At 41.2% G+C, this 129,070-nt stretch overlaps 8 protein-coding genes across 19 annotated transcripts; 2 read left to right on the top strand and 6 right to left on the bottom strand.

Annotated features, from left to right (window-relative positions):
- Positions 1-1,034: 1,034 nt before the first annotated feature.
- eif2ak2 (eukaryotic translation initiation factor 2-alpha kinase 2) lies at positions 1,035-10,005 on the bottom strand. Of its 2 annotated transcripts, none has more exons than XM_062400631.1 (19): positions 9,739-10,005; positions 8,925-9,051; positions 7,938-8,092; positions 7,733-7,856; positions 6,851-6,918; positions 6,633-6,767; positions 6,405-6,537; positions 5,409-5,464; positions 5,241-5,325; positions 5,006-5,037; positions 4,576-4,618; positions 4,408-4,484; positions 4,167-4,286; positions 3,906-4,034; positions 3,029-3,245; positions 2,798-2,941; positions 2,582-2,677; positions 1,756-1,900; positions 1,035-1,597 (listed from the first exon to the last, which is right to left on the bottom strand). In XM_062400631.1, exons 1-19 carry the CDS (start codon positions 9,843-9,845, stop codon positions 1,548-1,550), a joined length of 2,043 nt encoding a protein of 680 aa, XP_062256615.1. In that variant the 5' UTR covers positions 9,846-10,005; the 3' UTR covers positions 1,035-1,547. The 2 variants fall into 2 exon arrangements, with proteins under 2 accessions (XP_062256615.1, XP_062256614.1); XM_062400630.1 differs by having other exon boundaries at positions 1,838-1,900; positions 9,739-10,003.
- Positions 10,006-11,728: 1,723 nt separating this feature from the next.
- Positions 11,729-14,359, bottom strand: gpatch11 (G patch domain containing 11). The gene is made up of 8 exons (XM_062400637.1): positions 14,197-14,359; positions 13,370-13,596; positions 13,240-13,281; positions 13,022-13,142; positions 12,847-12,937; positions 12,542-12,694; positions 12,200-12,281; positions 11,729-12,115 (listed from the first exon to the last, which is right to left on the bottom strand). Exons 1-8 carry the CDS (start codon positions 14,244-14,246, stop codon positions 12,060-12,062), a joined length of 822 nt encoding a protein of 273 aa, XP_062256621.1. The 5' UTR covers positions 14,247-14,359; the 3' UTR covers positions 11,729-12,059.
- A 193-nt stretch (positions 14,360-14,552) lies between these two features.
- heatr5b (HEAT repeat containing 5B) lies at positions 14,553-33,502 on the top strand. Of its 2 annotated transcripts, none has more exons than XM_062400629.1 (36): positions 14,553-14,589; positions 15,604-15,766; positions 15,850-16,061; positions 16,574-16,682; positions 16,835-16,984; positions 17,461-17,632; positions 17,720-17,877; positions 17,959-18,208; positions 20,100-20,255; positions 21,019-21,269; positions 21,424-21,535; positions 21,636-21,788; positions 21,879-21,978; positions 22,111-22,220; positions 22,322-22,485; positions 22,652-22,827; positions 23,018-23,123; positions 23,228-23,418; positions 23,646-23,805; positions 23,922-24,111; positions 24,340-24,509; positions 24,599-24,743; positions 24,844-25,023; positions 25,179-25,433; positions 26,108-26,289; positions 26,398-26,466; positions 27,440-27,619; positions 27,703-27,943; positions 28,207-28,443; positions 28,638-28,765; positions 29,402-29,546; positions 29,758-30,030; positions 30,370-30,594; positions 31,296-31,447; positions 31,591-31,804; positions 32,304-33,502. In XM_062400629.1, the coding sequence occupies exons 2-36, from the start codon at positions 15,641-15,643 to the stop codon at positions 32,609-32,611; spliced, it is 6,150 nt and encodes a 2,049-aa protein (XP_062256613.1). In that variant the 5' UTR covers positions 14,553-14,589; positions 15,604-15,640; the 3' UTR covers positions 32,612-33,502. The 2 variants fall into 2 exon arrangements, with proteins under 2 accessions (XP_062256613.1, XP_062256612.1); XM_062400628.1 differs by having other exon boundaries at positions 17,959-18,253.
- Positions 33,503-33,705: 203 nt separating this feature from the next.
- On the top strand, positions 33,706-61,363 carry LOC133966123 (striatin-like). 3 transcript variants are annotated; one of them, XM_062400883.1, is made up of 17 exons: positions 33,706-34,051; positions 46,468-46,571; positions 49,355-49,428; positions 51,751-51,829; positions 52,918-53,082; positions 53,235-53,370; positions 53,470-53,623; positions 54,507-54,617; positions 55,886-56,029; positions 56,137-56,273; positions 57,184-57,359; positions 58,000-58,047; positions 58,128-58,249; positions 58,342-58,509; positions 58,599-58,739; positions 59,258-59,446; positions 59,756-61,363. In XM_062400883.1, the coding sequence occupies exons 1-17, from the start codon at positions 33,842-33,844 to the stop codon at positions 59,923-59,925; spliced, it is 2,328 nt and encodes a 775-aa protein (XP_062256867.1). In that variant the 5' UTR covers positions 33,706-33,841; the 3' UTR covers positions 59,926-61,363. The 3 variants fall into 3 exon arrangements, with proteins under 3 accessions (XP_062256867.1, XP_062256866.1, XP_062256868.1); XM_062400882.1 differs by having other exon boundaries at positions 53,470-53,635; XM_062400884.1 differs by lacking the exon at positions 54,507-54,617 and having other exon boundaries at positions 53,470-53,635.
- A 744-nt stretch (positions 61,364-62,107) lies between these two features.
- On the bottom strand, positions 62,108-82,165 carry vit (vitrin). 5 transcript variants are annotated; one of them, XM_062401645.1, is made up of 23 exons: positions 81,881-82,165; positions 76,261-76,350; positions 76,027-76,095; positions 74,860-75,016; positions 74,631-74,764; positions 74,476-74,553; positions 73,883-74,071; positions 73,251-73,295; positions 72,799-72,837; positions 72,648-72,698; positions 71,689-71,751; positions 71,056-71,118; positions 68,905-68,979; positions 68,626-68,691; positions 68,143-68,205; positions 67,675-67,737; positions 67,385-67,432; positions 66,718-66,783; positions 65,898-66,045; positions 65,708-65,811; positions 64,657-64,883; positions 63,648-64,161; positions 62,108-63,332 (listed from the first exon to the last, which is right to left on the bottom strand). In XM_062401645.1, exons 2-23 carry the CDS (start codon positions 76,292-76,294, stop codon positions 63,154-63,156), a joined length of 2,475 nt encoding a protein of 824 aa, XP_062257629.1. In that variant the 5' UTR covers positions 76,295-76,350; positions 81,881-82,165; the 3' UTR covers positions 62,108-63,153. The 5 variants fall into 5 exon arrangements, with proteins under 5 accessions (XP_062257629.1, XP_062257630.1, XP_062257631.1 ...); XM_062401646.1 differs by having other exon boundaries at positions 81,963-82,165; XM_062401647.1 differs by having other exon boundaries at positions 76,027-76,092; positions 81,963-82,165.
- Positions 82,166-83,884: 1,719 nt separating this feature from the next.
- Positions 83,885-89,723, bottom strand: LOC133966454 (opsin-5-like). The gene is made up of 6 exons (XM_062401393.1): positions 89,531-89,723; positions 87,975-88,180; positions 86,019-86,118; positions 84,934-85,038; positions 84,624-84,847; positions 83,885-84,475 (listed from the first exon to the last, which is right to left on the bottom strand). The coding sequence occupies exons 1-6, from the start codon at positions 89,682-89,684 to the stop codon at positions 84,011-84,013; spliced, it is 1,254 nt and encodes a 417-aa protein (XP_062257377.1). The 5' UTR covers positions 89,685-89,723; the 3' UTR covers positions 83,885-84,010.
- A 14,218-nt stretch (positions 89,724-103,941) lies between these two features.
- Positions 103,942-109,379, bottom strand: spast (spastin). Of its 4 annotated transcripts, none has more exons than XM_062401446.1 (17): positions 109,015-109,379; positions 108,849-108,932; positions 108,270-108,353; positions 108,001-108,158; positions 107,424-107,474; positions 106,954-107,087; positions 106,769-106,862; positions 106,606-106,680; positions 106,430-106,501; positions 106,246-106,321; positions 106,044-106,135; positions 105,866-105,945; positions 105,721-105,763; positions 105,531-105,610; positions 105,374-105,444; positions 105,231-105,271; positions 103,942-105,118 (listed from the first exon to the last, which is right to left on the bottom strand). In XM_062401446.1, exons 1-17 carry the CDS (start codon positions 109,130-109,132, stop codon positions 104,993-104,995), a joined length of 1,479 nt encoding a protein of 492 aa, XP_062257430.1. In that variant the 5' UTR covers positions 109,133-109,379; the 3' UTR covers positions 103,942-104,992. The 4 variants fall into 4 exon arrangements, with proteins under 4 accessions (XP_062257430.1, XP_062257429.1, XP_062257431.1 ...); XM_062401445.1 differs by having other exon boundaries at positions 108,270-108,356; positions 109,015-109,378; XM_062401447.1 differs by lacking the exon at positions 107,424-107,474 and having other exon boundaries at positions 108,270-108,356; positions 109,015-109,378.
- Positions 109,380-112,028: 2,649 nt separating this feature from the next.
- On the bottom strand, positions 112,029-119,122 carry LOC133966578 (eukaryotic translation initiation factor 4 gamma 3-like). The gene is made up of 13 exons (XM_062401554.1): positions 119,078-119,122; positions 117,997-118,152; positions 117,513-117,710; positions 116,687-116,833; positions 116,372-116,605; positions 115,740-115,844; positions 115,046-115,192; positions 114,178-114,333; positions 113,692-113,889; positions 112,895-113,041; positions 112,580-112,813; positions 112,221-112,325; positions 112,029-112,037 (listed from the first exon to the last, which is right to left on the bottom strand). Exons 1-13 carry the CDS (start codon positions 119,120-119,122, stop codon positions 112,029-112,031), a joined length of 1,881 nt encoding a protein of 626 aa, XP_062257538.1.
- Between the last annotated feature and the right edge of the window lie 9,948 nt (positions 119,123-129,070).

The following is a 129,070-nucleotide window of genomic DNA, read 5'->3' as shown; positions in this document are numbered from 1 at the left end:
GAAGACATATTTTTGTTCCAGATTGAAAGGTATGATTTTAAACTCGATGATGGTTGTAGAAAAAAAAACACAAAATATTTTACATATCTTAGATCAATCCATTTTAGGTGTGATACCTCCTCACTGTGCTTAGACAATATGTAAACATTCTATTAATGTACCACACTGCAGTCAGTGCCAGTAGCTGCAGGTCCAGTGTTATTGGTTCTAATGACCCATCTTTATATGGTTGATGATGACTTTCTCTTATCTGAACCAATCAACACCCTCAGATGTTTTTAAAATAAAAAATAAGGCAAGAAAAAACATAAAAGATAAAATAAAACATTATTGATGCCATTGACTCATTTGTTTAAGCAAGAGATAGACAAGAAAAGTTAGAAATGAGAGTAAGTGATAGGTATGGAAATAAAAACAGGCAGTAAAGTCATAAAATAGAAAATACCGATTTTTACAAATCTGCCAAATTTACAAGGCGGATACTTAGAAGTAGGTACAATTTCTCCTTACCACAAAAGGACAGACACATGTGAGCTAGTTTGGTCAACTCGAGCTGCACTGCTCTAAGGTGTGAGGTGTGTCCCTGTGACGTGCCTCACTCTCCACAATCCTCTGTAATACACACCCTCCCAATCTGGCAATCTCCCATATTTCCCTTTGCTTTTCGGTGCCTCTGCTGCCCTGCGTCCGTATCGCTGTCTGTCGATTCAGCCCCTCACCAGCATCCATCTGTAGGCTCCAACGGGGACGGGGGGGACCTTCCTAGTCGACATATTTTGTGTTGCATTATAAAACTGTGCTACGTTTATTTCTCTTGAGCAGATACTTGTAGTTAAGACTAAAATATACTGTATGTTACACTGGTTTTCATATTCACTGTTTAGGACTATAAATAAATAATGTTACCAGACCACTTTATTTTTTTTCTTTTCTATTTCTACTATACAACCTAGACAAACTTTTTTGATTGTTCGACCTTGGCGGAGGTGTGAGTTCCATTGAGTGCCATTTAAGAACATGAGAACAGAGTCGGATCATAGTTGGGATATTTCTAAATTTATTGTCTTAAGCCCATTGTTGTGCCAACAACACAGGCAACATGCCCACACCCAGAGTACACACCAAAATTATCAAATTCTGTCAGGAACTGTAAATGCAGCCATGTGACCTCCCTTTGACACATTTAACTAACAAAGAGTAATTTATTTCAACAGCAGTTGTCAAATGACTCTACAGCCATGCCATGATTATTTGTTAAACATGAATAATGATGGGTTTTAATCTAAAATTCTATTGACAGTTAATAAAATACATAATGGGCCCCTTCTAGTCAGTGATGTACCGCTCACACTACGTAATCACTGTAAAATACGTCACATCAGTTCATTCATTTGAAAAGACACTCCTGATTGTGATGACTCATGTTTTTGTCTTCTGTTAGAGTATTTGTTTCCTTTATTTAGACAGTATTTCTTTCATTAGGCATAGTTTTGGGTGTGGTGAATGTATGGGTGCATTCTTCTATGTCCTTCTTCAGTTTACCAGCCTCAGGTCGGTCCTCTGGCTTCAAACTCAGCATTGACATTATAATTTGACTCTGCAACGACAAAAATAAATAAATAAAGCTTTTGTCTTCTCCATAATATCAGTACTTGTCCCCCAAGTTGAATTTACTAAGGCAACCAATCAAAGTACACTTGTGTTTTTTGGCTCGTCATCCATCCAAACACCTTTACCTCAGCCTCAACTACTGACCTGTGTCTTTCATTACGAGCTGCTGTCTCCTGTGGAAAAATCTGTTGCATGCGTCAAGTGAAATGAAAGAAAGCTTCTGTACCTCTTGGGGAAAATTTTGAGAAAATCCTTGAGGAAGCTTCTGGTTTCGGGCATCGTCCCAAATCTGAAATTCAGCAAAATAATAAAAGCAAGGAAGAACATGTTTTTTTTATGATAAAAAATTAAGACACACATAAATAATAATGTGACTGATGACTTGATTTAGCTGCTTGGGTTTTGGGTCCTTATATGTGCATTTTGTCAATGTCCCAATATAATAGCTGAAGACATGAAGACACATTTTAACCCTCAAATCCTATTTGATTTGAAGTGTGGCAAATTTCTGCTAGATTGGTCATTGGTGAATTTCGCCGCAGAGCTGATGATATCTATCTCAATCTTGCTCTATATTGTTCCGTTTAAAAAAAACAACCTCTGTCAATAATATACTTTCGTGAAATGCTGATCTGTTCTTTATCTGAATACCAACTTTGTTTTTAACTTTACAGGGTAAGAAACATTACCACTTGTAAAAGTTCCAAATATTTGTCAATATCCTTTACGGTTTTGACCTGTTTTCCGTCAATGGCAAATAAATACCAAATTGAATTTAAAAAATGTTTTATTGTAATTTCACAAAACAAAACAAAAACTGTAAACAAATTTCATTTGTAATCGAATTGCAGTTAAACATGTTTAAAATTAACTTTGTGTAGTGTGAATTGCACAATGATCTTAGAACTTTTAAAGTGTGAAACTGACATACTGTACAGTATATAGCATAATGTGTCTAAGAACAACTCACCAGTTTCCTCTCTCCTGACAGGTTCCAAAGAAGTTCAAAATAAATTAACCCCAAAGCAAATATATCCACTTTTCTGTCATAAGTGCTTCTGCTCTTCTGTCATGGAAACACAGCATAAGAAAAAAGAGCAGCACTGCTTGTTAAATGTTCCCTTTGACCACCATAGTGCAGCAATACTGGGGAAACCTAACTAAATATCCATGTGGACCATCTCACCTGCTCAGGAGCCATGTAGGATGGGGTTCCTTTGTACTCCGTTCTCTCGATCAGGTTGTCAGCATCATCGTCATTCTCAGCAGTGACCAGACCAAAGTCTCCGATCTTAACTTGTCTGTCCTGCCCAAACAGGATGTTGGCAGGCTACGCAGAGGAAAGACATAAACACACACAGATGTAGCTTCTGGAGTGACTTGATGGATCAAGTGATGATAACCCACGTCGTCTCACCTTCAGGTCTCTGTGGATGAGCATCTTGGAGTGAATGTAATCAACTCCACTGACTATTTGCTTAGCGATGGTTTTACTCTCTTCCCTTCTCTTAGAGTCTCGCAAAGATTTCTTCACATTTTGAGTGTCTTTCTCATCGATCCACAGTCTGAGTGTTTTGGTGTCACACAACTCCATCTGAATGTAGAGGTACTTGACTGATGAATTACAACTTGACCTGTAAAGTTAAGAAGTACTCTTATGTTACTTTTTTCTATATCTAGGCATGTTTGTAGATTATGACAGAGTATTAAGGCCACTGAAAGGGTGGGGGGTTCGGGGGAACTGAGATTTTGAGAATAAAGTCGTAATATTAATAGTAAAAAGTAATAATAAACAAGATATATTTGTAATATTTCAAGAAAAAAGCAATAATATTATGACATTAAAGTCACAACATTAGGAGAAGGAAATATTTTTAGGCTGTTTTTCAGGTTTTAGGCTTCATGTCATTGAAAACAAGTATCAATAAAGAACCTCACAGACTTGGAGGTAATTGCCTCTTTTGGTCGAAGAAACTTTTAGTGGCCAACTGCAGAACTGTCGTGGGTTCCATCTGTGTTTTTATCCAAAAGGTTTTGTAGTTTCTCATGAAAAAATTAGCTTGGTTCGCGCTCCAGAAGGAGTGGACACAATTTTCTTGATGCTTACTTCATAAAAAGTTTATTTTCTTAATTCTCCAATATTATGACGTTATTCTTCAAATTACAGTTTTTTTCTTCATATTAAGACGTACTTCTCAATTATGACTTTATTCTCGTAATGTTTCGACAATATTCTCGAAATCTCATATTTTTGGAAAAATATATAAGGATTTTATCAAGTGTAAAAGACTTACTGAGAAGCACTGCTACTGTCAGACGTACTGTCCATTTGGTAACTGGAATCCTCCGTCCAACATGTGTAGTATCGCACAATATTGCAGTGATGGAGGTCAGATAATGCTCCCACCTCTCTCAGAGATTTTCTGATCCAATGCAGAACAAGAACACGGCTCAGTTGATAAAACTGGAAACTTATTTTGTACTTTGCATCTGTCAATTATTTTTACCAAATATAAAAATCCAATACAAAGCTCATTAAAAAAATTAGAACTCACCCTTTGCAACGGACAATCTTTACAGCACGGTTCTTGTCCAGCAGTATTTCTCTTGCCTTGAAAACCTGACCAAAGGCTCCTTTGCCGATACTCACTATGCAGTCATACTCCTTTGTAAATCTAAGATAAACATAAATAATGTTGACGCAGAAAAGTAAAAACTGTAACAAATGGGAAACACACAAAACAAATACTGAATACACATTATTATTGCAATCTATGATTTTCATTTTTTCCATACCTTGACATTTCTGACTGGGCTGGTGTTTCCTTACACGGACTGTTCCCTGGAGTCTTTCCATTGAAACTAGTTACAGCCTTGACGCATAAAATGGTCACATTATAGAGATTAAGATGTTGAACAAATAACATCTAAATAAACTGACCTTACAAGCATCTTCTTACTTACCTCTTTACTTTGCCTGTGCGCATTTTGGAAATTTGCTGCAAGTCTACGACATCAAAATATAATGACAGGGCAGTGAAGTGAAGTCAGTGGGTGATCTAGGTTTTTTCTAACTCAGGGGCAATAGAGGGGCCACAATTTACACAGAGGAGCCAATTATATGTCCAACATCCATGCACAAAACCTGATTCAGTAAGATGCACATTGTTTACTATTAGCTCTATTGCTTTGAGCAAACTTACATTTTTTTTTAAATGGTTGCTTGTTTATCATGTACTTTAGAAAAGCTTAGAAAATAAATGCCCAATAAATTGTCATATTTATTGTTAGACAGGGCCACTTCAGGGGCCAGTAGCTCCCTGACCCTTCCAGGATCCACCCTGAATAACTTTCAATTAAAAGTTTTTTTGCAGCTTTGCAGGGAACGGCTTACCTTATTTTGGGCTTCACTTTGGGACTGTGATCCTTTGAATTGGAAGTGATACACTATTATCAGTTATGCATATACCTGTTTAAATCACATTCTGACACTGTAATAGTCAAGGCCAGTTAAGTAAAACTGATTCGACTTGAACAGTGAATTAAACCATCTCAGGAAACTGTAATTTCTTCAAAAGCCTGTGTGTCACAAACTTCAGGATTAGAGGATTACACAGGAAATAACAGACCTGATCTTTGGGAGGTTTCGGTGAATTGCTGAAAACCCCTGAGTCACTTTTAGCTGCCTGGATTCGTTTTGACTGTGCATCAATTCTTGGGGAGAACATAAAGACACATCATTACAATAATCTTAACATTAAAGTTGCCATCTGTTGTACTCTAGTTCAGAGCCTTACAGTGAGTTTGACGGTGTGGGAAGACTGGCTGGCGCACCCTCGTCAGACTCAGTTAGCTGAGAGGACAAAGGAGGAGGTGTTTGGCTGTTACACAGTACACATTAGTGTGAAATGAATGGCTTTGCTGCTTTCAGACATGCATTGAATTCCGCACATTTTCCTGACATTTTCCAGAGTGGCTGTGGGGAGTACGCAACTTCGGAGTCAGACGTTCCAGACATATATTTTGCAAAACTGAAAGAATACAAATATCTCAGGAGGAAAAAGAGGTAACATTGACATGTCAACTTTGAAAGGTTTTTGCATAAGAGCCAATGTTGAAGTCAACTGTGATTTATACATAATGTCCTTCCACCTGAAGGCTGTACTCAGACACCACTCCTCGGCTGAATATTCTTGTGGTTGAATGCGTCTGAAACATGAAAATCTATCATATTAAGATGTGGTTCCAAAACTATGTAAAACCACAGCCCAATTCATGATGATTATTAGGTTCTGTGTCTGTTGAGGTTGATTATTTAGTCTGTGAATTCAGATTCATTGTCTTTTGAGTCTGTATTTTTGTCTGATATTTTAAAAACGTAAATTAAAAGCTGTTCTGAATGGAAATATTGAAAAAAAAATGTCTGTGGTGAAAGATCATGAAGGAGAATCATTGCCTCACGGATGAATGCATCGGCCAACCAGTCTAATCAAGTTGCAGTTAATGTCCATGTCAGTCGAGACTCATAGTGTGCATAGTGAAGACTCTGTATGAATTGAATTAAAGGTATTGAGTGAATTCTGTTTTTTTTACCAATATCTAATCCTTAACCGGCCTCCCCAGGACATAACTTTACTATTATCAACCTTATTCTCAATTACGTCTTTATTCTTATTATTGAATTCTCAAAATGTCTATATCTTTTTTCTTCATATGGCCATAATACTCCCTCATTGTTTTAACTTCACCAGATCATATTCTTATTCTTCATAAACTAATGAATGAATGAAAACCTTGCTTTTGAAGTCGATCTGCTCTTGAAGAGCAGCCCAGGCCAGCTGAGCTGCATTTTGTTTAGCTTCTTTCACATTCTTCCCCTCACCCACAGGGTACTCCTTGTTGTCGATCTCTAACTTGTAGAAGAATCTGTGCAGGAAGGATGGAAATGATTAGATTGTTGTGTTAAGATTTCAAAGTGTGTGTTGTGTGTATTCCTGTTACTGAGGTTCAGGCGTACTCACTGGGGGCTATGTGCTTCACCGCATCTTTTCACAAAGACCCAAGCGTGGGAGCGCTGTGTTTCCTGACAGTACTGGTTGACCATGCCAATGAAGTTTCCACCTTCTGCCTTTAAACTGAGTCTGTTGGTCTTATCACTGTAATACCAAGACAATCGGACACTAGTTAGAAACGTTTCATAACAGAACAGAAGCAGAATGGAACAACAATTTGCTCTCACCAGATTTCAACTTGTTTGGCTTCCTCATTTTGCTGGCTTGATGTGCTACCGTATTTCCAATCTCCAGTCTTGGAAATAAAAAGAGTGATTTCAGTTATGATTCAATGAATGGAGTCTGGCCAACATTTAAAAAACCTTGAACAGATTTATAACAGTATTAAGAGCTTTGTAAGTCCAGTCTGTGTATTTCCTATGCGTTTAAAAAACAAATCTGTGATCCAATAAAATGTTTCACTCTCTGTTTCATTTAATTTGAAAGTCTGAAGTAGGTGATAAAATGGATCTCGAGCACCAATGATGATGATCCCCTCACTACTTGAAAAAAGAAAACGAAAAACATTGGGTCCTTTCAATACTGAGAGAAGCCGTGAGGAACAAAGAGGATTTCATCTTCTGATCAAGAAGCTGCCGAATTATCCCCACACTTCCAAATCTATTTCCGGATGTCAGTGGTCCAGTTTGATGCACAACTATAGAAACATGGACCGTATATTAAAAAGGTAAAAAAACAAATTCCCATGTCCCAAATGAACCCAGCCAGTAGCAAGTACACACACTTACACACAAAGACATAGGCAAACAGACTTTTTGCTTTATATTATCCTCCTTTATCTTAGGAACAGAGTACAAACTGGAGACAGGGAAATCTCAGTGAAATAATTTCTCAGACAGTTGCCAGACTTTAATGCAGGAGGAATCTGTGTAAATATCACTGACAAAACAGGAGGTTGTATGTATTTTGTAATTAGTGCAATTTTGGATGAAAATACAGACTTGGTGTGCAAAGATAATTACATTTAAGAACAGGCATTTCAATCCTGTCCTTCCCTCTGCACTTTCCAAACACTGTAACTGGGCCTTCTAAAGTGAGTCAGTTCTTACCTCTGTAGCTTTACTGTCACATATCTCGCGATGTGCAAGCTTCGCTGCTTCCTCCTTGGCTTCCCTCTTTGTTTTACCATAGCCAACTGGAAACTCCTTCTCACCAACCCAAAAGCTGCAGCAACTAGCATATCACAAACATTTGATTTAAAACATTCTTAAATGGTGATCAAAGAATGAATAGGGATGTATCGTGGAACCTTACTAAGAAGCATTGTTTGGTCCCAGTTGGGTTGACTCTACAGGCCGTATCAACACCTTGTTCCTGTTACCGTATTCATTGAGCCAACAGACAAAACGGTTGTTAATGATGCTCGTCTGTTGAACCGGTGAAGTGGAAGCATCTGCTACATTTTCTGTCTATTGAGAAAACAGCAAAGAATATACATGAAGGACATGTGCAGTGCATAGACTGTATATAAACAGGAACAATTTGTCTCCACTTACTCCCACTATCTAGAAATGAAGCCAAAATGTACATGAACGCTGCCATCTTCTATCAATGACATTATTTGAAGGCAGAGTCTGTGCAGTAGTGATCAGGATTGGACAGCAGAATTGAGATCCTGCTGAAACAGCTTCTCGACTGGTCACACTTTTATAGCATTGAATAACTAATAAAGCCAAACTTACCAGGAAAATGAACACTAGAGCCTTCATCAGTGGAATTAGAAGCGTATCCACTTCCTCCTCTAACCTCCTCACTACTCCTCCTGTCTGCTAATCTTCTATGGGGTCTTGAGTCTACACCTCTGCAGCTGTGTTGAACTCTCTCCCACAAGCCATCTGTAACATTGGCGTTCTCCTCACCTTCATATCCTGCCTTGAAACCCACCTTTTTAGACTTGTTGATTCTGTTTTTACTATTTTTGTTTTTTGATGTCCTGATATGTTTGCTGTTTCTTGATTGTTGTTAATCTGTCAGGTTTCCTTGAGTGTCTTGAAAGTTGGCCATGGATAAAATGCATTATAATTATTATCATAATTTTTTTATATTAAGGTGTGTTTATTTTGGTCCATGACCATGACCTGTACTGCAGTCAGCTACCCTGTGGTGATCGAGATGCTTTGGATTCCTTTTTGAGAAGCATGTCATGCCATCCATCTTAACATAAGGTTCATGGGTTTGAGTTATATACACTGGAATACAAATCCTCACACATAGATACATAAAGCAGTCTTTGTTTCTTACACAATCTGCTGATTCCTCCAACAGGCATCTCAGGGCCTTTTGAGCTGCGTTCTGTTTGGCCTCCTTCTTATTGTGCCCCACGCCATCGGGAAACGCCTTGTTGTTCAAGATCGCTCTTAAAGTAAATCTGAGGAGAAATCATAATACAATGATGTTGGTGTGATGGAGACTGCATTACAAAGACATGAATCTGCAAACTTTATCAATATCTGCCAAGATGCGCCGGTATGAAAGGCGGAGTTATTAACTTGACACAGTGTTGGACCCCCTTAGGCCCTCATCAGTAAACAAGAGAGGTTGAAATGCTGGTATAAAATGTACAGTCATTAATTTATTGAGTGTGAACAATATGTTTATTACTCTTTAAAACATTTTCCCTCCAGCACTAGGGCTGGTCATCGTTTTTATTATAACCTTGATGCTAAAGTCACTGTGTAGTCAATACGGATGCTCATGAAACAGTTGAAATAGGGTGTGGATTCCAGGAAAATACACATTTAGTAATTACTGCAGGATAAATACACCTGACCTGAAACCAACTAAAACAATACACTTTATTTCTAATCCAAACTACAAACAACAAACCTAATTGACAGATCACATGTGCATGGAACTTGTTAACAGATTTTAGGCTGCAACCTTTACACCTGGGGATTATTTACTTTTAGCTATTACTCTTAGGCAACTCGTACAGTATTGCTATTAATATGCACTGTCATTGAGGTGGAGGTAATATATATGCGTCTGTTTTTAATCCCTGACCTATGGAAATTACCCCTGTGTGCAAGAACATGCAGGTTGTTTAAAAACTCACGTTTTAATGTGATCAGGACCAACAGAGCCAACTTCCTCATATCGCAGCACAGAGCGATGTCTCTGAGCATATTCGTTTAGTTTAGCCACGTAGTTTTCAGCTGCCATTTTAGCCTACCGATATCCGCTCATGTTACATTCACAATAATTATAAAAAATAAACTAAGGCAAAGAGTAAAATCTCGGGATAGCACTTGTTAGGCCGGGTACCATCGTGTCTTCGTCTGCACTGAAACCAGCGTCACTCGTTCACTTTCGTTTTCCAGTTTCAACGTCGCATAACATGGTGCCTTCAAGGAATACGGGAAAAATAACAACTCATTAAACAAACAAGGAGATGACCGTAATTTTTTATTTTTTTTTATTTTATTGATTACCTATACAGTATATAAAATTACAAGTTGTGCAAATCCCTAGTTCTCGTTGCTGATAGAGCTCGGTAACGTTGCTTCCCGACTTCCCTGCTCCCAGAAAGTCTTCTGACGCTTCCTGATGTTGTTCTCCTTTTGCTGCGTCTCCCTCTTTATGGCTTCTTTTACCCGCTTCACCATGCTGACTCCTGGTTTCACATCTTGTCTGACAGACACAGGGACACAGGGAGAGATGAGAAAACAGTCATCGTTGTTTCCAAAGCAATGACTGATTTATTATTCAGCTGATGGAATCGACCAATGTAAGTCTTTTTACAAAATCAATTGGTGTCATGCCAATATTCGCCGGTATGAATGCTTTTATTTTGCAGAATAGAACTTACTATCTCATTATTTTGAGATAGTATCTCATACTTATGAATTAGTTCTGTACTGAGTCATAATGAGATACTGAGACATAATTCTGAGATAATAAGTCATAATTCTGAGACCACTGACTAAGTAATAATTCTGAGATACAGGTTTTTTATTTTCTTCATCACAGTGGCGGAAATGGGCTTCCGACAACTGATGTCAGCTTTTTTCAACAGCACCCCTCCTTCCCACGGAACTGTATTTAAAAAAAAACACTACACTTTTTGTTGAGAAGAAAAGATATTGAAATCCAAGAGTGACTGCGGACGATGTAGAAATAATTTTTAAGACTCGTTATAAGACACATCACAACTATCTCAGAGTTATGAGGAACAATAATTTAAACCCAAAATAGCTAGTTGAGTTACAAGTTGCTAAACTGAAACAGTAGATAAAATGACAAGGTAATTAATTACAGAATAAAGTAAATACAAGATATGCATTTAAAATCAATGGTTTGGACGTGTGTATGTCTTCCACAATGTAGAGTTGCTGCAGCAACAGTCTGTCAGAGGATCTCCAGCTTTGCCAGATGGATTATAATTATCGTGTTTGACCTATAAATATTAGAAGTTATCGCCATAAGTATAAAAAATATGAATCCAGTAGATAAAATGACAAGGTAATTAATTACAGAATAAAGTAAATACAAGATATGCGTTTAAAATCAATGGTTTGGACGTGTGTATGTCTTCCACAATGTAGAGTTGCTGCAGCAACAGTCTGTCAGAGGATCTCCAGCTTTGCCAGATGGATTATAATTATCGTGTTTGACCTATAAATATTAGAAGTTATCGCCATAAGTATAAAAAATATGAATCCTTTTTTTAGTGTTTTAACACAGGCTTGTGTGATCATGAACATGAACATGCATGTCTTCTCCAGCCAATCAGGAGGATGTAGAAGACAAAGGCAGCGAGTCAGAGGTCCTCATCAATTTAAACCCAAGTTTATTTACATGTTTTTGCGTGTGCCTAGATTTGTCAAATAGTAGTTAATCTTAATGTTGGCTGTATTGGAAATGATTCATTGAATTTTTTATTTTATTTTCCTCATAATACAATAGCTTTAGATAGATAGATAGATAGATACTTTATTAATCCCGGACGATGTTTGATGACTCGATATAAGACACCTCACAAATATCTCAAAATAGTAATTTGAGGTACAAGTTGCTAAATTGAAATAGTAAGTAAAATGACAGAGTAGAAGTCTGAACACATTTATTGAAAACACAGTACATATTATCAAAAAATAAATATTGGGAAAAAACTGTCATGAATTTCTGTCATGTTAGACAAAAAAACAAACAAATGAGAATGTCCACTCACAAACAGCATAAACAGTGATGTTATTCCATAGGTGGACAACAAATTAAAATGCGATTATGAATATACCTTCAAATAATTCTGATCACTTGACTGACTCTGCAGCTAATTTTAAACTAATGAGCCCATTTCAAGCTAAGCTGTTGACTGCAATGCCTTACACACAAGTTTGTATCTGCATTTTCAACAAGACATATTTTTCATCAAGATTAATCGTGGTCTGCTGCCATATCCCCAGGACAATTAGAGCATAGGTCATCTTCATCTGTTGAAAAGGAAAAAAATGATTATATTAAGAGGTATATCTGAAAAAGCAATACAACTACAGCCATGTTGTCAGAATTCTTACCATTATAGGTGGTCCCACACCATATGCAGTAAAAATGGACTCCTCTCAAATAGGAGGTCAATATTTGAAGTTTGTCAAAAGACTGTAACAGAGACGCACACATTAAACATATTTTAATATCACACAGTCAATTATCGCTGATTTTTACTAGACATATATACAAAGACTGCCACACTGTCCCCAAGATAATTACAAATTAATGTCTAACACAATGTAAATGAAATTAAATGTGTATATGTCATACCTGCAAGGATGTGCTATTGTTTTAGTAAGAATATTAATATATTATGGTATGGGAGAAATATAGTATGAACTTAAAAACAAACAAAATAGAATACTAACTGTTAATTCCACAATGTCCTCTTCATCCTTCTTCTCCTCCTCCTCATCTTCCTCCTCCTCTTCCTCCTCTTCCTCCTCCTCGTCATCAGCATCTTCCTTGTCATCAGCATCTGCTATTGGCCAGTACCAGTCTTCTCTTGGGACACTGATGGCCTGTAAGGAAAAGGAAAAATGTTAAGTTCTAGCTCTCTCTTTTGTGATATCAATATTGTTCAAATCCAGAGTCATTTTTCCTGAAAGGATTTTTGTTAATTTTGATTGCAGATACTGGGATGAGCTTCTGGTGTTGACATGACTATTCGAACCTTCTGACTGTCGAGCTGCTCACAGGCTCTCTGACTCTTTCTGAGATCCCCCTCAATCTTACGCTCTTCTCTCTCCGTCCTTACTCTCGACCTGGAACGAAAAAAGCTAATGATTACATACAGAGACTATGATACATTTGGCACAGTGAATCTCTCACACAGCTGCGGACTTCACCTAAAATCTTCCAGAGATTTGGTCTCATTCTGTTGCTTGACTCGTACTTTCTGTCGATAATGTTCAAGTTCCTCCTCTGCTTTTCTTTTCTTCACCTCCTCCATTCCGATTCCACCTCTGTCTGATTCAGATACAAGGGAAAGGACATGGTGAGTCAGTTATTGGATTGGATGTTGTTGCCAAATGCACTACAAATTAAATAAATAGATATTGCCTACCAGTTTTCATGTTAATAGAAATAGGATCAACCCTCCCTGCTCCTGAAGAGGTAACACAGATTGTAAACATTAATACTCACAATAAATGCAAATATGATCAATAAGGCAGATCAGAAAGGCATCAACTTGCCTTGCTTCCCGAGACCTTGACCAGCTTTGTAACCCATTTTCTGCAGAAGTGCAAATCCCCTGTTGTTGTTGCTGATGGAGCTCTCCAACGCTGCTTCCCGACTTTCCGTTTCCTGCTCCTTATAAGTCTTCTGACGGTTCTTGATGTTGTTCTCCTTTTGCTGCGTCTCCCTCTTCATGGCTTCTTTTACCCGTTTCACCATGCTGACTCCTGGTTTCACATCTTGTCTGACAGACACAGGAACATAGGGAGAGTTGATGGAATGTGAAAATAGTCATATTTCTTTTACAAACCAATTGGTACCAGTATCTATGCCAAAATGCGCCGGTGTGAATACTTTTATTTTTCAGAATAGAATGTGCTTGATATTTACATTTCACATAAAAATATTTTTGTTTTATTATTAATCGGGTTCAACATATCTGGTTGTATATGCTTTATATTTATTTATCGTAATTTATAATAGAGTTTATGCTCAATCTGTAAAATTTCAAGTCTTAATTACATTTCAGTTTACATTTAAGGGTTTTATAACGACATCTTAGCAGGGGCTCTACTGCAAACTTCTATAGTTTCCCATTACAAATATCGACATAATTTTTTTCAATTCAACAATTTGCACACCACCAGGTTTATATACTTGAGTCTTTATTAATGTCTATACCGTCATATAGAAAAAAAATCAATACGACTACTGTATTGGGTGCTACACCTCTTTCAGTCCATCCATTCTCTCGGTTTTTCAACTCATTTCGTTAGCCTTTTCTCTGTCGCTATGGTTTTGGATTAGACTGTGGGTTTTTAATAAGAACAGAAAACAGACTTACATTTTAGTGAGAAAGGCATCCGACATATAATCTTCTTCCTCGTCTGACATTATCACCACAACGAAGGAGAAGAAATGCAGAAAACTACAGCAACAAATTTAAATCTCCAGTCGCGCACTTGTTTCGTCCACTGATGTTTGGTTCGGTCACAGATACGTTCCGACTAGCTACAAGGTAAACCACGAGTCTCGAGTTCCGGAAAGTATTTCACAAGATTAAATACATTTTAAATTCACACAGACAACTGCAAAATGAATGGGTGTAATTTAACATAATTTAGGTTGTTTCTAATCTGCATTCTGTGCGTGTGAGTTAACTAGTTTCTGACCGGACTCACTTAAATGCGACACCACCGACACTCGTCGTCATTCATCCTGGGTTGCCGAAGCACAGGTAGGGTGAACAGTTTGGTTTTGTGTGTCCCGTCTTTTAGGAAGATGTCGTTTGTGTGTTGGTTCCCAACATTTGGAGGTGTTGAGGTGTAACGGTAGCCAGCGGGACCTGTGTTTGTGTGAGAATGTGTCTCCGGAGTTAAGCTTCCTCTTCATCGTAACAGGAAGCTAGCTTAGCATGCTAACTAGCTCGCCTGTCAACAGCTGGGGGGAGGCAGATGTCAACACAGTTTCTTGGCTTTATTACTGTCAAAGCTACATTTTGTATTAGGAATAACCTCACGTTTAATATCATCTACGCCACGGACAGCTGCTGTCACTACATAGTTACTATTGAGTCTGCTTCAAACCTGATGAAGTCATTGCAAGGACGTCAAACGCCCACAGATCTTTAGTAAAGCAAGTGCCTCTGTGATCATTTATAGGTTGTAGCTAATGTGATTGAGGGAAGGGCTGGGCAATAAAACAATAACGATTATTATTGCAACATGGTTGTATCAATAGTATGATAACACAGGTTGTGCATGCATTTAATGGAGGATATTAGGGACATAGCCTGTCTCTAATACTGGATAATATTAGAGGCATGTACAGTCTGTAATAATGGACAATAATAATATATTAGAGATATATACTGTCTCTCATAATGGAGAATGAGAGGCATATACTGTTTGTAATAATGGATATGTAGGAGACATGTACTGTCTTTAATAATAAAGAAGATTAGAAACATAAGGGAGAATAATAGAGACATATAGTGTCTCTAATAATGGACAATAATAATCCGCTACTGTCTATAATAATGAGAATATTATATATATATATATATATAATATATATACCGTCTCTAATAATGGGGAATAAGATGGATATATACTGTCTGTAATAAAGGAAATATAAGAGACATGTACTGTCTCTAATAATGGAGAATAAGATAGTTAAATACTGTCTGTAATAATGAAGATATAAAAGACATGTACTGACAAGGCACATCCTCTAATATAACATTGCACAGGCGGGAGTATACAGCGCTGTGTCGTCAGGTCCTCACCATGGAGCTAGCTCACAGTCTGCTGCTCAATGAAGATGCCCTGGCCCAGATCACTGAAGCAAAGAGACCTGTTTTCATCTTCGAATGGCTTCGCTTCTTGGATAAAGTGCTTGTGGCTGCAAATAAGGTGACCACTCAGATATATATATTTGTTTGCTTATGTTTGATCAGAAGCAGTGTGTGACTTCATTGTGGGTGTTTCGCTGGTAGGTGGATGTCAAGGAGAAGCAGAAGAAGCTGGTGGAACAGCTGACAGGGCTGATAAGCAGCGCTCCAGGACCGCCGACAAGAAAACTACTTTCTAAAAATCTCGCCACCCTCTACAGCATCGGCGACACGTTCACTGTTTTCCAGACTCTGGATAAATGCAATGAAATCATTAAAAGCAAAGATGACACACCTGCATACTTGCCAACAAAACTGTAAGATCCCATTTAATTTCAGCCGTGTATTTTTTCCATTGGCCATTTTTTTTTTTTGTACAGCCGTGTGTTTATTTGAGATGTTTGCATTTAGATATAAGCTATTCAGAGCTGCTTTTAGAGTTTCAGGCATAGGATACTATCAGATTATTTCCAAGGGTATTAGGGTTAAGCCAAATGTTAATCTGCAGAATGGCATGTTTAAAGAGGGGGTTCAATATACATTAGCAGATAGTATGCTGTGTTTCAGTGGTAATGAGGCATCAGCGGCGTCCAACAGTGTTTTATTCATCATTCATCTGTACCTGTTGGTTTCTATACAGCTGTAGATGTAGGGTCCTGGCCTCCTTACTAACCCCTGAGCTACTGTGGTACCTCTGCAGTGTTTTAGTATAGGTGGATATGATTCTATACTAAAATAATCTTATCTGATTTTTATTTCATTCCATTGTTTACCAAATAGTTAAAGTGATCTGTGATGATTTGAATGCATACTGATTATTTTCTTACAGTGCTGCAGTGGCATGTGTTGGAGCTTTTTATGAGAAGATGGGGAGGATGCTGGGAAGCTCCTTTCCAGACACAATTAATAATCTTTTGAAGGCATTAAAGAGTGCAGAGGTGAGATCATTTAAGCAGTGCAAAATGGGAAAATTGAAGTTATCTTTTATTGCATAAATGATAAATTGATCAAATGGGATATTGGACCATAGGACAAGTGATGTGACTTATCTTTAAATATTCTCCTTTACTTTACCTTTTTTTTGTTCTAGTCCCAAGGCAGAGCAGAGATCCTTTTGAGCCTGCAGAAGGTGCTCAATGGGCTGGGTGGGGCTGCAACTTCATGTCACAGAGACATCTACAAGAATGCCCGCTCTCTACTGACAGACAGGTCCATGGCAGTACGCTGTATGATAGCAAAGGTTGGTTTCAATGGATTTCTAAATGATTTAAGAAATGCACTATAGATTTAGCTTTGGTTTTTATTGTGTCCCATCCTGCTGAATGATTGTAAGGTTCCCTTGCAATGGGGGAGGATTTTTACAAAGCCTTAATATAACATTATATACAGCAGTGTAATGTTCAGATCTTATCTCCACTTAGAAACAACGTGGTTTAAAAGACTGTACTCGGTGGTGCAGCACAAACACGTAGAGACCAGTGGATTTCCGGTGTTGAATGTTTGGGCACCCATTAGGGTTTATCCCTGTAGAAGATTTGTAAAGAATATGCCATTTGGAGCACAAATGTACTATTCACTAAGGTTTTTGGTTTGTCATTTACGTTGACCAAACCAAGATGTGTTGCGCCAACACAATTTCCTCTTTCCTTATTTGCAAAAAGTTTGCAATAAAGGTCACTAAAATGTCTCCCATCTTTATTCTGCTCGTCTGATCAGTGCCTTTTGGAGCTGCAGCATGAGGCAGTCTTCATGTGGACCACAGAACTGGAGAACGTGGCCACATTGTGTTTCAAGGCCCTGGAAGGATCGAACTATGGTGTCCGGGTCGCAGTGGCTAAACTGCTGGGGACAGTCATGGCTACTGCATTGTTGCCCAAACATGCAGCTTGTAGGTTAAAAGAATTTCTGAGAGGTTCAAGTTAGGTAGTCTTGCTCACCACTTTATTCTTCATGCTCTTAATCCTCTTTTCCTCAGTGATGCGACAGAATGTGAAGCGAGCCACTCTTGAGGAGGTGCTGGAACTCATGGCCACTGGATTTCTGCGTGGTGGATCTGGCTTCCTGAAGAGCGGCGGCGAGATGTTGAAGGGGGGAGGCTCTGTCAGCAGGGAGGTGCGGGTGGGCATCACACAGGTGAGCTGAATCCTCAAGAATAATTAGAGGCTGCATTGTCTGATTCAAACAACACATGTAATCTTTCTTTATTCTCCTCAGGCCTACGTTGTGTTTGTGACCACACTTGGTGGCCAGTGGCTGGAGCGCAACTTTGCCACATTCCTGTCCCATGTTTTGGACCTAGTGTCCCACCCGCGGGCCACACAGACACACGTCGAGGCGGTGTACTCCCGCCGCTGTGTCTCCTTCATGCTTCATGCCACCCTGGGAGGTTTACTCGGAGAGAAGGCACAAATTGCAGCTGGCAAAGAAATCTGCCAAGCCATCAGCAAGCAAATGAGGGCTGTGGGTAAGGAGGATGGGGGGGAAATATCTCGGTTCAGAGCATTGCAGAGTAAGTACTCATCCATTATTATCATTTTTAATCCACCCTCCACTCAGTTTCATAAATTGTTGCATGGTTTTTACTTGTGCTGTATACAGAGATGGGTTTTCTTTTCTGTCATGTGCTGTGTGCGGAGATGGCTTTCCCTATTGGCTTCCTCTATTTCTGCTTTGTTTCTTACTCTCTGCTCTCGCTTCCTTTGGATCATTCTCTTCTTTCTCTTCATCTATTTTTTTAACCACAGACATCATCATAGTGTCAACAATATAATCCACAGCCAGCTCAGCTTTAGAGTTACGCATGCTTGCATTATTGCATAGCTTTCAGGGCTGTTTGCCTGTGAATTTTTATTCTGTTACTGCATTCCAATCGCTAAGGAGCTGATAACAAAACTCTCTGACTGTTGCTGCGTAACCAGCTGATACCAGCAGAAAAAATGCATGTGTCCTTACATTCACAGACACATAATAGGAATGAGCCATTTCCCCCCACCCCAGCAACCAGAATTCATATTTTCTTCATATGTTTGTCAATCATATAGTTTTGTCTATTTTTGTTACAGTTTTTGCTCTACAACAACACCTCCGTTTTTTAATCACCTTTATATCACATAAAAGGGATGACTCTTACTCTGATTTGCTTTGCAACCTTTAAACTTTTGTAAAGTATGCTGATCCATAATATTTTACTTATTGGTTGATTATTTATTCATTGATGTTGAGACAGAATTTGAAACAGATGTTGAATGTTGGTGTTTCTCAAGCAAGGTCCAGGGTACTTCCTTGTTCACTCTAGACTTGCCGCTTGTAGCTTTTCCAACTAGCCGGATCTGTGACCCCGTTCAGGTCTGATGTTAACGTCCATCCTGAGTGACCCAATCACAAATGGTACACGTGTGAACGCACCCAAATCCATTCAGAATGTTTTCTGAGATTTTATCACTCAAACCACATTTGGAAGTAGTCTGGGACGCATGTGGCCACATTATGCTATGTGATATCTAAAGGACAGCTACAGTGTCAACATATTTTTATGCTTGTCAGTCTCCCATACCTCGGTTTGTTTGTAAATTAAAAGTAAATGTTAAAAACACTCTCCACTTCAGATCGCTCAGGACAGATGTTAATACCAGTTATGAACAGGGCCTGTTAGACTAGAGAAGAAATGTTTTTGCCTAAAGTGGCTTCAGAAAATTTTACAAGCCAAATGTGGAAGTGGGACGTCTTAGTCTATGTACCCTTCTGTACCCTGCACTCACTTCCCAGTATCCCAAGTTGTGTGGGTAAAAAAACCCAGTTTCGTTCAGTTTCTGCAGTTCAAGAAGCCACTTTAAATCTCTCCACCTTAAGTCATTTAATCTACTTTTTCCTTACATGTGATGTGTCTTGACTTCTGCCAGCTCTGAGGATTTCAGTTTTTGATAAGATGTCATCAAACGGCCTTTTCAGCTATTAAATTAACATTATGTATTTAAAGAAAATCCTCAGAGTTCTAAGTTTTGTTCACATGTAATAGTGTCCTCTTCTGTAATTTAAATGAGTAGTTTTGTATTTGCTGAGTGATTATGTATGACAACAATGCATGGCCTAATGTGGTCAGTCAGTCCTTATTTAAAAGCCTAAGTATAGTTAGTGGTAGAGGATGATAATTATCTTCTGAAACAAAGTCCTATATTTCTGGGGAAAAGTCTATCCCAGTTGCTTTTGATTGATGACCACCTTACCCATCAATGATGCACACAGTCTGAATTATGAATCAATAAGTTACAAAAATTAAACACATACATAAAGTACGTACATTGTTGCCAGTCATTTTTAAACGTTTTTATTTTCTCTCATTCATCTATTTCTTCCAGAAGCCGTCGTGAATGACATCAGTGGAGAGAACAAGTCTGGGGCAGCCGACGTCTCTGCCAGCCAGCATGTTATGGTGTGTGCCCTGAAAGAACTTGGAAGTCTAGTCCAGAGCTTGAGTGCCACAGCTTCACCGCTCATCCAGGAGCCTTCTATAGGTGAGAGACATCAAATATTCAGTTGGACGTGCGTTTTAGGGCTTCTAAAGATCTATTTCTATTTATACATTTTGTATCAACACAAGCTGGATTTTCACAATCCTCCTAACTTTAATTAAAATCACTTACTTAGACATTATGATATTAGCCAACATCTTCTGTAAATTTGTATGTGTTTTTAACATCCACCTTTTCTACTTAAATATTTTGAAGTGGAAATAAACAACTTTCCGACTTAAACTATCTGTTATGATTTAAAAACTGAGAAGTGTAGTTGCGATAGAAAAGCAACATTATCTGCGCTTGTATTGATCTCCTGTAAGCCTTACTTTCACCATGTTATTCTCTTGGCCGACAGGATGCGGGTTTTCGCATACAATTTACAGCTTTATTTCTGTCACAAAGGAATTACTGTCAACCAAAACAAGGAAGAGAGTAGGCTTCTCCCTGTATCCCTTCCCAGTTATGTAAATGACAGATGGTGGAATAGCCAAATTTACAAAAACAGCTCAACATACACACTCTTGTATAAGGTTCATACATGTTTCTCTTCATTACCTCCAAAGTGTTGTTGACAACTTCCTCAAGAGCCCGCTCCAGTACCTGCGTTCTTACCTATTTCATGCTACTTGCAGTATCTTTATGACAGTGACCAAACAATAATGCCACCTACTACCACTACAGGCTCAAAAGTTGTCTTTTGTCTCTGTAGCTGACTCACATGAGTAAAAATCTTGATCATATTTCACTTTATTTTCCTCAGGACTTCTTGAGACTGTGACGTCAGTGCTGCTGCACCCAAGCATGGCAGCTCGTTTGGCAGCTGCATGGTGCCTACGCTGTGTTGCTGTTGCTCTACCATATCAGTTGACCCCACTGCTGGACCGCTGCGCGGAGAGAATCAACAACTTGAAGAATTCCCCTGAAGCTGTGAGCGGCTACAGCTTTGCGATGGCTGCCCTGCTGGGAGGCATACACCAGTGTCCACTGGGTATCCCCCACTCCAAGGGCAAGGTGTGTAGCTTGTTATGGCTCTTAGATCAATTTCTGATTCACTCTTATGGGTTCCTACTTTTTCAGGTCTTTACCCTGATTGACTTCCTGTGCCCGCCTTACTGATTGCCCTGTATAGACTTAAAGATGAACTTTCTGCATTTCTTTCTCGTAGTTGGTTGTGAGCATAGCTGAAGATCTTCTGCGAACAGCTGCTCAGAACAGTCGACTGTCCCTGCAGCGTACACAGGCTGGATGGCTTCTGTTAGGGGCCCTCATGACTCTTGGTGAGTCTCGCACCCATCACTTAAATCCTGGCTTTGATTTGTCAGATATATTGTCACCTTCTCCCCACCAACATGGTCTCTACGTTGTGTTTGTGCTCAGGTCCCTCCCTTGTTCGCTATCACCTCCCTAAGATGCTGCTGCTGTGGAGGAATGTGTTTCCTCGCTCCCAGAAGGAGCTGGAAGCAGAAAAGGCCAGGGGAGATTCCTTCAGCTGGCAGGTCACCCTGGAGGGCCGAGCAGGAGCTCTTTGTGGTGAGGAAACATCTTCCTGTCCAACTTCACACGCTCTTTATTGTCACCAGACATTGCTCTGACAGACTCTCCTGTTCCTTTCGTCTGTAGCCATGCGTAGCTTTGTGGCCCACTGTCCCGAGCTGCTTACAGAAGATGTTATCCGGAGACTGATGACGCCTATTGAATGTGCAATGACCATGATGTCTCAGTGAGTGTGATGCTTTTAATCTTTGTTTTGCCTTTGTCGCGGGTTTTTCAGGGTTTTTGTAAAAACTGTTCATTAGTTTATTTCTAGGTGATTGTTTGTGTCTAATTACTGTTATGTCTTTACCTTTTTCAGTGTCCCTGCCATCATTAAGGTCCATGGTGCTCATCTGAAAGCAAGCGCAGCAATGGTGAGGCTCAGGTTGTATGACATCCTGGCTCTATTGCCTCCTAAAACCTACGAAGGTAAAAGAGTAACTTCTGTCTGCATTTGTTTCCCAACAAGTTAAGTTAAAGTTAAAAACATTTGTAAAGGTGTTTTAAAACCCTTTGTCCTTCTGGTGTAGGCAGTTTCAATGCCCTCCTAAGGGAGCTGGTAGCTGAGTTCACTTTGACTGACAACTCGGCCAACACCACCACCTCTTTGCTGCGCTCTCTCTGTCACTATGACGACAGTGTGCTCATGGGCTCCTGGCTACAAGAGACTGACCACAAGTCCATCGAGGATCAGGTCAGTCAAAACCTCTAAATACATGTTGATTCTGTTTGTGTGTGTTTCCACAAATATCCTGATGGCTTGTCGTAATTGGCAAACAGAAATGATCGCCACTGTTATTATCTTATTACCTGAATAATGTTTGGTTTGTTAATTTTACTGTATGATTGTTTACAAACAGCTGCAGCCCAACAGTGCGTCTGGCAGCGGGGCTCTGGAACATGATCCCTCCTCCATCTACCTGCGTATCCCTGTTGGTGAGGCCATCCCTGGACCTCTTCCTCTGGGTGTGTCTGTCATCGATGCCTCTGTGGCTCTGTTTGGTGTGGTTTTCCCCCACGTCTCGTTCAAACACAGGTGAAGTAGTTTTATATTTATATTTGCAACATTTAGCATTATCTTTTTGTGATTTATTTTTATTTTTTTTTTTTTTTTCCTTTTTTTTCTCATGTTGTTTATCCTTTATTCATATTCACTACCAAACTGCAAAGAGTCTCTGTGGCATGTTTGTTTTAATGAATCCCCTTCGACTTTGTGTATGATTCAGGCTGCAGATGCTAGACCACTTTGCAGAGTGTATAAAGCAGGCTAAAGGTATTCGACAGCAGGCAGTCCAACTGAACATCTTTACTGCAGTCCTTAGTGCCCTCAAGGTGGGAGAACTTGCTGTCTACTCTCGTAATACAGGAGTATCATATTTCATTATTAAGTTAATATAGACAATGAGAGATAATGTGTTCTCTCTGCTCGACTGAAGGGTTTGGCCGAGAACAAGAGTACTCTGGGTCCCGAGGAGGTGCGCAAATCAGCGCTGGCACTGGTAATGGGAGCTATGGACAATCCTAACCCCATTCTGCGCTGTGCTGCCGGGGAGGCCCTGGGCAGGATGGCTCAGGTGGTGGGAGAGGCTACCTTCATCGCCAGAATGGCACAGACTAGCTTCGACAAGTAGGCATTTCACATTTGTATAATCTGTGTTATTTCTCCTGTTCAGATTAAGGGAGACTTGGTCAACTCATTCTCATTATAATCAGTTACAGACAATAACTGTTTTAGGAGGTCAAAGGTCTTCTCAGTAATAGGTTCAGTCATCAATTCTTACTCTCTCTTGAACTACCACTCTGTCCTTGGCTTTAATCATAAGATCCATATCTCTCCCCCTCCTCCCTTTCCAGATTGAAGTCGGCCCGGGATGTAGTCTCAAGGACAGGCCATTCACTGGCTCTTGGCTGTCTGCATCGATATGTTGGAGGAATTGGCTCAGGCCAGCACTTAAAGACCAGTGTCAGTATCCTATTGGCTCTGGCCCAGGATGGGTCGTCTCACGAGGTCCAGGTACAGTGAATTACTCAGGGGGAATTTACTGTGTATTATCATTCACTCATTGTTGACAAAAAATTGGAGAGTTGAGGTGGTTAAATAGATTTTTGTCGCTTTTCTTTTCTTGTCAGACATGGGCTCTACATTCTCTGGCTCTGATCGTCGACTCCAGTGGTCCCATGTACAGAGGCTACGTGGAACCCACTCTGTCCCTGGTGCTCACCCTGCTCCTCACCGTGCCGCCATCTCACACAGAGGTGCATCAGTGTTTGGGCCGCTGTCTTGGAGCCCTCATCACCACTGTTGGACCCGAATTACAGGGTAGTTATGGCAAAAACAAGACAAGACAAGAAATGTCCTTTGTAACACTCTAACTTTGACATTTGATTCAATAATTTCTTCAAAGGTCACTTAAATATAATATGCCCTCTTCTGGCCAGCAGATAGCAGTGTCATCACTTTTAATCCAATACTGGCTACAGAAGCAGAAGAACAGATACACTGTGTCTTTTTCTCCTACTCTATTGCTAATCTGTGTCTCATTGCTAGGAAATGGAGCCACTATTTCCACCATCCGCTCATCCTGCCTGGTTGGTTGTGCCATAATGCAGGACCACTCTGACTCCCTTGTGCAGGCGGCTGCTATCTCGTGTCTGCAGCAGCTGCACATGTTCGCTCCTCGCCATGTCAACCTGTCCAGCCTGGTGCCCTGTCTTTGTGTAGGTGATAAGTTTCACATTACAAGTTAGATTTATAGATTGTCATGATCATAATCATAATTTCATTCTTCGCTGTTGGATCCCTGCAGGTGCACCTATGCAGCTCTCACCTGTTGCTGCGTCGTGCTGCTGTGGCCTGCCTGAGACAGCTTGCCCAGCGAGAGGCAGCAGAAGTCTGCGAGTATGCAATGAGCCTTGCAAGGAGAGCAGGCGAAAGCAAAGACACTAGGATCAGTGAGTACAAATTGTGAACCTGACAAGAGCATTCTGTTCCGTCATTGTACTTCAGCGAGACCCTTTGACTCTTTCATTGTTGAATTTTCCCCTGGTTCAGAGCTGAACATCACAGAGACCGGTCTGGAGGGTGTTCTGTTTGGCATGCTGGATCGTGAGACAGACAGGAAGCTGTGTTCTGATATCCATGATACACTAGGCCACATGCTGTCGTCTCTTGCTGTGGAAAAGCTTTCTCATTGGCTGAAACTCTGTAAGGATGTCCTGGCAGCAACTACAGGTAAAACCAGAAAAATACAAAATATGATGCGTTATCATTTTCCTTCTCTCAGGGAATTTAAATTTGAAAAAAAGTAAATATCACAAAGCAGAGGAAGAAAATAAGTCAAGTTTATTCTCGTAACGCATCCACCTGTTGTTCATGTCCCCTTTTAGAAGTAGCCGTAGTGGTTAAATTCGAGGTGGAAAAGGATGAGGAGGACTCAGAGAAAAAGGACGAGATGGACGATGACACCATGTTCACAGGCCTGGGCGAAGATGACAAGTCCAAGCCCTCTGTGGCTCCACGCTGGGTGACGCGGGTCTTTGCTGCAGACTGCCTATGTCGCATCATCCTGCTGTGTGAGAATGCAGACAAAGCGCATTTCGACCTGGCAGCTGCCCGCTCTGCAAAAGCCAAGAACCCCAAAGGTACAATCCACCATGCTGCCGGAGCAGAGAAGCTCAGAGATCCCTTAAAGATTTGTGATTGATTTATGCCTCCTGTGATCTTTCCTGATTTCAATTCAATACATTTTTTGGACTGAGTTTATATAGTAAATCTTTTTGCAACCCCGAGAGAGTTCTAGTGTCAGCTGTTCAAAAAGTTAATTCATATGCTTTTATGTAAAGATAGAAATGGCTAGAGATGAGTAAGACATAAAAGGAGGTATTTTTTCACTGACAGATAAAGGAGACAGGATTTATATAAGCTCCATGAAAGATACAAATTTTGTAACTGGGATTCAGTTTATGGTTGGTCTGAAGGTTGGTGTGTCCAACTAATCCCTTGAAAGGTGCACTTCAGCTAAAACTCAATTTAACCTCGGTCTCAAGGTCGATATCTGGTTTCTCTTGAATCACTGCAAACACACTGAAAACATTTTTGTTGTGCCAATCTGCATTTAATCTTCAGAGAATTCTACACAAAGTAGAAGGTGATTAAAGCATACAGCAGATCTCAGAGGAGGCAAAATGTGAGACTAATTACAGTGAACAGGAAATATTGAAATGCAAAACATAAATAGTAATAAATTCTGTTTTCTGATGATTAGATATGAATTTCTATTTCTCACACAGTCCTTGTGGTTTTTCCTCCAATCCAGGAGATCTGTTGGTTCTCCATTTGTCTGACCTCATCCGCATGGCCTTCATGGCAGCAACGGACCACAGTAACCAGCTTAGAATGGCTGGCCTGCAGGCCTTGGAGGACATCATTAAAAAGTTTGCATCAGTACCGGAGCCAGAGTTCCCAGGGCACGTTATCCTGGAACAATACCAGGCCAATGTGAGTCCCAAACAAATCAAATTGCATTACGGCACAAAAGTGATGAATTGAAGGTGACACAGATAATGACGAAGAAATTTACTCTTACCAATCGTGTTGTGCATTTAGGTCGGAGCTGCCCTCAGACCTGCATTTTCCCCTGACACACCGTCTGATATAACAGCTAAGGCTTGCCAGGTAAGACACAAACAATATGAAAATACATATTCATTTCTCACTAATATTCTTTCAAAAGAAAAAACTCTGTCTGACGTGTTAACTTAGAAAGTCAGACTTGCCAATCACATCCAGCAACTTTCCTACAGAGCAGCTGCTCTTACATATACACATATTTGGAAGTTTCAGTAGCAAAGCAGCTGTATATTTTCTCTGCACAGTGAGTCATTATCCACGCAGAACCCGTCAGTGTCAGATTTTCTGCCTCAATACGCTTTGACTTATTTGACTGCTGTGAAAAATTAGCGACGGGGAAAATAACAAACATGCCTGTCAGCAATAAAATAAAATTAAACCTTTGTGACATTGCCCTTTGCGTCTGTGCTGGTTAAATACATTTTTTCATCTTTGAATTCATGATTAGTATTCTCAGACTCCTGCCCTCGGCCGCATGACACTAATTACATCTCTCCTCGATCTGCAGTCTTGTGAATCTGTACTAGCTCTACCCTTACATGTCAGACCTATAACTATTCCTTATCACCCCCATCTACCTCATTGGCACGTATGATGGCTAATCAACCTTCAGTGCCCTGTTATGTAACACAGGTTTAAATATTTTCTGATGAGGTGGAAGAGAAATAACTGCTAAAAGGTCTTAAAGGGGACATGTTATGAAAATGCCACTTTTAGAGTGCTTCTACACGTTAATTTGGGTATCTGGCATGTCTAACGTCCCAAAGACTCTGGAAAAAAAGAACTCCTGCGACTCAAAACAGGTCAATCTGAGGACAGCTGTTTTAGAAAGGATAAAAGGTGCTTTTTTTAAATGATCCATGTGGTATTATGACCAAAATATGTTAGAGACATTTCATTAAGAACCCAAGGAACCCTATCAGCTGTGGTCAAATGGGCATAGGATGGGTCCTTTTAAAGTCAATTGATCATGCGTTATATATATATATATTACCTTGAACCCACTCTGTGTCTACAGGTGTGTAGCGCATGGATTGGAAGTGGTGTAGTAAGTGACCTCAATGACCTTCGGCGAGTCCACAACCTGCTTGTGTCATCGCTGGACAAGGTACAGGCTGGGAAGGGCTCATCCAGTCAGCTGTACAGTGAAAGTGCCACCACGATGGAGAAACTGGCTGTGCTGAAGGCGTGGGCTGAGGTGAGACTGAAGACCCTGATCAATTGTTTAATTGTACATGATTTGCAGAATAAATCTGACTGTACATACTGGCTGTCTCTCAGGTATATGTGGTGGCAATGAAGATCAAAAAAGAGGCAGAGTCTAAGCCTGCCAAGCCGGTGCGAAGTGTAGATGATGACGAGGATGATGAGGATGTGGGTGCAAACGTTCTTCCGCCCGACAGTCTCATCATCTTGGTGCAGCCAGAGCTGCCGTCGCTGAGCCGCCTGTGGCTGGCCATGCTGCGAGACTACGCTCTGCTCACCCTGCCTGCAGAGTTCTCCAGTCAGCTGCCCCCTGACGGTAAAGGACATATTTTTGACAGCCAGATTCAGAACAATATATTGAAACTTGTTGTTGTCATATGTTTGAACACAAGTACTTGAGATAATGTAGACTTGTTGTGTTTTTAATATAGAACATGGAGATGGTAACCGATTTTTGAGTTCTTATCTCTTGTTTTGTTCCTATAAAAGTTTTAGGATATAATATATTCTCCAGTGAACACGCATTGTCAAGTAATTTAATTTAAAATAACTTTTACTTCAATTTCGGTCTGTTTTCAGGTGGAGCATTTTATACTCCCGAGACTATAGACACAGCACGGATCCACTACCGCAGCTCTTGGGCCCCTGTCCTGCATGCTGTGGCCCTTTGGCTGAGCAGCACTGGGTTTGGAGCTGGTGAAGAGAAAGAAGAAGCCCCTTCAGCTCCCTACAAGACTCCTAACTTCCCTCAAGAAGCCCTCTCTGCTACAAAGACCTTTGAGGAGTCAGTCAATGACAAGATGCATCTAATGTTGGGTAAAGAGACGTACACGCATTGTCTATAGTGTAGAGCTTTCAGAGTAATTTGCCCCTGATATAGTCAGATTTAAAAAAAGCAAACGGGAACTGCTTCGGCCGTGGACCCACCTTGCATCATTGAAGTGGATGAGAGGAAGAAAAAGAAAATGGCATGAAAACATCCTAAGTGCTTTTTGTGTTCTGTCTCTCAGGTGTCAGTATAGAGTTTCTTTGCTTCCCCCGGCCTGAGGAGCCCATTGAGCATGTGACGTCTTGCCTCTGGGCACTGTGCACTCTGCTAGAATCTCCTTGTGCTAAGAACCACATCGCTGAGGATCAGGTAAATACACAAGCCAGAGGGCAGACATGACGGATGTAAGAAAGAATGGGATGGAGAAAGATGTGAACTGCTTTAACTGCTATTTTAGAATTTAAATTTTTTTAAAGGTTAATACAACATTAAACATTGAGTATAGTTTTCAATCAAATGTATGCAAAATTATTAAAGCTACTATTCCTGTTGCTGTTTTTAGCAAAACATATATTTGCTTATTTGGATTTTGAAAGCAGTCTCTTAAAATTGTTCACAATTAAAATCAGGATGACTATTTCCCAGTGTGCTGGCACTATTGGTACATGTTCTCAAAGCATCACACAAGAAACATTAGATTTAATGATGGCATTCGTTATTTTCACCTTGCAGTAGTTATCTCATTGGTTTGGATCAAGTGTTATATTTACTAGTAACTGGTCACCTCCCCAATACAAATATCAGATTTGTATTGGAATTACAGGGTCTTTCATGTCTCTGTATAAAACTTGGCCACTGGCTTACAACGGCTTGTGAAATGAGCCGTAACAGATGTTGTGTCAGACATTTCACTGCAGAAGTTCAACACATTCCGTCTCTGAGTTTTAGTGAACTCATTCCCAGTGTTACGCAGCATATTTAATGTAAGTGTGATATATGTTGCAGCTGCTGGCAGTGGAGCTCCTCAACGTGCTCCACAGGTTGCTGTTGACCCGGGACCCTCTAGCCATCCAGCTACAGGTCACTGCCGTTGTACAGGAGACCATCAGGGCTGCACAGGACCACCTGCAGAGACAGAAGAACAGCAAAGGTCAGCAATTTACATAGTCTAAATGCTATTACACAGCATTACTCTTAAACACTGCTATATTCACTAACTTATTGTGTTCCTTTGATTCATCTTAACGATAACTTAACAAAAGGGTGTTAATATCAATATCAAGTGGGAAGATGCGTTTTGTCAAATTCATAATAAAGTATAGTAGCTTTTTGAAGTGAGGTCTGTGTGTTATTTTACTCAGGCAAAGAGGAAGAAGGCGAGAAAGACTCTCAGCCAGGCTTTGGAGAAGGAGGAGACACAGGGGAGCTCGTCCCCGGCAAGTCTTTAGTGTTTGCGGCGATGGAGCTGCTCGTGTTCATCCTGGTCCGTCACTTGCCACAGCTTAATACACGTGCGAGGGAGTCGCCCAGCCACACACCACTCAGACCTCAGCGGCTACCTGAAGAAAGTGCACGCCTTGTGGCCAACACAGTCGCCATCTTGGCAGAACTGCCCTCACTCTGCTCTCCTGCTGGTGAGGCCAGAGGCGAAGTTCAGCCAAACATTCACTCCACGCAAAATATGCAACAAAGATCTTTTCTGCACAGCAATGACCAAGTCTGCCCCAGCTTTGATCACCTTTTCGGAGGCAATTTGCCTCCATATTCTGCTTGATTTGTTTTCGCTAAAGATGAATTATACTCACTAAAAGGTCTAATTCTGCTGTCCATTATTTTTGCTTCAATCTCAGATGTAAGGATAAACGTTATATACCGTTATATGAATTTATGTGTGTACAAGACTAAGTTTCTATTAATGTAGCAATGTGCTGATGGCTGTGAAATGATTTTCTCATATTTTTTGGGCTTTACAGGAAGCATGACTATCTTACCTACAGTGCTCTTTCTAATCACTGGGGTGCTGAGGGAAACTGCTGTTAAGACTTCTGACAGTTCGGTGCCTGTGACTGTGTCGGCTGCCCTGCAGGGCATCAAGACCATCATCACCTCGCCACTGGCCCAGGCAGACACTATTCAGACACAGTGGCCCTGCCTTGTGAGGAGCACCCTGGCATCTGTGCTCGAGTCCTCACAGCCAGGTAAAACAATTAAGCTTCTATTCCACTGGTCAAAACATTTATAAAACACCCACTAACATCTGGCCTTTGCCTGCATTGTGAATGGATACAATCTGCATTCACCATCGGGTGAAATGACTTTGCAGTAGCATGGGTTTCAATCTGCTATTTTTTTCTTAGAAAGAAGTAGGGGTGATAGCTTTAATGCCGCAGGGAGCTGCGTTTTGCTCTGAAGTCATTTTTTCCTAGACCCTGTAATGTCACTCTGGTGATCCCTTTTCAAACGAGTCGGCGTGTTCCATGTGCTACCAGCTACATATCCGACGGCAATTGCGCAATGTCAACTTTACTATGATCCACTCGTCTTAGTCCGTCGTCATAATAGACTGTGAAACTGAAGTGTTCCCACACAGCAGAACTTAATGATGAGGGAGGGTCTTCACACTCCTGTTTGTATGTGGTCGCTATGACCACGAGTCTACAGCACATCCTGTCCTACGCTAAAGTTGTCCTTGAGATGGATTTGCTGCATTCTTCAATCTAAAGGTAGGTACCGGAAATGTAAGGGTCGGATACATGTACCATTACACTCCTAGTAAGAAGTATAAGAGGGGGAGGTTTGACTGTTACGTCTAGCCTTTCTGTGGAGGAGGCAAGAAGCATAAATAAGAATTGCATCATTATTCACCTATGGAAATACTTGTGTTTGTTTATTTCTGTAGATGAGTCCAGACCTGACATGGATGAGATCAGTATGTTGACAGCAATAACCCTCTTCCTGCTGTCTGCCAGCGGTGAACTCATAGGAGTTACAGTCCTGCAGAAGGGCTGCATGGAGTGCTTCCGAAATGGCCTGAACTCGAGTGATCCAGGGGTGAGCACTGTGTATAGAAATGAGAGTGAACTAGACTGAGAATCTCAATTTAGACTAATTTCCATCGAACAAAAAAATATGTTTTGGACCTTCCAGATGTGTGCAGCATATGTCAATAAGTGATCTAATTATTTTTGCAATAGGTTCAAGCCCGGTGTTACCAGCTGCTGTTGTCAGTGTTCCAGCACTCCAGCCGCGCCCTGTCTACACCGTACATCCATGCTCTTGCTCCACTCATGGTGGAGAAGCTGAAGGCAGTGGAGCGCAGTCGGCCGGCGACTGTTGCCGAGCTGCATGCCGTGCAGGAGGGCATAAGGGTCTTGGAGAATCTGGTTAGCATGGGTGAAGAGCAGAACCGTAAGTGTGCCGCTGTCTAATGGACCCCTGAAGTACCGTACATGTTCCATTAAAGTTCTTAGCTCCATTAAACCAGGTCTCTCAAAGTATGTAGCTCAGTGCCTTTGGATGTGAGCTCCTAAAGATCAGAAAAATGTATCATTACATGCTAAAATTAGAAGTCTTTACGGCTTGACTAACTGTCAATATTGATTTAAAAAAAATACTAAATTATATATCCAGTGTTAAAGGGTTTGTTATAGAATTTTTATTTTTCATAGGACTACGACTTATTATTTTTGGAATGACAAATTCTGTTTTTTGTCCTTATTTTCTTTTACAAACTATAGTGGATAATAATATATTTCCATCTCATCAGAAAAAGCACCTAATAATGTTTGATCAGTTTTGCTTGAAAAATTTGTTTAATGATTATTTGATTACAGAAGTATCTCCTGTTCCGTTGCACACTCAATCAACTAATTTACTTTTTTAATGTCCATTGCTTTTATGTTTTTAGGGGTGCAGTTGCTGGCTCTTCTTGTGCCAACTCTCATCTCCTACCTTCTGGATGATAACGCAATCTCCTCTGCGCCCCAAATCTCCAGAGGCCTGCATGAGTTTGCCCTTCAGAACCTAATGCGGATTGGACCCCTCTATCCAGCTGCATTCAAGATAGTCGTTGGTGCAGCACCTGAGCTTAAAAGTCGTCTGGAATCTGCTATACGGGCCAACCAGGCCAGCAACAAAGCCAAAGCTGCAGCCAGACTAGCTCAGCCAGCTGTGCAGGCTGCACCAACCATCAAACTAAAGACGAGCTTCTTCTGAACACCCAGAAAACGCACTGCGCACTCCCACAGCCTAATTTTATTTTGTCGTCTGATTTATTTACTGTGTCATCTGTCAACAGAGTACCACATGTCCCTAACTTCATTTTCTTAAATGTATTTATTTATCTCATCTTTGTTTTTGATTAGTGGGAACTGTTTTTGAAGTTAAGAAGTGAATTGTATAAATATCATTAAAAAGCCTTTGAATGTTCATTTAAAAAAATCACTTTAAAATCTGTAGGAAATATTGATTGTGTGAATGAATGTCACATCTCTGGACTTGATGCCTATTATTAAAGGGACATACTTTTTTCTTAGTTTTTCCCCCCCTGATACATTTTTATCTGGACATCATTCCTGACTGTCCAGATGTTGATGTTCACTGTGCTATTTCACAATGCGACTTTCATCACCATGAGCATGGCAGATATTTAATTCTAATCATGTGTTTCTTAAATGGCATTGATTTAGTTTATGATCTCAGGATCTGCTGATTGTTACCAATCGTATATTTTTCTCTTTTTGTCTGAATCGGTGCTTTACCGTTAAATGATGTTAACATTCCTACCACGTATTTTTCAATGGTAAAATATTAAAATGTTTAGACTTTGAATTGTTTTTAGTAAGAAATTGCTATTCGCCCAGAGATAATGATAATGGATCTGCTGTTTATTGGAGGAATGTTGCGTTTAATGGTAGCACTACATATCATATTTATTCCTTTTTTGGGGAGGGCTTTTAGATTTCAATGAAGTCCAAACTTAATTTCAAAAGCAGTCTTATGTATGTGTGAAAGTCACATGAACACATTGGTGGACTTGTTGAAATTGCCCTTTGTAATATTGCGCTGTCATTTCTCTGAAATGTGAATAAAGTTGCTTTGACCTCACTCTGCTGTTGACTATCATCTTTGCGCATAATGAGCCTGACCCAGTTTATGAATAATTATCATCTGTAACAAAATGAGGGGCTTGTCTGGTTGAAATACACAAGAAGAGGCTGTTCCTTCGGGGAGTCTGGGTGAGCGAATCGAGCGCCCCTTGCAAACAAGGTGTGGGCGTGGCCGTAGTTGCTGACGTCATTCAATGACAGCTAGCTGTCAGAAAGTGAGTTCATTCCCTTGAGCCGAGGAGACGGAGCCGCCGTCGACGGGTTTTCTACGCTTCCCTCGGTATCTAACCCCCGAACTCAGCGAGACAGCGGACGGACATTTCGACCGAGCCCGGCCATGGACGAGCAGGCAGGGCCCGGTGTATTCTTCAACAACAACAACTCTGTTATATCCGGCGGTGGGAAAGGACCGCTGCCCGATGGCGACGCTGGGGAGGCGGCTAGGGCGCAGTACAGTATCCCGGGGATCTTGCACTTCCTGCAGCACGAATGGGCCCGTTTCGAAGTGGAGAGGGCACAATGGGAGGTGGAGCGGGCCGAATTACAGGTAAAAAAAACACAACATTTAACGTACACGGGGCCACGCGTTAGTGGAACCACCGGGGCCCCTTTGGTAGCACGCGTTGAGATTCTGTTTTTGATTGTTCTGCTCACCAGGCTAGCTTGTTAGCATTAGCACAAGAGCTAAAGGAGCTGCAGCGCCCCCTTGACCAACGACTGTTGAGACGTCTCCTCGTAGACTGTCATCACTTAACTTGCTCTCTGCTCTGAGAAACTTCTCGAGTACATACCCCAACAAACATGTGGATTCGAACCACCAACCTTGAGCTACAACCACTAGCAAAGTGGTGTAAGCGTAGTGCTAATGCGCCTGTGTAGAAACCAAACGGCTAACGTGACTTACAGCATCTTAAAAAACTAGATACAGACGTGGTGGAAAGGTAGCTCTTGTTTTAATGTTGTGGGAGCTGAAAGTCAACACACGCCACTGAACAGCCTGTGGACTCATAATTTCTTGTTTATGAATCCGATCTTAAGCTCGCTGCCATGTCGCCACCACTGCTGAAGAGGAAATCTGAAATGCTGTTGCCTTCGTCTCTGGTAAAGGTCAAAGAGCCAATTAATCCTATTAATTGGTCCCCTCCAGATAGTAAACATCACACCCTGACCTGGTCACTAAACCCTCAAGTACTCGGATACTTAATAAATACAAGTATTGCGGCAGGTTGTCCTTCTGTACACTACATATTTTTAAAGGGAAACCTGATGCTTAATGTTAAGTTTGCTTAAATTGTAAGTCAGTGTCTTGCAACTTGCCAAGGTCATTCTTAGGATTCCTTGTTTTGATATGGTTTCTAGGTTAAAGTTTGTCTGCACCAAGTTTAATCTTGATTGGCTGTGTAGATATTTTAAAGGTTTGATATCTCTTTATTAGTCTACAGTCCTGCGCTGGTCAGCTTTGATTTATTTGTAATACGTTATTCTCGCTTAAGTCAATATTTTAACCCTGATTGCGTTTTATGGCTCAGTTTATAATATTTGAGGCCCTAAGACTGGTCAATTTGATGCTTTATCTGATCAGTAGTTACAGATGGAAACTGTCATCACCAGTAAACATGATCTCTTCAAACTAGTGTCGACAAAAAGTATCTATAGTAAAGAAAGTGACCTTGGACACCATGTTCCAGACTGTTCATTTAACCAGAATTTGAGCAGGCATCGTTGCAGCATGTTTTTGTTGATTTCCATCATTTCGACCCAGTTGCTATGCCACTGTATGTGTACTATATGTGTGTATACTGGATGGCAAAGAAGACAAACACTGACTTTTGGGGCTTGACAGCAGGCAGCTCCACCGACATTCTCATCTGAGCTAACAAAGAGACGGGGTGGGAGACACTGCATTGTTATCAGAACAGTGGCGTGTAACTCGTTCACTGTTGTAGGGGTTTGACTCACCAGCCTCATGCGGCACTTTCGGTCTGGCCTGTGTATTAAGCTTCCTGTCTGCTGTCATGAAGCAAGCTCTTCAGCATAGCATCAGCAACTGCGGCAGAGCACAGTGAGGTTGCTACATGGCTATTGGGTGGTTTGTTTGTGGCGGCAAAATGGTGTGCTCAGTTTGAATCTTAGTTTTTTTATTAACTCTTGATGTTGAAAGTAATTTGACCTCCATGAGACTGTTTTAAACTCCTGACTGTTTTTTAAATCACTGCAGCAGGACTCTCCTGAAAAGAGCAGCTTTTTTCTGCGCCAGCGCATGCCCGTAGCATAGCACAATTGAGCAATGAAATGTTTTGAAAGTGCATACAGGATTTAGTTTACTTTTGGGATATTAACATTATGTTTTATAAATATTGCTTACTGAAAACATATATAGTGCTCTGCTTACCTACAGAGGGTATTTGCGGATTAATATTCAGTGTAGGGACCGCTGCATAGAAGAAAGAAAGTCCCAGAAATACACCTAAAAGGGATGTATGAATAATGATGAGCTGTCATGGCCCTAGAGCGTTGGTGTTTATCATCATGTTCACACACGTTTTAATAACAGAATAAAAAATGACAAGTTAATCTTCCACTTTTAATAAAGGCAAAATATATTGTTTCAAATAAAATACCCTTTAAGAATTACACAGAGTGATCTCACAACCCTGTGAATACTCTGTTTCCTCTCAGGGTGTTTTTTCCCTTGTTGTTTGTACGGACGTTGGATGGGAAACAGGCGAAGCTGTGTCTTATGTCCCTGTTTGGGAGGAAGGCAAGCACCAGGGCTTGTAGGAATGCCGTCGAGTCAGGCTGTTAGGTCATGCTCGGAGCCACTCCTCTCGGCTGGAACTGTACAGTACACCAACTGGTCCCTCTCATGTGCTGCGTATGTATAAATGCATAGGCTGCTGTCATTCAGGATTAGAGTCCAGCTGAGCAGTCATTCACTGTCAATTGATTGACTCAGTCAAGCTGATTTGCTCATCGAGCTATAGGTTACACCTCCAGTCAGTCTGTCGGATGTCATCCTGGTAATGAGAATAACTAGGGCTGAAACTAATGATTATTTAATTATCGCTTAATTACTCCACTCTTTGTTCTTGTATGCTGTCAAGCATATACAGTGAAAATAGCCTTAAAACCTATACACACTGGATTGTCGCGCTGAGTTTAGTCAGATCAACAAAACCCAAAGATTTTGAGTAACAGGAAAACTGAAGCCAGAACAAATCGCTTCTACCATTTTAGCTCGACACAAGACTTCAACAACCATTTGCTGCTAATTATTTTTATGTTCCCCTAATATGGTAATTGTGTATAATATTCAATATCATTTCATGGTGAAATATAAGTTAGAAGAAAACCAGTTAATATCCAGATTTCAGCAGCAGAAAGCAGAGAATACAATTTAATAACTATTTTCACAGTAGTTAAATTAATGTGTATCTACTGTTTCCTTAATCAACTAATCATTTCAAATGCATTTGAAATGATCTTTGAAACACACAAGTTCAAACTAATCATTTTGAACTCATTATAAAAGTTCAAAATGATTAGTTATTTGATTAATAATTTGAGCCCTCAGAATAACTTATTTTGGCATTGAGACCGGATGATGTGTAGTGTTTCAAGTGAGATTAGCAGCACATACCAGGCAAGTGTATTTATTTTTTATAAGTGTATACACAGCATGTTGCCATTGACGTAAAGCACAGTTAGTTGCACATTGTGGAATTGTAAGTATCATGTTTGCTATTTTGTTTTTTTTCTTTAAATGTCTGTAGACATTTATGATATAATAATTACCATTGGAAGATGGTACATTGTATTGAACTGATCTGTGTTTGTTATTATTTTTTTATTTTATTTATTTATTACCATTTGTTGCAGTGACATTATTGAGAGATTATGACTGAGGGCTTAAGTTGATTTGCATATTGATATTTCGATATTGATCTATTGATATTCCCCTGCTATACTGATTAGCATGTATCATTCTAGGCCTGAGTTGAGTTACACCCTGTACAGACCAGGCTCTCCTCCAGTGTGCTTCAACAGCCCTCCAGTTATGGGGAAATCCCTGCTCCATAGGGTATCTCCTTGCCAGAAGTATCTGTCAGCAGCCATAATTTGACACTGGGAGAAGGTTGAAGGTGACTCAGGGTGTAAGATGGCTTCATCTGGGTGCAGACTGAAACATCCACCCACTCATCTTCACTGGACAGAGGCGTCCCCTGTATTTCTGAAAGAACATCTTTTATCGGGAACAAGATTACGTGGCTCATGTTATTCAATTATTTCTCTCTATGTCTAAGTATAGAATCAGCCTGCCTCGGTAAGATGATTTACTCCTGTGATCTCATGTTTGCTTTAACTCAATGGCAAAGCCTGAGGCATATTTAGCTCAATGGTCCAGCAATGAGTGGGGCTCAACCATGCACAAACATACACATACCATGGTATTCAGAAATTTAGAAATGGGAGTCACCGTCATTCCTCAGTCGATACCACATCAACTCCAATGCTGCAGTTATTTTTGCCCTCCTGGTGTAAGCCTGCGAGTGGGAAAGTACAAAAAAGCAGAGCAAACACTTCCTCAACAAAAACTTAAGTACCGGTTACCCAGTATCATGGCTCTCAGATATCAGCCGACAATTAAGGCTCTACCAATGTTAAAAATATACCAGTTTACATAGAAACTAATGCTACCTAATAGTTCACATCCCATCTCATGTACCAAGGGGGTACAGTTCAACACAAGACTCTAGTGATGTACCACATAAGCACAACAAAGACAGTTTCTGCGGCACATACCAAAGATCACTGTGTTTGGATAGCAGTAAGTTTTTGCAAAGAGCTTGTGTTTTACCTGTGAGGGAGCCTGGAGGGAGCCATGTTTATGAATTCAAGCCCAGTCCTCTGAGCTTTGCTCCACTGTCCCCGTTGGACTCACACCAGAGCCTCTCCCTGTGCCCTGTCAGCCTGTTAATTCCACTCTGCTTCCTCCATTCACACTTAACAGCCTTCGTCTGTGTACGTGGGTGTGCAGGACAGCTGCCTGGCTGTACAAAGTCGCCTGCCCTCCCCAGTTTTACAGTAAATCTTAGGTCATTAGTCAGTCAGAGTTGTAAATTGCTTTACTCGCCAGATCAAACTGCTCTTGTTTCAACGTGACCGGATGTAATCTAGCTTGTTATTATTGACCTCAACCAAGGAGGTTATGTTTTCTTTTTGTTGTTTGTTTGTCTCTTAGTTAGCAGGATTAGGTAAAATCTGGAAAGATTACAAAGGAACTAAAGTAAAGAAATGTAGAAGTATGGCAAAAAAGACCATTGCTCAATAAACACAATACTGTGCTATCAAAGAGAGTTAACTATAATGGAACTCAGTAGAGTGTCTACCTCCACCAGGGCTCAACAGTCTTCATGAAACACCATTTAAATCCAGCAGATTTTTATTCGGATCTGCACCAAATTGCAAGCACTCATGAATATTAGTCCCTTAAAAGACAGACATGTTTGACAAAACTGAAAATTATGGGATTCTTATAAAAATAACAGGATGGATGAAACTTAATAATCAAAATTATTGGGGAAAAGACACGTTTTAGCGAAAGTTCCACAGAACCTGCTTGATGCCAATGTTATCATCATATCAACAACATTCACAGTTCCATGGGTGGGACGCACAAGATAGCCAGCTTTTGTGCCAACCTGCCATGCTAGCTATCAATACAATGCTAAAGAGAAGTACACAGGAAATGGAAGCCACAAACCGAATGAACACACACAGGGTTAGACAGCTGCTTTTGCCTCCCCTTTTGCATCAACATGGTCTGATTGGCTAGCGCATTGGCATGAGTGTTTGTTTAAACATGATTTGATTGGCTGATGCCTTCGTTGCCACATGAAAATTTGAGTTCTCATTAACTTCTGCTATACGCACTGTGAGCAATACAATGCAATCCGATACAAAGGAACCGTAATGCAGTTCAGCAATGTATGACATCAACCCCATTCAAAGTGACTGAGCAACATTTCTGCCCAGTTTGTAATATGAAAAAATTCATCTCGGACTGCACTAAAGAGAACAGCTCTGTAAGATATTATTTTTCACATCAATACAAATTCCATCTCTTAATAATCAATGCAAATGCACATTGCTGCTGCCGGTGGTTGGTTACTGATAACAAGATTACACTTGACACATTTTACAACGTCAGACTTATCCCTATAAATCTTTTTTCTCTTCTCTACCAAGCAACTTAACTCGCCAGATTGTAAAGCTGTTGTTTGAACATGGTTCTTCCAGGACCACACCTTACAGTCACACAAGCCATTTATCAGAGAAACTGCTGATGCCAGAAAGTGTAGCTCCTTGCCTGCATGGCTGAGTGTATGCATGTGCGCCATGAGCCTTATGTAATATTCATGCAGCAACATGGGATGCACCACCCGTGTCCTCAAGAAGCCTGACATGGAGCATTTTTCAGCATCTGCAATCATTGCAGGTCTTATTGTTGATAACATAACTACATCTATAACTTACACTATTATTACTGTCATAACAACCACTCTGGCAGTGCTTAAACAGTAGAGCTACACAACTATCTCTGCCCCACCCCATTTTGTGTCTCTTCCTCCCCCACCACCTAAACCTCCTCAACTATCTCTCTTGATTCAACCCAACCATTCAAGGCAGAGTCTGTTGGAGGATTCTTTCTGTTAAAATATACGTTGTTTTTTTTTAATCTCCTCATCGTGGCAACTATTGGGTTTCTCTATAATATTGTAAGGTTTCAACCTGACTATGTAAAGTGCCTTGAGATAACAAATGTTGTGATTTGGCGCTGTGCAAATATAACACAATTGAATTGTTTGCCCTCCCTGAAAGGTAGCACTGTGGTGTCAGCTTGCTGTGCGCTGTGTCACGGCAGTGTGTGAAATGAAGCTCATGTGGAAACTCGTGATGAGATGAAAATAACAAACCCGTGTCTCTGTCAAAGTTAAGGTAAAGAGAGAAAATGTATGTTTGACTGTGAGGAATCTCTGGCATTGTAAGGGTTGTATTTAGTTTTCTGAGTGTTGTAAAAGAGGGGAGGGGCAGAGCTTGGCTCATTCCAGATAAGTGAGCAGAAGTCTTTACTAAATCAGAGTTTGAGCAGCTCACTGTCTCTCCCTGACCATCCAACGATAGTTAATGTGTGCATGTGTACGTGTTCTTTGTGGATCAATGTGCACAGACTAATTTGAGGAGTGAGCTGCAGCCATGCAACAAACTTCTTGTGTGTCTTAGGCGTAGCAAAATAGAGCAAATCATTAAACTATCTGGTTTGTTTAATACACACACCCAACAGTCGGGTATATGATTGTGTATATACAATCAGTGTGGAGCGTTTTGTACAGATAAATTCCCAGACAGCATGTGGTTGTGGACCTGTCATAGTGGTGGAGAGACAGCTGGGTGTTAAACTTAAGTTAGTGTTATTGAGAGCAGTATTGAACCTTACTGTACAATGATAAAACAAAATTGTGGATTTGCCAGAAAACATATCTATATGAATTTAGGATCCTCAAAAGTCCTTTTTGAAGGTTTTTAAAATTAACAAAAGTCTAATTTACCTCATATAAATACAAATGTATATGCATTAAAAACTGAGAATCTTGTGAGAGTAGATTGTGTTTCAGGATTTTTTGTGAAGCTTCAGTCAGCATCATCAGTATTACAAGTACTTTCATTACTGCTAGCATGTCTCATAATCTGTTACTACAAGTTTGAACAGACTTAAATTAAATTAAATAAACAATTAATTATGCCTATGATCTTGGTTCATGTTGCATTCATTTAAAGGCTCTATTTATACAATTTATATGACTACACATATTTTATATTCAATTCCTGCCAATAGTTCCCTTTTACTATAACCATACACACTGGACCTTTAATTATTCATGTAATGATTGTGATGTTTTGCTAGAAAGTAGAGAAACAAATGTGAACAAATAATTTTAGGTCACATCATCCCTGTTGGTTTTCCATCGTACTTTTGGCTGATATGACTGTGAATTTCTTATCATATTTCATTCAGTGTGGTATTCGTCTCTTGTGAGTCTTAAATTGAACTTGGTTAACCCTGATCAAACTCTGATATCTATGCATAATCTATTTACAGTTTCTTAACAGATTTTCTTTTCTCCTCTTTTTGCACAGCAACATTTCAATGTCTAACCTTAAGTTATTTCATTCATTTTAAGGAATAATTCAAGCAGACAAACCTATTAAAAACGTGGTTTTATTTTAGGATATATAGTGTACGTACCTTTTATCTGTGGTAATGGCTGACATATATTGGTGTTCTATTCTATTCGTAATTAAACCTACCTGAAGGTAGGTCTTTCAGCCATAAACATCTTATGTAGATCTGTGGCAGTGTTTTCTATGCACAAATGGAAAATACTCTGATGTTGCCAAATTACAGTCCTCACTACTGAAGTCTTGGCTCTGTTGTTTTGCTACCTTTTGTTTTCTGTTGCTTCTAGTGTTATGGCATGCATGGAATGTACTTGGCTAGTTATCAGGTAGGCCATTGTGGTGCTCATTGGTTTACGGTAACTGAGTGTAAACCTGGTGTTCGCTAGATGAAAGGTTGTTTTCCTAGTAAATGTGGGATTTACACCAGTTGGTTTCCCTCCTTCAGCTCTGACCAGGGTCAAAATAAAGCCAAGCCTGTTTGTGACCATTTTGTTTGTGTGTCAGCCCCTGAAGTCATCAAGTATCCACTAAATTTATTTTTCAAATGGAGTGAGCTCAGTTGTTGTGAGCGGCCGCGGATGTTTCACAGTGTTCACTCTGTTTAGATTAAATGGCATCATTGTGTTGTAGATGTCGCGGACGAAAAACGTGTGGAATTCACAAATGTCAGACTTTTAAGCTCTACCTATAAATAACAATGATATAGTTTGTTGTCATCATAGAGTCACTGAGTAAAATGTTCAGATGACTCTAGAATGAAAATGTCCTCTTGTTCCTGCTGTGAAGTAATCCATTGAGAGTTCAATAGTCTGCATGTTAATGTTGCTAATGCAATCCCTAAGGATGAAGAAATAAAACAGTTTTTCTGATTACGTTTAGATAGGTATTGTAATATTAAATTCTACTGGGTGCACAAAAAGGAGGTTAAATTGGTATATTTTAAACCATTGAAAATAGCTAACCTATATGTTTGTGTGTGCAGTTATATTTCTTTAAATTTGTTCAAATTATGATTAATCATGACTGGAAGCTGCTTCCAGTTGTTTCGTTTTATTAATTTAATTAAGAGAGGAAAATCGTATTTCAAACTAGTTTTTGTGTGAGTGAAAGCAGAAGGTACGGGGAGAGACCTTCTTACCTTATCTTACTAAAATACTAGAATTACACTGCGGCTGGAGTTTATTTTCCTCCTTGCCCTGTCTTTGCTGCCTCCTTTTCCTGTCGCTGAAAGGTCCCAGGCTCTGAGATGGATGCCCCATTTTACATGTCCTACTCAGATAGACTGAGGAACCCTTATCCAGCCACCCAATAATGCAGTCAGTGTGAGGCCGAGGATTAAATGCTTCCTCTGTCTCTTTATGCCCCAAGTTGACTCATTGCATTCCTCCCAAGGTTAATGTTTGATGGAGGAGAGATGGTGAGCCAGAGATTCACAGAGCGGCACTCTTCTCTCTGGCACCGCAGGACACCAGGGGCCAGTGCTTCATGTGGAAAGGAAGTGAATCGTCGCTCACTATCTCCGTCAGAACAGATGTACAGTTTTCATTTACAGTGAAAAATGAGATGATAAGCAGTCTCTGTTTCTGAGTATGTGTGTAAAATAACAACCTCTCAAGCTGTTCTTAACACTGTCATTGTTTTGGACAAGAGTTAGGGCTTTTGTTGACATGCTTCAGCCCTCACTGTGAAAATGTTGAAGAAATCACAACTCTTATTTTTTTTACAAACATTTTTATTGATTTCACATTTGCAGTAGACAATACAATCAAAGACAGTTTCATTTCCATTTTGTATAACCCCATGCCCATCCCACTCATCCCAGAGATCTTCAAACATTTTAACAACAGTACAATAACAACTCTTTTTATTTCTAAGTTATTGTTGTTTATACTCAGCAGTTGTTTTAACATGTGAGCTAGAAAGATGAGCCATTTCAAGCTGAACATGAATTTTTAAATAGCTCTGCAATTAGGCTAATGAGGTCCGCTGCCCAGTCGAGTATGACGCTGTTTTAGCCAAAGTAAGTTTGGCTAAAACGGCGTCACTATACAACTTTATTCAGGGCTTTGACCAATACAAATTTTAGGGGCCCGATGTCGATATTAGATAGTTTAAAAAGTCTGATGTGTGTGTGTGTATATATATATATATTGGCCGATTATACATATACAATTTTAAGCTTGATATATTGCTGTTAAAATATATACTTCTTACAAATAAATAGAAAACCAAATATGTAGAACATGAATTAAGAAGAGTTTTTTACAAAATCCTTTCTCAGTTTTCATATCTGTGCTTATCAGCAAACATAGATCCTGACACTAATTCAGACATTACTTTTTTCTTTCCCACCAGTCAAACACTTTTTTAGTCCACCTACTGGGACACATCATCAATTTCTTTAGAAAACAAAAGGCTCAATCTCTCTTGACTACTGGGGCTTTGCTTGGGATTTCTCTATTCATTGTATGTTAATTTAACCGAGCTTATAAATGCAACAGAGGCCCCTTCGTGAAATTTAAACTGTTTAGGGCAGACCTGTGTTTACACTCACTGATACTGCCTCGAAGGTTGTGGAAAGTCAGTAGCATAATAAACGTTAACATTATTGTCCATCCGGAATGTATTCGTATTGATTCATCTAAGGGTAGATGCACACGGAGCAGGATGAATAAGGAGCTACTGTTGATGTCGAGTGATATATGTGCTGTGCTGACCCATCTTTCTAGAGAATCAGTTTCCTGGTGTTTGCTCAGGCTGCTGGTATGTGGCTGGTGCCAACTAAACCTGGTGCTGGACCAGTATCCAAAATCGGAAGGGCCCCTGAGCTATAGCAGGCAGGTTGTTATGAGTTCTTCTGTGGACAACCATGGATGAAAGAGATGCTGTTATTAATACAAGGCAGATTGAAGTACTGCCGTGACTCATTGTTGCAGTCAGCAGCAGCGCTGCTTGCTATCCGTGTGAACCTGTGATCCAACCCACTCAAACTCACACCATCCTCTGCATGCAGAGTGAAAGGCACGGAATGAAGTTAATATTCATTCCCTTTTAAGACGTTCACTCAACGTTTTAGAATTTGAATCATTCCCAGGAGAAAATTTATTTTTGAAGTTGAACAGAAGCAGTTAGGTGATGGCATTGCTTTTCTTTGTCCTTGTTTGGAACTGAGCCACCATCTTGTAACTGCTCTTCTGCTCTTCAGATTTCCTTTATGATTTGTGTTTATCCAAACATTTCCTTATAGTCAATTATCTTCTCTTAACTACAAAGTGGCACACAGATGCTACTTTAATATACATTTTCTTTTTCAACAACTGAGATGTACTTTAACAGACAGAAAGGTTTTCTCATATTGTTTTGCTACGAATGTGAAAGTGTATAATTACTAATGACTGATAAATGATATCTCATGATATCTCCCCCATTCTCCAAATCTTCCCACTCTGTCGATGTCACAAAATACTGTAAAAACTCCAGTAGGACGTTATAATGCGATAAAGACTTGTAAATGTCTATTTAATGCGACTAAGGTCAGAATACTCCACATGCCTCAATTCAATTACAGTTTATTCAGATTATCACCTCATTTGGGTTGAAGTAATCAGAAAAGGTTATTTTTACGTGGCAGTGTCTTTTTCAGACTAATGTCTTAGCAGGGTTAATATCAGAAAATGTATGTGCGTGTTGATGTAGTCACTTTCTTCTCCCTCACTAACAACCACAGAGGATGGGATTTACTGCTCTGTGGCCAACTGTGGAAGACCAGTTGTATTACACTACAAGCTTGGAATGTATGGAATTCAATGAATGTAAAAAGAAGCCTTGCTGAAATCACGCATGCAATCAGCAAAGTTGTCCCTGTATGAGTAAAGGTTAAGAGTAGAAAAATTTAAACTGAGATTAGTAAGAAATGAAACTACAAACATCTTTAATTTGAGCTGGGAACTTGCACATTATCGAATGAGAGCCCTCAGAACAAATGACAAGAAGACCAGAATTTTTATTCTTGAGAAAAAATACAATGTATTATTTACAGGAACTGTAAGACATGAGTAATAGTTACACCGCTGCGCTTAAGGCTTATTTTAGCTTTAATGCCATTACAGCTGCTAATGTACATTCTTCTTCCTACCTGCTTCCTGTGATTAGAAAATCAATGTGGATGCTCCAGTATCTTAGTAATATAGTTTGTTATACCACACATACAAGGCTGTAACTAAACAACGGAAAAAACGAAGACCACATTAAACAATGTTTCTTCTAATACGTGATAATTTTTGACTCTGTGTGATCTTTTCAAACTGTACATTACACTGTGACCTAACCTCTACCGCCTTCATTATAAGTGAGTGTGTGTAATGTAATGCTGACTCAGACTGAGTGCGTCAACAGCTGCTGCCTGTTACTGAACAGAGACAGTGGTGTGCGGAGGATTTTAGAAGAGGGAGAGTGGGGGGATGTGTGGGAGAGTGAGTAGGTTAGATTAAAATAGAATAGTACTTCTTTTTTATTTCCCATCATGCCACGCAGGTTGATTTGTCATTGTTCTTAGATGTTGCCTCGTGGAAGTTGTCTTTTAAGCCATGTCTTTGCTTTTTGCTGGTTCACATCGAAGATGCCAAAACATCTGAAACATTGACTCTATTAAAAAAAAAAGACTACTGTAAGTCTCTCTCTACTTTCAAATTTTACCTGACAATCCTATTTTTGTACTTACAGGCCCAGATTGCTTTCCTGCAGGGGGAGAGGAAAGGCCAGGAGAACTTAAAGAAAGACCTGGTGAGGAGGATCAAAATGCTGGAGTACGCGCTGAAGCAAGAGAGGTGAGTGCCTTTACTGCCCACTGCTGCTCCAGCCCACCCACAACATACAGAAATACCTCCGCTGGTCGGCAACAACGGCATCGGCTCCGTGTTTTGCATGTCCCTAAAAATAAATTCCCGCCTCTAAAAATACAGAAAAGGGAAAACGTTGCAGGGTGAGATTCTGACTGGTCAACAATCGACATTTTCTGAACCTGCACAGAGCTAGCACCCTGTCCGCATATCTCTTCTTCAAGATAGCAAGCCTTTGATAACATGCTAAAGGCTTGCTAGTGTTTTTAAAATATCCATCAGCATCTTTTTTTCGTATTCTATGCGTAGTGGCCCAATGCATCAGCTGGTGTCAGCAGAGGCAGTAATGGAGTGAGAGTGCCAGAGAGATTCCCTCGAGTCCAGCTGGTGTGATATCTCTGGACGAGAGCATGTGTTGGCAGGAAGGCTTTGTTTGCTGTCGGATGGTGATGACTGTACGCTGTCCTCAGCGGAAGGACAGGATGTGAAAGGAGGAGAGACGAATCCGCTCTCCCCCCAAGATGAGGACACAGTCACAGCTCGGCATCTCCGGCAGCAAACCTGAAGAATTACATTGTTCTCATTCTTACGTTCCACGGCCCATCACCGTCATACAAAAGGTCCCTATGGTAGTAGCAGTGATATACTTAGCATTTGCCCTCCTCCTTGATGCCGGGCTGCATCCTGGAACAGAAATATATTTTTGACTAGTGTTTCTATCGGCAAAGAAATGGAATAACTATTTAAATCATAATTCCAGGTTATGACATCTTGGGTTGTAAAATGTTGCGTGTACACATTTATCCTGTGTAATGAGGGATTATTTCAAACACTTGAGTTGCACTCCCTGTCAAATTTCTTCTCAATGGAATAGTTTACTTGTTTATAACCTTTTTATCATCTTGCAGCTTGTGTTTTTGTCATAAACCAGAATTCTAAAGTCTAACGTTAGCCAGATTATGGGATGTACCTCACATTTTGAGTGCAGGTGGAATTTTGATGCCATGTCTGTGTAGCAACGCAGTCCAGTCACTGTCTCCGGTCTCAATAACAAACACAGAGGGTGTAGTTTACTGCACCGAGGCCAACAGTGGAAAACTCTAGTTGTATAAGACAACTACAAGCGTGGTAATGTGTGGAATTCAATGAATGTAAAGAGAAGCATGGCTAGAATTCAGGCAGGCAATCAGCAAAGCTGTCCCTGAAAAAGGTTAAGAAGAAAAAATTGAAACAGGGATTTGTAAGAAATTTAAATGATGACGTTTTAATTTGGACTGGGAGATTGTCAAACAAGTCTTAACTGATTTTCACCGTTGTCAGAGTAGTTCAGTGCTCTGTCGTTCCTCCACTCAGAGGTTAGTCATATGTCCCTCCCTGTTCTCTGAGAGGAACTTCATCATTAGGTTTGTTAAATATGAAAAATCATCTTCTGTGTGTTTGTAGTGTATATTTATCCTCTTTTCTCAGCTGACATCCCCACAGACGCTGCCTCAGGAGCAACACCTAACCTAGGATTACCACCACTTTCCCCAGTTGCTAAGCAACAGGTCACATCTCCAAGGGTGTCTAAAAGCAATATCAGAAATGTCTGTCTGAATGTGGGATGTACCCAATTTCAAATGAATTTGATTTTGATTAGGGTTGCTTCCTCTCGATCATAGAGTGTCTCCTTGTGCTGTATTGACTCTGATGGATCTATGGGTCTGTGTGTAGCCATCAAAAGAAAACAGCATCTCAGTATTGCAAAGGTTGAAACAGACTAAAGCCACACATTTATTTCCTGTATGTTGCATTGAGATTACACAAGTTTTATAAATACAGCAGAGTTTTCTTTTTGGGGGGAATCCCCTGTCAATGGAATCATATTGTGAATATATATGTATGTTATAATAATGGTTTACACTAGGTTTTTCATAATTCATAAGGCCATGAAAACTGTAATCCTAAGGTAAAAAACTAAATAAATTAGTTTAAAACATGGTTAATAAAGATCCACATCCTCGGATACGAATTCTGCCATCTTGCTCTACAACATTAGAAACCAGATTCAAGGGTTTGTATCAGTGGAACCCGCTGATACAAACCCTCGACCAACTGCGAGTCAGTCTCAGATGTCAGATGTCAATTCGGCCCATGTCTCATCAGCTAGCATGGAGGAGAAGGGGTATATGACCTTTACTGCAGGCAGCCACCAGGTCGTAATCTGGAAGCTTTGGCTTCACTTTTAAAGAGCAGTCATGTCTTCCATCTTTAGATACAGTTAAAATGGTCAGATGATAATGGTTTATTGCGTTAACATACATTTTGAGATCATAGGTGTGATTTTCCATATAATTGGTCAGTCAATAAACTGAGAATTAACCATTTTAGTAATTCTTTTGTAGAAAAAGCCAAAAAGTTCACAGGTTCTTTCCATTCATTTGTGAATAATTGTCAGTTTTGTTTGTCTTCTGTAATCATTAATTTAATAGCTTATCTGAATAAGAGACTGAATGAGCAATTAATGTGTCCACAGGGATTCAGAACAGTTTATAAATTATGAAAACAATTGCTGGATTCAGCTGTTTTGTAGAATAATGATACACACTGCTGTCTAAAAATATTATTTAAAATGTTATGACATTGATTTCAGCAATGCGACTCTAGAGCGCTACATACAAGTGAATGTTTCAAATGTGATAGTTGGGATGACTGTCAGAGCTTATGCAGATCTTGCACATGAGTCTTTTGAAGATTTTTTGCCTTCACCTTTTGCTTTTCTTTACTTACAGAGCAAAATACCATAAGTTAAAGTACGGGACAGAGTTAAATCAAGGCGACATGAAGCCTCCAAGCTACGACTCTGGTAAGTCTACGGAGGCTCAAATGGCAAACTCCACCTCTTCATACTAAATCACTGTTGAGTTCACATACCTCAAGTGACAGTTACACTGTTACACATGCGAAGGGTGTGTTCATGTCGAATCTTGTTTGCTTCGATAGATTTCTTCTCCCTGTCTTTTCATGAATGCTGAAAGAGTAAGATTGTTGTTACAGCTGTACTGTCCAAACTTGAGCTACTTGAAGAGTTTATGAACATGTTTTTCCACTGTTTGAATTGTAGATATTCATAATATCAAATGTGAGAAAGAAAGGTTTGCCACAATCACACTTTCACTCAGCTTTCAGACAAAAACAACTAAATTAAAGGGTTGATTCACCCAAATTACAAAAACATTATTTCACTCTAGTGGTATATCTGCATGAAGCCATGCACACCGTTGTGGTATTATTTGTACAGCTTCAGTTATATTTGCCTTGGATATTTGACCTCTACCCAAATTGAATCAAATTAAAGACAACTAGATAGATGGATAGATAGATAGATACTTTGTTACTTTCTTTCTTTCCTTTTTTATTTATCTATTAAATTATTGATTGATCCAATTTATGTCCATAGCTTCACCCAGATCAGGGCTTGATGCTGCGAGTCGAGTCTGAAATCCCACTCGAACGATCCCAATCCCACATAACCTACTGGTGACAGAAATTACTATCACGACAAAGTCCGCTTAAGCCCACATGGACAAGAGCTCCTTCAGAGCCTAGAAATATGTGAAATTGAACAACTGCAGTTTAACTACAAGTTCACCTGCTGATGAAAAACAGCAATTAAAGCCCCTTTTCTACTGGTCAATAAACCCACTAACATCTGGCTTTTGTCTCCAATGGGAATGGATGCGATTGGCATTCACTCCCAGGTCAATTGACTCTGCATAAGACAGGTCTTTATCTGCTCCTGGCCCAATCAGCAGCGGAAAAATCTCCTCTACTGGTCAATCGCATTGTTTTAGTGGATTAAATTGTGTTTTCATAAACCTGTGCATACTCTTTAATTTAGGTGTAAAGGGGTATACATGATCATTGTGGTGAGATTGTTTCATTAATGCTAAAAGAATACAACTTAATAATAACTCTGCATGGATGAAGGATAAACCACTACAGGCAAGACACAACTAATTTATCCCTCAAACCCAAACTGTTGTTCTTCCTTTTAACAAAACTTTCCTCCAATATAGCACCTCATTCTACCCCAGTTTCATCCCTTTATGAGCGCACTGCCTGCTTTTTGTTATATTGTAGTTTAATTGGCCTCTCATGTTCACGTCCTCCACCATCATTAAGTCAGATTGCAATATTTCCTCTCTCCTCTCCTCATCTCTATTCATGAGGGCTGTTCAAAGCACCAGAGTCCTTGAAGTGTTGATGAATGAGAGGAGGTGAGGGAGGAGGTGTTAGGTGGAAGGCAGGGAAGAGGGGAAGACTGCGAGTAGGAGGTGTTGCTCGTATGGTGGCGCACCTGTCCGCTCCTCAGCCCTCTGAATTAGACATGACCCACTTTTTGGTTCAGCTTCGTCTCTCTGTGCCTTGCCAAATCAGCCCCTACACACTCACACACACACTTACACATTATCTCAACCCATCTAAATCTTATCAACACATCTCCCTGCCCCATGCACATATCCCAGCTGACTCGCGAGCAGGCTGCTGAGGTTGTTGACTATCAAAGTGAGCTCTGAATCCCATCATTATTTGTCTATGGCTCTGACAAAGCTGTCATAAAGGGTCTGTGTTGTACACTTCATCGCTTTTTCTACTATGTCATGGGACACTTGCGGGGCAAAATCCAACCATTTTGAAGGTGTCGTAATGCATCATTAAAAATCTTTAAAAAGTCTTGTTTTTGCATTAAAAACAAGCCACTTCTGACAGGTTTCACATCCTTTCTCTGTACTTCTGTTGTGTAGACAGTTTTATAATGACAATAATTAATTATTGGGATGTAGACATTTGCTTTGAGGCTAGTTATTAAAGGAATAACTTGGGTCCAAATCCAAACATGAACCACAGTATAAGCTGACGAGGTTGGCGTGATTCTACTGATCCTAGTTGTGCACACAGCTGTTTAAAAAATGTGTTTTTCTCTGGCCCAATTTAAAGCGAACCAGTATCCTCCTCTATTTAATCCACTGTTGACTTACGGATAGCGACCGTGTGCTGGATGTGTGGAGTTGCCAGGTTGCTGTGATGCTGGAATGTTCTGGTTGTGTTTACAGAGTGGAAATAATGTCAGAGCCTGTGCTGCTGTTTGTGGAGCCCTGATTTGTGTCCTTCTCTTCTCCTCCAGATGAGGCCAACGAGAACGAGACTTCTGGGTCACTCAACAATCAGCTGTCCTGGAAACAAGGCCGTCAGCTCCTCAGACAGTAAGCGGACATTTTTTCATCCTTCTGTTACATTTTTCAACCCAGAAAACAACACCACTGCACTACAATTAGCTGTATTGAAGTACAAAAATGTTTACAGGCCCCTTTTTTTCAATTTATCTGCAGCTGTCTTTATTACTCCTTACTTTTCTATATAAAAGTTACAAAAATGGAATCGGAGACATTTTGTTTTCCGTCTTTTTACCGGAAGTGGAGGTTGTCACAAAGCCAAGTCGCTGTCTGTGTTTAAGGGAGAGCCGAGCATCGGGACAGACAAAGACGATGTTGTTTTTCACGTCACGCCCCCTGATTCCTGAAGTCCGCCATGCTATCTAAAAAACACTGTGGCAGCAACATATCGGTTGTTCAGTGCAAGGCAGGATATTATATATAATGTCTTCTTAATTGTATTGTAGTGAGGTCTGTGTATAATAGGTGTTATAGGGACAAACTAACTCAATCAGCTGTGATAAAACCTAAAAACTGTGGGAGATGGCTCCCTCACATGGGCAGCAGTAGTAATTACCTGCTCTGTGTTTTTTTGTTCCTCCGCTTTACTCAGTGAGCTCAGGAAAGTGTGGTAATCATCAGCTGGCTCTCTAGTCAGTCTGTGTAAATAAATCAGGCTCCAGCCTTTATCCCAGACACCATAAGGCAGCTTAACACGTCATCTGCCCCAACATGCCGGCCGAGGAGGCAGCCAATTTATTCTTGACATCATGGCAAGGGACAGATCAATAATGTGCTAAGACACCCCTCCCTCTCAGTCAGTCGCCCTCACAAATTGGTAGAGCATCTTCTGAATTGCCTACAGGCTTGTTGTAATATTTGATGAGTTGCACATCTTGCCTGAGCAGAGCTGACTCTGTTAAGTAGACCACTGCCTGGGGAAATTACACTATTCACAGAAACAAGAAACTGACTCTTCCTCATCTCTGTTTCTTCTGAAGTCTCAACAATAAATGTGAAACAATAATTGTATCCCTGACAGCATAAATCCATTCCTGTATAATGCCTTTGCATTTTTCCTCACTTTTTCAACACACACACAAAATGCAACCTGTCTGAGTTAGTTAATCTTGTTCCAGGTACTTGCAGGAAGTGGGCTACACAGACACCATCTTAGACGTAAAGTCCCAAAGGGTTCGAGCGCTGCTAGGACTAGCCGGGGATGGAGGTGGGAGGGCAGGTGAACGAACCAGCGCTGAGCCATTGGTAAACGGGACGGACACGAAGGGCATGGGCACCAGAGGGTGAGTAAACTCTTCTTCAACATACATTGCAAAATATTATGGTTTCAATCTGTGATTATCTGTAACATAGTGGTTCTGAGACATAACAGATTATGTGATGGGGGGAATCAGTACAGATACTGTAAGCATTTTGTTTGGTTGTTCCTCAATAGGAAAGCTGAGCTCTCTGACACGAGCGCTGTGCTGGAGGCCTTCAAGTTCATCGAGAATGCAGCTGCTGAGTTCAGTGATGAAGATGATGACGAGGATAGCGAGGGGAAGGACAGGACTCATGTTGAGTCCAGGACGGTAAGTGAAACAGTCTTCCCTCATCTTCTGCCCACACACAAAGTTAAGCAGAAGTTTCCCCTGTACTATTAATAACTGCCCTCAATTTCTTTCCCCCAGATCTTGAGAAAGAAGCCGCAGCCGTCGTCATCGTTGCCAGCCAGTATGGACACCACTGAGGACCCTGACACAGAGGAGGCACTGAAGGGCTTTGACTTCCTGTCCAGCCCTGACGAGATGGACACCTCGCCAGAGTCCAGAGGCACTGGAGATGGTACGGACTGGGGTGAGTCCAGGATCAGTCAAGAACACGATGAAGTGCAGGGTTGGAGTTGAATGATTTAGACTGTACAAATACAGTTATAACCTCTGAAAAAGTTATTTTGTTTTAGACTATGCTGAGCTTGTTTATCTACAAGTAAAATACACAAGTTTCAAAGGCAGTCACTAATTATGTAATGGTGTAATTCAATAGATTTCCTGTTTCTCTAAATTCTCAAAGTTTGGTGAATGTTCATGGAGTACTCGTCATTCATATATCATGCTGTGGTCATAAGTCATGGTGTTTGGAGTTTCTCTGTTTAACTCATAGTTTTGTGATCTCTTCCACTGTGTTCCCATAGCCAGCCTGTGACCACAATGTCTCGTCCACTACGCCTGTGTGTTGTCAAATCAACCCTGTTCCCTTTGAGTCTCTCAGACTAAAGCCAAACAAATGGGTTTAATATCATGCTGAGGTGTGTCTTTGTATTTGAGCGTGGGTTTGAGGATTTGAGTCCTGTTTATAAAACAATCAGAAAGATTTCATGCAGAGGATTTATATGTTTTTCATGACTCAGAATCCAAATGTTCAAATGAAAGAACTCCCCACATGGTATTAACTTCAATTCCACCACTCTCACCTCTTCCTATAGAACAGAAATTCTTAAAAAAAGATAAATACAAGAAGGCTGTGAAGCTGCTTCCACTTACAGAGGTGCTAATAATCGTGAAATTCTCATCTCGGGTCCTAAAGCCTACAGCTCTCCTGAAGGTTTATCATGCCTCCATGAGAGCAGGAATCTGAGAGAGGTCTACACTGTGCCAGGCCCATCGGGCTTCTTCCAGGGCAGTTGCTCAACAGCCTCTCGGTCTGGTTTTGTTCCCACCCTGTGTAGAGAAGGACGAGCAAGGTCCCATTTCTGAGGCCTGGGACGTGGACCCGGGCATGATAACCAAACTCAAGGAGCAGTACAGAAAGGAGCGCAAGGGGAAAAAGGGGGTGAAGAGTAAGTCCTGCCAGGCGTTGCCGCCGCCTCCCTCCCTTCCTCCTACTCCTCTCTCTGTAGAGCCTGACTTTCAGCCAAACGGCCTAAATCAGAAACAAAAACATCTTCTCTGTTGTTTTCTCATCTCCTTCTCTTGCTGCTCCTTGTTATGCCTTCTTTCCTCCTGTCTGTCATTTCATCTTCAATGTTTCCTGTTTCCTGCACAGACAAAATCTGTTGCCATCTTTGTCCTGTGATGCCTGATGCATGTTTTTTCTGTCCCCGTTTTAACGTTTTGATTTATATTCACTTCATCTCGTCCACACAGTCAGATATCAACAGATTAATGTGATCGTGATGAGGCGTCCACCTGTGTCCAATCTGGACTCCACAGTCATGTGTTTCTCGCATTGAAATCTTCTTCAGTCATAACAACATAATTATCACCATCTTCATCCTCATCTGACAGCCATGTTGATACTACAGTAATAAGTATATTGCTGCTGTTGTAAATTATGATCAGTGAAAAGTATTTTTCAGTGACAGTGAAGTGACTGAATACTGCAGCTCTCAGAGCAACAGCCCCCTTCAGACTCATTCAGTGGCTGGGAGCTCTTAGAATTTACATTAATTAGGCAGAAGCTTTATTGTTGTTTTTTACGCGGGTTGAATTGTGATATTAACGACACAGTTAATCTCCCTTTTTTCTTTTCAAAACCTTGCTTACTTCTCAGTTTTTTTTTTTAATCTATTTTTGTTCTTCATGCCTGATCGGTGTTTCATCACTTTTGTGGTTGTGTGGAGAAGATGATCAGGAGATCAGTTGGTGATATTTTTTCAGGCTGTTGTGCCTTTTGTCTACTTTATATCCTTGCACCAGTGTTAAGGGCCTATTTTACCTGAAATTATATACATTTGTAAACATCAATATTTGGTCAAGTGAATTATTCTGTCTGGGATCTCACAAAATCCAGCCCCTGATCTAAAATTCCTTCCTCCACATTGCCGACACGAAGAGATAAATGTACCCCAACTCCAACTAATCTAACAGGAACTCTAGTGCTGACTGCCTTTCCTTTCTATTTCGTTTACACAATATAATTTATTAATTTACTTTCTTCCGTTTCAGTGCTGCTATCCTTCCATTTTCACTCTGCCTTATCTTTTTCAGCTTGTTCACAGAAATAAAATACTTTGCATTATTTCTTTTCTTTGTATTCCTTTTTCGTTTCACCCTCCATTGCTCTCGTTTCTGTTTGTTAACACTTTTTACCTGACTTGTTATATAGGGCCAAACCGGTCCAAATTGCAGGACATGCTCGCTAACCTGAGAGACGCAGAGGATTTGTCCCACATGCAGCCGCCATCTGCCCCCCAGTCCCGGCCCAGCGTGGCCCGCTTCAATGAGCACGAGGGGAATCGAACGGATGAAGGTGCTTGATTGATAATACCAGCAGATTTGGTTTAAATTCGCTTCACCCCCTTGTTAACTTTGTCAACAGTGATTGTGTATTTATTTTTTGATGTGTTCCTTCCCCAGTTGAGGCTTTGACCTTCCCACCCACCTCGGGGAAGTCATTCATTATGGGCACAGAAGAGGCCATGGAGAGCGAGCTGGGTCTGGGGGAACTGGCCGGACTCACCGTGGCCAACGAGGCCGACAGCCTGGCATACGATGTAAGTAGGAAAAGGCAGAATGGACCACTGACCCATTTTCAGGGGAAAACTTTTTTTCTTTCTTCTTTCTCATTTGAGACATATGAAAAATAACCCTCCCACCTTCCTCTACTAACTTCATCAAATTGACCAAAGTACAGCATATGCTGAGAACTTTCCATTTGTGTCTCAAAAGCTATTTTTATAAACTGTGTCTCAAAAAGCTGCTTAGAAAGTGACGCACTGGAAGAAATTTTATTTTTTGATAATAAAAGTAATCACAGTAATATCAAAGTCATATGGCTGTGAAATTATATCTAAGTAGAATGTAGAGGATTTTTAAGCTAAGTTTATTTCAGTGTGATGGCCGGTTTTTACAGAAAAGGGTTGTTTAACCTGTAATCCTCTAAACCCTAAATATTGTTTGAAAACTACCACCTAAAACCTGAGGGTTCTGAGGAGCTGACAGAATTGCCAATATTCATTAAAACTTGGATTTCTCAGCCTTTGAGGCAGATTGAGACATCAAAAAATGGTTAAAACGTTTGGCTTTCATTAACAAATGAAGGTGATCAGTAGACACATAGACTGGGTCGGTATCTTGTTATTTTAATTGTTGAAACACTGCTGTTACCTGCTCCAAAAGGCTTAGTACACTGAAAAGACAACTGTATTTCCATTAACTTTACAACAAGTATTTAAGCGAATCTAAGTGTATTTCATCAGTCACATGGCTGGAAAATGATGACGTCAAATAATATACTGTATACATCCATATGTTGTATCAGGACTAAATGGTTAAAAATAAACACTATCTCGTGTGTTAAAGGTGGTTTATTAATCAGGATTAAACTGAAGCTCAGAGTACTGATTACATAGAATGAAGCTGCTTAATTGGCTGTTGAGCTCTGATGAGGTGCTCTCTCTCCAGATCGGTAACAATAAGGATGCCATGAGGAAAACGTGGAACCCCAAATTCACCCTGCGGAGCCATTTCGATGGGATTCGCGCTCTGGTCTTCCACCCTGTGGAGCCCGTCCTGATCACCGCCTCAGAGGACCACACGCTCAAAATGTGGAACCTGCAAAAGACAGCCCCTGCCAAAAAGTAAGAATCCTCTCATTCCAAATTATGTTTTCAAAAGACACTATTCCTTTACGACACAGGGATTTCTCATTGATTTTTGTTGCTTAAAAGGAGCAAAAGTTACAGTTTTAAATTTAGCACAGTATCGATTAGCTGTCCAGTCCTCCCTCATCTGCTCTGTTAGAGACACTAATTACTCAGACAGCAGTGTAGTGTGTGTGGAGTGTAGTCGCCTCCTTGTCTCCTCGCAACAGCATCATCAGAAAGGAAAGCTTGGTTGTTTGATTACAGTCCCATAGGTATCATAGCTTATTTCATTGCTGTGCTCTGACACGGCTCAGCTGCAGGAAACTGTTCCCACGTGACAAAGACCTGACGAGACTTTCCTCCCAGAGTCTCATTTTTGTCGTTCCGCAGCTCACACAAAGCCTGTAGTGGTGGGTTTATTTTTAGAGGCTAGAGTCATTTGAGAGTCAAGGGTAATATAAAAATACAACACTAACTACTGGCACAGCAGTATATTGTTCATCCATTTATAGCTTTATATAATTCAAAAAATAATTAAAACCCATTTTCTCGAATTTTATCTGAAGCACATCAGAATTAAGTGCTGCTTTTGTGTTTTGTATGGGAGATTAATGAAAGCGCTGTTTGCCCACAGGAGTACGTCTTTAGATGTGGAACCGATCTACACTTTCAGGGCCCACAGGTAAAGACACTGCACATTCATTTAAGTTATTGCTTAGTATTTCCTGCTTGCTGATAATTTTATCAATATTTATACCACAGGGGGGCAGTACTGAGTGTGGTGATGAGCAGTACAGGGGAGCAGTGTTTCAGTGGAGGGGTCGATGGAACCATTCAGTGCTGGAACACTCCCAATCCCAACATCGACCCCTACGACTCCTACGGTAACATTTTAGAGTCACGTTTTGTCTTTGTGGTTTCATTTGACAATCCTCGCGACAAAGACTACAAAGTTGTCTTCTGTTTTCTGTGACAGACCCGTCAGTGCTTCGTGGAGAGATGAGTGGACACACTGACTCTGTTTGGGGTCTGGTATACAGCAGTGCACACCAGCGCCTCCTCTCCTGCTCTGCAGACGGGACTGTGAGGCTGTGGGATGCCAACACCACCTCCCCTGCCCTTGCCGTGTTCAACGAAAACAAACGTACAGACCTGATTTCTATGTAATGATCAAAAACATTTTCTAAATGTTTTTGGTTTTCAAAGATTTAAATTCTCTGCTTTCCTGTGTAGAACTGGGAGTCCCCTCCTCTGTAGACCTGGTGTGCAGTGAACCAGCTTACATGGTCACATCCTTCACAAACGGGGAAATTGGTCTCTTCAACATGGAGACCCGTCAGCTGGTCCTCAGTCTGGAGTCAAACTTGGAGCCAGGTAGGTTGAGAGCAGTGGAACACAAACAGGGGATGAACACAATGGTTTGAGGGTTCAGGAGTCCAAAACTAGTTTTTACCGTTTGACTGACTATGAACTCTAACACATGAATCCTAAACCCTAACACACAATGAATTGGCCTCTGGGGGCAACAGCCAATATTTTCGGCCTGAGACGGCAGATATCCGGGACAAGACTCTTACGTCTTACGTTCGCTGTAAACTGTTTTATCCCAACTACAGTCAAACAATTCACATGCAGAATCTGTATATAGAGATAACCCAACAGGTTATTAATCATCCCTTTTTATTTCCAGGCTAATAAAACACTTGGTAAAATGAATCATAATGTGGAAGTCAGTTAGGTGCTCTGGTAGATTAAGATGTTTGGTTAAGAGCAAGATACACCTGAAGTAAATCAGGTAAATCAGACACCTGACCTGAGAAGGTGACTGTACGTGCTGTGAGTCTCACCTTCCTGCTGTGTGAAGACTAATGTGTTTGTCTGTTTTTAACCAGGCACTCCCTGTCAGATCAATAAGGTCCTCAGCCACCCAACGCTTCCCATCACCATCACGGCGCAGGAGGACAGACACATCAAGTTCTTTGACAACAACAGCGGGAAGATGATCCACTCCATGGTGGCTCACCTGGATGCGGTCACCAGTTTAGCTGTAGATCCTAACGGCCTTTATCTCATGTCAGGCAGTAAGTGTCTTTTAATCTGCGGCTTCTTGTTCTCGCTTTATAAATTTGGTCATTGATTGATATTCACAGCTTAATCATAAACAATCCATTTAAAGATCCTTCGGTCAATTCTGAATACCACATACAACAACTTTTTTATGGGTATAATATCTGTAATGTTTTCCCAGACACTCTATTGCCTCCATATATTCCAAGTCTTGTTTCAAGATTTAGGACAAACCTTTCATGCTCACAGTTACTCATTGATTTCTGTGGATTTCAGAGTAATTTTTCCTCGAACCACACAACAACTCTCCTCCTCCTCCACAGGTCATGACTGCTCTATCCGTCTGTGGAACCTGGATAGTAAAACCTGCATCCAGGAGTTCACAGCTCACAGAAAGAAGTTTGAGGAATCGATCCACGACGTGGCGTTCCATCCAACTAAATGCTACATTGCCAGCGCCGGCGCAGATGCTCTCGCGAAGGTGTTTGTATGACGCGGAGCGCCGTCTCTCCCTGCAGCCCCGCTCTCTGACTCAGCCTCCCATGATCAGGGACCAATAGAGACACAGCCAGGGAAGGAACTTCAGGCACGGGTCCAGTCCCACCTCACACAGCCCACTGGTTTCCTGTCGGACTGGCAGACTATGTAGCCACTAGCCTCAAATGGGCCATGACTCCCCACAGGAGGGGTCGGCAGGGAGGCCAGTCTGGAGGAGAGCTGCTCTCTAGTCCCCCGTCTACCATCCAGGCAGGCCTGGGTGTGACCAGTCATAGCGCCCCCACAGACAGACTTCAACTCCACCTCCGCAGCTAGGAGGCTCAGGACAAGTGTTCAAAGAGTGTGAAGTGGAGAAATGAGGTTTCAAGCCGGTCTTCTGCCCCTGTGACTTCACGCTCACCCTACAATCCCCCGGGCCCTCGACCTTTGCTCTCACACAAACCGAGGTCCAGGATAAATCCTCCAAGTCAGGTTTTGTGTTGTGTTGTTCCAGAAATGTGGGTTACTGCTTCCTGCAGCTGTCCTGCCTCCCACTGCTTCGTCTTCTCTCGCTTCCCAGACTGACTCTGCTTGCTGGCCTGCCTTTTTTTTCCTTTTAAAACACGTATTGAAAAATGTGCCTTTGCTTTAAAAAAGGTCTTGAAATTTTTATTTTAACAAGCTTGTTTTTTGGGGGACAGGGGGTGGGAGGGGCACAGCACAGGAACGGAGCTGGTTGTCACAATGTTGTCAATTTTAACATTGGATGTAAAATTACAAATGCTTATAATAAACAAAATATATATTCAGTCTTAAAATTTACTGTGCAGCGTGAGTTTGAGTGCTCCTTTTTGATAAGTGTGGTTGGGGATAAAATTGTGTGCATTTCAAGGCAAAGCTGGTAGATACAGACCATTAACTATAATGCCTGTTTGTTAGATTCAAGTAACCGTACACTTCAGAAGTAAGACTACAAACATGTGTCCAAAGTAAACCATCTTGGTTATATAATTACAATTCAGACTTAGTTCTAAATGTCCACTTTAGGAAGAACTGATTAATTTTGGCCAGTTTGCTCTTGTTTGAACTGAATGGCTTGTACTGTATGTAGTTTTCCCCAACTGTGTGGACATGCTTGACTACAGTGTGATGTACCATGTTCAGATATTTACAGTAGTCCAGTGTTTAGCAAGAAATTAGTACAGTACTGTAGGACTATTTGACACAAAGCGTAAACCATTCAACACTGAGGGCAGAGAAGCGTCCTGCAGATTCCAGTTTATTGCAAAACTGTGAGAGAAGAAAACCATCCGGGGTTTGAAAAAAAAGAAAAGAAAAAAAAAGATCAATCAAGGTGTTGTACGTGTAGAGTACAGCTTCTAATGAGCCATTTTCTCAGTCACTGGTTTGTATATGAAAGTATGTTCCAAAAATAAAACCTGCTGTAAAATGTTGCCCGGACTCTGATGTCGCTCATTTGACCAAACTGTTTGTTAACCTGCAGAAAACGAACGTGATCGTCGGTGCAGATCAGCAGATCTTAGCCTGTATTTGTTCTATTTTCATCCCTGTCGTCTTCATAAGGATAACGCACAAACTAGCCAACAGATGTCCACAAAATTTGATGGAAGAATTATGCATGGTACAAGAAAGAACCCACAACGTGTTGGTGAGGATCAGGATAAAAAGATGCGTCCAGGATCTTTTTTATTTGATGACATTTCCACCAATTTCTGAGGGAATAATGCTTTGATCTAGACGATTAAAATCTATGATTTATTAGTGTGTATAATTTGGTACAGATCCAAATAAAAAGGGATTGGAGTTTTAAGCTGCCAGAAACCTTTTACTAGCATCAATATGTTGCTGAGATAATATGGACTCTGTAGGGAATCAACAGTTGCATCTTTTAATAGGTTTTTAACAATGTCCAAACGAAAGGTAGGGATTTAATTTAGAATGTGAGAGGACTGCATCACTTTGAAACAGATAAATATTTATTGATTCTCAGGCCAGCTCTTGTGTATTATGATGCACCTCTTTCCCTTTATTTTCTAGGCAGTTTTATGGACGACTATTTGCAATGGACCTCATCGAATTTGATCCTGTTAACATTGTACTGAATCGGAAAAATATGTGCCGTGTCGTTAGAAGCTCAGCGATCGCATCAACAAAAGATTCAGGAGAAAAACAGCCACTTTAATTTCTGTTCATTTTCTTTATTTTATTAAAAATTGCAAAAAAAAACATTGATCAATTATCTGAACATTAATAGCGAAAGATTTGTAATATGCATATGTACAAACAGGACACGACAGAGACAAATCATAAATACTCCTCAAACAAAAGAGAAACGCCTGCGATGTTAAAAGCAGCCACACGATTAGAAAACAAAGAGCGACGGGACGGATGGCGCTCAATCTGCCGTCGCTCTGCACAAAGATAGACAAGCTCCTCTCCCCTCACCCCCCACACGGGTCCACTTCCTCGCTCCATGTTGCCGAATTCACAAGAGCCTTGTTCTCACCTGCCACTCGTATATCAGCACCGCTGTCGTACAGAGGAACTTTAACAATGTCCCTACTAACAAGTCTCTCCCCTTAGGAAGATCAGAATGCACCATTTCTAAGAAAGAATATCCTCTTGACAGAGAAGTGTATAAAAAGCACCGTATTATTAAGTTTATGAAGTTTGATAAGCCAGAAGAGGAAGTGCTAGGCATGCTTTAAAGTCTACATCTCTCTGCAAGCACCATGTACCATGTTCTGTTAGTCAGTCTGGTACCACTTCTTTATACGGCACCCGTTATGAGGGGTCTGTAAGTTGTTCGTAAGGACATTATTATTGAATATATATCGTTTGTCAACAGAGGAACTTACAAACCAACTATAAAAGGTGTGTCGTTAAAGAGTGGTACAGTCAATTTTAAACGCTCAGGAATCCTGTTCCTTAAAGGCACCGAGAGAGAACGACTGGGACCACATGAGATGTCACTGTGTCTTAACTTTTAGCACCGCTTGGGACAAAATGCTGATTCACTTTAAGATTTGTTTTTCGACCAAAACACACAATCCTCACCTAAATTCGAAACCTAATCCCCTCCCCGTGCAAACGTGGGGGAGCTGCAGCCAATCCAGCTCCACCATCTGGGCAACAGAGTGAGTCAATTTACAATCAGCGTCCTGTCAGAGCCATGATCGGGACGTCCCTCTTAACACCCGCCCGTCTGTCCGTCCGTCCGTCCTCAGTTTCTGGGCTGTGAGTTGAACTCCTGGCAGATGTTGTTTATGATCTTGGACACAAACTTGTAGAGGTTGTCGAACTCGTCCACGAAGAAGGAGTGATCCTTGTCGGGGTCCGTGGCGATGTACTCCAGCTCGTCCTGGGCGGCCCAGGCGATGCCGATGGAGTAGGCGATCACTCCTGCATCACAGGGCGGGACAGAGGATTACTCACACACACACAGACACACACAGGCCTCACATGTGTTTGTCACAGCTGCATGACACCTCACTGTTAACCGACACACACAAACACACACTTAACAGCCTTTTTGCATAATTGATTTGTTGATTCTGGGTCAGAGTGTTAATCCTGAAGTTTTAAAGAGTTAAGTTGCCCCAAAAAAATCTTTCCAGAATATGATCATTGGTTATTTTTACTTGGCTGAGTGAAAATGATATGTATTGACCATATCTCTTTTTTTTTTTTCAGATTCTGTTGTGGTTAACCTCTGACCTTGGCGTTGGACAGCCAGTGCAGGCGCCCTGACGTCATCATAGGAGCGGCCATCTGTAATGACGATCATGATCTTGCGCTTGTTGGGTTTGGATTTGCTGAAGAGCTGCTCTGCGGCGTAGGTGATGGCGGCACCGGTGCTGGTCCCACCGCTCCAGTAGTTGATGCGTTTAATGGCGTTCAGCAGCTCGCCCTTGTTGTTGTACTGGCCGAAGGCGAACTCCAGCCTCTGCTCGTAGGTGTACTGCACGGCCCCGACCCGCGTGTCCGTGTCGGAGATCTCAAACTCCCGCGTGACGTTGGCCACGAACTGCAGCACCGTGCGGAAGTTGCCTGTTCCCACGCTGCTGGAGCCGTCTATGACAAAGGCGATGTCGTTGGCGTTGAGGCAGGTCTTGCTGCACATCAGGCGGTCCGTGTCACACACTCTCTTCACCAGGGGCTGCACGGCCTTCCTCAGGGCGAACCAGCTGGTCACAGGCAGGGAGTAGAAGCCGTTTGTCCGACACACGGCCTGTGGGGCGCAGAACAAAGTGAGTTTCAAACCGGTATGTTTGACCGAAGCACTGACAAACCTCTCGGACACATTTAAATCTGGATCTAGTGGATTTAAATGTGGTTTCATAGTTTCAAATGAACATGACAGATTTGGTGGAGAATTTCAAGGGTCCGCTGAGCCTTTCTACTTCTGACTGCCATTCTAGTCGGCATTGTACCCAAAGAAATACAGACAACCATCACTGCATTACTGTGATACTGGTGATGATCTATATAATATACTTTACATGTTAAGTTTTCAGGCAAGTTCTGGTTTATTATTGTGCCACTTTTTCCCTATGATTTCAAGTCAGATTTATGGATGCTTTTGTGCAGTGGTCACAATTTAACGTCACATGGAATTTGTGTCGTGTGTTTTTCAGATTCAGCTGAGTCATGAGTCCGAGGCGGATGGCGACTGGATCACCAAGAGATTCACGAGAGCAAAGCCAGCACTCGGACCATACTCCACCTTGTCAACGAAGTTGGCCTCCACCAGGTTTTGCCTCTCATTGTCGTCGGCACCCTCAATGGTGACAAAGAATATGTTGATGCCCGACTCCCGGGCGGAACGAGAGGCCTCCTCCACCTTGTCCGTGGGCCAGCCGTCCACCAGCACCACGGCCACGTTGGGGGCCCCTCCACGGTTTCCATTGACATCACTGAAGTACTGCTTGTTGATGAAGGAGAGGGCCTTTCCTGTTGGGACACCAGAGGGCAGCAGAGAGACGATTAAACTGCATGTACAGGCAAGTAGTTGAAACGCAGGCATGAATCTATCAAATCAAACTAATGTTATTCACAAAGTCTTTACTCATCCCATAAATTCAAATACATATTAGATACTGCTGAGAATCAAATGAAACAAGAAAACACCTGCTGTTAAAATAAATACTGTTCATAAGTGTTCATTATGTAAAAAAAGTTGTTTGGGGAGCTGTCCTGACCAAAATGTAGAAAAGCATCCTTCTATAAAAAATCCTGTTTGCCAAGAGAAAATCTTTACATAGCAGCCTGTGTATTTAGTACACAAAAATACACCCATCTCTATAGTGAGTGCATCGCTTTATACTATCACAAAAACTGTGATATCCTATCATTTAGTCTTGTTGGTGGTTTGAACAATGCCGGCACCAGGGAGGGCTCCGTAGATGCTTTTAAATCCGCTCGCATTGTTTTTCTGATTAGAGAGCACTTCCTACCCAAATAACACATATTTGTATCAACACGCAAGTTATAAAGACAGTGGGTGCACGCTGACGCACCAACCAGAGCAGGCTGCAACCCCCTGGGCTGGTGAAGCCAAAAGCTTTTTGGTCAGAGCAGTTGGAAAAACACGACTTACGGGAGCAGGACTGTAATTTATCCAGCAGCGTCTCGGAGCAAATTTAGACTTAATTCTATCCTTGCATGCGAAAATGTGCCTGGGTAGTAAACCAACGTGATAACTGCAGCCCTCTCACTTTCACACTTGTGTCTGTAGGCATTTACTGCAGCTGGCAGCCTAACAGCGGGTTACTCACCCACATTTGAGAGGCCTCCTTTCTGCACAATCTTATCTACGGCCGACCTCAGCTCTCTGGAGTTGGAGTGAGACTTCAGACTGATCTCCGTCACGGGGTCGTCTCTTCAGACAAAGACTTGAGGTAAGGACATGATCTTTTCCTCATCTATCAATGGTAAGTAATAACACGACAAAGGAAGGGAGGTTACCCGTATTGGATGAGGCCCATCATGGGTCCATTTACGCCCACGTTGATGGTCTGAGCCACCTCAGCCAGGAAGTCCTTCTGGATCTTGAAACGCCGCTTCCCGATGCTCCAGCTGCCGTCCATCAGGAAGACCAGGTCCACCTTACAGTCTGCAGGAACAGGAACCACCAGAAGGTCACAGCAGGTTCAGGGAGTAATGCATGAGCCAGGTTCGCCCCAATGGGCCCCTGTTTTTTGTGCATGCACACAAGCACATGGGTGATATGACACACATGTCAGGCTCTTCCACTGATTTTTGAAAAATCATGTGATCAATGCATCAAATACATTCAGTACAATTTATTACAACAAAAGGATACATACATTGTTTTTGATGGGAAACACTGATTGTAAACAAGTTTGTTTACAGGAATGAATAATTACAGGGTATCTTGGTCAGAGATCTTGCCATGGGGAGACTTTAATGACCTCACAGGGATGATCACACCCTAAGGCAATGACTCATTTAACTACAATGTCAATCATTACAGTGCCTCTGACACAGAGCTCTTATGAAACCACATGTAAATTCACTGGATCTGGATCACACCAAATTGCACCTACCCCTAAATATCTCCGATTTTTTTCATCAAGATCTATGATTTATTCTCTTGAGAAAATGTTAAAGGAAGTATCAAATAAAGTGTGGGTCTGCCCCCAAACCTGCTAACTAACAAAGAAAGGCTGATGAAAACATAGCTTCCCCGGCAGAACAAAAAATTGCAATAGTTAAATATTAATTTTACACATGGCAGCTTGCTTGTGATGCTTGTGGGACCTACTTGGGTCTCCCTGTGACGCAGGCTCAGGGGCTCTTGGTGCAGGTTCTTGCTCCCTTGTGCCGAATCCTGAAAATTAAGAAACACATCTTTGAAAGAGATTTGCTCTTAATCTCATAATATGGAGAGTACTTTTAAAAAAATTTCCCCTTGACTGTTTGTGCCCTTAAAAGGGATAGTTCAAAGAAAAAGAAAAATGAATGATCATTGACTTGTGTCAAGCTGTTGGTGAGATGATGCTTGTGTTTCATCTCACCGACAGCTTTTTCACCATCTAAGGCTAATTTCCAATTTTCAACTATCTTACTACAAACCAGGAGAAAAGGTCAACTCTGGCAGAAACAACCTGAAAGTTTGACTGTTAAAATGTACACGTTCGATTTGCAGCCGCCCACTTTACAAAGATCCAAAACCAAACCAGTTTTTTGGCTGTGGTGAAACGTTGCCAAACAGGAAATGATTTTATCCGCAGGCAACCATGCCATTTGACTGCAAATCCCTTCAATTACAGGCTGAGCAGTAAACCCAGATTCTTTTTGCTTGGTCGGCCTTGGTTTGGTTTGTACTTACAGTCAGATGTGAGGAGTTACTGGCAAAGTGAGTCTTATTGGAGCCGGATAAAAGGAAGAAGAGGAGGTGGAGGAGCGTGTTGCAGCACAGACTATCTTACCTGATTCATAAATGTTTGCTTCTGGTTTCCAGGCATCCACTGGCTCCACTGCATAGATGATATCACACAAGCTCGACGTTAACAGATTTCGCAAGTTCCTCAACCAACAACAACACTCACCATGGCAGCTATGCTAAAAAGGTGGATTTCTTTTTGTGATCAATTTAAAATGTCGCAATACTCAGAATTAGAAAAGTAATGCAGTGGCATTTAGGGAAATCACACTATTTACTGAAGAGAAGAGTTGTGTCCAGGCCAACACCTAACACTCCATATTCACCACTGCTCACCTCGAGTATGGGTTGCATCCACTGGCGTCTTATGGTTGACATCTGAGTCAGTGGATCGTGGAGCTAAAAGTTATGACAGGATCAGTCAGTGATGACAGACAAGTGAAACAAATGTAAAGACATCATGGAATAACAGCCAATTCCCATTGACTCTACATTGTGTTTATTGGATGTGTGGCAGTATTTCTGTGATGCAGCTGGAGATGGCTCAGGCAGAGATTACTTCTTTCGCAGGCTACAGGTCTTACAACAACGATTTTAGAAACACTAATGGATATTTCAAACCAAAAGTAAAAAAGACAATGACACAACGTAATTCATTTAAACCCCAAATTAAAGAGGAATGGCATTAACAGTGGTCATGGCTGAAAGAAAACAGTCAAACAATTCTGACATTTAAACAGAACTCCACACATATGAACCCCAGGACCTGTTAGTTCCCAGAAAAGAGAATAGAAGAACACTTACGGTGCGGTCCAAAGTTATAATACCAGCGCTCATACTCTGAGATATCAGGCCTGTGATCCCGAGCTAGAGGAGGAGGTTTTGAAACCAGTTAGTGTTCCTACAATGAACTTCAGAGAGAAAAAGCACACATTTCCATGGTTGTGATTGGTCACAAGTTCCCCCCAACCAATCCCACACCAGTGAAAACCACGGCTTTGTGCACAATCATCACCTCGCTGAGTCTCTCTCATCTCTCACATGCCATCTACAGGAGTTTCTCACATGGCAGACAGACGGCATGTAAACGCCTGAGAGACACTGCATGTACTTACATGTGGAGCCAATTCAACACACACTGTCAAGCTTGGCAGATCCCAAACTGTATCAGTCACACAGACGTGCACATGCAACTTAAATGGACACAGCGTGTAGTACCCTGGCACAGTGAGTGGGGGCAGTCCACACCAAACTGTCACGTGCAGGCCCAGAGGGAGGTCGACTTACCGCCGGTCTCAGGTCTGTCAGTCTCGCTCCATGTGTATCCTGAGTCTGGAGCTGTAAAGCTAACATCTGAACGTACAGCAGAGAAGGTGGAGGGGTCAGGATTACATTCAAGGTTTTAATGTCGCCCTGATCATTTTTACTGTAGGTGACAAACTCTAAAATGGTACTGTTGGCACTGCATTAATAAATGACAACATTTATCACAGAAGGTTTGAAGAGCATTTGCCAAAACCCTTGCGTTTAAGATTTGCTAAAGAACGAAGACCATTTCTTTGATACCTGATGGACGTCGAGCTCCAGGGAACCAATCGGGACGAGGCAGGGAGGTGTCCGCCCAATCCCTTCTGGGAAAAGCTGTGCAGAGTGGGAAGATTAGAAAAGCTGGTGCTCAGGAGAATAGTGATTGTGACCTCCACTAAACCCGCCTCATTGTTAGTTGGGTATGCAGGCGGCGTTCAGACACCACACGTACAGTCTGTCACTCAGAGACAGGCACTAAGCGGCTAAAGGTTATTTCAGTGGAGCCTTTCTCTTTCTACCTGCAGGCTAGAGAGAGAGAGGGAAACCTATGTCAATGTGTTTCTCATTTGTTTTGTGTTCTCCATGTGCTGTTCCTGGCATCACAACTTGTTCGAAGTTTTACTTCGACGTGGCTGGCAGTTTAACCCATAAGACTCTTGCATGGCTTCAGGTTGCACCTGAACTGTAGAAGCCTTCGCAGCTGAGAGGACCATAACAGTGCATCTCATCCGTCCTAAACTAACTGAGCCATGACAACACACTTCGGCTGACCCCTCCCTGCGGTGTAGCTTACAAAAACACCCAGCCCGGGCTCTAAGGTTCCCATCGGGTGGCAGCCAGTGCTTTTGACTGGGTCGGGCCGGGAGAGCCCAGCCAGCCGCCCAGTGGAGCGTGGGAGTATTATTCTAAAGCTGGTGTCAAACCAGGGACAGTGTAGATAGCGGGACGCAGAGATTAGTCTTATCTGATGCTGGTCAAAGACCCAGCGCTGTAGAGCAGATAGCAATGTTGCTCTTTCTGATGAAACAGGTGCTTTAAAAAGGATTCAGTTTAACCCCCAGGTCACAGCCACTTCAGTGTTCACTGCAGCCACAAGGTCAGACTGGGAAAAGGGATATAAACCTCACGTTGAGTTGTAACTCAGGCTACAATTTGTCTACAGGAGTGTTAGTAAAATACACAAAGAAGGGACCCATCAATCAGAATCACAGAGGGTTATCGTGGATCTGTTGTGGTCGTCGAGTGGTCACATCTCACAACAAAAGCAAAACTAAACTGGATCGTAACATTTCCAGAAGGCTCTTGCAATAAAATAAAACATCTGTTCTTGGCAGCCGGGTGGCAGAGTGACTGGGGAGAAGACCCTTCAACTCATAAATCAGAGTTCAGACCTCTAACGTCTCTTGGCATCCACCCGCCCGGTTGCAGTGTCCTTGAGAAAGACACCGAAGAGCTGCCGGCTCCAGGGGCGCTGCTGTGAAGCTGATCCTGGCCTCTGACCTCTGACCTCAAGCATAAAGAATTTCTCTAAGGGGATCAATAAAACTTCACATTATTATCTAAAAGCTGTTCTCCCTTTTCTTCTGCACATGTGATTCTACAGTCACAGGCTGGTCAGATAAATGATGCCCTGACTGGAAACGGCTCACACTGCATTTTAGAAGTATCCATCATTTAAATAGATACAGTCCTGTCTTATTATAGAGATCCATGGTTTTGCATTCCAGAGGTTGCAAAAAACAGGAGCGCATTCCTCAGTGGGCCAAACCTCGGCTGGTTTGAATGGCGAGAGAGCTTTCTATTCCTGACAGGCTGCAGAGTGGACCCAGATCCTGCAGCGCTGTGAACCGGATCCGGCGTCTGTCTCTGGGATCAGCACAGGGCCACTTGGTGCTGCTGCTGCTGCTGCTGCTGCTGCTTTCATCTCACTTTCCCTCCCTCCATGCACTCACAAGGGAGGCATAGAGGCCAGACCAGATGGGATCTGTCATAAGACGCTATTACAGTACTGACAGAGCAGGTTTCTCATCGTGGTCTTATCTGAAGGAGATAGTCCAGGGCTCATTATCGTCCCGCACATCCCGGAGATATGGTGCAAGATGAATGCAGGACAACCGCATCATCACTCATCTTCGAGGCATATCCGTGTACTTACTGCCCGATTTCATGCTGGGTACAGCGAAAGTCGAGTATCAGCTTGTGTTCCCGCCCGTAGCTTTTATAGAAGTCTGACTATGCATTGAAACACAGCAGCCCCACAGAGGGTAAACATTAGTGCAGCTTGATATAACATTTCCACCGAGGTTTTGCAGCCGTTTGATCAGACCCATCAACATTTCCACGTCAGTGTGTGTGTGCCTCTGCCTTCGCCCTTTAAAGATTCTCTTGTGAGGATCTGGAGATACTTACCGGGGTTTGACTGGCTGATGGTTGGAGTCCGCTCGGGTTGGGCTGGCTGAACCCTGTTAAAAGCTGTTTGTAGCAATGAGAAACAGGCAGATAGGAGCAGAGAGGAAAAAAGGAGGGAGAAGGGGGACAAAAGAGAGCTTCAGGTCTCAGGAGGGCTCCATCCACAAGCCCAGCTGTTTTGCTTTGAGCAAAGCTGAAGGCAATTTCTCCGCAGCATGATATCAAAAACAAAAGGGATATATGCCGGGAACATTTACAGGCCTTAAGTCAGCTTTGTTTGCCTCGTTTCATCTTGGAAAATGAAAACATGAATGAGAGGATGTGCCTGATGACAGAGAGCAGCGGCCATCGTCAAAGGAATGTTAGCTGAGATGCTTGATGGAGTGGATTAGTGGTGACCCCGAGGTTTAGGATCCCAGGGGCTTATGGGTGTGGACATGAGGGTCAGACTTACAGCAGCCTACGTCTCCTGGATTCTTGTTCCAACAGAGACATCTACCCCCCCCCCCCCCCTTCTGCCCTTGACCCACATTCCCTGTCAGTCCCACCTTGTCTGCCTGTTTGTAACTGTGTGTGTGGGTGCGTGTTTGTGTGTGTGTGTGTTTGTGTGTGTGTGTTATTGATGAGTCTGACCTGGGCCGACTGGAGAAGATTGCGGCCTCCTGATAGCTGACCCTGCCTCTGGTCTGCGCAGACCTGGGACCAGAGTTTGGGGAATAATGACACGATGAGAAAACATCAGATAACATTCAGTTCATCTTCAGCTGCACATTAGAGACTTGTATAGTATAAATCTATGAATTTATTATTTATAAATATATGATGGCAAAAGACTTCATGATGACAATGACACATTTGACAGTACCAATATGTCCTCTCTTTGTAATGGCAGCCACGACGATTGAAGAACATATATATATTTAGAGTTAAACTGTAAATCAGATCTGTGGAGCAAATTTGATCAGTGACTGAATTAAGATAAACAGGTTTCTCCTTTACGTTCATTTTGATAATGACTTAACAGGCCAAATAATATAACATGAGGACTAAGAGTTTAGAGGAAACAAATATTCCCATTTTCATTACATCTGCCAAGGAGGTTATAATTTCATTTTGTTAGTAGGATTACACAAAAACTACTCATCTGAATGATCGGAGGGCAGGTCCAGGAATTATTTTATACTTTGATGTTGCTAGAATTTTCAACAAATGTTGCTTGATTTCTCAGAGAGAATTTAATTCCTCCATCAAGTATCATGATAATCTGTTGATTAATTTTTTCATAATCCTGCGAACCAACAAACACATATGAAAACATAACCTCTTTGCCAGAGGTCATAAATTTGCTAATACAGAGTGAACATACAGTAGTTGAATCCTGTATTTCAGTGAATTTGACAGTAGCAACACAGAATTAGTGCTTCCTCCTTCTACTGTTAGCAGTGTTTAAAGCAGCTGCGCAGAGACGCCATGCAGAGTTTAAGTGTATCAGCTCAGAAAGAAAAAAAGATAGAGTACATGTGGAGTCAATTTCAGTCTATGAAATTGACTCCACATGAAAGAAGACACAGGGAGATTAAATCTTGCTTTACCTGCACTGGTACGCTGTAGAAATCTATTCGGATAGACACCTCCTCTGAATACTTTGAAGAAATGCCATTGTTAATTTCAACTTGAATCGCTGTATTTTGGTGTAAAGGAATTTTACCATGAGCTGCAGAATCAGTGAGAGAATCGACATACCTTGGCCGGGACTCTGTCCTTGACTGAATTGTGTCTTCCCTATACCAATCACACAATGTGGGGCAAATTTAGACAAGATAATCGTTGGAGACAGAATTATTGACTTCAATAGTTCTTGTTCAACCATCTGCTTATATCCCAGAACATGGTCCTACTGTTTTAAGTTTTTAGCTTAGAACAAGTGAACTGAACTGATTTCACTTAAAATACACAAGTCGTTCCTTCGATATCGACAAACGTGCTTTGATTCAGGACCAGCGATAACTTTAAACACCGAAAACGTAATAAATCCCGATGCACGCTATTCCCCAAAGCCTGATGTGAAGTAAACACCCCATGCTTCAGGTAAACTCATATTCCTGCCTACCCTGATGTTAAGCAAAACCACAGCACCACTTCATGGCACCAAAAAAAACGACAATGTTGACCCCCGTTTTCTCTGCTCCACTTACTTGAACTTGCCGCTGCCACAGAGGCAAGGTACGGGTGACTGCTGCCTAGATAGAAGAAAGACAGATGGGGCGCCAATATGGAGACCAGAGAGATAATGTTTCAGAAAATGAAGGAGACAGAAATGGTTGGGAGGTTGTCTGGCACCCAGCCCATTTCATTTACACACATACCTGTGAGATACTGCGGCATTGTCTACCCTCTGTCGCTGTGTTTCTATCCAAAACGGGGCAAATGACTCGCAGCGATTACCGCCTGATAATGTTCTTGTCTCATAAAAAACGATCAAAGGTCTGGTGATCACCTGAGCAGCAGGGTGCCAACTCAAGGACCAGCTGTAATTTGTAGGAATTGCAGCCGTGACTTGTGATTACCAGCCCCAAACATTTGTTTTCATCACGCTGATTCCAGTTAAAAGCAGCTAAAGTTGTTAGTTCGATCTCGGCTACAGACGGCACACGGGCTGCAGTGGATCTTCTGCGTGGATTGGTTTTACTGGATCATTAACAGCATCCTGAATCCGAGTAAATACACAATCCTCCACATGTCATACTAGGATCCATAGATTTATCAGAAAGAGTTAGCTTGCTGTGTGTATGCAACAACGACACAGGGGTGAGGTGTGTTTTTGTACCTGCATCCCTGACTTTGTGCACAGCAGCTCGAGCTTTGGTAGTGGTGGGTGGTGGCGGAGGTGTTGTGGTGGTGGTGGTTGGAGCCTGTGTGGTGGTGGTGGTAGTGGGTTCAGGTGTTGTAGTCGTGGCGGGTTCAGGTGTGGTTGTCAGCGGCGTGGCGGTCACAGGGGATTTGGCCTCCTTCTGACCTGCGAGGAGACGACAGATGGAGGCGGTCGTGTAGTAGATGGATGCACGGGGAGGAAGAGCATTCTTGACATTCTCCACCATGACTGCAAAGCTCCGACTCCTCACTCAACCTGAGCGAAGTTCAACATGCACAGGGACGTCTATCGAGTAACTGTTTGTCCCGGAAATCACTGATCTGGTGGCCTCTGCGTGTCTAAGTCTGGGAACTACTTCAGTGTGAAACAAGCCTTAACAAAAAAAAAAAAAACAATCTGTTGATTTGCAAATCCCCAAATCAGTCCTAATCAGTTTGTGAAACATTCAACATCTATCAACCCTCTCATTGACAAAATAAAGGCCCTGCAGCTAAACTCATAATCACATAAAAGATTAATATCAGAGTGTAGAAATGAGCTCCTCTCACTTGTCTTCACGTAGGTTGGTCTTGAAGGGACATAGTCCAGAGTTGAGGGGTAGATGACTCCCTTCTTCGGTTTCCCCACTGAAACACACAACAGAGTGTTAGCGGGAGGGTTTACTCTACAGAGCTATGCTCAATGTTGTTTGTTTGTTTATTACCTGAGACAACAAACGACTCCCTCCACTTTGGTAGAGACAGAGAGCGCACCCCGTTGGAGTTGCTGCCTTTGTAAATGTTCTGGCCGGCCATCTTCCTCACGATCACCTTTCCTCCTGAGTTGGTGATGACGCCGCTGTGGACGCAGACATTTTTGTCAGCTATAACGATTACTGGTCAGTTCTGTCCCTCACACAAACGTTGCTTCACGTTCATTGCCCCACTGTTTACTTGTGAATGGCTGCATTGCAGATGCTGGAGATGGAGGCAAACACCCCCGTCCCATAGACTTGCTGCTTTGTCTCTTTACACTGCGCAGGACATTTGGCTATGAACTCTGGGAGGTTGATCTTTCCCGCTCTGACATCACACTCTATCTCTGGAACAACTGAAGGGAGGAGGAGAAGAGAGAGCAATATGGTTAAAGACAGGATTTTATACAGGTCAAGATTCCATTCTTATTACAGTTAAAGAAATTATAAAGAAATTCCTTGATCAGACCCTTATTGCCATCAAAATGTAGTAAGTTCTTTCAGAAATTTGGCCTCATCCATCCACCAAGTTTAATGCAAATCACTTTTGTGTCTTGACATAATCCTGCTGACAAACGGAGCTCATATCCCCACCTAGGCCCAACCGTCCCCTTAAATTCAGTCTAGCTGCATCACATTTCACACCCTGTTCAGTTCCCTGAATATGCCAGATTTTTTTCATCAAGAGCAATTAGTTATTATTATTATATTATTATTTTAAAAATCTAAACGAAAATGAAGAAAGAATCCTGGGTCCAACCCCTGATTCAGAGCCTCAGCAAAGTTTAATGGGGTTTTCCATGACCCATCTCACAACCTCCCACGATTGGTATTTACTAACGCCGTAACCGTGAAACCGTCGCTAGATTAGCTTCTGATAGCTATAGTCTGCTAGATAAAACAAACAATTTAGTTTTATCCCTTTGAGGCTCCGGGAAATTCCGACTGTTGTTTTTATCTATTAGTATTTTATTCATTAATTTACCAAATAATCAGCAGATTCATGGTAATGATTTCAGTCCAAATTTATGAACTCCTTCACAATAAAACAGGATCAGTGACATGCTGCTGTAACAAATTATAATAATACATAAAAACTTTCACTTTTCCAGCAACTTCAGCCCAATTTGAACATAAATTAACTCTAAAGAGTGCAAACAGACACAGAAAGTGGATTTTCCTCATCAGTTGTTTAACATAATTCTGTTATATAAGATGACTTTTGTTTCCAGCCCATATATAAATGCTGTAAGGTTTTTCATAATGAAGCCTTTTGGAAGTGAAATGAGTGCAATACAGAGAGTTGGAGGACACGAGAGCACTGGGAGTGATAGGAGATTAGAGGCCGGCTAGTCGCTGATGTCACCTTGCTTTGGTTTCTTGTTCTTTGATCCGTTCGGCTTAGCCCAGCAAGCGCAGGACAGGAGGAGCACTGCTGGGAAGGCAGAGGGAGTTTCACATTAATATCAGACAAAGAGACGTAATGATCATCGTGTGAAACGGACAGAAAACAGATTCAGAGGGAAATACAGTAACAGCCAGAGTATTTTTTTTATTTAAAAGCAGTGTCCTCTTTCAGAGAGACAGAGTTGTCACTCACCGAGGCAGAGGGCAAGTAGTGATGCTCTCATCATGATGGTTGGTGCGCTGGTTGAGCCGGTCAGCCGGTGTCCGTGTACAATCTCCCAACCTTATAGAGAGAGAGAGCAGCAGCAGAATTTCCTCATCATGTCCTGAAATTAATTTCCTTAAGTAAAGTCTGACGTGAGTATAAACTCGGCCACTGAGATACTTTCCAGAAATTTCTGGATTAATAGCACATAGACTCTAGACCTGCACGAATAGCTGAAAGACTCATGAAGTGGATGTGAATAATTTTTATTTTATTTTTTTAAATATTTTTATAAAATCTTATTGTGCTTGTTTTCTAATTCTGTATTTATACAAGCTACAAATATAGTAAATAATCACTTTTATAATTATCTAATTATATTATCATAAATTTAACTACTTTTCATTTCATTTTTGGTATAATAATATCATACTTAGACATTGACAGCACTGTTATTGCCCAAGAGTGGGCAATAACAGTGCTGTTAGATGGATGGATGGATGGATGGATGGATGGATAGATAGATAGATAGATAGATAGATAGATAGATAGATAGATAGATAGATAGATAGATAGATAGATAGATAGATAGATAGATAGATAGATAGATAGATAGATAGATAGATAGATAGATAGATAGATAGATAGATAGATAGATAGATAGATAGATAGATAGATAGATAGATAGATAGATAGATAGATAGATAGATAGATAGATAGATAGATAGATAAATTCTGTTAAAAGCTATGCTGTTGTGTTCCAAGATATGTATCTTGTAAGATGGATAATATAATATTTTAATATAATTAATATTATTAATCGTTATTTTGAAAACATCTTTCATACCTTGGGTTGCCTCCTCTACTTTTAAGATCAGATCAGTTGCTGTTGTCTATAAAAAGTCTCTAACCTTTTTTCCAGAAGCTTAACAATGAACATCTGGGTTCTGAGACAAAAACATGTGAGTCCTCCCTCCTCTATCTGTGGAGTCAGACTCAATTAGCCAGCACACACAGACATCACTTAATGAGTCAGGAATGGAGAACCGTGTCGGTCGGCTTCTTTTGTTTGACACCCTGAACCACATCAAGCAGGGTCCCAGTTTGAAGAACTGAATGTTTACAGTAGACACAGCATTTCTCTCTGCGTCTGTCATTCCAATTTAAAAGTTACACCCACGTGAAGACATCAGGCAAAGTCGTAGCCTGCGTTGACAAGAGCACCAGTGGGTCGCCGACATGTCGCTCCAGACCTGTTGAAGTGATGGGAGCCCTGGTGATAACTCTCAATATTAAATCCCACGTCTTATGTGGCCGGTGGGTGGACTAATCGTGAGAGCCACCCCAGGCCCCGCTGCCTGCCAGGGTGCTGGGACGGAGCACCCTCCCAGAGAAGGTGATGACTGACGCCCCCCTGTTAACAGAGGAATGCTGTACCTCCCACGAGGGCGGCGTCACGTCTGTCACTGCCGCCACACACCGGCAGGTTCAATCTGATCAAGTGGGAACATGTGATCATACACGACCTCTGAGGCAGGGTCACATGTGATGCAGCTCTGACTGACGTTTACAGCCCGTTAGCAATATGAAGAAGGACGACTGAAAACACAGCGTAATTACACACCTGTCTTATTTGTGACTAGTAGATCTCTGGTGGTAATCACACTGAGTAAATCATGGTGCGGGGAAAGGCCCTACCTCAATATGACTACTGAGGTGACCTTGAGCAAGGCTCCACTAGTGCTGTTTCCAGGTGCTAATGTGTAAAGAGGGAAATTAGCTTTCAGGTACATTTTTCAAGAATGAATGATGTTTTCCTAACAATTACCACCTGGTGGTTTTATTCCTCCTCCAGGTTGAAGGACATACAAACACGTCATGGCGTCTCTGCAGCCGCCTACATTCAAATGTCACAGTGAAGTTGACTTTAACCTTTTGGATGCAAAATAATGTTATCCTATTAGACTTATTGTGTGAAATTGTGTCATAATTAGTGTATGAAATCTTCATGCGTGACCAAAAACATGTCAAATGCATGTTTCTGCCAAAATTGAAGACATTCCCTGGGGTATTACATTCACTTAATTGGGACAGACGGATTTACAACCTGAAATTTGAATGCCTCTGGCCATGGCTGTCACCGGTGGGGAGGCAGAACACAGAAATGGAACACGTCATGGGGGCTTCATTGCATTTTTATTGTCAGTAATTGTAACTTAGAATCAACTATTTCAGAAAGAAATGAACTCTGTTGACTGACACAAACATTGAGTTCACTACTCCTCTAGATAAAATAATTCCACCACAACTCTAATGTCTGTACAGTTAATACGCAGGTACAGCCAGGAGCACATTAACAAATGAAAAACCAAGAAACATTCATTCTGAATCTGTCCAAAAGGTGTCGAAATCCCCCCGACGGCAGCTCTAATGTTCAGTAATTAACATGTTACATCTTGTTCGTTTGATCTGTACTAGAACCACCGTGTAAAAACGTATGTCTGACTTATTTTCTTGAACAACAACAAAAACAACAATTTCTTCCCTGCTGGCGTGTAGCTTCTGGTCATGTTTGGCCAAAGCGAAAGAAGATGTTTCCCTGATCGTTTCATCAGACTCTCAACAGGAAAGCAACATCTTTCTCCCTAAATGTCAAACAATTTTTCAAAATATGAAGAGAGAATAACCAGTGGTCACTTATACATAACATCCTGCACTGCACTGGTATACAGTCATGTCAGGCTGGTAAACACGACTGTGTAGAGATGTAAATGAACAAGATCTCTGGGTGTAATCTCTATCAGCCGTTTCCATGTGCAGCTCTCTATCGTAGTTTTAAACAGCATCAGGTTCCTGTTCTATGGTAAGTATTGAAACTTTAAGCATAAAAACTGCAAACGTAACAAATAATGTTAAGGTGAATAGTAATATAGCTGCAGTTGGCAGTGAAAGGACTTTGCCTGATTCAGCTCCACATTTTTATCTGACATTCATGAGCACTGACATGATTTTTCCACAGCGTTGTGCTTTGACAAGCAGGTAGATCCCTGCTGCACATTCAGGACTACCATTTGTCCTCGCGGGGGAAAGAAATCTGAGGTTGGGAACAAGCCGGGACAGATATGTACATCTACTCTGCGGGAGACAGAGGTGAGTCAGTGTGATCCACTGGATAAAGCAAACAACAAATCTGATCCGTCTTTCACCTGCGAGGGAATCTTACCTGTGAGCATCAGGCTCCACCAATGTTGAGAAGAAAAGAAAGAGGAAAATAATTGTGTTTACACTGATGCTGTTCCTCTAACGAGTCCTTTAAGATGATAGTGACATCACTGTAGGTGAAATTGAAATGTGCAAAGAAAAACCTCTGAATCTGCGTTTTCTAGCCTGTTCTCTAAAAAGCCTCCTTCTCCGAGAAATGAAATGCATTGCAGGGCAAATTATATCCTTTGACTAACACTGTGGGGAGTTTCCTGTACAGTACATAATATATCCTGAGGGCACATACACACACACACCAGCCACAACACACACACATTGCTAAATGAACCAGAAACAAACAAACAAAGCAGATCTGAGATGGCTTCACACATCACATGATCAGATCACTTTGTAGAAAGCCCCGATATGTGAGGCCTTTCAGGCTCCCCGCCACCATTAACCCCAGACAGGGTGGGTGGGTCACTTATTGTGTGGGTGTTGTATATTTTGACTACACCTGTGTTCAACTTGTGATAAGGCATGCAAAGCTTGTCCCTTAAGGGCATTCTCAGCTGGCCTGTTTTTATATTTATACATTTTTCACCATACCGAGATCCTCAAACATCTAATTTCAGCAGGGTGGGGACACCAATCAAACAAACCATCAACAACAAAAACTCAAAGTCATTTGACAGCCACTTCCAAAGATGCAAGTTTCTGTGCACAGGCTTTTGTAGAGAGCCCAGCAGCTCAGACAGGTCACATAGTTTCAGGAATTAAAAAACACAATTCAATTCTGTACATACACTCTCTCTAAAATGTGGATTACACACACGAAACAACCTTAACCAAGATTACGTAAAGGTGAGCTGCACGATAAAAGGACCTGCTGTTGCAGCGAAATTAACATTTTCAGCTCCTGCAGGCAGATTGCCGAGAGCAGCAGAAATACGATAATGCAGGATGGAAACCACACCTGGCAGGAGCATCAGCTAGACGGTGGCTCTAATGCAAACAGGATGTACACTAGATTTCTGTATATCAAAGGCCGACACACAGTAGGTTCTCAAAACATGGGGCAGACCACACACACCTGTGACTGGTGCACCGTTGTCTTGAAAGTGCTTGGAAGCATTTGGGCATTAGCATTATTTCACATTTTACCCTTAAACAATCTATTTTGGTCACATGTGGTGAACTTATGGCACACGCAGCTTCAGGCAAAACACAAGGACAGTATTTCAAGCTGTCTCCAGTTCAGCAGCACGCATTCACATTCCTTGTCTGGAGTGGTGAAAATACAACGAGGGAAAGCACCAAAGGGGACGGATATTATTTGAGTATGATAATCAGCTGAGGACATAATTCCCCCATGGTTCCAAGTGTGAAAGGAGACAGTACACACACACACACTGTGCCAGGGAGTGTTAAATCCCAGCATTCACAGGGCTCCGAATTGCAAGGTAAGCTTGAGAGATGTGCCAATTGCTTTTAGGAGCCACCTTTATAAAGGAGCCACTGGAGATACAGACCCAGGGAAGCCAACATGTCTCTACATGGTCACTTCAATAGCTAAAGTTTTTGGGCTGCTGCTGGGACATTGTTTGTTTATGGAGCAGAGTACAGGTTGAATTACTTTAATTCTTGGCCCTGGTTTCAGAGCAAGCTGGAGCGTGTATAGTCTGCAGATGGACATAGTGAATAGAGACCACCTGAGTTTAATCAGGCTCTGTCAACCCATAGAGAAGTGGCAGAGTGAGCACACAGAGAAATGTCAAACGCCATATACAAGAAAATAAAACAAAAGTGGAGGAACTCAGCTCTGAGGCGTGCACATGATCACACTGGCAAAATGGATCCTTTCAAATGAAGGCGCAGGCAACCTGACAGCTTCATTTCCCACAGATTTGTCTTTTTAAATGAGCCATTAGAAGCAGCCGACGGTATGAATGGTTACGACAAGGCCAACTTCATTCAGCTGAAAACCTCACTGATGAAGAGAGGAAGGAGGTGTTTACCAAAAGAAATAGGAAAAATAAACAGAGAGTGAAACAGGCGCTGAATTTGAGCAACGGAGCGCTTATTTGGGCAGAATGTCAAACCTCACGTCCTAAGCTGACATGAACCAGAGCCATGAAGTGCAAAGGAAACCAAAGTTAATGAACATTTTAAACGCAGAAACCTCCTGTAATGTTCAGTAAAATTCACCAAAGCTCGGACTATTGAGACTAAAAATCAGATTTGGATAAAAAATATAGTCACTCATTACGCGCAATTACGCGTGATATAAAAAGTGAATGATTCATTCACGCCACGCAGCAGAAGCAGCCAACTCAAAATCCCCAGTTCACGTGTGGAGCTGTTTCTCCAAACCATCGTGTCCGTGAGACAACGAAGTTGAACTTACCTGCGAAAGTCAAATAATCCTCCAGGCGACACAAATAAAACTGGTAATTCCGTGCGTAATGTACTCCCCCTTGAAACCTCACCTCTTTCCCTGCAGCGGGCGTGTGTGGAAACGCTGAGCTTCTCCACCTGGTACTCTTACTCCTGCATGATCGGAGCGCTCATTAAAAGTGGAGGACGGGACGGGGCCATAGTTTCCCCTCTCTTTGCCCGTCCCACTTCAGTCCTCAGCTCCTCACCCGGGCAGGATCAGTAACCCGGGGCCGTCAGGAGAGGATGCAGGGAGCTGGCACCCTGCAGCAGAGGAGTGCACGCATCTTTGAGGGTGTGTGTGTGTGTGTGTGTGATCGTCAAAAATGTTTTTTTTCTCGCTAGGACAGCATAAAAACACAACACATATTTTCTTGGTTCGAGCATGCCCAGGAGGATGTAGATTTGCCTCACATTGGCTATTGGAGCTTCATCTTTTTGTGCAAATGGAGGTTTTTTTTTCTTTTCTTTTCTGCATCTTACTCATCCCATCATCTGACTGAGAAATAAAAACAACCAAGAGGAAGGAGAGTGTGAACTCTCACTGCAGCAATCCTCCTCTTCCAACAAACACACCAATCAACACCTGAAACACAGACACGGCAAGTCACATCCAGTGTCACTCTGGAGTTTGTGTGTCACTGTAGTATACATTACATGAGCACACAGACACACACAAGAAGAGAGAGGGAGAGCCTGTTGGTTTATGCAGATTGTCACCCAGGCTACTGCTAAGAATCCGTTGTATGGATGGTTAGGCTGAAGCTGCCATTTTGATTTAAAGGTCTTAAGGGAACCTGTAAAAGAGCTCATTGTGTGTGTGTGATTATGTTCTTTGCAGAAACCAGGAAAAACTCACCTCAGGAACTTTTTAGAAAGATTAAAACCTTCATGTCTCAAGAAGATAATGGCCGAGTGATTATGCTAGAAAAGGAGAAAAGAGCTTGTGCCATTGGAGGGTTGTTCATAGTGTTTTTAGCAGGGACATTAGTCTGAAAGCTTGTCAACAGAAAGACAGTGTCTTAAATTATCTCACGAATGGCCTGTCGGGAGAGTTTTCACAATGTTGAGTAAAAACAGACCCATTCAGGCCACATCCCAAGTCTAGGTTTTCGTTTCTATGCTGTTCCAGATACGCCAAAAGTTTGGAAAAGCTGCTGGTCTCATTTTAGTTTGAAAAACCTGAGACTCATTTTAGTCTGGAGGGGCAGAAACGGAGATGTTTGGAAACAACGATGTAGACAATCACAACCGCTGGCTCATTTGGGTCTTTTCTGTCGCGACGTAGCCTTTGTTAATTGTCAGGCTCCTGTCACATGACCCCTTTGTGGAAGTAAACACCCGGCATTAGCCTCAGCTGCCAGTGCAGAACACAACATGGATCATCAGTTACAAAGCGTTGCTGACCCTGTCGTCTTTGCTACCAGCTATTGTGAAGTTAAGTTTTCCTATGTACACCAGCATGTGCAGGGCCAGTGTGCAAGAGTGGAACTCCACATGAAGCCATGCTTTGGATATGTTGGACCACAAGAATTAAATTTTTTGGAGAGTTTGTGTTTTAGTTTGAAAATGCTGTGTAGGATCAGTGAAAACTTCTTTTTGTCCAGCCTGTTTCTATCTGACAGACATGATGCTGCTCCAGTGGATGGAGATTACAAATTATACAGTTCAATAGGATGACAGTGCTGAAGAGAGTCTGGTCTATGGCATCTCCTGGGCAATGTGGGACATATGCGATATATCTATGGCATGAGTCCCCTTAGGGCCAGCAGGGGAAATGGCAGAATACTGGCTCATTACAGGCCTCAGCTGAGCTCAGGACATGTCAGTGTTTCCAGATGTTGGGTTTGTGCATCTCTTTTCCTGCTACACATTTCATCAGCTCAATTCTCTCTCAGGATTCAGGTATCGCTATTGATAATTTTAATTGACTGATATCAAGAAAATATGAAATTTAAGTGACTTTCAGCAGGTGTGAAACATAGAATAATTTATTAATACGGGTTACACATACAGTTTATTAACACGAGTAAGACCAAAAAATACAAAATTACTGTCAATCTCCACTTGTAATTCAAGTAGTGGTTCAAGTCAAGTGTCCTCAGAGCCTGTCGCACCAGTACTCTGATGTTTCAATGTGTGAGGGCCCATCGATGTGGAAGACCTCCGGCTCCGACGGAGGAGTCTGAAGAGGGCTGTTGACCCCAGAGTCGCTGTCAGGATTGTACGGGTTCTCCACCGCTTTGTACTTCCCCTCCAGTTGCTGGACAGGAAGGGCTGTGGCTTGAGGCGTGGCATCAGCCTTGGGTTTAATGTTCTTAAAGTGCTGCAGGTGAACCAACTCCCTCCGCTCGCGCGTGCACGGCAGCAGCACAGAGACGTCCTTGCGGAATTTGGAGCTCATGCCGAAGTAGATGAGCGGGTTGTAGAAGCTGGCAGACTTGGCAAAGAGACGGGTGAGGATGCTGGTTGTGCTTGGCACGTGGAAGCCCCAGGCGGACCACATAGACACCACTGCATATGGCGACCAGGCCATGATGAAAGCAGTGCAGATCACAATGGAAATCTAGAGAGGAACATGAGGGAACAATTGTCAGGGGTGGCATTACGATAGGGTTCTTCTGAGTAGCATTTTAAAGAGTCTAATTTTACCTTTGCAATCAAGGCTTCCCAATAAAAAACTCTGTAATAAACTTTTTCTCCATGCCACCTACCCGTGTCACATCTCTCTCCACCTTCCTCTGGTGGGTGGTATGTGAACCATCAGCCGACATTGCATTGGTGCTTTTCACTGTGTTGATAATGGAGACGTAGGAGAAGAGCATGATCATCACAGGGACAAAAAAGCAAAAGATGAGGATGGAGATGATGTAGGATTTGTGGATGGTGGAGTAGTTTGCCTTGGACCAGTCCACTTCACAGGTGCCGTAACCCCGATCTAAGGACACACAGGTCAGAGAAAGGCTTAAAAAAAAATCTTATATATATTTAATTTTTTTTTCAGGTGACTGTGTGATACCAGACCTGTGTAGCTGCCCCAGCCCATCAGCGGAGCGACAGACCAAAACGCCGCTCCAGTCCAAATGCAGATGAGCGAAACAGCGATGGAGTTCATGCTGATGCAGTAAGCTGCAAAAACACACAACAAGCCACATGAACACAACACATTATTATCATATTTCAGCCACAGCAGTTTGATTGTGGGCAGTTTAAAAAGATTGAATGTCAGGACTTTGGCAAACACGGGACAGAAAAAGTGAGAGGCACGTAAAGACGCTGCATTCCTGACTTTTCATAAATGTCAGGATTGTGACATTTATTAAACAATGAGGTCTTTTGTTATTCTGACAGCCTTCACAAACATTGGTGACTGAAAGAACCTCTTCTGTCAATGTGCTTTGTAATCAGGGAAATTGATAAAGAATCTGTCTGCTCTATTTACATGTTTGGCTCGTTTTGGATTTCCAATCTACACGTATTATAAAGAATAACGCTAAAGGATCAGCAGGTTAAAAATCATTTTGAGACATTTTGGCATTCTAGTATTTCTCTGTTTTTACCTGCACAGGTTTGTTTTAATAGCATTCATTTGCTTAATTTGTATCTGAAACTGCACTGCTTTTTTAATATCTAATTCTAGATCAATATTTATGGACATCTGGAGTATCTTCAGCTCTCCAACATAATACAGGTGATGATATCCCTCAGATGTTCATTGTAAAAAAGTGTAAAAAAAAAACAACACACAAACAAGTTTATATAACTTATAAAACCACAAACAAAATAAAAAAACCTGTATCCACACTGACAAAAGAGGCAGTTGCTCGCCCTAATTTCCATAAAATTAAGACATTCTTCGGCATCAGCTTCACCTGAAAATAGAAAATGTCACCTCAAATTAACTTAATGACATGTCGGCAAAATGAAATTAGCCGGAGAAAAGTGGTAGTTATTCGTACAGCTGAGGTCGGTAATGAGGTGTCGGTGGCACCAAAAAAAACCACTCTTTTCTGTCAGATAGGAGCAGCTGTAATGTGAGAAAGGTAGACACGCTGGTCTGATGTTTTCTAAATGCTCTAACACTTGAATACACAGGGCTGGGAGCTGACCTTTGTTTGGGTGACATCCCTTTATGTATCTGCTGACGCTGATGACGGTCAGGGTGTTGATGCTTGCGAGGCCGAACAGCAGCGTGAAGAAGCCGTCGACCTGGAAGCAGACGGACAGACGAATGTGTTGGTGGATCACGATGCAACAACAACCTCCAAATGTCTTTGAGCCTCAGGGTGTGCATTCATCGTCCGACTAATTGTCGAAGAACTTTGTCTGTTTTGTTTGTTTTGCGTTGGACTTTATCAGCTGGAATCACCATGTCTGGGTAGCTCTTCCTGCCTTTCGGCTTCCTTTTCTTTAACTTTTTTGATGTACAGGGTTTGAAAAGTGTAGGACCTGCAGTGGGAAACTAAAACCGGAATTCCTCTAGAGCTGTTTTATGATTTTATGGATCTGGGGGAGAAAAAATTGAATGGCATTAAAACAATGAAGCACTGCAGGGTTCAGTTCATTGTGCAGGGAGACAATCTTTTAATCACCATTCCTCTTAAACGGATTTATGCTTCTGCATTTCAGTCTGGCTCAAACTGTGCGACACCAAAGCTCCCTGTTGTGCCAGCGCCAGGTGACATGGATCAGTAAGGTTCCTCACTGATTACTTTCTTGATCTTCCTTAGTCTCAATCCTATTACTGTCAGTCATCAGGTTTTCCCCCTCACATTTGACAGATTGCTGGACGTCTAGACCAGTGTCATTTCATACAACATTCATTTATTGAACATTTTCTGTTGTATTAAGGTTTTAGGACCTGGTGCATAAAGATGATGACTTCGTGAAATGATGTGATTGATCCTCTCTGCTCATCTTGAGGAATGGTATCACATCTTTCTCTGGCTTGGAGGACAAGAAAAGGATCAAAGAACAAAATAGTGGATTAAAATCAAAGTATTTTTTTCACTTTGGTTCGATTCCTCTTTCTCTATATTCATCTTGGTAACATAAAAGGGTAATGTAAGGCTCGATCAGAGTCAATATCACATCCCATAAGATGCAAAACACCGGGATCTGGCTCAGCCTGCACCAGATCATGTCCCATCATGCTCGACTCAGTAATCTGCTAATGCTTCTCACATGCCTGTCTCCTTCACCTCACTGCTCCTTCCCTACTCTATTTCTGTCACTTTTCTTTTCCCTTGTTTACTTCTGAAGCTCAATCCATCAGTGCACCTCTCTCGGGAGAAGGTGAAATGAAATTCGCTGTCCCAATATTTCTCTGTCACCTGAGAACCTGAGACGGGATGTCTGAGAGATGAGATCATGTCAATCTCCACAAAGTCATATTTTGGGGTTTGAGTGAAAATGTTTTCGTAACACCAGCTTGTTTTCATATAAATCCTCAGAGGGATCAGTCACTGCAGCACGGATATCGTGGTTTCCACAACGACTTGCCTTTAGCGAGAGAAATACCCTGGATGAATACCAAGCTAAAGTATGACAACTATTTCATTTCAAGCTGAGGCTGTGGGAGGAGGAAAACACCAATGTGAAGACTATATGATAGAAATTACACACAACAGCTCATCTTTCAATTCAACACAAATCACTTCAGCAACATAATAGCCCTTTAAGTAATTATGCAACAAACATCCAACTTGCAGTTCCTATTTGTTTCCTGTTTGGTTGTGCCACACAGCCAGTTTCTCCAATTTAAAAGCCTCCACAGTGGTAATCTTATTATAGATTTAACCTCCAGCCCACATGGCTAACAGCAAAATCCCTTGCATCCCCCCACCACACACACACACACACATTATTATTATTGCAAGACATCCACAGATTCTTTTAATGTACTTTAAGTAATTGGGATCAGCCAAGTAATCCAAAATCTTCCAGACCCGTTCACATATGCAACTTGGTCTGGTGATGTTAGGCTGTAAATATAGTTTAACAGATATGAATGACTCTTCAGTCTAATTCTTCAAATTTGTGTAATTTCTCAACGTGGATTTTACCTGGCAGGTCCAGATCCAGGTGATCAAATATCCATCATCCTTGAAGATATTGAATATTTCTAGGATCCCTCTGGAGTACCCAAACACTGAGATACTGGCATCAGAGATGGCAAGATTTAAAGTGAGGAAATCTGTTGGCTTGAGTGAGGCCCGCTGTCTGTACAGGACAAACATCACCAAACTGTTTCCAAACCAGGACAGCCATCCTACAGGGAGACAAACACACAGAATATTCTGTCAATATTTAGTTAACCAAATATTCTTATTCAGCAATGGTATTTTACAGTGATATGGTACAGTTTACTATACCTTCAGTTATTTACTATAACAGAGATTTTGTATAATGTAGTTTAGTAGAGAAATATATACATATATACAGTAGAGTGTAACAGTGTGATCACATCATATCTGATCTTAACATATGTTATTATTTCACATCCCATCATATTGTATTAAATAGTGTTGTATCATACCAATCGTATCATATCTTATTATTTTGCATCCAATCATATCACATATCATATCATATATATATAATGGAATCGTATCACATCTTTGTATTATCTTATTTTGTATGATATATTATTGATTTGATCGAAATTAGAGTATATTTGAGCTTAACAAAATGGATAGTATAGCAAAGTAAGGTCAGGTTACAGTGTAGCAGAGGTGAGTTTAGCACAGTATAGAGTAGAGTAGAGTAGAGTACAGTAGAGTAGAGTAGAGTTCAGTACAGTACAGTACAGTACAGTAGAGAAAGGTATAGTAGGGTAGAGTAGAGTAGGGTAGAAAAGGGTAGACTAGAGTAGAATAGGGTAGAGTAGAGTAGGATAGAGTAGAGTTGAGTAGAGTAGAGTAGGGTAGGGTAGAGTAGAGTAGGGTAGTGTAGGGTAGAGTAGAGTAGAGTAGGGTAGAGTTGGGTAAAAAAGGGCAGACTAGAGTAGAATAGGGCAGAGTAGAGTAGAGTAGAGTGGAGTTGGGTAGAGTAGGGTTGAGTAGAGTAGAGTAGGGTAGTGTAGAGTAGAGTAGGGTGGAGTAGAGTAGAGTAGAGCAGAGTAGAGTGGAGTAGAGAGTAGGGTCGAGTAGGGTCGAGTAGGGTCGAGTCGAGCAGAGTTTTAAGGTGTTGGATTGTACATTCCTGGTTCTTGACCTCTATCATTGTGTTAACGAACTAAGACTGGAATAGTGAACGTAACAAGGGAAGTTCAAATGTCCTTTATGTCAGCACTTAGATTAACAGTGGAGAAAAGCCAAGGGAATCCCTTTTCTTTTTATAACTCAGTATCTGTTTTACACTAATTCTCTCAACTTAACTTGTTGATGTGGAGTGACAGAGAATTAGCCACCAACAAAAAACAAACAAGTTATTTTTGTCGTTGAGACCTAAATAATGCATATTTCTCTTTGCAAGTAGTTGAACTTAGTGATTTAAAGGTCACAGTAGTTTCAAATTTATTCAATTGAGAATTTATACATTCCCATATTATTTCTACTACGAAACATATGAGAGGACACTGCACGTTTTATTGCAATGCAGTATATGATGACTGACTCACCTAACACTAACAGGTAGACTCCGACGATTGTCTCTCCTTGTTCAGACAGAGGAGCTTCCTTGTGCAGATTACTGAGGTTATTATTCCTCCATGGAATATTCACCACCTTTGGAAGAAAACCCTTCAACGTTATTTCCATGGCCTGACTTTCCATGCCGATGCATGAATCCTACAGTGGCCCTGCTCTCCTCTGCTCTCCGTACACTCTGTTGAGATCCACCGGCAGGGACGAGCGCTCAGTCCATTTTAAATCCAGCTTAGACACGTGCAGTCACTGTCCAATCACGGCAGTTGTAATCCTATCTATTTCTTAACAACTAAGCAGACAGAGATTTTGGGTGGAAATCCGGTCCAACAGGGAAATGTCTCGTCAATGAGGGGACATCATTTTTGGAGGGAGTTTATTTTGCATTAATTAATTGAAGTCCCATCTCTCATTGAGTCGCATCGAGGCTCTCAGACGAGTCCAAATTTACACAGATGATGAACAATTTACCAAATGACCGAACCTATTTTACAGTTGCTAATATTAACTGTTTAATCACAAATTCACACAAATTCTTTTTAGCAATTTGAGGATTTTCTAATGGACAAAAACACTGATTGAGCTACTCTTTGCAACTCTATCATTTATTTCTAAATACATAATCATTTGTGCTGAATAAGAAGTCAAAGTCTGTCATTGTACGAGGCACTTACCTACCCATTTAACGTAACAATTTTGTTTATCTAAAAATACATTTTTAGAACAACAAGGTTGGATTTGTTTCCTGTTGATCAGGGCTACACTTCCTATTTCCCTGTGTCTTCATGCTATGCTAAAATAAGATGAACGACTGTTGGCTGTAGATTCATACAGGCTATCATGTTTATGTATATATAGACAGAGGTATCAATCTTTACATCTCACTGTCACACTCTATTGAATATCAAAGTTTGTGGAATGAAAATGTGAAGGTATTGGTTTCCTCTGTCATTGTCCATGTGCAATATTTATTTACAAAACATTACCTGTATTTCCACAAATGTCTATTCCAAACCTGATAGTACTGTAGGCTATTCAAAGACAGGGATACATAGTACCATAGGGAAACATCTTGTCCCTTCATATTGTCCTACTACTCAAGCTGTGTGTGAACAAGTTAAAAAGGCGGTTCTCTATATGGTCTGGCAACAATTTACATCAGCCTAAACACGAAAAAATTCTTTTGTTCTCTGAACGTAACTCCTGCACCAGTGACTATGGGCCGACATCTCGTCTCTTGAGACACGTTCTGGTTTTCTCTAATCACTTCCATTTAGAAAAGGTTGTACAGGTGATAACTTCAGTCTTGCCAGCGTGTCTGCACTTTTCTAAAATGTAGCTCATTCGTCTAAATGTTCTCCGAGGCCAGGAGTATCACAGGGTATAATTAAACGAGTGTGAGCTAATGTGCGCAGTGTCAGATTCACTGAGTGCTGATGTCAGTGTGAGAACATGCAGCTCTCTGAGGATGTCCCATATGATTTAATGTAAAACAGTCATAACAAAAAAGGCCAACTGAGTCATGGGAATTATGGGAACACATATTGATGTAGTTATACAAATAAAATCCTTTTGTTCTGTGTAGATACGCTTGCACAACATCTCCCCTTCATTCAGCCTTCTCCTACTCACAGTGAGCGTCTCTGTGGCACACCTACCTAAGGGGTAACCTGAACCACCCCCCACTCACTCTGTGTTTAGATCACAGTGTGCACCTTGTTTCCCTCCTCTGGCTGACGCCGAGGAGCTCTGCTGGCCCTCAGGATGTGGAGGGAAGGGTCCCTTCTGCTGCCAGCTTCAGCCTCTGAGTCCTCCTCATACAGCCTCTGAACGCCGGTTCGAGGAGAGATGGAGAGAGACGAAGCTGAGGGAAAACCTCTGACCTCAACTGTCACCCGTCCAGCAGCAAACACTGAACCCAGTCATCGCTCACCCCCACCATCACCCAGAGACGCCACACAACACAGCTTCAGCTCTACAGTGGGCCCCATGCGGGCAGCCCACAGTGACAGAGCCTTTCTGGTTCCTCTGTGGTATGAGTCCTATGGTTAAAGTGGATAATGTGATAATGGTTGTGGGAGGCATCATGCAAAAACCTCAATGTACAACGAGGCCACTCGTGGTCAACAGTGTGACAGTGACCACCCACCTCTAGAGGGGCTCTGGTTCCGGGAGTAATTTTCCCATTCAATTCATTCTTCGACATTTCAGAAAAGTTTGTCTGTTTCTACTGTACACGCAAAAGTTTAAAACCTGGATCCAGGCCAACTAGCAATGAGATGAATCGAGCAAAACAAATTGGAAAACGGCAAAGGTAATAATAATTAAGACTGTGTACATAATTATTTGAAGAAAGAAAGAATTAAGCCTTCCATAAGACATTGCAAATACTCTCTTTCCAATCACTTCAAGAATATAACCTTACTGTTAACATAATGTGGCTATACATTGTAGTTAATGTGGGTATATAATGTTTCTTATATGTTGTAAAGCAACTGGAGTAACGGTAACGATCATTTCCAATCATAGGTGACATGATTCTCACGGTTATGGTTAACATTTCCATGGTTACAGCAAACTCCAACAATCAACGACCTCATTATTACACCTGAGGATTGTGGGTATTGGAGTAGCTTGCCTCAATATTGGGATTGAAACATGTTTTTCTTAAAACGCAGCTGATATCAAATTAACTTGTTGCTTCTAGAGGAGCATATTGGTTCACAAGCTGGTAGCTGATGGTAAGTCTATATCGGATGGCTGATAATTACATAACAAGTTTAACTTTTTCTGATGCAGTCATTACATTACTGTGGCATGATCTTGGCATGCCGTCATCTCAAGGGAAGTACTAGTGAGGTAGCGAGTGGTGCTTTTCGTGCATTTTCTTGGACAGCTGCCTGAGATTACACTGCGGCTAAGCTAACTGGTCGAAGGCCAAGGAAAAACGTGCATTCAGCAGGTGCTTAAGACAGCAATAATAAATGTGTGACTGTTGACAGCAGACAGGACGTGCGTGAAGACAGGATCTTACGAATCATCCACACATTTATGCTCTGATTTGGTGGGAAAGCGACCTAACACATGTTTGCACTGTATGAGGTTTGAGCAAAACGCAGTGGCATGTCCTGCAACACCGTACAATGCTCAAGTGCCAGCACATTAAGACGTCGAGATTAGTTCAACCCTCGCCTGTGTGCTTTGGCATGTGTGTGTGTAGATGTGTGTGTGAAGCTTGGTCACAGAAGGCCACTGTATCATTAGGCTTATGATGATTACACTCTCTCTCTCTCTCTCTCACCCCCTCTCTGTCTCTCTCTCTGTTGAGTGCAACGGAGGATGTGAGGGTAAAAGCTCACAATTTTCCAAATGGAAACTCAGAGACACAGATACTATTATGGAGGTGTGTGTTAAAGGCTGCGAGCTGTCTGAGGCCAACAAAGCCTCTCTTCACAGAGGACATACTCCAGGTCAAGAGACCAACACAGGATCAGGCCTACACACTTTCTCTCTCCCTGTCACTAAGCGAGAGTCACAGGGACCACTTGTGTGAAGGCTCCATGCAGTACGGAGGTAAATGGCTCGCCTGTCGTTTTCTTGGGTCGATCTCTGCATGATTTTTAGTTGAAGTGCATGCATTTTGCTATACGCCCTTGTAGTTCACAGCTATTAATAGATGCTAAATCCTAAAAATGTAGAGATCTCTGGAGGAAATCTGACCAAGTAGGTTTGTCAGAATCTGGCCTTTTATAGGTTGTTCCTAAAATGGCCGGTGGATAATGCAACACTGAGACCATTAACTTCCTGTTTATTTGCAGAAACAGGACCGCTAATTTCACATGCAGCTGGCGTACAGGTGAACATGGCAAAGGCCCAGCAAGAAAACCCTATAAACCACCTCTGCTTGCCTACAACATGTTCACACCTCCGTCTCCGAGGGTTTGAATCTCTCAGGGATAATATCAGTTCACAGGAGCGAGGAATTCACTGTCGCTAAACAGAAGAACTCAACAGGAAAGTGATGGATGAGATATGAGATGGATATTAAACATAATGTTTAAGGTAAGACCTGGACAGTGTGGTAACTCTGCTGCACAGATTTATGGTGCAGCTTCAATGTTTTAGTTTGTGAAGCCCACAGTTCATGCAGTGACTTTACCACAGGCACAAAGACCGGACTGTTTCTCCTCATCTCTCTTGCACCAATGCACTTCCATACCTTGAAACAGCAGCCACAGAGATTGTTACATTAAATATAACGATTTGAAAGCAACTGTATGTTGTTAAAGAGCTTTAGATTTTCTGTCTAATTGAGTTTTATGAAATTGCTCAGGAGCAATTTACATCATTGGTTTCTTATCTGCGACTATTAAATTCAAGAAAAAGCAGCTGTACTGTTGTGGGAACTACTTTCTGAATAACATCTTAAAATAAACCCCATAGGAAATTGAGATGAATAGTTTAGTATGCATTTAAAATCAAGCGGACACAGGCTCCGTGTTGAGCTATGCAGACTGGTTTTGTGGCTCAAGATCTTTGGCTCTGAACCACATGCAAACATTTATTTGGGCGCTGGGTCCAATTTGCAGTTTCTCTTCCAGAGTCTGTTTGTGTAAGCAGGTAAGTTATGTAATGGGTCTCATTTAGGGCTGAACTCACGCCTTTCCTGAAGGGGACTGCTCATCGGTCCTGACATGAGGAGATACTTTGCCAAAATATGGATGTGGTAGTGTAATGCTGCCTTCATATGGAATTGGCGAGCTTGTGAGTTATGACATCAAAAGTGGTGTGCACAGTACAGATTTGCCATTCAGGGGGTTAAGCTGTGAGAACAAGCGCTGCTAGGCAACGGCCACATGGGTGCCACAGAGGCAATTGAGCAAGCTAACAGGCGGGTAACGCGATACAAAGGTATAATGACAGAGGGAAAAGATGAGGCTGCTGTATCAACATTTTCCTCAGATGTTTCATCAAATTACAAACCCTTTACGACTAAAATTACAATATATTAACTTATCATCCTTCTAAAAATCCAACTTCTCCGGCCACGAAAACATCATCAAAGACGTCACAACCCAAGACCTCAGAGCTTTCAGGAAATTCCAAGATCCAAGGTCAAGGTCATGAATACCACAAAAGTAGAGCGTTCATGTGGACTCTGCACATGAACACGATAAACGCAACCCCATTTGATGGCAGCATAAAATCTTCAGAGGTTGGTTGGCCCTTTGTGCCTTGTCAAATGTCTGGAGTAATTTTTGCTTCCACTGAATTTTTTTTGTGTCGCAGGCAGCACTGAATCACTGCTTGGAACAATGGAGATAGTATGGAGAGCTCGACGCTCCAGCCTCCTTGGTCTGGGTGAAAAGGTTTGTGCTCTGCCGCTGGACCTTGGATCCCGGCCTCGGGCCCCCTGTGGATGGAGCAGATAAGTGAGTAGCTGCAGCTGCGTGGTCTGACAAACTGACATGTATCCCTCTGGACATCTCTAGTGAAGTCCACCTCTTGTAACATGTGGCCGTCTCTGCCGATGGTGGAAAGGAGTAAACAAGCTTGAAACTGTCACACACATCAAACAAGCATTTGAAATCTGCTTAAAAAAGTATGACCCCTTAAACCACATAGAGGTCTTAATGCCCCATCAGGGCCGGTGAGGTGACCCGTGTGTGACAGGAGGTTATCCTCTCCCTCAGTAAGAACTTGTTTTCCCTAAAGATGATAATCTATCTTCTCTTGATGCCTCATGGCAGATGCCTGTTTGGGCCTAATTAAGAAGCAAGGAGACAACTTCACATTGACCTGCTGCTCGCTGTGTGAATGTGGCCCCTTCAAGACCCCTGTAAAGCCTTTAGTTATCAACAAGTGAGTTTCAGATCTACTTCGAAGTGTTTATGTAGAATACTATAAAAATGTGATTGCACTAGACCAGACCAACTTAACCACCCCATTGACAGTTACAAGGTTACTGCTCTCAGACAACACATTTGTGGTAAATATAATATTATAATGTGTTAAAATGTGTTAAAATGCGCTGGTCCGGGAATTTAGTTATAATCTGAGAAATCCATGCTAGTTGTTTCTCCTTGTTTACAGCTTTTATGCCAAGCTAAGCTAGCTTCTTATGTACAGTACAGGCAAGAGAGTTAATTATCTTCTTATCCTACTCCTGGTACAAAAGCAAATAATAATATTATTATTAAAATGTCAAACTTATACAATACAGCAAATTTAAATCAGAGCATCAAATCATGGAAAATTCAATGTACATTTTGCCCTTGATTTCACAAAGTTCAACTGATCCCTGAGGAGAAAACAGGGCATTCCAGTGACCAATATAGATACTGGAAGAATTCAACCCAGTACAGAACACTTGTTGATTCAAGTTTTTACACAAAGAGTTAACATTTATAATTTACCATTATCATACATATAGATTTCATGCAGCATTAGAGTTGAAAAACGTGTTACAACACGCAGACTCACTTTGAAAGCTGATATAAAAGGTGTATTTTATGTTATCAGATTACTTTTCATTCCTAAAAAAGTATGTACGTGATCAGGTTGTTCAAAAATATACACATGTCAGCTACATAGATGGGTAATATAATCACATGATGCACAGTGATGGACAGATGCCTAAAGGGAAACAGGTATTTTAAAGTCTTTTCAGCTCTTTTCTCCAGATCCCTTCTCTGTGTGAAGGTTCATCCTTCTGAGGCCTGGCCTCACTTAAAGACACTTTCCTGACCACCTGGACAACATACCAGACAGTCCGTATAGTGACTCACTCAAGCGTTCAACACCCAGCTGTACAACACCTGGCCAGATCTGGACTTCCACTTAAAATACCAGCCGCATAGTAGTATGTTAACAGTGTGTGTGTTTGATAGAACAGCTGAGGCCTTAGATCAAAAGGATGTTGTCTCCTTCGCTATCGATTAAAGCTTTTCCAGTATCTCTCATTATGGCCTGTTTTCAGTTAAAATGTGCCTCTCATTTATCAGGACAGTTACACTACATCAAAATCTGAGCTGTCATAAATTTGAGTGATGAATGGAGCATTGGGGTGCAATAAATATGCTCATCCTTTGAGGTCGATGGCATGTGTCCCATAAATAATGACTCCTAATATTATTCACACCCGTTATTAATTTGATCACATTAAGTTACCTTATCTCACCCTTTATACCAGTGCTGCACATGTTAGAGTGCTAGCAACAGGGGCGGATCCACGGGTAACGGCTAGGGGTGCACTGGCCCAAGTTGAAATCTGATTGGCCCCTGACTTGCCTGTGTCCTGTACTATTTTTTTTCCTATAGTACTATTAACTATAGGAAACGATATACCATTAACTAGTCACTTAGTAACAATACATTTGACAGTTTGTTATTTTCAGGAACTTGAACAAGGAACATTTTTCATAAAACATTTTATGCTTTTCCCCCTTCACCCTGTGTGCCACTGGATCGGAGCATGCTAATAGCCTGAGCTTGGTTGCAAATAGAGATTAAGCTCCTCGAGCTTCTTAAACCTGTAATAACAGAATTTCGGCAGAGTATAACATTACCATCTGTTTGGAGTAGTGTAGCAAAGTGACGCCATGAAAGCAGTGAGAGTGAGAGTGAGACCAATATGTTGAAGTCGGGGGTCAGGCAGTCAAACAATGCACTGAAAGATCGAAAGACTAAAAGTGTTCATCACTACACATCACCCCATTCACTCCGTCACAGTGTTTTCAATGTTCTGAATATCCTCATATTAAAATAAATAAGCCACATTTGTGACCAGCATTCCCTCGCTTATTATTTTCAATGCTGTTTTAACAAACTCGATGGCTTCCAAGTTTAGATGACAATGCAGCATGATGCCAGTTATCAGTACAGTAGCACTTTGCAAGTTGCAGAGGTTAATTCTCTCTCTTCTTTAATTATACAGTGATTTTCACAGGATGCTGAAATGGTGCACATTAGTCGTTAAAACTCTTGCTGCAGTGCTAGCCTATGATATCTGAAAAACACCACCTGACACATGTAATAATCACTGCAGTTGTTTACAGTGGCTCAAGCTTTCTTCCTGTTCCATGTGAGGTTGTTTCTCACATGGCAGCTTTTTGCTGTGACCCCTGCGAAGGTTTTTCATCAGTGACATCTGTAGTACTGTATGTGTAAGCTCGAGTTTTCTTTTTTGGCAAATTGGATGCATTTCATCAGGTTTCTTTAAAAAATCGCTGTGTAAACATATCAGAGAGACTCCACCTTCTCGTCCCTTTTCCACGAGCACAAACTTCATGACCCTGTGCTGTGGAGGAGGAGATTTCTGGTTTACAGGTCATGTGACACAGGTCAAGGTCCACTCCTAAGCAACAGGCCCACAGACCACATCACAGTTTGATCCAGCAGTAAGACTTTCTCATATGGCAGACATTCCTAGTAAAAGCAAGCACAACATTATACAAGTTCTTCAAATCAGGGTTGCCAAAATAATAAAGACTAGTGCAGCGCCCGTTCTAAACCTGCCTGTATGGAGTGGGCTGTTGACTTGTGGTGATGCTGGTTGCAGTTTTCTCTCTGACACTGTTTAAGGAACCTGTAGTAATTGAGCTGCAGCATATAAAGACTGACTGGTGGACTCAGTCTAAAGACACCTGAAGCCGAAGCTTAAATTTCAGTGAAGCTCGACTGAGTGTGCAGAACCTCAAAACTGGAGAAGCTGCTGCTGCTATAGAACGCTAGTAGCCTGTTTATTGAACGTATATACAGATTGAACGTATCGTGATTGCATCAAATTCAACACTGCACCTCCTTGGACTCGTAACAATACACAAGTGTGAAGACGATAAGATGAACCCTTCTTGAGATAGACAAGCCACCGACATTTTCGTGGAATTAGTCGATAGATGTTTGCACGTAAATGTTGTGGAATTTGACCCAAAGGGAAACTTCTTAATAACTTCAAGTTAGTGCAGAGAGACAAAGTGAAACATGGGGCCACAACCGAAAGATAAGTAAAGCAAAGCTGTCGGACAGGAAGATGAAAGAGCTCCCTGCCTGTTTCTGGCCCTGTGACCAAGACGGCAGCTTTGAAACATGCTGATAAGACTAAAACTCTCCGTAGGCTCATTCCACAAGGACGTCTTTGATATAGAAGTTGATGTTCTCCAAAAATGAGCAATAATGTGTGATCCAATGCTATAAGAACAGTATTATAGGCCACCTCTCACTTTAAGGTCCCTGTTTACAGTGTGTTTTAATCAAATCTCTGAGGGAGGCGAGTGCACGCCTACATGTTCAGATCTGCAAAACCTGTGACTCTGCAAACGGCTTTAGTCCTTTCAGGTGTATTGCTAATAGCATGGCAGGAATGTGTGTTTTAAGTGTGTGCTTAGCTCTCTCAATAACTGCCAAGGAAAATCATATTCAAAAGACTTACGTTTAATTGCTTTCAACTTTGCACAAACCCACTCCACCACATACAAAAGAGTGAATGGATAAAAGCAGCTGTGTGTTTTATCACCCTGTTTGAAGATATTATTATTTTCTAACTGTTTTGCTGACTGATAGTCTTGCTCTGTGTCAACACATGTGCTGTGAACAGGTTCAGCTTTCAGTCCACTACTGTTGACTTTTTATTTATACTAAGTCTTCACATCTAAAGGATGGATGGTTGAAAGATTCCTACAGGATTGATTCTAATGACCGTTCTCTCTGTCTTTTCATCTAGCACGGTCATCGGGTCAACATTTCAATTGTTCCAATACTTTTGATTTATAAATTAAAGCCTGAGATGATAATATTTCTGTTAGACAGCTATATTTTTACTTCCGCCAAGGAGGTTATGTTTGCCTCTGCGTTTGTCAGTATTTATCCGTGGAAGGATGACAAATGGGTTAAGGGAAATACACATTCAATTTTGGTGCAGATCCTGATCAGGGGTCAGATCAAGGAATTTCAGGCATGTTTAGGGGACTGATACTTCTGATATGAGGGTTAGGGTTAGGGTTAGGCAACTGTACATTTGATACTGATCTTACCTTTGGGGTCCTCTCTATGTGATTTAACTAAATCATACATTTATAGACACTTAAAGTAATTTATCAAGGGACTATCACATTATAACCATTACCTATCACAACATAGTTATATAATATGATCATCTTTAGATCACCTTTCCTTAAGTATTAGATTTAGCACAGGACTTTAAGGGGAGATTTCACACTCACCAGAGAGCATGAGATGAGAAGGGGCTGGTTGTCTTCACAGTGAACCTGACCTGGGTCAGAAGAGGGGCTCAACCACCTGTCCTCACATAAATGACCGGAGGGAAGGCCAAGAAAGAGAAAGATAGGGGAGTAGAGTCGGAGTGGGAAAGCAGAATGACAGATGGAGCATTATTCTTGTGTAACAACTCAGTTCTCGCTGCTCTTTCACTTTTCATCATGAGGTTTGGATGCACACGGTTTGAAGGAATGCACCGCGGGGCAGCCTGCGGGGTCGCCCTGACAGAGCATGGCTCCCCTCAGCATCATCTTTCCGACCCCTCCCTGTGTCAGACCCATGTCCTAACACGTCCAAGTTCAATATGTATCCTAAGCATCATCTGTGGTTGGTATTAATCAAACGTTTCCTTCTCCATTTAATAGATTCATTATTATCATTTAGCTTTTATGGTAATGCTGTCTGTTTTTTTGTCTAGAGGGCCATCAACATGTGAGACAGGAAACAAACCTCTCTAAAGATGTGTTGGCATTGCATTTACTGATGTCAAGTCTAGTACATTTGCACAGTTTCCATGAGTTCAAAGACAAGGGTTTGGCCTCCTGATTACCTTGGAAGGCGGTTACTGAGATTAATGGCTTTGCAGGTCATGTACGGGCACAACAAGGTTTCGCTCTCCTCTGTCCACCCCTGTTTACAGCTTTGTGGCCACAGGCTGCAGTGGGAGTGGAAAATATACAAGCTTAATTTGGTTCACTCCAATGCATGCAGACACAAGATAAAGCAGCTTTTTTTGGGTGATTTTCCCCCCCAAAAAATAGGCTTATCCCAAAACCCCTAAGGGCTCAAACAATCCTCTCCCTCTGTGGATCAATCATCTACACACACGCTGCAACGTTGTTTTTTTCAAATGTTGCTTTTCGTCGAGCTGTTTCTTGTCTACACCTTGTGAAAAAGGTGTTGGCTTCCAAAATTAGATGGTGAGGTTGTGAGAGTGGCTATTACTGACCTTTCCACAGACGCATCTCACTGAGGAAAAAACTTTACAGACAGGCAGTCAGACAGGCGGTTACAGTAAATTATTTTCATGAATACAAATAGACAGCAAAAAGAAAGACCTCCTTTAACAGTTCGTGAAACAATTCCCATTGCTCACACATTTCATATCTGACCATCATTTATATTAAAAATATTGTAATGTTGTGGAGAGGAATTGTCTGTATTTAAAGAGCTACAATTTAGGTTAAGGTATATTTAAAATAAGACAGTTAGTTAAAAGATTTGTTAAATATTTTGGAAAATAGAGTTGAATGAAAATATTGATATCACTTTCATATCGGCACAGACCATTGCAGCACTTAAAAAGTCTGTTAGATAACTGAGCATAGACACCGGAAACACATCAGACCACACACTGTAAGATTTTAATCTTTGTTAAGATATAACCTTTTTCATTAGTAAGCAATTATAATTAGAGGTGCAGGATGTGTCCCTTTGTTTATGGGTGTAATGCAACTCTAGAATGGTATCATAAACTTTGAACTCTTGGATACCTCCGCCATGGCCCAATGGTCCCCTTGAATTCAATCAAGATGTAGGATCCACAAATTAGTCGTATGTCAAAAGATCTTGCAATGTCAAAGATAATGATATAAACATTCCTGGAATTTACGTTTCAAGAAAGTCTATTTAGTCGTTTTTGACAAACAAACAGACAAACAAAAACAATGCATAAACTTATAAACAAAAACATTGATCTATTCCTTTTAATGTTATTAGAGCATAAACTTGATATGATCTCAACAGCCGTTCTCTACTGCTCATATAGCTGAGGTTGACATGCCCATGTTCACATATGTGCATATCTAAATATCAACACCCCATTTATTTTTACTGTCACACAACCACTGATACACACACCATAAATAAACAGCGAGCAAGAAAAATATATTTGCTCATAAAAGACAGATGTTGCAATAGGATATAAGATTAGACTTGGCTTCTTGCCTCCCATGAGAGAGAAAGAAAACACTCCCATAGTAAATTAACTTATGTATTGGGTTTGCAGGCCGGTGGAACAGTAGCAGCCAGTGCTGGAGAGTGGAAACTCCTCGGCCCTGAAGGCTTTCCACTGTGTAAGTCCGCAGCCCACATCTTCAGACCAAGGGTGATAAAAAGGCCATATCCCAAATTTTGAAAGAAATCCCTCTCCAGCAGCTCAACAATTTACAATCAGGCTTTTCTTAGAAATACTTCAGCACGGAGCCACTCCGCAAAGCAACGCTGCCCACAGTCAGTGCACTCTTTTCATCTTTTAGTATCTGATGCACTGTTGTAAGGCGCAACAAGTGGCAAATTATGTCTGGCTTATATATAAGACCTCCACAGACTCAGAGAATAATCCCTGCACTTCTATCAGCAGTTTAACAAAACCCTCTCATCCACATGTTGTTTTCATAATGGACCACTAGAAGAAACACTCTCAGACTGTTTGCTCAGTCCCTGAGAGGTCCTCACTGTGTTATTATTCTAGTGCCGACAGGGTGGGCTGTTTCACTGAAGGTATCACATTGACGACCTATTCTGTTTTCCCTCGAGTGGATGCAGTGCTCGAAGCATCAATGAGCCACTGTGGAGGGGAAGGAGTCTGACACGCAACCAAACAGGGCAGCTGTCAATCATCTACGAGGAATGCTTTGACTTCTGTAAGGCACAAAATAAAATTTAAAAAAAGGCACCTCATGTTCTTACAGTCATGAATTTATGCAGTCGTTTAAGCTTGCATTAATATAAATTACTTGTAAGATCTCTTGTTTTACCACCTGTAGATATTATTACCTCCACCAAGGAGATAATGTTTTTCATCTGTTTGTTTGTTAGCAGAATTATAGAAAAACTACTCAACTGATTCCCATGAGATTGTGTGGAGGGTGGGGCAAGACCCGAGGAAGCTCTAATGAAATTTTAGTGCAGTTCTAGGACAGGGGACAGATCCAGGAATATTTGTCCACTTTTTTCAACATTGCAACAGCATTTTTGTGGATTTCCTGGGGTAATAATTCATGGATCTTGATGAAAATGGTCAGACAGGTTTATGGGACTCAAAGTTAGGAGTGTGTGCAATTTTGCAATTTGGTGCAGATCCAAATAAAAATCCAGATATAGTGAATTTGAATGTGGTTTCGTATGGGGACTGTTTGGCCTTAGCAGATGTGTGTGCTCGCTGAGTGCAAATATATAAAAGTTGACTGGTGGGAAATAACATGACTAAACTGTGTCATAAAGACCATCTGTTTACTATGCAGGATGCTCTCAGGGAAGAGTAAACAGGAAAAAAAGGTGATGACTAAACCCCTACCCTGTAACACTCTTCATTCCTGCCAGGCGTCATGAAAGAAGCTCTTCAGTCATGACAAGCTCAAAAACCCACTCCAGCCAAAATCTCTCCCCTGGGGCAAAGAGAGTAGTTCTAGGTGTGGTTGCAGCTCTGGGAGTGAGACCGTTTTGCATGTAGAAGACTTTTTTTTAAATCTTCTTCTCATGGTAACTTCAAATACAACGTTAGGTTTGAATAACTTTAATAGCAGAATATATTTGCATGTGGAGAGTCTGTAAACATCTGCAGGAGCAGATGATGCAGCTGCTGGGCCACATAAACCAGAGGCTGCACCACCAGCTGACCATAGGAAGGGCCTTTGGGAGAGAGGTGGGATTTTTAGTGCAATGAAAAAAAATATCTGTGAGTGACCACAAGCTTTTACTAAGCTTGAATGGCCCCGTCCCCCCACGTCTCATTTGTAAGAAACGTTTTCACAGCAGCACCTACGTGTAAATGAAAACGTACTTGTCCTTATAGAAAAATGCCTTCAAATGCCCCACACTTGTGGTTAGGGATGTACAATACGTGGGACACTTGTAGGCACTTAACATTATAGCAAAATGCCTAGAAATGTCCCGACCAATCAGAATGAGCGGTATACTTCTAGGCACTTATCATTGAGACAAAATGCCTAGAAATGTCCCTCTCTTGTGGTTAGGGATCTGCAATATGTGGGACACTTGTAGTAACTTATCGTTACATAACTATGAGGACTTTCATCAAACTACAAAATCCAAATCCAGCCCACCATTTAACCTGACAATCATACAATACAGCAGGGCGTGGCCTTCATTTTCATTAATAGTCATTTATTGAATTCCACATATTTGTGGTTGCAGGCAAAATATCTTCAACACGAAGCCACAGAGAAAGCACACTAAATGTTGAACTGCAGCACCATCTACCTCCAGGAGTGAAGAGAAGCGTATTGCACCTGAAAGAGTCCTGACTGAGGTTTAACTTTTTTTTTTTTTACTTTCTCTCTATCAACACACGTTGAGGAGCTTCTCACAGAGCTTTTCTATGGCACGACTCAAAACTAACAATCCCTTCCAATATTTCATGGAATAAAAAGACATGTAGTCATTGAGGGATCAGCACAAGAAGACTTTTTTTTGTGTGCCGTGCATTACATGGCTCACCAATGAGGGAGGTGTATGACATGTTTGCTTTTTGTGTATAACTCTACAGTCGGTATAGGATTTAAAAGAATCGACGCGTCATCGAAGAAGAAAGGTAGACACTTTGATGGATGTGTTTATTGAAGTGTTAGGAAAGTGGGAGGTCATTTACATTTAATCTAAAACTCTCTATGAATTTAATTATTGTGTTGTGAAACACAGTAATTGATTCCTACTTTCAATAACAAGTTTAGACTTCATAACGTCAAACAATAAGTGCAAATGAAAAAACAATAACTCTTATAATACAAAAGCATCAATCATAGTCACTCTTCCATGTGTATAATAAGTACACATAGCACTTGGTGATTAATACTATCAACATGTCATTACACCAGGTAACTAATGGAAAATGATCTTTAATTGGTGTGGTTATATTATGATTTACAGAAGGTTGCTGCCCCCTTGAGGCGAGAGAAAAGGTAATTTGTAATTTTGCAGGACATTCTTAAGAATAAATAAATTCACTTTCAAGGTTGGAGTTCAGTGATAAGAGTCAAAAGAATCTTATTAGCAAAGCTTTTCCATAAAACAGGAAGTTTACCCACACTGATTCCAAATGTCATAAATGTCACTATTTATACATTGTAATAGAAAGATTTTTTCAATACAATTTGTAATTTTATCTATGTTTTTTTACAGGGGACAATGAACTATTAAGTTCAAAAAGCTGTTGTATCGCCAAAATCTTTGTTCCATTCAATGTACATGTTAAGACTGGTTGGGCTAACACTGGGTTTGATGCGCTTCAGGGAATCCTCAAAGTCTTTTATCTTGATGTTTCGCATCTGTGAATACACAAGAGGTTACCTATACAGAAAAATACTGTTTCTTCTCAAAGTAAATGAGCATAGAGAACATAACTGTAGTATCGCGAGTACTTTATCAACATTATCTCACCTCGTTCGCAGCCATACATCGGACTTGGTCTGGTCCCAACTCTGAGAGATAAATTTCACATTAAAATCAAAGAGATCCATCCCATAAAGGAGGACAAGGTATGAGTAAGGGATCAATACAATGATGTGACAAAGGGGTCCTACCTCTAATCGGCCCGAGAGCAGCATCTTTGGCTAATGACGTCAGATCACTGCCTGAATATCCTGCAGTTTGTCTATCAAGTAAAATGTCCAGGAATTAATGCAAAGCCATATAAAATGACTTTGTAAGACCTGCACGGTGTTTAAATATTAAACTCACTTCGAAAGAAAGGACAGCTCATTTTTGCTCAGAGGATTCCCGTGCTTTCCCAAAAGATTTTTCAGCAGCGTCAATCTTGTCTGGAGGAGAGAGAGTTAAAACATATGACTTAAGGAAGTGAAAAAATAAAAACATCATTTGAAAACTGACGAATAACCCACATCAGTTTATGAACTGTGACAGTAAATACCTGTTCATCTGGCAATGCCACATAGATCCTCTTTGCAAATCGCCTGCAGACAAATAGAAGAAAAAATTGAGACGACCTTGTCCAAACATACCAAATAATAACTGCATTAATATTGTAACTATATATGCAAGATTGCATAATATACCGTAGCACTGCTTCATCGAGCTCCTGAGGCCTGTTGGTTGCTCCCATTACAAGAACCCTATCATCCCCTCCTGACTGCACCTGCAACCAAGAGGTATGGTTGTGAAAATAACACGAGATAACGGTGACACCCGCACCTTGAAGAGGGTTCATGATCAAATGTCAGAGGCTGCTCTTACCCCATCAAACTCAATGAGGAACTCGGTTTTTAATCGACGAGAGGCATCGTGTTCTCCCTCCCGCCGTTCACAAAGCAAGCTGTCCACTTCATCTGAGGGTCAAATTCAAAAAAACAAGTAGAGGTTTATTCATAAGTTGAAATCTGGGGGATACAATTTGCTATTAGGGGCATATCTACTCTATAAATAAAGTGATACAAACCAATAAAGATGACGGAGGGCTGTAATTCTCTGGCAACTGCAAAAAGTGCTCGAACAAGCTTCTCGCCTTCTCCCACCTGTGATAATGATGACAGAGAAGTTCAAAGAAACAACAATGCCAATAAGTTAAATATAGCCTTGAGGCCTTCTCGAGACAAAGAAGTTTGAAAAATATGCTTTCTTACATATTTGGAGGTCAAAGTGGCAGCGCTGATGTTGAAGAATGTTGCATTTGACTCAGCCGCGACTGCTTTGGCCTTGAAAGAGGAGGTAAAGGCTTTGATTCTATCGAAAAACACTGAAGTAAGTTTATCAACTGGTAAATGCAAAAGAAAAAGCAAATGAACAAAGCCTCACTTACCAACATGGTTTTTCCATTTCCAGGTGGGCCAAATACAAGCAAACCACGTGCCGGAGATCTCAGGCCAGTAAAGAGCTGAATGGCATATCGTATGAGAAAAGGTATTACATGAAAATCTGAACATGAATAAGTTATCAGAGACAAAATGTCACCAAGTAATCACCTCTGGTCTTAAGGCAGGTAGGATGACGATCTCTTGGAGTGCTTGCTTGGCCAGATCCTGTCCCGCGATGTCTTCAAAGGACACAGACGCTCCGCTGCAATGAGCAGAGCAAACCACTTTAACCGTTTGTTCTTATTCACACGTCAATGTACAACAACAGCTCTAATGGCGGTGCTTCTAAATACCGATCAACAATTTCATTGAGAATCAAGTTGGCCAGTTTGCTGTCCACGTTCTTAAAGTTTTTCAAATCCCCCTTTGGTGGCTGTTTCCCGGCTGTGGGTTTTCCATTTTGAGCTCTTCCCGGCCGTGGGGTCACCTTGGCAAAAAACAAACAATAAACACATCAGAGGTTACAACCTCAAATAACTGGTCCCACATAGCACAGACATATCCTCACAGATTCAAGATTCAAGATTTGTATTTGTCTGCACAACATTAACATTAAGCAGTCGCTGGCAGTGAAATGCTTGAGTCTCAGGCTCTCTTCTAACAATGCTCAAGTAATTACACACTATACAATAAAATTAGATAGAAATAGTATAAAAAGCACAGTGACATCACCAGCACATGGTCTGGTTGATGCACCCATTATTAGTATACTATTGGGAAAATGAAAGGCATTGATTGAATGTATTTGATCAGTCACAATCACCTTGGGCGGTGCCGGGCCAATGGTGCACCTGCACGATAGTGTTTTGGGAACCTGTTAAGTGTGAGATTTGCCCGTTAGAGCGCACTGTTATTAAAATGGCTACTTCCCTGTTGAGAAAACATCAAAGAAAAAGTGGTGAATTCGTAGTTTTTGTGTCTGCCAGTCCACTGGGGTCCACTATAGTCCCTGTGACGTAAAGGTTGTCATCTACCTACGTCTGCTAGAGTTTACATGGACCCCCATGTGGACATCGGTGCAGCCAAAAACTGTGTGACGGCATTTAGCGTACGTTTCGACTGCGCATGCTCCGAGTACAATACATGCACCTACAGGAATGGAATGTGGGATCAGTTGTGTATGTGTGGAACACCAGACCAACGTGGCCCCTTATTTAGGTATGAATGGAACTGTGGGCACGTATGTGGGACTGGAAGGAGGACACAACGCTCAGTGGACACAAAACGTTGAAAGTATCGTCAACCCTTAAAAAGATATCTGGAGCTAAAAGTAGTCATAGAGCAGAATGCCACTTGACTATTAAGTAAAATAACAATGTAAATGTAATGTTTCAAGTCACCTTTGTGTCAGTGGATCTAGCCGGGGGTCTGACAGCAGTGGAGGGCCTGGTGTTAGTGGACACCCCAGGCTGGCTTTTAGGAACAGGCTTTGGCTGTTGAAGCACATGATTAGAGGGCTTCTTGGGTTCATATCTCCTCTTAGACGCCAGTGTTGCCTCTGTGAAACAAGAACAGTATTGATCCCCAGCATCCTTCCTCGGCCTGTGTAACATGACCAGTATCGTATTGTCTCGACTTCAGAACTGCACACAGCCAAGATGCCACTCACCTAACAGAGCGAGCCTGTCGTTTGCCATGGTCAGATTGTTGACCATTTTATCTTGTAGTCTCTTTGCTCGGTCATACTGATCTCCTGCTAATAGAACAAGGAGAGTAAGGCTAAAGGGTCCGCCTGTGTCCAATCATCACACTCTTGCACTGTTACGGCTCTTAATGAAGTTAGGCTGATTGAGTCACGTGAGAAACTGATGGAATCAATGTTTTATGTCTCGGATCCTAATTACGGGACATGCGGTCGTTACAGAGATACTGCACTTTCTGCAGCGGACTCTGTGACTTCGACTGGTCACATCTCCTTTAATGTAAGTCACAGAGAAATGGATCTCATGTTGTTTTGAAGCTCTTTTTTTTCAGTTCTACATTTATCAAAGCAGAAGGCTGTCTCCAGAATTGAAATTAACAGCATTATGAGCGATTATAAACCTGAGAATTCGTAAAATTGAGCTCAGTAACGTCGAGAGGTGAACACCAAGACAAACAGGGGATCTTACTTTGTATTTCCCTTCCCTCTGGCAGGGGTCAGGTGAATAAAACAACACAAACATCTGGGTGTTTGTTTGCAAGTTACCTTGTAGCGTGATCTCCACAGCGATCCCCTTTTCTAGCTCGGCAATGCCTTTCTTGTACCACTGCACTGCCTCCTCCTTTTCACCTGTTCTCAATGGGGACATGTTACATATGTAAATATCGAGCGGCCCCACACCACATCATCATCCACTGACAGCAACACAAACCTGTATCATCCTCGTCGATCCGTAGAGCCTTCGATATGTTTTCAAACGCCTGCTTGTGGTAGTTTTTAATAACTTCGCCGCAGTCCTTGCTCTTACTTGCGTTTATTTTGGCCGACATTACTCTCTCGCGACACTGACACCTTCTTCTTCCCAGAGTTCCCCACTGGAAATTGTGATACAGTCAGATTCTGTCTTTTAAATCGCATTTATAATCGCCTCAGACCTGCACCATACAATCGCTTTATCATCACATGTGTGGTTAGAACAACGGGTCTGCATCAACACGCTGATCTTTGGCCGATAAACTGCAGCTTCCCTGTGTTAGCTTCTCTGCCGCTTCCGCTGACAACAACACAGCTGGAAACCAATGTCAGGTGTCGTAAAACTGTCGTGTTTGAAATAGTGTGGAGCGGTATTCGGGCTCAGAAAACAGCAAATAGAGGAAGAGCCAGGGGGGTTCGTTAGACCACACAGAGTTATTAAAGTCAAGAGATACATATTAGTGACGTGTCTTTCCGTGTGGAGGCTTCGAAGCGTGTGTCTAGTGTTAGGAATTTAAATTCTAGCTGGTATGTGGGTCTGACTGAAACTATTTGCAACTGGGGGGGAGGGGGGGGGGGGCATGAGCAGTTTGAGCCAGATATAAGGCCTTTATACAAATGATTTATAAATAACCCTTGCTGCATATTGTTAATAATGAATCTTCTAATTGTTCTGAATTCTAACTTTAGGTATTAAACGATTATTCCCTTAGACTCATTCACATCAAATATAGCTCAAGTAGCTGTCGGATAAAGTTCTGGAGGTCGAACAGTGTGACTTTGTTGACATGGTTTTGTCTCATTGTTTTGGGTTCGAGGATCTTAATGTTTATACCAAGTGGACATTGTTTGGAATAGCAGGAACATCATATTCCTTTCTCTAATGGCCCACATGGCATCAGCTGGGTCAAGGCCTTTCATGAAGAGAACATTTTGCGTAGCAACTATCAGAGTAGTAGGAGCGTCACGAAGAGCGGCACCTTGTGACTTCATGTATTCCTGTGCCAAGAGGCGTGGACATGCCTGTGCACCAACAAGGGAAAACCAAATTGATTTGCGGTGACTCCCCTTCAATCTTTCAAAACCAATCATCTTAAATCTACTGTTAGAATTATATCAAACACCTTTTGTTCGGGGCCATTATTGACTTCCTATTGCTAACTTATTTAGCTTAGGCTGTGATAATTGTCCATGATCATGTTGTTCATTGCTTCTCAATAAATACTTGAATTGGATCAGTCCGGCTCTTCTCATATTTAGGATAAACCAACACGCTCAACACTAGTTATCCAGGAAGATTTGATGTGAAGCGCGTATCGAGGCCACTGTTGCCAAAGATATGTATGACTGTTGCCAAAGTAGCTATTGGCTGGCCTCAAAGTCACTGGAAGTCGCTAAATGACGTCATCGCCTAATTTGCACAATGTAATGGCCGCTGTATAAGGACATGCCTTACTTACGAAACTATATAGTATTACAGTGAAGTTATTTATTTAATAATTTCCTTAAAAGATATTTCACAAAATTATTATATATGAGATTTAAAAAAATGTTGTACTGTAGCATAGCCAGCTGACAGTAACTGCAAAACGACACATGCTTTCACGTCAGCTTCAAAATCCCCAGAAAGTCTCCAATATCTCCAGAAAAAGTCGCTAGTTTTTTCTCTAGTAGCTTTTGAAAAAAAAAGTTGCCAAGAGGATTTTGGCAACCTACATGATTCTTTATTTAGATTCCTGCTAAGCGGCCCCGCACCAATATGACCGTTGGTGACGTCGCACGTCACGTCGCAGGATGCCCACTGTTGTGGCACCAGTCTGCCGCTGGGGGGCGCTGTTTCCCCTCCAGCATTTAAAATATATACAAAAACGCGTTGCGAGTGTGAGGAGCCATTTTCAATATAATACTGATATTTACACGTTTTTACTTAACTCAAAGTGTATGTGTCATTCAACAGAAGCTTATTTAAACCACCTGATTAAATATAAATATATATATAGGAGGATTATTTTACGTACAACTTTATGTCGACTTTATATCAGATTACTATCATAGAACAGCTCACATTCACATTCATTAATGTGAAACCAGGAAAGTACCAGATTTCATATCAAATCATTTATTTTTTTGTCATCTCTTAATCGCTTAAATCAAATCTCTTCTGTCTGTCTCCATTTTGCACATCATCAAGCTTTTGCATATTTCAAATCTCTGTCACAATCTTTTCTTATATTCTGTAATAACAAAAAAAGAGGTCGTCCCTTTTTTCTCATCAAGCGTCCTCCTCTCTGCAGGTGGATCCCTTCCACACTTTATTCAGAGTCGAGGGTCTCTCCCTCCTCGGAGACGAGCAGATAAAGCCAGTGAATCCAGTGCTGTGGATGCCTGAGGACGTGCTGCAGAGAATCAGCCTGCAGCCTGACCTCCTGAGCTAGCAAAGCTCCCCACCATCACACCCACTCCACTGCTGGATGCCAGAAGCAGAGAGAGGACCACCACACATCCTAGTCCACAGACAGATTTCACATGCGGACAGCTCATCTCCGCTTGGAGAACTTTGGGATCTTGTCGACCTTAGAGAGAGGTTGATGCTACACTTTTCTCTGGTCTGGTCTTTTGGACACCCAATTGTGCTGAAGAAAAAAAAAAAATGTACAGAACCACAATGACTTCAAACCTGAATCAGACGTGTTAAACAGATTTCTTAGTCGTTGACAGATCAGAGAATTAAGGAGCATGTGTGGGTTTTATCACACAGTGCTAGATACATTTTAGCAATAACAGAGGAATCAGTCAATCACAGAGGAATATTCTAATGATTGGGGACAAATTGATGAATTCATTAAAGATCCATAGTTATCACGTCTTCCTCAGGTTTCTTCCATTTTTCCCTGCTCATTGTTTCTATGGAATTTTTTTACATTTCTTTGCCATGATCTATGTATCTATCTATATCAGTCCTTCTAAAAAGCGTTAGAACTCCTTCAAAACAGCAGTGTAGATATTCATTAAACAGAATATGATCAGAATATATAGTATCATGTTCCTGGTCATCAGAGAGATCGGTTAAATAAATCTCTGTGGTCAAATCCATCTTACTTTGAATTGAATGTTGGACTCTTTACAATTGTGCAAATCAAAGTAAAATCACGAAGACCCACTCACCAATCTCAGGTCTATGATTTCCTTCAACATGAACTGTATCCGAGAGGACGTCTTCCCCTCTGTGACGATCGTCTGCATCTGGTGAAAATACTTATCCATGATCCGCTGATGAGACACATAGGGAGAGAGACGGTTAAATGTTCAGCATGTCAAACACACCGCTGACAAAAAGTTCACATCACATCTTCATCCCTGCAAACAATGCAATTCTCTTAATATTTAATTTTGGAAAGGGAAACCAGCCTCATATTATCCTGTAGATTATATTCGAAGCTTTCAATCTGTAGCCCTTCAGACCTTTCTAAGACTGTAATAAAAGAAATTAAAGATTTATGTAAAATGTAGTAGCACCAGCTCACCTTGGCCACCATTAAATCAAATTCCTTGCCGATGGTGTTGAGCAGGCTGCAGAGACTCTCTAAAGAATCGTCATCGTAGTTGGTCAGCAGGTTTATCACGCAGTCATGCATGGCGGGCTCTTTTAGCATCTTGTGCTTGTAGAGCTCGCCGATGAACTTGATGTTACCGACTGACCGCCGCCGGATAATGTCCCTGGCTTCCTGCAACTCTTTCTGCAGTCGTTCACGATCAGTCTAATGGGACCAAGAAAACAAACCTCTTGAACACAGTTGATACAGAAACTAAAAGACGTTTCGGTAAAGATCCGGCATCACACTTACCGATGCAGCAGAGTCCAGCTCCTTCTGCCTCGTCCTAAATAGCGGTTCATCCTCTTTATAAAACTCCTTCCTACAACGGCTCAACAGCAGCTGGAGGAAGCTCACTGTGTTGCCCGGTTCGTCGGTGATGGGCACTTTGAGCTGCACATGAACAGGAAGTGGAATGAATTCAGTAGAGAACATAAGCATTAAATAAAATAAGTAATGAACTAACCCTGAAAAAACAGGAGCTTTCTGTGGGTTTAACATTTGTTTTTATAGATCGACAAATTCACATTTTTGTATCTGGGATATTTTGATTTTAATGACTAATATATATTTAAGGTTGTGTTATCAAATGATGGCAGACAGAAAATATAATAGTTTCTCTAGAACTCTTGTTAATAGAGTCTATAATTAAGGATATGCATGTTTAATAAATTGTGTTTTAAAAGGGATTATTGTGACTGATTTTCAAACTACTTAATAAATAGTGTGTGTCGTCTGGTGTAGACTCTATAGGCATCAAAATAATAAAACCTCATCATCACACTGTATTTAATTGTGTTGCTTTTCACATTTAACAAGTTGTTGACTGCATATTGAGACACTGTTTGCATACCCCTCTAATAGATGGTTAAAAGACCCCTTAATTCTTCCATTGTTTTTTGCATCTGATGAATGCGGCAGTTTACGAAAAAACTATATTTATGTACTTCTCTCAATTCAATTCAAACAATTACATTACAAACACAAGATCCCCTTGTTCCAAAGTCGACACAATTCTCTGCTCAACTAAGCGACCTGCTTACCGTGGCGAGGCAGCGGCACATGTTCCCGTAGGCCGCCGATAAAATGGGATCGTCGATGGCTTTCTCAAAAACCAGGTCAGTGACTCCTTTGAGCTGCTCTTCCGTTTCGATGGTCAAAGAAGTCACCTGCTTCATCACCTGGCTAAAGTTCTGAGGCGTCAGTTCGTTCAGGATGCTGCAGACCTTCTCGAACAGGTCCTGAGGGGAATAGGTCATAACAGGTACTTAAACTCTGAGGGCGTCAATCATAAAGACCAGTCTCGTGCTCCACATGAAAAACTACACCTGTTGTAAAGCTACTAGTGATACGGAAATTAAATACTCACAATGATTTTCCCATATTTACAGATTTAAACAACATTTTTACTGGAATTTCCAATACTTGGAAAATCTTCCATCACAAAGACTAACATAAATCATCATAAAAGTCTGTATATGTTATTTTATATATGCCCACTGCTTCAGTTTGTGTATATTTGGTCGTACCTGTGTTCCTTGTGCCTTTTGTTTCGCTGGGAGGCTTTTCCTATTCCTGCGTGGTTTCCGGGCCTTCTTTGATGTAGGAAGCTGAACATCGTTCTGCAAAGACAGGCTCATGATGTTCTTCCTGGGTGGTGGTCGCCGCGCCTCAAGGTTTATAGGCTTTACACAGGAAGAAAGGGAAAAACTGTATTATTACCATGACTCAATATCTTTTAAATTAGCCAAAATAATGGATTTTTAATTCCAGTGTTAAAGTTTGTGTGAGTTTCGTAAGAAAGGCAACATAAATATCATTTAGGTGACCCTCTCTTAAACTGCCATCCTGAAAAGCATGGGCGTGAGGTGGAAGCATGAACTAATCGACACAAATGCCCCTGTTATATGTCTTTTATCAGTAATAAGTAGAACATCTAAGAAACTTGTTTTTACCAATATCTGTATAAATCATAAAATATTATATGTTTCTGATTTTATAGCAGAATCTTAACAAGTCCTGACTCTGTTTTAGGTTCCAGCTTTAATTCAAGTGAACATTTCAAATCTCTCAGATCAATCTATCATTATCAAAATTTCAGCTTAAGTAATTTAAATGTTTGAAGTCTGTAGCCAGTTCTCCAGATTTCACCCAGAGGTCACTTCTGACAACGATTTCAGTTTCCATGGAACACGACGAGTTAGCACATGGTCATTGCTTGTCATTGTTTTTGTGATTCCAATGTAGAAATATAAGCAAATCAACTATGAGAGACAGAAAGTAAACAGCAGCTTCACGTCTCCTGTATGCAGTGTATTTGTACAATCCTCACAGTAGAAGGTAAGAAAAGGGTAGAATGGTAAGATCTGTGTCAAAGCCTAGGACAGCTCGTCTCACCTTGGCGAACTCTGGGCTCTTGTCGACCTTAGAGAGAGGTTGCACCTGCACCTTTCTTTGCTCCTCCTGCTTTTCAATATTTGCCTCCTTGTGGCTTTTAGTAATGGTTTTCAGACCCTGGTCTGGTCTTTTGGACACCCAATTGTGCTGAAGAAAACAAAATGTACAGAACCACAATGACTTCAAACCTGAATCAGACAGATTCTGTAGTGTTAAACAGATTTCGTTGCTCTTTATCTTTGACAGATCAGAGAATTAAGGAGCATGTGTGGGTTTTATCACACAATGTTAGATACATTTTGGCATTAACAGAGGAATCAGTAAATCACAGAGGAATATTCTAATGACTGGGGACACATTGATGAATTCATCAAAGATCCATAGTTATCGCGTCTTCCTCAGGTTTCTTCCATTTTTCCCTGTTAATTGTTTCTATGGAATTTTTTTACATTTCTTTGCCATGATCAATGTAATCTATCTATATCAGTCCTTCTAAAAAGCGTTAGAACTCCTTCAAAACAGAAGTGTAGATATTCATTAAACAGAATATGATCAGAATATATAGTATCATGTTCCTGGTCATCAGACAGATTGGTTAAATAAATCTCTGTGGTCAAATCCATCTTACTTTGAATTGAATGTTGGACTCTTTACAATTGTGCAAATCAAAGTAAAATCGTGAAAACCCACTCACCAATCTCAGGTCTATGATTTCCTTCAACATGAACTGTATCCGAGAGGACGTCTTCCCCTCTGTGACGATCGTCTGCATCTGGTGAAAATACTTATCCATGATCCGCTGGTGAGACACAGAGGGAGAGAGACGGTTAATTTGAGACATGAAGTTCATGTTCAGCATGTCTCCATTCAATCTACCAGACAGCAGGTTGCCGATATTGTTAAACTACAGAGTTGACCAATTGTCCAGTTTATCAGTTAGAACAATCCTGACTGCCTGAGATGAAACCGGAACATTTCCTCAACAGCAGCATGAAAACCTTGAAGTGTCCTTGTAAATCCGAATCACCTCTTAAAACACTTATTTGATACGTGCAGAAGAATACATCTTGGTTGGATGAAAGCAGAGACATGAACTGATCTTCAGCTGCACTAATGTCAAACACACTGCTGACAAAAATTTCACATCACATCTTCATCCCTGCAAACAATGCATTTCTCTTAATATTTAATTTTGGAAAGGGAAACCAGCCTCATATTATCCGGTAGATTATATTCGAAGCTTTCAATCTGTAGCCCTTCAGACCTTTCTAAGACTGTAATAAAAGAAATTTAAGATTTATGTAAAATGTAGTAGCACCAGCTCACCTTGGCCACCATTAAATCAAATTCCTTGCCGATGGTGTTGAGCAGGCTGCAGAGACTCTCTAAAGAATCGTCATCGTAGTTGGTCAGCAGGTTTATCACGCAGTCATGCATGGCGGGCTCTTTTAGCATCTTGTGCTTGTAGAGCTCGCCGATGAACTTGATGTTACCGACTGACCGCCGCCGGATAATGTCCCTGGCTTCCTGCAACTCTTTCTGCAGTCGTTCACGATCAGTCTAATGGGACCAAGAAAACAAACCTCTTGAACACAGTTGATACAGAAACTAAAAGACGTTTCGGTAAAGATCCGGCAACACACTTACCGATGCAGCAGAGTCCAGCTCCTTCTGCCTCGTCCTAAATAGCGGTTCATCCTCTTTATAAAACTCCTTCCTACAACGGCTCAACAGCAGCTGGAGGAAGCTCACTGTGTTGCCCGGTTCGTCGGTGATGGGCACTTTGAGCTGCACATGAACAGGAAGTGGAATGAATTCAGTAGAGAACATGAGCATTAAATAAAATAAGTAATGAACTAACCCTGAAAAAACAGGAGCTTTCTGTGGGTTTAACATTTGTTTTTATAGATCGACAAATTCACATTTTTGTATCTGGGATATTTTGATTTTAATGACTAATATATATTTAAAGTTATGTTATCAAATGATGGCAGACAGAAAATATAATAGTTTCTCTAGAACTCTTGTTAATAGAGTCTATAATTAAGGATATGCATGTTTAATAAATTTTGTTTTAAAGGGATTATTGTGACTGATTTTCAAACTCCTTAATAAATAGTGTGTGTCGTCTGGTGTAGACTCTAGAGGCATCAAAATAATAAAACCTCATCATCACACTGTATTGAATTGGGTTGCTTTTCACAGCATTATTCTGCTTCAAGGCAGAGCTGAATATGAACCAATTGCTCTATTGGCTGCATAAACATATAACAAGTTGTTGACTGCATATTGAGACACTGTTTGCATACCCCTCCAATAGATGGTTAAAAGACCCCTTAATTCTTTTATGTTTTTTGCTATATTTATGTACTTCTCTCAATTCAATTCAAACAATTGCTTTACAAACACAAGACTCTCTTGTTCCAAAGTCGACACACTTCTCTGCTCAACTAAGCAACCTGCTTACCGTGGCGAGGCAGCGGCACATGTTCCCGTAGGCCGCCGATAAAATGGGCTCGTCGATGGCTTTCTCAAAAACCAGGTCAGTGACTCCTATGAGCTGCTCCTCCGTTTCGATGGTCAAAGAAGTCACCTGCTTCATCACCTGGCTGAAGTTCTGAGGCGTCAGTTCGTTCAGGATGCTGCAAACCTTCTTGAACAGGTCCTGAGGGGAATAGGTCATAACAGGTACTTAAACTCTGAGGGCGTCAATCATAAAGACCAGCCCCACATGAAAAACTAGACCTGTTGTAAAGCTACTAGTGATACGAAAATTAAATGCTCACAATGATTTTCCTACATTTACAGATTTAAACAACATTTTTACTGGAATTTCCAATACTAAATCTTCCATCACAAAGACTAACATTAATCATTAGAAAAGTCTGTATATGTTATTTTATATATGCCCAGTGCTTTGTGGATTTCAGTTTGTGTATATTTGGTCATACCTGTGTTCCTTGTGCCCCTTGTTTAGCTGGGAGGCTTTTCCTATTCCTGCGTGGTTTCCGGGCCTTTTTTGATGTAGGAAGCTGAACATCGTTCTGCAAAGACAGGCTCATGATGTTCTTCCTGGGTGGTGGTCGCTTTGCCCGCGGGTTTATAGGCTTTACACAGGAAGAAAGGGAAAAACGTCCTTTAAATTAGCCAAAATAATGGATTTTCAATTCCAGTGTTAAAGTTTGTGTGAGTTTTGTAAGTAAGGCAACATAAATATCATTTAGGTGACCCTCTCTTAAACTGCCATAGTGAAAATCATGGGCGTGAGGAGGAAGCATGAACTAATCGACACAAATGTCGATATTTGAGTCCATGCTACCGATCCCAATATGTAATATAGTGATAACGTGGACAATCAGCCTTGGCGAACATATGATCTGTCTCTGAGTGCCTTTCTAGTTAAGCATATAAATTCTTATGAATTCTACAGTTAACATGTATGCTACATCCTGATTATGTTTGTCATTACATTGTATTCACACCCTTTCACATTTGTTGTGTTGCAGCTAAAATTCTCATCAGTCTAAACTCAATACCTCATAATGCAACATGAAACAGAAAACACTGTCATTCAGAAGGAGAATAGGGGAGTGCCTTGTTGCCCTTGCCGAGCATTGTGAATGCTCGGCAAGGGCGTGGAAGCGTCTGCTCTGACAGCTGAATATGTTGTTGAGTAAAAAACTCCTTCAGGAGAATATTTGTTAAACGTTTGTGTTTCTGTTTGAGCCAGCCTGCTAATGTGTGCCGCTCTTTTCAAAACAGATTACTGCAAAGACTCAGTTCCTGTCAACAAACTCACACAAACCTGGAAAACTAGCTGCAGGTAGCGTCACCATTACTATCACCTGACATCAGAGCAGGCAGTGCCAGTCATTACATTAGAAAGGCTAGTGTGATATGCGATCAATAATTTAGCATGGTCCTTGAAAGAGGTTATAAATATTGAAATGGCCCTTGATGGAAAAAAAAGGTTCCCCTACCCCTGAATGAGAGCAGACCTCAACAGTAAACAGGTAAGTGTGTTTCTTTCACCTGTGGGATGTCAGACTGTGCAGCCTGCGGGGGAGGGAAAGGCATGGGTGCCCTGGGCTTCATAATTGGCTGATTAGGTGGGTAGATAGCGGTAGGAGTCTGTGAGCCAGGCAGTTACGAGGGTCTGAGTCCTCTCGAAAAACTGTAGGTAAGTTGGGAGAGAAACACAGAAGACATTAAGTACGATCCCAGAGACACCGACTCATTTCTGCAGGCTGCCATGCTTTAATCTAAAGAACAAGATCAGTTTTTCAGACGACTTCACCATTTGGCCAACACATCTCTCACAGTGAGGCTCCCCTGGTGTTTAATCAGCCGCGAAAATAACTTAACAAAAAGTAACCAGCACCACAGATTTCTCTGAACTCTCATCATTGCTGCAGACCATTCATACCATCACATTTAAACCACTCGGAGGGATAAACTGCCTAATGATTTTCAAGCGGATATGCAGCCCTTTAAACTTCCTTTTATGCTTCAATAAACAACTCATAATTACCCTGAATTACTTCACTAAACTTTACAGAAATGTGAATGTAATATTTGAATTAAAAAAAATGAATCAGATTAATACCATCTACAAAGTAGGGGGCACAGACCTGCTTAGATACTTTGGTGCATTGGTTCTTATGGCCATTGATGCTTCAGCATTTAATTCAGAGAAAGTCAAATGATTTTCTGATAAGCTCAACAAATGCTGCACCAGACTCCACAGCCGTGAAACATATATACAAGTCAGGATGCAAAAGAGATGTAATAGACGTGGCAGACGCCAACAAATTACCTGATGATGCGTCACTGCTCAGTAGCAATCTGGTCGGTTGTGAGGAGATGTCCAGCAATCAGGGAGAGAAGTAGGAGCAAAATCTGCCTTTAAACATGAAATAAAAATGAAGGTGTCATTTTTTTATATATAGTATAATCAAAGGAACAGCAGAGCACATTATTAGAGAGCACAAATCTGCCTTTAAACCAAGGCGCAACATCCTGGAAAAGCTGCAGTTCACTGGGTGGCCACTAGTGGCTGGTTCCAAGAAGGAGTCAATTCCCAGTGATTCCAATGTTTAAAAGCCAGATTTCAGAGTAGAATTAAACCTGTTTCGACCGAGTTCAAAAAAACGTTTTAGTCTCTGTCAGGAGGTTCTTCCTTCATGACAATTCTGAGGGGGTTAATGATGGCGCCTGGTGAACACCTCCTACTAGCTTCAATTTCACTCTGCAGAAACCAACGGATGACATCACGGACCCTCCGTTCATTTATATATACAGTTTATGCTTTAATTAAACATAGACTTTTGGAAAATATAATATTGGGATAATTCTTACTAGGCTTTTTGCTTTGGAAGATTTTGCACAAAAGGTCTTAATGTGTTACAACCCATCTTAAAGTAGACTACACTGATCGAACTATATGATATCTACATTACAATCAAATTTATAACTTATAACATATAAAATATCAGCACAGAAACCCTCCATTACGGACAAAGTCCCAACTCTCAACAACGGTAATCCTGTCAGATACGAAAAACCCTCCTGCTGAGTTCTTCATATATTTAAGGCAAAGTTCTTATGGGCATCTATTAAATAACATTATATACTTTTCCAACAAGCTTTACCAATAACCAGGGAATAATTCCTGGATGGAGGGGACATACAGTTTGGTAAATTACCTGATGATGTGTCTGTCACGGCTCAGTAGCAATCTGGTCGGTTGTGAGGAGATGTCCAGCAAGGAGGGAGACAAGTAGACATGACAAATTAAAGGTCAAAGGAACCGCAAAGCACATTATAGGACAACACGCTTAACTCAGGAGGAAAATCTGCCTTTAAACATAAAATAAAAATGAATGTGTCATTTTTTATATAATATAATCAAAGGAACAGCAGAGCACTTTAAAGGGCAAACTGGTTCCTGAGGAAAGTGTGCAGAAATGTTGATGATGTTTCTATCATGCAATGGACGCAAAAGTGAGAAAAACATGTATACAAGTCAGGATGCAAAAGAGATGTAATAGACGTGGCAGACGGCAACACAGATGTCAGGGGCCAAAGCCTGTGCTGATGTGTTATTAAAAAAAAAAATGTGTTTCTGGAGCAGAATCTTTACTCAATGTCTCCTGTCAGACTCAAGCAACCTCCTGCTGCGTTCTTCATATGTTTAAGGCAAAGTTCTGATGGGCATCTATTAAATAACATTATATACATTTCCAACAAGTTATACCAATAACCAGGGAATAATTCCTGGATGGAGGGGACATACAGTTGAGTAAATTACCTGATGATGCGTCTGTCACGTTTCAGTAGCAATCTGGTCGGTTGTGAGGAGATGTCCAGCAAGGAGGGAGACAAGTAGACATGACAAATTAAAGGTTCAAAGGAACCGCAAAGCATTTTATAGGACAAAGCGTATAACTCACGAGCAAAAATCTGCCTTTAAACTTGAAATAAAAATGAATGTGTCATTTTTTATAAAGGAACAACAGAGCACATTATCAGAGAGCACAAATCTGCCTTTAAACCAAGGTGCAACATCCTGGAAAAGCTGTAGTTCACTGGGTGGCCACTAGTGACTGGCTCCAAGAAGGAGTCAATGGGAATTGACTCCAATGTTAAAAAGCCAGATTTGAGAGTAGAATTTAACCTGTTTACAGCCCAGTTCAAAAAACAGTTTTAGTCTCAATCACAAGGTTCTTCCATCATGACAATTCTGAGGGGGTTAAAGATGGCGCCTGGTGAACACCTCCTACTAGCTTCATTTTCACTCTGCAGAAACCAACGGATGACGTCACGGACCCTCCGTCCATTTATATATACAGTCTTTGCTTTAAACTTATTAAAAAAACTAACGTGACATTTATCTTGATGAGTCTTGATATATCACCCAGCCCTGGGACAATGTTTAGAATTCCAAATTGTCAATAAGTGACAAACACAACAGGTTTAAAACAACAGTTCCTGCATGAGTGAATACACTGTCTCAGGACTGATTAGTCTTGCTCTCTTGATTGGAAGGAACCAATCAATATTAAGTGTAATTATACATAGACTGTTGGGAAATATAATATTGGGATAATTCTTACTAGGCTTGTTGCTTTGGGAGATTTTGCACAAAAGGTCTTAATGTGTTACAACCCATCTTAACGTAGACTACACTGATCGAACTATATGAGATCTACATTACAATCAAATTCATGACATAACATATAAAATATCTACAGCCAGCACAGAAACCTTATATTTCGGACAAAGTCCCAACTCTCAACAACGGTAATCCTGTCAGATGCGACAAACCTCCTGCTGCATTCTTCATATGTTTAAGGCAAAGTTCTGATGGGCATCTATTAAATAACATTATATACATTTCCAACAAGTTTTACCATAACCAGGGAATAATTCCTGGATGGAGGGGACATACAGTTGAGTAAATTACCTGATGATGTGTCTGTCACGGCTCTGTAGCAATCTGGTCGGTTGTGAGGAGATGTCCAGCAAGGAGGGAGACAAGTAGACATGACAAATTAAAGGTCAAAGGAACCGCAAAGCACATTATAGGCAACGCGCGTAACTCAGGAGGAAAATCTGCCTTTAAACATAAAATTAAAATGAATGTGTCATTTTTGATATAATATAATCAAAGGAACAGCAGAGCACTTTAAAGGGCAAACTGGTTCCTGAGGAAAGTGTGCAGAAATGTTGATGATGTTTCTATCATGCAATGGACGCAAAAGTGAGAAAAACATGTATACAAGTCAGGATGCAAAAGAGATGTAATAGACGTGGCAGACGGCAACAAAGATGTCAGGGGCCAAAGCCTGTGCTAATGTGTTATTAACAAAAAAAATGTGTTTCTGGAGCAGAATCTTTACTCAATGTCTCCTGTCAGACTCAAGCAACCTCCTGCTGCGTTCTTCATATGTTTAAGGCAAAGTTCTGATGGGCATCTATTAAATAACATTATATACATTTCCAACAAGTTATACCAATAACCAGGGAATAATTCCTGGATGGAGGGGACATACAGTTGAGTAAATTACCTGATGATGCGTCTGTCACGTTTCAGTAGCAATCTGGTCGGTTGTGAGGAGATGTCCAGCAAGGAGGGAGACAAGTAGACATGACAAATTAAAGGTTCAAAGGAACCGCAAAGCATTTTATAGGACAAAGCGTATAACTCACGAGCAAAAATCTGCCTTTAAACTTGAAATAAAAATGAATGTGTCATTTTTTATAAAGGAACAACAGAGCACATTATCAGAGAGCACAAATCTGCCTTTAAACCAAGGTGCAACATCCTGGAAAAGCTGTAGTTCACTGGGTGGCCACTAGTGACTGGCTCCAAGAAGGAGTCAATGGGAATTGACTCCAATGTTAAAAAGCCAGATTTTAGAGTAGAATTTAACCTGTTTACAGCCCAGTTCAAAAAACAGTTTTAGTCTCAATCACAAGGTTCTTCCATCATGACAATTCTGAGGGGGTTAAAGATGGCGCCTGGTGAACACCTCCTACTAGCTTCATTTTCACTCTGCAGAAACCAACGGATGACGTCACGGACCCTCCGTCCATTTATATATACAGTCTTTGCTTTAAACTTATTAAAAAAACTAACGTGACATTTATCTTGATGAGTCTTGATATATCACCCAGCCCTGGGACAATGTTTAGAATTCCAAATTGTCAATAAGTGACAAACACAACAGGTTTAAAACAACAGTTCCTGCATGAGTGAATACACTGTCTCAGGACTGATTAGTCTTGCTCTCTTGATTGGAAGGAACCAATCAATATTAAGTGTAATTATACATAGACTGTTGGGAAATATAATATTGGGATAATTCTTACTAGGCTTGTTGCTTTGGGAGATTTTGCACAAAAGGTCTTAATGTGTTACAACCCATCTTAACGTAGACTACACTGATCGAACTATATGAGATCTACATTACAATCAAATTCATAACATAACATATAAAATATCTACAGCCAGCACAGAAACCTTATATTTCGGACAAAGTCCCAACTCTCAACAACGGTAATCCTGTCAGATGCGACAAACCTCCTGCTGCATTCTTCATATGTTTAAGGCAAAGTTCTGATGGGCATCTATTAAATAACATTATATATATTTCCAACAAGTTTTACCATAACCAGGGAATAATTCCTGGATGGAGGGGACATACAGTTGAGTAAATTACCTGATGATGTGTCTGTCACGGCTCTGTAGCAATCTGGTCGGTTGTGAGGAGATGTCCAGCAAGGAGGGAGACAAGTAGACATGACAAATTAAAGGTCAAAGGAACCGCAAAGCACATTATAGGCAACGCGCGTAACTCAGGAGGAAAATCTGCCTTTAAACATAAAATTAAAATGAATGTGTCATTTTTGATATAATATAATCAAAGGAACAGCAGAGCACTTTAAAGGGCAAACTGGTTCCTGAGGAAAGTGTGCAGAAATGTTGATGATGTTTCTATCATGCAATGGACGCAAAAGTGAGAAAAACATGTATACAAGTCAGGATGCAAAAGAGATGTAATAGACGTGGCAGACGGCAACAAAGATGTCAGGGGCCAAAGCCTGTGCTAATGTGTTATTAACAAAAAAAATGTGTTTCTGGAGCAGAATCTTTACTCAATGTCTCGTGTCAGACTCGAGCAACCTCCTGCTGCGTTCTTCATATGTTTAAGGCAAAGTTCTGATGGGCATCTATTAAATAACATTATATACATTTCAAACAAGTTTTACCAATAATCAGGGAATAATTCCTGGATGGAGGGGACATACAGTTGAGGGAATTACCTGATGATGCGTCTGTCACGGCCCAGTAGCAATCTGGTCGGTTGTGAGGAAATGTCCAGCAAGGAGGGAGACAAGTAGAGATGACAAATTAAAGGGTCATAGGAACCGCAAAGCATTTTATAGGACAAAGCGTATAACTCACGAGCAAAAATCTGCCTATAAACTTGAAATAAAAATGAATGTGTCATTTTTTATAAAGGAACAACAGAGCACATTATCAGAGAGCACAAATCTGCCTTTAAACCAAGGCGCAACATCCTGGAAAAGCTGTAGTTCACTGGATGGCCACTAGTGGCTGGCTCCAAGAAGGAGTCAATGGGAATTGATTTCAATGTTAAAAAGCCAGATTTTAGAGTAGAATTTAACCTGTTTACAACCTAGTTAAAAAAATGGTTTTAGTCTGAATCACGAGGTTCTTCCTTCATGACAATTTTGAGGGGGGTTAAAGATGGTGCCTGGTGAACACTTCCTACTAGCTTCATTTTCACTCTGCAGAAACCAACGGATGACGTCACGGACCCTCCGTCCATTTATATATACAGTCTTTGCTTTAAACTTATTAAAAAAACTAATGTGACATTTATCTTGATGAGTCTTGATATTTCACCCAATGTTGACAATGTTTAGAATTCCAAATTGTCAATAAGTGACAAACACAACAGGTTTAAAACAAGAGTTCCTGCATGAGTGAATACACTGTCTCAGTACTGGTTAGTCTTGCTCTCTTGATTGGAAGGAACCAATCAATATTAAGTGTAATTATACATAGACTGTTGGAAAATATAATGTTGGGATAATTCTTACTAGGCTTGTTGCTTTGGGAGATTTTGCACAAAAGGTCTCAATGTGTTACAACCCATCTTAACGTAGACTACACTGATTAAACTATATGGGATCTACATTACAATCAAATTCATGACATAACATATAAAATATCTACAGCCAGCACAGAAACCCTCCATTACGGACAAAGTCCCAACTCTCAACAACGGTAATCCTGTCAGATACGAAAAACCTCCTGCTGCATTCTTCATATGTTTAAGGCAAAGTTCTGATGGGCATCTATTAAATAACATTATATACATTTCCAACAAGTTTTACCATAACCAGGGAATAATTCATGGATGGAGGGGACATACAGTTGAGTAAATTACCTGATGATGTGTCTGTCACGGCTCTGTAGCAATCTGGTCGGTTGTGAGGAAATGTCCAGCAAGGAAGGAGACAAGTAGACATGACAAATTAAAGGTCAAAGGAACCGCAAAGCACATTATAGGACAACACGCTTAACTCAGGAGGAAAATCTCCCTTTAAACATAAAATTAAAATGAATGTGTCATTTTTGATATAATATAATCAAAGGAACAGCAGAGCACTTTAAAGGGCAAACTGGTTCCTGAGGAAAGTGTGCAGAAATGTTGATGATGTTTCTATCATGCAATGGACGCAAAAGTGAGAAAAACATGTATACAAGTCAGGATGCAAAAGAGATGTAATAGACGTGGCAGATGCCAACACAGATGTCAGTGGCCAAAGCCTGTGCTGATGTTTTCTGGAGCAGAATCTTTACTCAATGTCTCGTGTCAGACTCGAGCCACCTCCTGCTGCGTTCTTCATATGTTTAAGGAAAAAGTTCTGATGGGCATCTATTAAATAACATTATATACATTTCCAACAAGTTTTACCAATAACCAGGGAATAATTCCTGGATGGAGGGGACATACAGTTGAGTAAATTACCTGATGATGCGTCTGTCACGGCTCAGTAGCAATCTGGTCGGTTGTGAGGAGATGTTTTCAGCAAGGAGGGAGACAAGTAGACATGACAAATTAAAGGGTCATAGGAACCAGAAAGCACATTATAGGAAAAAGCGTATAATTCACAAGCAAAAATCTGCCTTTAAACTTGAAATAAAAATGAATGTGTCATTTTTTATAAAGGAACAACAGAGCACATTATCAGAGAGCACAAATCTGCCTTTAAACCAAGGCGCAACATCCTGGAGAAGTTGTAGTTCATTGGGTGGCCACTAGTGGCTGGCTCCAAGAAGGAGTCAATGGGAATTGACTCCAATGTTAAAAAGCCAGATTTTAGAGTAGAATTTAACCTGTTTACAACCTAGTTAAAAAAATGGTTTTAGCCTGAATCACGAGGTTCTTCCTTCATGACAATTTTGAGGGGGGTTAAAGATGGTGCCTGGTGAACACTTCCTACTAGCTTCATTTTCACTCTGCAGAAACCAACGGATGACGTCACGGACCCTCCGTCCATTTATATATACAGTCTATGCTTTAAACTTATTAAAAAAACTATAGTGACATTTATCTTGATAATTCTTGATATATCACCCAGCCCTGGGACAATGTTTAGAATTCCAAATTGTCAATAAGTGACAAACACAATAGGTTTAAAACAACAGTTCCTGCATGAGTGAATACACTGTCTCAGGACTGATTTGTCTTGCTCTCTTGATTGGAAGGAACCAATCAATATTAAGTGTAATTATACATAGACTGTTGGAAAATATAATATTGGGATAATTCTTACTAGGCTTGTTGCTTTGGAAGATTTTGCACAAAAGGTCTTAATGTGTTACAACCCATCTTAACGTAGACTACACTGATCGAACTATATGAGATCTACATTACAATCAAATTTATAACTTATAACATAAAATATCTACAGCCAGCACAGAAACCTTCCATTACGGACAAAGTCCCAACTCTCAACAACAGTAATCGTGTCAGATACGAAAAACCCTCCTGCTGAGTTCTTCATATGTTTAAGGCAAAGTTCTGATGGGCATCTATTAAATAACATTATATACATTTCCAACAAGCTTTACCAATAACCAGGGAATAATTCCTGGATGGAGGGGACATACAGTTGAGTAAATTACCTGATGATGCGTCTGTCACTGCTCCGTAGCAATCTGGTCGGTTGTGAGGAGATGTCCAGCAAGGAGGGAGACAAGTAGAGATGACAAATTAAAGGTTCATAGGAACCGCAAAGCATTTTATAGGACAGAGCGTATAACTCACAAGCAAAAATCTGCCTTTAAACTTGAAATAAAAATGAATGTGTCATTTTTTATAAAGGAACAATAGAGCACATTATCAGAGAGCACAAATCTGCCTTTAAACCAAGGCGCAACATCCTGGAAAAGCTGTAGTTCACTGGGTGGCCACTAGTGGCTGGCTCCAAGAAGGAGTCAATGGGAATTGACTCCAATGTTTAAAAGCCAGATTTTAGAGTAGAATTTAACCTGTTTACAGCCCAGTTCAAAAAACAGTTTTAGTCTCAATCACAAGGTTCTTCCATCATGACAACTCTTAGGGGGTTAAAGATGGCGCCTGGTGAACACCTCCTACTAGCTTCTTTTTCACTCTGCAGAAACCAACGGATGACGTCACGGACCCTCCGTCCATTTATATATACAGTCTATGCTTTAAACTTATTAAAAAAACTAATGTGACATTTATCTTGATAATTCTTGATATATCACCCAGCCCTGGGACAATGTTTAGAATTCCAAATCGTCAATAAGTGCTTGTTGCTTTGGAAGATTTTGCACAAAAGGTCTTAATGTGTTACAACCCATCTTAACGTAGACTACACTGATGGAACTATATGAGATCTACATTACAATCCAATTTAGAACTTATAATTGCTCTGAGGTGGGTGAGCTGTAAATTAAACACCGGAGGGACACTCACTGGGCGACTTGAGGGCTGTGCATTTATTGGCTGTGTCTGGGGAGAGTACACTAGAGAGGGGGAGCCAGCATTTTGTCCAGGGTTGTATGGAGACCGTGAAGAGAAGAGATGGACAGAGGGAGACGGCTTGTTAAACACAAACCAGGAGCTGTGCTGCATCTGTCACTCGTCATTTATTCTATACAAGTCACACTTTACAAGGAGATATTATGCACATATTCAAGTTCATAATGTTCAACTGTAAACCGTGGTGGGTTGAACACATTGTATCTATTGAAGCTAAGACTTCTTATGGAAGAAATGACCCATAACAAGAGTTTAAATATGTTATGGGTTTAAAAGGACTAACCCTAACCCTAACCCTAACCCTAACCCAACTAATTGAGGGACGTTAACCTTTCCCTCAATGGCTAGCCTCGATTTCCCAGCTGGTCCTCTGTATTTTGTCATTTCCCCGCCCAGCCTGCGTCACATATGAATG

The sequence above is a fragment of the Platichthys flesus genome, chromosome 12, assembly GCF_949316205.1.
Source record: "Platichthys flesus chromosome 12, fPlaFle2.1, whole genome shotgun sequence".
NCBI lineage: Eukaryota > Metazoa > Chordata > Actinopteri > Pleuronectiformes > Pleuronectidae > Platichthys > Platichthys flesus.
This window is presented reverse-complemented; position numbering and strand designations above follow the sequence as displayed.

What these genes read in the sequence shown, in the direction of transcription:
- LOC133966454 (XM_062401393.1), bottom strand. Translation starts at nt 89,684, where the DNA reads ATGGAAAGTCAGGCCATGGAAATAACGTTGAAGGGTTTTCTTCCAAAG. An exon ending in GGGATGTCACCCAAACAAAG is followed by an intron (nt 85,039 to 86,018) that starts GTCAGCTCCCAG and finishes GTGTTTTTGCAG; the next exon opens with CTTACTGCATCAGCATGAAC. An exon ending in TGGAGAGAGATGTGACACGG is followed by an intron (nt 84,476 to 84,623) that starts GTAGGTGGCATG and finishes GTTCCTCTCTAG; the next exon opens with ATTTCCATTGTGATCTGCAC.
- vit (XM_062401645.1), bottom strand. Translation starts at nt 76,294, where the DNA reads ATGATGAGAGCATCACTACTTGCCCTCTGCCTCG. An exon ending in ACCAACCTACGTGAAGACAA is followed by an intron (nt 74,072 to 74,475) that starts GTGAGAGGAGCT and finishes GTCTCCTCGCAG; the next exon opens with GTCAGAAGGAGGCCAAATCC. An exon ending in AGGCCAACTTCGTTGACAAG is followed by an intron (nt 64,162 to 64,656) that starts GTGGAGTATGGT and finishes TGCGCCCCACAG; the next exon opens with GCCGTGTGTCGGACAAACGG.
- eif2ak2 (XM_062400630.1), bottom strand. Translation starts at nt 9,845, where the DNA reads ATGGCAGCTGAAAACTACGTGGCTAAACTAAACGAATATGCTCAGAGA. An exon ending in AGATCGACTTCAAAAGCAAG is followed by an intron (nt 5,465 to 6,404) that starts GTTTTCATTCAT and finishes TTGTCCTCTCAG; the next exon opens with CTAACTGAGTCTGACGAGGG. An exon ending in CCTACATGGCTCCTGAGCAG is followed by an intron (nt 2,678 to 2,797) that starts GTGAGATGGTCC and finishes TTTCCATGACAG; the next exon opens with AAGAGCAGAAGCACTTATGA.
- LOC133966578 (XM_062401554.1), bottom strand. Translation starts at nt 119,122, where the DNA reads ATGCCTTTCCCTCCCCCGCAGGCTGCACAGTCTGACATCCCACAG. An exon ending in CACAGTCTGACATCCCACAG is followed by an intron (nt 118,153 to 119,077) that starts GTGAAAGAAACA and finishes TCCTGTGTAAAG; the next exon opens with CCTATAAACCCGCGGGCAAA. An exon ending in TGTGCCGCTGCCTCGCCACG is followed by an intron (nt 113,042 to 113,691) that starts GTAAGCAGGTCG and finishes GTTCATGTGCAG; the next exon opens with CTCAAAGTGCCCATCACCGA.
- gpatch11 (XM_062400637.1), bottom strand. Translation starts at nt 14,246, where the DNA reads ATGTCAGACGAGGAAGAAGATTATATGTCGGATGCCTTTCTCACTAAA. An exon ending in GATGCCTTTCTCACTAAAAT is followed by an intron (nt 13,597 to 14,196) that starts GTAAGTCTGTTT and finishes TGTGTCTGTCAG; the next exon opens with ACAAGATGTGAAACCAGGAG. An exon ending in GTGTGGGACCACCTATAATG is followed by an intron (nt 12,116 to 12,199) that starts GTAAGAATTCTG and finishes CCTTTTCAACAG; the next exon opens with ATGAAGATGACCTATGCTCT.
- LOC133966123 (XM_062400882.1), top strand. Translation starts at nt 33,842, where the DNA reads ATGGACGAGCAGGCAGGGCCCGGTGTATTCTTCAACAACAACAACTCT. An exon ending in CCGACAGCCTGGCATACGAT is followed by an intron (nt 56,274 to 57,183) that starts GTAAGTAGGAAA and finishes CTCTCTCTCCAG; the next exon opens with ATCGGTAACAATAAGGATGC. An exon ending in GGAGTCAAACTTGGAGCCAG is followed by an intron (nt 58,740 to 59,257) that starts GTAGGTTGAGAG and finishes GTTTTTAACCAG; the next exon opens with GCACTCCCTGTCAGATCAAT.
- spast (XM_062401445.1), bottom strand. Translation starts at nt 109,132, where the DNA reads ATGTCGGCCAAAATAAACGCAAGTAAGAGCAAGGACTGCGGCGAAGTT. An exon ending in TACCTGCCTTAAGACCAGAG is followed by an intron (nt 106,681 to 106,768) that starts GTGATTACTTGG and finishes TATGCCATTCAG; the next exon opens with CTCTTTACTGGCCTGAGATC. An exon ending in GAGCTGTCCTTTCTTTCGAA is followed by an intron (nt 105,445 to 105,530) that starts GTGAGTTTAATA and finishes TTTACTTGATAG; the next exon opens with ACAAACTGCAGGATATTCAG.
- heatr5b (XM_062400628.1), top strand. Translation starts at nt 15,641, where the DNA reads ATGGAGCTAGCTCACAGTCTGCTGCTCAATGAAGATGCCCTGGCCCAG. An exon ending in TCGGTTCAGAGCATTGCAGA is followed by an intron (nt 18,254 to 20,099) that starts GTAAGTACTCAT and finishes TATTTCTTCCAG; the next exon opens with AAGCCGTCGTGAATGACATC. An exon ending in AAGCAAAGACACTAGGATCA is followed by an intron (nt 24,744 to 24,843) that starts GTGAGTACAAAT and finishes CCCCTGGTTCAG; the next exon opens with AGCTGAACATCACAGAGACC.